General features: G+C 32.7%; 7 protein-coding genes and 1 non-coding gene across 14 annotated transcripts in view; 4 read left to right on the top strand and 4 right to left on the bottom strand.

The window, feature by feature from the left end:
• Positions 1 to 112, top strand: part of LOC132308089 (uncharacterized) — a 4,553-nt gene extending 4,441 nt beyond the window's left edge. Inside the window, exon 2 of the mRNA XM_059806063.1 lies at positions 1 to 112. This exon is cut by the window's left edge and continues 764 nt beyond it. The gene's annotated coding sequence lies outside the window, so the exon portion shown is untranslated.
• A 29,385-nt stretch (positions 113 to 29,497) lies between these two features.
• LOC132308091 (LRR receptor-like serine/threonine-protein kinase ERECTA) lies at positions 29,498 to 40,000 on the top strand. The gene is made up of 27 exons (XM_059806066.1): positions 29,498 to 30,349; positions 30,769 to 30,907; positions 31,062 to 31,133; positions 31,284 to 31,355; positions 31,545 to 31,616; positions 31,702 to 31,773; positions 31,868 to 31,939; positions 32,095 to 32,166; positions 32,271 to 32,342; positions 32,433 to 32,501; positions 32,620 to 32,691; positions 32,844 to 32,915; positions 33,229 to 33,300; positions 33,417 to 33,488; positions 33,572 to 33,643; positions 33,732 to 33,803; positions 35,005 to 35,076; positions 35,187 to 35,258; positions 35,335 to 35,406; positions 35,493 to 35,564; positions 36,111 to 36,179; positions 36,268 to 36,339; positions 36,483 to 36,556; positions 37,256 to 37,384; positions 37,639 to 37,983; positions 38,472 to 38,842; positions 39,182 to 40,000. Exons 1-27 carry the CDS (start codon positions 30,247 to 30,249, stop codon positions 39,548 to 39,550), a joined length of 2,964 nt encoding a protein of 987 aa, XP_059662049.1. The 5' UTR covers positions 29,498 to 30,246; the 3' UTR covers positions 39,551 to 40,000.
• Positions 40,001 to 44,188: 4,188 nt separating this feature from the next.
• LOC132308092 (fatty-acid-binding protein 2) lies at positions 44,189 to 53,752 on the bottom strand. Of its 3 annotated transcripts, XM_059806069.1 has the most exons (12): positions 53,596 to 53,751; positions 52,998 to 53,026; positions 52,455 to 52,881; positions 52,053 to 52,275; positions 49,412 to 49,487; positions 49,210 to 49,312; positions 47,893 to 47,961; positions 45,621 to 45,657; positions 45,405 to 45,479; positions 45,263 to 45,314; positions 45,013 to 45,057; positions 44,189 to 44,890 (listed from the first exon to the last, which is right to left on the bottom strand). In XM_059806069.1, exons 3-12 carry the CDS (start codon positions 52,748 to 52,750, stop codon positions 44,793 to 44,795), a joined length of 1,074 nt encoding a protein of 357 aa, XP_059662052.1. In that variant the 5' UTR covers positions 52,751 to 52,881; positions 52,998 to 53,026; positions 53,596 to 53,751; the 3' UTR covers positions 44,189 to 44,792. The 3 variants fall into 3 exon arrangements, with proteins under 3 accessions (XP_059662052.1, XP_059662051.1, XP_059662053.1); XM_059806068.1 differs by having other exon boundaries at positions 52,455 to 53,026; positions 53,596 to 53,752; XM_059806070.1 differs by lacking the exon at positions 52,998 to 53,026.
• A 6,738-nt stretch (positions 53,753 to 60,490) lies between these two features.
• LOC132308093 (serine/threonine-protein kinase RIPK) lies at positions 60,491 to 63,931 on the top strand. The gene is made up of 5 exons (XM_059806071.1): positions 60,491 to 61,123; positions 61,293 to 61,428; positions 61,857 to 61,993; positions 62,206 to 62,329; positions 62,592 to 63,931. The coding sequence occupies exons 1-5, from the start codon at positions 60,740 to 60,742 to the stop codon at positions 63,152 to 63,154; spliced, it is 1,344 nt and encodes a 447-aa protein (XP_059662054.1). The 5' UTR covers positions 60,491 to 60,739; the 3' UTR covers positions 63,155 to 63,931.
• Positions 63,932 to 64,896: 965 nt separating this feature from the next.
• Positions 64,897 to 64,978, bottom strand: TRNAS-GCU (transfer RNA serine (anticodon GCU)). The gene has a single exon. It is a non-coding gene; the product is annotated as a tRNA-Ser (tRNA).
• Positions 64,979 to 65,076: 98 nt separating this feature from the next.
• On the top strand, positions 65,077 to 76,207 carry LOC132308094 (G-protein coupled receptor 1). Of its 5 annotated transcripts, XM_059806075.1 has the most exons (11): positions 65,199 to 65,337; positions 65,926 to 66,500; positions 71,367 to 71,435; positions 71,740 to 71,771; positions 71,867 to 72,036; positions 72,301 to 72,404; positions 73,640 to 73,741; positions 73,883 to 73,939; positions 74,029 to 74,172; positions 74,703 to 74,773; positions 75,535 to 76,207. In XM_059806075.1, exons 4-11 carry the CDS (start codon positions 71,743 to 71,745, stop codon positions 75,635 to 75,637), a joined length of 780 nt encoding a protein of 259 aa, XP_059662058.1. In that variant the 5' UTR covers positions 65,199 to 65,337; positions 65,926 to 66,500; positions 71,367 to 71,435; positions 71,740 to 71,742; the 3' UTR covers positions 75,638 to 76,207. The 5 variants fall into 5 exon arrangements, 4 of the variants coding, with proteins under 4 accessions (XP_059662055.1, XP_059662058.1, XP_059662057.1 ...); XR_009482381.1 differs by lacking the exons at positions 65,926 to 66,500; positions 71,367 to 71,435 and having other exon boundaries at positions 65,077 to 65,337; positions 75,535 to 75,801; positions 75,959 to 76,207; XM_059806074.1 differs by lacking the exons at positions 65,199 to 65,337; positions 65,926 to 66,500 and adding an exon at positions 70,934 to 71,211 and having other exon boundaries at positions 71,315 to 71,435.
• A 2,211-nt stretch (positions 76,208 to 78,418) lies between these two features.
• Positions 78,419 to 79,204, bottom strand: LOC132308095 (copper transporter 5.1). The gene has a single exon (XM_059806077.1). The coding sequence runs from the start codon at positions 79,067 to 79,069 to the stop codon at positions 78,614 to 78,616; it is 456 nt and encodes a 151-aa protein (XP_059662060.1). The 5' UTR covers positions 79,070 to 79,204; the 3' UTR covers positions 78,419 to 78,613.
• A 16,977-nt stretch (positions 79,205 to 96,181) lies between these two features.
• On the bottom strand, positions 96,182 to 97,026 carry LOC132308096 (uncharacterized). Its single transcript, XM_059806078.1, has one exon. It carries the CDS (start codon positions 96,689 to 96,691, stop codon positions 96,281 to 96,283), a length of 411 nt encoding a protein of 136 aa, XP_059662061.1. The 5' UTR covers positions 96,692 to 97,026; the 3' UTR covers positions 96,182 to 96,280.
• Between the last annotated feature and the right edge of the window lie 10,704 nt (positions 97,027 to 107,730).

The following is a 107,730-nucleotide window of genomic DNA, read 5'->3' on the forward strand; positions in this document are numbered from 1 at the left end:
TTTTAGTAACTTAAAGTTATGAAAACATAATGCTTATTCAAAATTATGTCCAACTGACATTTCTGTTACCTTTGGATCTTGATAATGGTGATACTGCATTTTTGAACTGACATTTCTGTTACCTTTGGATCTTGATGATGGTGATACTGCATTTTTGAGGTTCCTATATGTGTACAACCATATACCCATGCAAATATATATATATTTTTTTTATTGGGTAAAGTACAGTAACATCCCCTCAAGTTTGATAAAAGGACACCATAAAAGGACACCCAGATGAAAGTTTGCCTATTTTGGAACAAAGACACCCCTCAAGTTTGATATGGTTGTCAAACACACTCCAATGGTAATGAATTGACATTTTTACCCTTTAACTTTTATGTTGATCATAAAATGACGTTTCTAACCTCAAAAACCCATTCGCATTTACGAGTATATTTCTTTCTCTCCTCTCTGTTCTATCTTCCTCACCCCAACACCAACACACACACACATACTGTCACACACACACACACACACATATATATACACACATGCACAAATACACACGCACATATATATACTAGAAAATGGACACGTGCATTAAAATAAAAATCTATATTGGATAAATAATTATATTTTATATTTTATATATTATTTTATCTCAAAATAAAATAAAATTAACTTTAATTTTGAATCTTCCAAACCAAAAAATGAAAAAAGAAAATATTTTTTATCACGGAATATTGACTAACTAATAATATTTTTTTATCACAATGACTCCTTTTGCAAAAAAATCGTTTTTAATTGGTAGTTAATTTTTTTTGGTTCATTTTTACCGAATGGTGATGCGACTTTTTCTAATTTCTCCTTTGTTAATATTTATGTTAATCTTGTTATTTACTTCATGATCATGTAGTTTTAGTTGTTGTATTGAATATGTTGGACAACTATTATTTTACTATTTTATCCGACATATGTGTCCTTTGTGAAAGGTTGTGTCATTTATATAAACGTTCGTGTCCTTCAATAATTGATGTGTTGTTTCAGATTAAACTTATTAATAACAATAATGTAAATTTAAAATCTCTTTAATTATTTTTTATTAACTTATTTAAGTTAATATTTAATTAATAAAATTGTATACAAATAGAAAATAATTTAATTAGAATTATTATTAATTTTTTGAGTGATAATTATTAATATAAAGAATTTAAAAAAGTCACATAACTAATAACATAATTTATATGAGGGTCTTAATCATCTTTCTGTCTAATTATTAAAATATTAAAAAATAAAACTTTGAAGTGATAAAGAGAGTCGGTATATGATTATTGATACATGAGAAAGAAAGAAAAAATGCATAGAAATTTTTTGATCAGTATAGTGAAAAAAATACATAGAAATTTTTAGAGGAAAAAGTTCAGTATCCAAAATATGATCATAGACATCATAAAAAGCCCATAGCATAAATTCCAAGGTCTTAGATATAAATATCAAATGCCCAAAGCTTTAGAAGAGAAGAAATTTTTTATTTAACTAAGAAGTTTTCCTTGGTTTGTCTTTGTTGATGCCACTAAACCGTAGCTAATAAAGAAAACATTTGGAACACATTATAATAAAGAAAGAATGAATTACTAAAGAAAACATACATATCTAAAAAGATAACAATAAGTACAAATAGTGTTTATCAATAACTATGTAGAATCTTAATATTGCATAGTATAATTATCATATATCACCACCTTTATTAATAGTACTTATTATGTATAGTTTGAAGAATTTATTAATTCGTGGGTCTACACATAAATGATGCAAGGAACATATGCAATATGCCAATTGGGACAAATGAGTACCAAGTGTGACTTAGCTATGGAAATTATTATTATTATTTTTATTATTATTATTATCACAAAAACATTGCAGTAATACTCCCAGTCATATTATGACATATGAGAGACTAAAGAAGAAGAAAAATTCAAATTGAATAGCAAATAAGATTTCATACTTCTAAGAAAAATGGGAACCCCACCTCCCCTTACCATATTCCATGAATTCAAAATTTTAGTATAACATTATACATTACACAAATATATCTTGTTTAAAAAAAAAATTTCTAAAATACACAACTCATCACAATTATAATATATCTTGTTTTTTTCCCTATCAAAGTCCATTCAGTTTTGACTATATTATTAATGTTTTAATTATAATTTTAGTTATTTTACATGTGTTTTTTTGTTATTTGGTAGGTCATTTATAAAATTGATCAATTATGAACACCCAAATAATGAGTTAGTGACATTTTTCAATTGAAACACTTATTTTAATTGTGTTTTTATGATATCTGTCACGTCACTCTAAAGGCTAGTTTGGTGTGGTGGAATGAATTAGAATGGAATGGGAATAAAGGTGGAAATGGAATGAGAATGGAATAGAGTGGGAATTATGATTCACATTCTCTTGTTTGATTGCAAACATAGAATGGAATGTATAAAAGTAAAATAATAATTTCCATTCATTTGTTTGGTTGGACTAAAAATAATAATGGATTAAATTTATAATGTGTTTTACCTTATTCATAATTTATATTGTTTTCTCCAAATTATCTTTATCATTAATAATAAAAAAAAATTAACTAAAAAATTAACATCAATTTTTTTCCAATCCAGTGGATAGAAATAGGTATATAAGAATGAAATTGGGGCAATAGATAGAGAGAGAAATAGAGAGAAAGTAGAAACTGGGCAAGTGAGGTGTTGGAGATTGGGGCGAGAAAAGGTGATGGAAAGAATGGTGATCCGATTTACAAACTTCAGTGCGATCGAATGAGGACGGATCTAATTTGGAAAGAATGGTTCCAGCAATTCTTTCACAAAATCATTGAAAAAGCTTATGTAAATAGATTTGGAAAGTATTAAGAAAAAGTTTCAGATCTTCTTTTTTTATTTTATTTATTTTTTTTTTTTTAACTTACCAAAAAACAAAAAAAAACTTCAGATCTACTTTTGATTTTTTATTGTGTCTTGGTCCATCACTTTGAAGTTCAAGATCATGCGGTGGGTTTGATGGAGGAGATGATGATGCCGGTTGTGGGTTTGATGGAGGAGGTGATGACGCCGGCGGTTTGATGGAGGAGGTGATGATGTCGGCGGTGGGTTTGATGGAGGAGATGATGATGTCGGCGGTGGGTTTGATAGAGGTGATGATGCCAGCGGTGGGTTTAACAGAGGATGTGATGATGCCGGCTGTGGGTTTGACAGAGGTGATGATGTCGGTTTGACAGAGGATGTGATGATGCCAATGGTTTGTTTGATGGAGGAGATGGTGATTCGTTGGTTTGTAATTTGTTAGGTTTTACATAGAAGGATAGAGATAGTTTTATAAAGAAACTCTTTCATGTAATAAGAATCGTATATTGAATAAAAGTTATATATAAAAAAAAACTCTAAAATATTTCAATAATAATATGATATAGAAGAAAATACAAATAAATATAAAAAATACGGATACAAAAAAGTTTTTAGAGGAGAGAAGAGTTGTAACCTAAATATATAATTTATTTAAGAAGTATAGTGTACTTATAATGTTGGCCTGAAAATGAAAAAAAGTTTTTGCAAATCGAGAAGAAGAAAAGTTTTTGCAAATCGAGAAGAAGATAACGTGAAAGAATTTTTTTTTTTTTTTTTTTTTTTTTTTTTTGAGATCATATAACTCGTAGGTATATAGAAGCGAATAGACGTCTCTTTTAAATATAAAAGTAGAAAGACGTCTTAACTGTTGATGCCTTTTAGAAAAATAAAGCGTAGTCTCTTTGGGAAAAAGAAGAAAGAAAGAAAACAAAAACGATGTGTAAAAAGAAAGACATTTTAATTGTTGATACCTTTTAGAAAAATGAAAACTCTTTCGAAAAAAAGAAAAAAAGAAAACAAAAACAGTGTGTAAAAAGAAAACATGAAACTGTCGTATAATATTTTTATAAATTAAAAAAATTATTTTAAAATGTATATAAAAAATTAAAATTGAATACACTTTTATAGATATATATATATATATATAGATATATACACACCCACACACATGTATATGTATATGCAGATACATATATATATATATATATATATATATCCACACACAAGGCGGCGGTGGCGGCGAATGGAGGGCTCAGCCGTGATGGGCGATGGCAGAGATGATGGCGACGGGCTGGTTCGCGGCAGAGATCGCGGAACAGCGGTGGTGACAAGGACGGTTCGCGGCGCGGCGCAGCGGGCAAGGAGAGCTCTGTCGGTGGAGACGGACTGGTTCGGCCGTGGATGAATCGGCGGCAGCTCAGATGAGAGTGACGGCGGAGAGCTTCGGATTTGATGATGGAGGCTGTCATGGACGGCAAGCTCGGTGATGTCATGGCTCGGCTGTCGATCAGAGAAAATAAATTGCCGAAATACGCAGGGGTGGTTGTTGGGGTGGAGATGGTGGCGGTGGTTTGGGGGTGGGGATAGTGGTGGTTGTTGATTTTGATGTGGTGGCGACTTTCCGGCAATTCATCAGCACCCAATATGCGCCCCGGCCACCACGACCCGTTTCGACGCAGGACCTAAACCAACCCGCCAATAGGCGGATCGATAGCCTTCGTGTTGAGCTCACCAGAACTCTCCATCTCTCTCCACAATAATCGGTCTAAAAACCCTCCAATCCTAAACACATTAGAGTTCCATATCTAAAAACCATCCCACATAATTCAAATCCCTAAAGATCACCGATGACAATCAACCCATGATACTCTTCGAGAAGTGCGGCTTCACCCACATTGGCCACGTCTCCGTCGCCGACCATCTTCGTCGCCGACCGTCTCCGTCACCTCCACCATCAAGAAGCAAAACCCCTCTGGTGGACATGAAACGGGTTGATTGGGTGCTGAGGGTAATTTGGTCACTCAAGTATGTTGATATTTTATAATTAAAATTAATAAAATAGTGAAAAGGAAAATGAATTTTTACATGTTTTAAGGCTTTGTTTGGATGACAAATATAACAAAGGGTGTGATTGTCCCAAGATGACAAATATAACAAAGGGTGTGATTGTCCCAAAATAGGCTAACTTTCATCTAAGTGTCTTTTTGGCAAACCTCAGAGGTGTCTTTGTGTTTTACCTTTTTTTTTTTTTTTTTATTTTGGGCAAATTACAACAAACACCACGTGGTTTACATATTGTACAATTAAATAGAAGTGTGAAAAATATTACAGTAATGTCCAAATTGACTATTTGACTTTTGAATATGAAAATTAATTTACATATATAACCTTAAGACACTTAACCATTATTCAAAAGAAAAATTTGGAAGGAAGTTGATGAAGGTAACTTACGTTTTTACCCCTTCTTGATGGACTCACCGTTATTTTTGGTTATGTGGGCAGTACTTGCTAACTTAAATATGTTCTTTTTTGGCCTCACTAGTTTATGTGTATGGGCAGTAAACATGTGTATAAGTTATGTGGGCACCTTATTTTGTAAATCAGTATGTGTGGAACATGAATATGCTTGTTGGCATTGGTACTTGAGAACTTATATGTTGTAATATTTATGACTTGTTGGTTTGTATATGTTGGTAAATTAGTAAAGATAATATAATATATTGTAGCACACTTTCAAAGACCAATATCCCTGTCACTAGGATACACAAGCATATAACATGATAAATAGTTGAAACACAAAAAATAAAGATGCTTCCAATGACCATTGTCTTGGTTATTCCTAACATGGCCTAAGAGAAAGGGCAATAAAGATGTAAGACATTGGTTTGATGGACCATTGATGTTCCATGCAAAACTTAATTCAAATAGTGGAGAAAAAAGTTTTACATGGCTGGATGTAGAGATAAAGAGAAAGGGCACTTTTGTCTTTTTTGAATGACATAATTTCAATTCAACTAATGGACAATTTGGTCTTCTCACAATATCAAGGTTATTTATGTCCAAAAGTATAATTACCCAACATTGATTTGATGCATCACTCAAAAGTGAAATCACAATGGTGGTTGATAAATATATCGCGCATACTTCTATTTAGGTGTACAAAATGAAAACTTCATTGGTGTTAAATGTAATTTGCCCTTTATTTTTTTTCATTGGCAAGAAATGCACAAACTCACTTTACCCTTTTGGTGACTGAAACCCTGGGCATACATTTAGATGATTGAGAAGATACCACTAAGTTACGAACTCATGCAAATAAATTTAAACTATGAAGGAATTTAACTCAGAGCCCACTTGATTAACACCATGAGTGTGGGCGACCCTATTTATTATGAGCAAGTCATTCTCATTCATGAGTGTATCTTTTGCTGCTTCATTTTTTTACCAGGCCATCCATGGACCATGGTGTTATTTTTTACAATAAGACAATGGCTTCTACAAAGCTATATAAGAAGCATAAAAATTAATACTCAACTAAAGAGAGGAAGGTTGTAAGAAATGTGAATTAATGCTCCACCTAAAGAGGAAATACAAACAAGTAGAAACAACAAATTAATTTTCTTTACAAAGCTATATGAGCATTAGTACATTTGAACAAGCCCGTATGGACCAGACCTGTCTTGCCAGTTGGGCTGCCACTCTATCACAAAAGAATTCAATTTAGCGTTCAACTCTCTCTCTCTATTTATAAATGTATATGCGTGCGCGTACGCGTAGAAGTTAATATGAATTAGTGTTACTTATCTATCCTGATGAAAAGTGAAATGAGTATAAATAAATTATGTAATCAATATTACTAATAATATGAGCAAGCGTCTACCCGTTATAGTTAGTATTAGAACCAGATCCAATCATTGATATGATGTCTTTAGTCTGAAGGCATCCAGAATTGGGACTATAATTTTCTTAAAAAATTAGTGGCACTAGCCACTAACTACAAAGGCACCACCAACACCTTATCGATAGGTCTGCCCCCAAAAGATACTAAATTTGGAAATAATTATTACATATATCACATATTAGTAGCCTATTATTTCATTTTAGGGTGTCACAAATTAGTTGTCCAGAGTCGAAACAAAAAAGGTATTATTTTTTGATAATTATCATTAAGTTTTCAAATACTTCTCAACCTGATAATATACATTTTTATAAACTTAAAAGGATAATATGATAATTTTAAAATAGGATAATGCATTAATTGCATATTCCTTAAAAGGTTATATAAATGATATTTTCAAACGTGGACAACAACTAATATGGACCCAAGGAGAGTATCATAAAGTGGGTATGCACTGTAAAATGACAAAAATGCCCAATGAGTTCCTCTTAATCATAACATCATCTCATTACAATTATTCCTAATTTGTATGTCACTGAATCACAATTTTTCAAGGCATGTGACCTAGTGACACCTCCTCTCTTTTTAAAGTGAAAAAATAGGGATTTCATATCTCTTCTAGGGCACTGTGAGCATTTTTTGTCAAGGAAAAACTATAAAGTTTTCAACAAACCTATTGGGTATTTTAGACTTTTAGTTTGAGAATATGAAATCCCCAACGACAATAAATTATATGCCAATGTTAATGGTGGTTTGGATTGGTTACCCCCTGAACTTTCTTACAAAACCAATCAAATTGGGCTTTTATTGAGTATTGATGTTATCGAGGAGCTTGGCTCTTGGGAGTGCTTCCATTCAAGCCCTGACCTTATTGGGCCCATATTTGGCCCATAAACAGGACAAAGAAAATCTCTAATAAAGAAGACTAAATAAAATAACATTTTAAGGGCGAATAATTTGAATGAAAGGGAGAGTTAAAATGCTCTCCTTAGATATATTGTGAGAGTTTTTTTTTTTAATTTTTCATCTTGTTCAAACTCTTTATTTTAACTATCCTTACTAGTTTTTTCTCCAACTACTTAGCGTGAATTATATGAATCACAATCTTTTTATCTCTACAATCAAAATACTAAAACAAAATTATATATTTATATATAAAATACAGCATGTTTGGGTCAATTCTCAATAACTCAAAAAAGAAGAAGATGAAATTGGTTTTTAAAATTATACGAAATAATTATAGAAAACAATAATTTTTTACCTGGATTATTTGAAGACTAAAAACCCAAAAATAATAATATGTATTTTTTAAAAATAAATAATTCTCAGAAAACTCGCGCTTGCTTAGAATATCTTCAATGGCCTCTCAAACTCAAAATAAGGCATTCTAATGGTCTCTCAAGAGACATATGATATTTTGAAACTCCTAAATGTATTCTCAATTATAGCAGCTCTCAAATGGCCTTTCAAATTCAAAATATAGTAAGTGGATAAAAATAGGACATTCCAATGGACTATCTCAAAAGATATCTCATTTTTTTGATATTATTAAAAGTTGCTAAAATGGAAATAAGACACTCCAATGGGCTCTCAAAATATGGAATGGTTGTTGTATTAAAAAATAACATTTTTGATGAAATGCACCACTGAAGTATAATTACAAAAATATAACATTTTGACACTGTACTTCATTCCAAAATATAAATTTGACATAGAAATGTAATATTTTGCATTTGCATTGGAAATGCTTTAACTAGTCAAATGTTCTAAGAAACTCACGCTTTAGATATACTGTACTGAGAGTTTTTTATTTTTTTATTTTGTTCAAACTCTTTATTTTAACTATCATTACTGGTTTTTTCTCCAACTAATTAGGGTGAATTATATGAATCCCAATCGTTTTTATCTCTACAATCAAAATACTAAAACAAAATAATATATATATATATAAACTAAAGTATGGTTTGGTTGAATTCTCCTAAAAACTAAAAAAAAATAATAATAATCCTCTGAAAACTCAGGTTGGCAGCCAAATGTTCTAAGAAACTCACACTTGCTAACAATATCCAAAACGTGAAAAATTTAGGGAACAATCTCCATTATTAAATGTGTGTGTTTAATAGTAAATCCAAAACGTGAAAAATTTAGGGAACAATCTCCATTATTAAATGCGTTGACCACTTTGTAGCAGTGAAATTTGATAATCAGTACATAGCAGATATAGCAAAGAAGAACTGTAGATATACTTTTTCAGCAAAGAAGAACTGACTTCAATTTATTAATCCACGGAATGGAATCTGTAGAATTAATTTAATAAGATTATATTAATCATTTTCTTGTTCTTAGAATGTTAATAGTAATTGGGAGGGCACTAAAATGCCCAGTATGGGGTGATTTGATTGAGAAAATGGGGCCCACACAACCTTAAATACTCTCATTGAATGGTCACGTGACTGGGAACATTTGTTGTTGGGAGTATTTTCATGCAGAAACGCTTTGCATGTGAACTGTAGGCCCCACTACAACCCTAACCCTCTGTTTACTGGCCCGTTTCATTTAAAATATCCACCTTGGCACTTCTTGCACCCCACGTTGCCATGTCCAAGTGTCCAACTCTTCAAGTCCGGTTACTAATAAATAAAGTGTAAATTATACTAACATTTGATGAGGTTTAACAAATTATACTCCGTCTTCAAAATAGTTGGATACTGACTCACAAGTATTTAATTATTAATAATTGGATATTTTTGAAAGTGTGACTTACAAGTATTTAATTATTTTGAAACAAAAGAAATAGTATACATTTAGTGGATAACTTGTGTTCAACTAACATTATTTTGACATCCTTTTTATTTTATAAAATAATAATTTTATCATTATGTGGAAGGATAATAGAGTAAATTACACTGATCTTTTCTAAAATTTGAACAAATTACACCGTTTATATTTTCATATTAACAAATATTTACAATATAATATACTATTATAATATAGGCCATTATTAACTTTTCACATCCAAAGTCATTTTTTGATTTTAATGGAAGTGGTCAAAATAATAAACGTTAAATGATTTATTCAGGTGTAATTTGACTAAATCTCAAGAGAGTCAAAATAATTTACCTATAAATAAAGGGAAGCACTCTACATTTTTACAATGGAACTCCACTTACTTTTTTTCCTTTTAAACAAAATGATAAGAAAGTTCATAAATTCATTAATGCATCATCTCTTATTTTATAATTTCATAACAATCATTTAAACAACTTTAACTTTTTTTTTTACCTTATTTACTTCATTTACTATTTTTTCACCTACACTGTAATTTATTTTTTTCCCGAAAGTCATTGTAAAGAAGATAATTTATTCAATAGAGATCATTTTATTTTTGGTAGTCAAAAAATAGTAATTTTTTCAATAGTGACTCTTTTTTTGTCCAATAAATTATTCAACAAAGTTAATTTTTCTTCGGTCTTGTCAAAAGAGGTAACTTGTTTTTTTTTTAGTTAATTTTTTATGGTTCCGTCAAAAAAGATAATTTATTAAATACAAATAATAATTTTTTTTTTTTTTTTGTCTTATCAAAAAAGATAATTTTTTCAACATAGATAAAAAATAATAAAAATTAATCCTCTTTTTTTGGGATCTTAACAAAAGAGATAATTTTTTCAATAAATATATTTTTTTCCCGATCAAAAGAGATAAATTTTTTTAATGGGTACCTTTTTTTATCATGTCAAAAAGAGGCAATTTATTCAAAATAAATAAATTTTATTTTGAATACTTTTTGTTTGGTCCCGTCAAATGAAATTATTCAACAACGGTATTATTATTTTTTTCTTGTCAGAAGAGACAATAAGAGAAAAACTAAAAGGGTAATTGTGTCATTTGAAAAAATTAAATAATTTATTTATAAAATTAGGGTTAGAATTACTTTTTTTTATAAGATTAGAGTACAAATATAAAAAAAATAAAGTACAAATACCGTTTCCCTAAATAAAATTCATTTCCCTCTTTAGATTTTAGCATGTGATCAGATAAAGTTCAAATGATACTGCATTTCTAAACGCTACTTACATCTATTTATAAAATATTTATTGAACATTTCAACACCAAAAACGTGTTTTGACACATTATTATTTTGCGTTTTAACATTGTTGAAAATATTTTGACATGTATAATAAATACGTTGAAAACAATATGGATACAAAAGAGGATTGGGCTCGATGGATTCGCGTATAAGTGGAATGTACTTGAATCTTATTTGTAATACACTCATGTGGCACGTAAGTTGGTGCTTTTTTACTTAATTTCAGGAGGGTAATTGTATAATTTTATAAATATCTATATCAAAATTCTAAAAGTATTTGGTATAATATTAAAAATATATATAACAATAAGCGGGCACACTATAAATCCATGCCTACTAGTGATTGTTAAGATTATCTAATAATTTTTCACTTTTTATATAAATAAGTATATTCAATGGAGAATGATTCCGTGCTCTATCTAACGCGCGTTTTTTTTTTTTTTTTAAAAAAAAAAAAGAGATTTCTCATCTCTCTCACCATGTTGTATTATGTATGTAAAATAAAAAATCCCTCCTACCAGCTGAATTATCATAATAGTTACTCCTATGACAATTGTGATTTATGATTTTAAAATGATTTGATTATGTTTGACTTCTGATGCATTAAGTGTAAGAAAGGGTACGGTTGGAGGCATGTGTTTATTGTAGTCAATCAGAGAGACCAGCTTAAATAACAGCCAACGGTTTATAATTACCTCTTTTAATTAATTTTCTATAGTAGTATTTGTGCTAAGAATTTATGAAGTTTTCAAAGCTTTGGATATATGTAGATATATATATTTATTTAAAAAATTCAAGCAAACAAGCAGTATTGTATCTGTCGTAAACTCTCACCCTACTCTTTAAAATCTAGAGATCATACTATTTAAGTTAATAATTTAGTAGTAATTAGTTTTGAAATGTTGTATCTTGTAAAAACATTGTTACACATTTTGAAAATAAATTAAATGTGTATCATCAATGATAAGTTGATAACGTGGCTAATTCTCCCGTAAAATATATATATATATATACACTAATAATACAGAATTTGCTATATATATGGTGTCAAAGTTATTAAGGATGTGATACAGGACCATTAAAGATTGATCTCCATCATTAAAGATTGTTCTTCGATCGTTGTTTTTGGCAAAATGTCATGAACGTCAATATACGAAGATCATGTCCAAATCATGTAAGGTAAAATGGAAACTGTGGGAACGGCAGGTGGATAAAAAATAATGTATGTGAAAGTATTTTTTGTCAACGTTAAATGAGAATTTTTAAATTTTACATTTATATATTTTTTCTCTCTTCAGGAGTTTGATATGATTTTGGTAAAGAGGTAATTTTGGGAATGCATGTATCCTTTATTAGGCTCACAAATCCAGAGGTAATTGCTTAGAGTGTAACCATATAGTAATTGTCAATCTAATCCATTTTGTGTAAAATGATAGTATCAAATTAACATAAAAAATAAATAAATAAATAAAAAGTATGTCTTATTATTTGTTTCTTCTCAATACTTAGTCTAAATGATTGATTATGCACTTTTAAGTACAATCTTTACTTAATTACTTGGGTTGTTCTTAACAATGGTCAGAAATAGAATCAACAAATTAACAAATATCACTAGAAGTATTTTTGTTACATTCTAAACTTACCTGAAGCATCAATCGCATATATTATCCATCATGATATATTAGACTTCACCTTAAAAATGGAGACTCTGTTTTTGTTCATAAAACAAAACTGGAAATGCATTTTCAAATTTAAAACACTTTTATTATATTAAAAATAACATTTATTTATTTATTAATTTGGCTCATTATAAGACGAACGTAATGTTACAAACAATTGAATCTAGAACTAATAAGGTAGGTAGAGACTACTTGGAATGACATAATTGTGACCGTATTTGGCTTTTTATATAAAGAAAAACGAAATTTAGTTTATTTGGAATAACAATCTTAATTAGGAAAAATATTTATTTAGGTGTTGTTTGATAAAATTTAAAATTAAGAAAAAAAATCTAAGAATTGAACCAGTAGTACTTAACTTTTTTTAAGAGATAATTCAAAAAGTACATTATTTATATATGTGTGTGTGTGTGAATTTTAAGTGTTTAACGGTCGATAAGTAAAAATTTTATTTTAAAAATATTATAATTGTGTTATAAATTATCCAAATTGTTTACTGGTATATCCTATTCCTTTATCATCACGGAAAGCACAAAAAAAGGCAATTCGCTGCCGGACTTTCATTTTTTTAGTAACCACATGGCAAGAGTTTAGATATGTTTCACCCACAGAGGCATTCCTCGAGCAGGGGAGCATAAAACCTGATATATATAGATATATATATATATATATACATATAATTATTTATAGTATAAACATTTAAAAATCAGGACAAGAGAGAGAGTCTAAATCTGTTATAATAGTACAGAAGTAATTTTCTTTTCTCCTGAAACAAACAAAAGAAAATGATGAGAGTTGAAGGTAAAATTAATACGACTATAATTCATTAATATATATGTTTTTTTAATAATTTCTGAGGGAAAGGACAGAGACATTGAACAGCGACGTAACGGCGTGAAGGACCCGTCAAATGGGTGTCAGGCTTTTTTAAGGGGGCAGTGGTGCAGGGGATGGGACCCACAGAGGTGGTGAGTGTGATCAGAGAATCAGAGGGTGGAGGGACGGGACAATTGACCTTCCCGAGGTGAGAGAAAAGTGGAAAGGGTGAAGTGGGGGTAAAATTTGATTGACGGCAAGTTAAATTGGGAGGAGGAGCTTTTGCGGGTCCCACTCTGGTCCCATTAACTCTGCCCCATCCCACTACTCATATCCATTATCCATCGCCGAGTTCTTTATTCCTCGCTTCCTCAGCTCCTTGGTGTTTTTTTAATAGGTACGTCATAGATGCTGCTACATACCGTAGTTAAATTATTGTGGGAATTACGGTACCAACAGATTAAGTATCAATCCTTTTGTTCATAATCAATTACACAAATTTTAATTCTTCACCATTTTGTTATCTCACTGATCAAATTCAATTAGATTCATGTAAGAATGGATAGGATTTAGGGATGGCAACGGGGCAGGTTTGGGCAGTATACCTTCCCCTGTCCGCACAATCGTTTAAAAACTTAGCCCCTATTTCAGCCAAAAACCGCAAAAACAGGAGTATTTTCTACCCCATCCTTATAACCGTTTAACATTTTATCTCGCAGATACCAGTCCCGCCCTGTTTAAGACCATAATTTATTTATTGTAGAAATAGATTTGTTCTTTTTTTTTTTTTTTCCTCATCTTCAATTCTTCACCATTGCAAAATTTATTTATTTATTTTTCCTAGTTGGTACTCACACACACATGCCTCTACTGAGACTCGAACCCCTAACCTCTTTTTGAGAAGTAGGAGTTTGGTACCACTAGGCCACTGACCTGTTGGTCATTGCAGATTTTCTTTTAATCAAATTCATTTTTTACTTTAATATTGTTATATAGAGTACTTATTATACAGTGAGAAATATATATACTAATAAAATATGGGTACTTAAGTAATTTGTCTATCTAAACGGAGCGGGGCGGTGCGGGACGACCTCCCCCCCGGCACCAAACCTACGCGGGTTTTTATTACGTCAAACCATCTCCGCCCAATTAAGCAAAACAGTCCCTAATCGGATCGGACCCATATTGAGTTTTATTTAAATTATTCATTATTATTTTTATAATTAATATTATTTATTCGGTATCTTTTAACCATAACCTAATAAATAAAATTTTAATTTATTAATATTAATTCATATATTTAAATAATTATTAACTAATACATCTTAGAGTCCATTAAATTATCATTAACTAATTAAATTAACTAATATATTCTTTAAATATATATATAGATATATAGATTTCACATATCGAATCGGATCGGAAAGAACTCACGGATCCGATGGAATTTTTAACAATTTAATTCGTGATTCGATCCATGACTTACGGATTCGATTTTTTTGAATCCGCCACCAATCCATGAGTATAAAAATTCGATCCGATCCACACAAATCAAATCAAATTCACGAATTGTTTGTCCACCCCTAGCGGGAATGGTATTAATTGCGACTATAGTTCAAACATACCATAAATAATGTTATTATGAGGTTTATTTTATAACATTTCTCATTAGTTTTTTTTTTATTAATATGTTTTGAATAAATAAAATAATGTACAAATTATATTATTATGTCGTTAATATTAAAATAATCTTATCATTTTTTATAAGAGTCTCCCGTGAAATTTAGAGTGCCCAAACTCGAGTCTCTACACATACTAACATAATAATCTAATATTTGACACTTTTTACCTTGCTAAAAATATATACATACGTATATATATATAAATGAATTAAAATCATAAAATAAAATTATATGAGATTGTCAAAGTTGAAAAAGTAATTTGGTCAAAATAAAAACTAAGTAAAACTTTAACTCATTCATCTGATTATAATTGAAAGGATTTGGATAAAAAAAATTGACTATATAATTTTCATACAATTCTTTTTCAAACGATTAGAGATTTGTGTTTGTAAATAAATTAGTCACCAACAGTATTGAAAAAGTTACAACTAAAACATAATTAGGTAATGCAATCAACTCGGTCTCAAAACTGTTCCATATCTATATTCAAAGCTACAATTTCAAACTATTATAAGTCATAAAACTTGGCCAATACTGAATAGACTATCTATAAAGTCTATTGCCATTGTATTAAACTCAATGGAATTGAAAAAACTGCTGCCGAAGCATAGCAATTTCGTTCTCTTCATCCTGAATTTGTTTTTAGTATTATACTCTTATAATTTATTTATTTTCAGTAATATACCCATAAAATATTACATTTGCCTCCCTAAAATTACTAAAAAATGCATTATTGCCCCTCCAAAATTCTTTTTTGCTCTCTTACCTTACATCCTGGCTCCATCTCTGCATCATCTCCTTATATAGACATCACATCTATCTTCTATAATACTTTACACAAATACCTATAACTATACAAACTTCCATGCATGTAGAATCTTCTTTACACTCTACACATATCTACAAGCTTTACTATATTCTAAAATCTTTCAAACACTAGAAATCAATCCTTCTCGTGCCCTGCAGATTCCTTCTAAGCGACTTGCTTACGAGTTCAATAGGGGGTGCAGATTCCTCCTAAGCGACTTGCTTTCGAGTCCAAGAGGGGAATGGAAGGATTTGGTGAGATCTTGATGAATTAGTTTTATCATCCATCCAAAAAATAGGATGAAATGGAAATACTAGTATTTTTTAATGAAATTTTATTAATATCAAATTTAAAATATATATTTTTTTCTTTTACGAAACATGATTATTATAATTTATTTTCTTTCTCTTCGTTACTAAACTTGAACGGATAAATAATTAAACACTACACTCTTTATTTTTTTTTATTTTTTTTTTCGGTAACTATAGTTATCATTTCTTTAAACATAGCCTTAGTAAACAGCTTGCTAAAGTGGAGCTGAAGGATATTCTTTTCGAAATCTTAAGTACTTTGATTTCTCTATTTATTGTTTGGAAAATACATCATTGTCTCTCACAGACCAGAGCACTAAAAAAAACAGTAGCTCACTTGAAGTCCAAATGGATCTCAATTATGAAAGAAAAAAATTGGATCTCAATTTAAATGAATTCAAGGAGAGTAAATTTTTTTTTTTTGCCCTTTTCACTTTAAAAAATACCAAATGTGAAATTTGTCTAGAATTTTGTTGGGTTTATTTCCTTCTATATGGAGGAAAGCCCAAGTAGGTTTTATTAAAGCCCAGTTCTTTAGGGTAAATAACCCTAAGGAAGTCATAATAAAAGGGAGAGAGATCAGCCATTTTTTTTCACAAGAGAAAAAAGAAAAACGTAGGTTTTTTCTATTCTGCCCAGATTTCATCAAATGTCCGATTCCGCTTCGTCCGAGTCCGATTGAGCTGAAATTTGGAGGAGAGATTCACGACTCAATGAGTTAAAATCTGAACGGTGGAGATCGGATTTTGAGCTGGGGTACAGTAATTCGTTGTAATACCCCTAAATTTAAATAGGACATAATTGGAATTTTATTTTTTATTTTATTATTCTTAGGTGTTTTCATGACTTTTGTTACGTGGCTTCCTGTTTTGTTGTTTAAATGAATTAACTATTTAATTATAAGTGTGCGTGATGAAGTGGCATTTGAATGTTAAATTAAATGTATTGTTTTTATTTTATTTTATTTTTAATCGAACTTGGGCTTGGATATGATTAACGGACTATTTGGATAGTGTAAATGGGTACCGTTTTACCCATGGAAGTATATACATGTATTTATATAGGTATATATGTATATAGAGTTAGTTTTAATTGTTGGTATTTATTAATAATTAAACTTGAGGTATTAATCATAATTTAATATAGGTTATAATTATAGGGTTACATATATTCTCACGTTTTTAGCCGACTTACATTATAACTTTTATGGTTGTTTTTCTTTCTCGGATTAAAATTAGAATTAGGGTTTTAGTTTTTCTTAACCTATAAATATATCATTATGTTGACTTAGGGTTTTAAAAAAATATGTAAACCCTTTTCACGTACCAGAGAGATAGAGAGGAACAGAGCGTAAATTGTGAGACAATAACAGACCATTTTTGGTGAGGGTTTCAACTGTGGATAAAGGATTGGTCATAGGAGAAGGGAAGGTTGAGCAGTAGGAGGCTTGACGGCAGTCATGATCGCCGGAAAAACCTAGGAAGACGGCGACAAGGTTTTGATTCCAAAACCGCAAAGGCAAGTTCTTTCCTTTCTCTCTCCCGTTGCCTGTGTTCTGTGCATCTGTAGATAGTCTCTAGGGCTTTAATGGACTAATAAATTGAATCTTAGATGCTTAGTATTTGTTTAATCAATTATCTGTATGTAGGCGTGAATTAATTTTGTTACAGTTCATGCAAGTTTGGTTTGGTTACAGTGCTTGCTCTTTTTAAGCATGTTGGATCGGTAAATGTTTTAAGTTTTAATTTGATGCAAATTGACTTAAGTAAGGATTTGGGATGGTTTTAGATATACTTAGGACTCCTAGGAACAATTTTAAAAACCAACAAAGGGAGTGGAAGTGGCCGGTGCTGAAGCAGATGGTCGAAAAAACATAGCTGGAGGAGAACAGAGGCTCAGAGGGATGAAGAGCCGGCTCTGGGGATTGAAGAGCCGGCTCCCATCATTCAAAAGCCGGCTCCAAGAAGGCATGGAGCCGGCTCCATGCTTGCAAGAGCCTGCTCTTGCATTTTAGAGCAGGCTCTCTCCTATTTTGACGTATTTTAGTGTTTTCTGATTTTCTGGGTACCGTTTGGATGATTTTAATTCTTTCGAATTGTGTTGTGAGGGCATTTGGGTCTTAATTTAAACTTCAAGTGTATTTAAACCTCTTATTGCATAGTTTATACATTTACGCTAAAGTGTTAAACAGTAGGAAAATAGACAACTTTTCAGTACTGTTAACGGTTGGAGGAAAGTTAAATTGTGTAGTTTAATTCAGTGATTGACGGATTATAAAACCAGTTATGGGGATGATTTTGGGTGTAAATAGGATTCTTAAACTCAGTATTAAAGATGAACCGAAGGTTGGGAATAGCTGGAGATGAAGCTGAAAGGCGAAACGGAGCAAAACTGGACAGAGGAGGCTCTAAGCTTTTAAGAGCAGGCTCTAAGTTTTTATGGAGCAGGCTCTAAGTTTCTAGAGTAGGCTCTAAGTTTTTATAGAGCAGGCTTGATGGTGTAAAGAGCCTGCTCTATGATTTTCAAAAGAAGGCTCTTTGGTTAGGTTACATTTGGTTGCAATTTGGAGCTGTCCGGGAACTGTTTGGGCTATGTTTGGAGTTCTAAATTGTTTTAGGGAGTGAACTAACAATTTTAAAAGTAATTTCAAGAGATCTTAAGCTCTCTAATTGCATAAGTTAGCCTATCATAGGAAGGAAATGATCAGTGTGAAAATTAGACAATTCACATACTGTTAACGGTTGGAAGGGAGTAGTTGTTAAATTTTTAAATGGGTGACTTAAGTAATTATAACATGATTTTAATCTTGTTTTAAATGCACGTTGGGGTCATTTAATTAATAAATTTGATCTGTGCACACTCGGGAATATAATTGCTGAATTAATAAACCCGTTCTGCAATTATGTAGATTAAGGATAGGAAATTACTTGCTTGTTCTAATATGGCAATTTAATGAATTATAACATGTTTCTAATTTTTGTTTTAAATGCACAGTAGAGTCTTTTAGTTAACAGATTGGACTTGTGCATGCTTTGGATTTTTATATTGCTGAAACATTAATTTTCCTGCAATTACATGAGTAAAATGTTTGCTTTAAATTGCTGAATTATTAGATACACTTTTCTGCAATTAATTGGATGATGGTTTTCAACTGGATGATGGTTTTGGACTTAAATTGCTAAACTAAAACATAGGTTTTGTAATTTACATGGGAGTTAACCTGGACTTAATTGAAGAATTAATTGCATGTTTTCTGTCAATTATATGAATGGATTCTGGATTCTAAGTTGACGAACGATTAAGTTTTGTCTCGTCAATTTCATGGATATTGTCATGGATATTTAGTTAATAAACTGTTCCAATTTTGTTTTATCAGCTACATGGATTTATGTGGATTGTATTTGGTGTACTGATTGAGTTAATGCATCATTTACGGATCACATGCATGGTATGTACCGGTATGGGACGGTGACATACGGAGGGACGGATTAGATCAAAACGCTAATTCCAACCCATTCATACATACAGAATGGATTAACTAAAACAGTTGAATCCTACATGGTTTCATGTCCTGTCAACTAAAACAATTGAACGACATATTGGATGGTTGTTTATATTTTCTGTTAATAGGAAGGATAGGGATTTAATTAAAACATTTAGATCCTAATTATATGTTGTGTTTTGGCGACGAATAGTTGACCGGCTCAACATTGTATTTGGATGAGATGTATATACGCTTAATTTATGTTAGTCTGTGCGACTGAACAAGCTGAACGACTAGCCGGATTTCTTATGGTTGGATAGGATCGGTCTTTATATATATAATTATGGTACCGCAATTTGAGCTTGAGTCTCATAGTCGACGGTTAGGGAGCGTATATGCAGTAGGATGCATAGCTAGCTATGTTGGTTGAGGTATACCCTGTTAGGCTTAGGTAGTTATGCCCACTCAGGTGCGTTTTTGCATGTTACCTTCTATTCAGGTTGAGACCCTCAGCATAGTCTAGTGAGAATCCTATAGTGTGGTTATATGTATATATCTATTTACGGACTATATAGATATGGTTGAGACATCTATGATGTATCTGCGTATCGGGTCTCTGTTTGGATTGTAGTTAGGATAGAACTTGTTCGTGGGCTTGACCCACTATTATTTTTCAGGTAACGGACGGTTCCAGGTCTTAGATCTTGTTTATGCTGAGCAGAGACGACTTCTCATTCTTCCGACGATGTAGGCGGTTCCTGTATGGTTTAGCATTGGATTCTTTTTCGGTGGTTCATTTCTCAGTGATGATTTTATTAGGGGTCCACCAGATAGATTCCCGAGTTGTATTAGAAATGGAGAATTTGGATGTATCAGAATAATTCTTTATTAATTTAATTTTATTCTGAGGTTTCAGTATTTGGTTTATCATTCTAGTTTCTTTTCAGCAAATTTTTATTTATTCCTTTTTCCTTAATTGTATTCTGTGTTCGTTTATTACTAATTTGTTTGATATCCTCGGGTAGTCGGGCGTGGGCTTGGCCAACCCGCATCCGGAAATCCGGGTGTATCACATTCGTGCCCATGAACAGTAACCGGGTTTTTTGTATTTTTCTTTCCAATTCTCTTTTTTTTTGTCAAGATTGTTGCTATCTTAATAAGATGTTTTGTAGCATTTAATTGCGATTAGAGAAGACTTTGTATACCCATTATTTGGTTGATAGTGGAGATTTTAACTGGACTAAGTCCCGTGGTTTTTCTTCCTCACACTGGGGAAGTTTTTCACGTAAAAAAATTACTTATGTTCTTGTGACTTTGTGTGATTGTTTTTTTTCCTATTATTTTCAGCACATATAAAAGTAGAGATATACTATATTTGCTTGCATATAAGGAGAAAAGTTATTCCGCTATATTTGTTTATTGTTATCTCACCCAATAAAGTGGTATCAGAGCTCCAGGTTGACAGATTACCAAGTTGGCAGTTTGAGTTATGGAAGCAAATACGAGTAGAATGATTAATCTCAATGGTTCAAATTATCATATATGGAAAGGAAAAATGGAGGATTTTCTTTATGTGAAAGATTATTACCTATCAGTGTTTAGTGCTGAAAAACCAGAAAACAAGACTATTGTGGAATGAATTTTGTTACATCGACAGATGTGTGGGTATATGAGGCAGTGGGTAGATGATAATGTTTTGAACCATATTAGTGGAGAGACAAATGCACGTTCTCTATGGAGTAAGCTTGAACAGCTATATGCTAGAAAAACTGGAAATAATAAATTGTTTTTGATTAAGCAGATGATGGCTTTGAGATACCAGGACGGGATCTGATCACCTGAATACATTCAAAGGAATTATTAATCAACTAGCTGGAATGGGTATTAAGTTTGATGATGAGATACAAGGGTTATGGTTGCTTGGTTCATTACCGGACTCGTGGGAGACACTCAGAACTTCATTGTCTAACTCTGCTCCAGAAGGTGTAATCACAATGGATATGGCCAAGAGTTGTTTACTAAATGAAGAGATGAGAAGAAAAACACAGGGATCTCTTCACATTCAGAGATCTTGGTTACAGAAAAGAGGGGGAAAAGTAAGAGCAGAGGTCCGAAGAACAGAGATTACAGTAGAAGCAAGTTCAACAAGTTTGCAAATGTTGAGTGTCATAATTGCGGGAAAAAAGGACACATCAAGAAATATTGCGGGCAATTAAAGAAAGAAAACAAGAATGAGAAAGGGAAGGGAACTAAGAATGGAGATGACAAAGATAGTGATGACAGAGTTGCTACCACCACTCCTGCAGACTTCCTTATTGTTTATGATGATGAGACGATAAATGTTGCATACCATGAGACCAGTTGGGTGATTGACAGTGGTGCCTCCATTCATGCTACATCTCGGAAGGATTTATTTACATCTTATAAATCTGGTGATTTTGGAACAGTAAAGATGGGCAACGATGGCTTGGTTAAAGCCACTAGAATTCGGGATGTGTATCTAAAGACGAATAATGGCACGAGGTTAGTTCTTAGAGATGTGAAGCATGTTCTTGGTATTCGTTTGAATTTGATTTCTGCAAGTAAACTTGATGATGAAGGGTATTGCAGCACTTTCAGTGATGGCCAGTGTAAGCTCACTGGGGTGCTATGGTTGTGGCTCGAGGCATAAAGCATTCTGCACTGTACGTTCTGCAAGCAAAGATCTCCAATGACATTGTTAATGTGATGGAGGATAATGATACAACAGAGTTGTGGCACAAGAGACTGGCTCACATGAGTGAGAAATGATTAGCTCTACTAGGGAAGAAAAGTCTACTAAGCGGACTGAAAAGTACACTTCTGAAAAGGTGTACTCATTGTTTATCAGGGAAGCAGAGTAGAGTCTCCTTCAAGAATTTCCCTCATTCGAGAAAGTCAGAGATACTGGATTTGGTACATTCAGATGTGTGTGGCCCTATGAATACGAGAACATTTGGTGGCTCCAGATATTTTGTGACCTTCATAGATGACCATTCAAAGAAGTTGTGGGTATATACCTTGAATTCAAAAGACCAAGTATTGGCAGTATTCAAGCAATTCCAAGCCCTGGTTGAGAGACAGACTGGGAAGAAACTGAGATGCATTCGTACTGATAACGGCGGAGAGTATTCTGGTCCTTTTGATGAGTATTGTAGACAGTAAGGTATCCGGCATTAAAAGACAACTCCAAAAACTCCTCAGTTGAATGGCGTAGCAGAAAGGATAAACATGACACTGGTTGAGAGAGTGAGATGTTTGCTTTCACAAGCCCAGTTGCCAAAATCCTTTTGGGATGAGGCATTGAGCATAATTGTTCATGTATTGAATCTTACACCCTGTGTTCCTCTACAGTTTGATATGCCATACCGAGTTTGGACAGGTAAGGATGTTTTCTATAATCATCTACGTGTTTTTGGGTGCAAAGCATTTGTGCATATTCCAAAAGATGAAAGGTCCAAACTGGATGTGAAAACGCGACAGTGTATATTCCTTGGCTATGGCCAAGATGAGTTTGGGTATAAGCTTTATGATCCAGTTGAGAAGAAAATTGTGAGAAGCAGAGATGTTGTGTTTGTAGAATATCAGACGATTCAGGATATTGAGAAAGCAGGGAAATCTATGTCTCAGCAAGGTGATATCTTGACTGATGTAGATCCAGCTCCTTTGAAGAATCTGCCATCTCAGGTTGAGAATGATGTTCGAGATGACCACCAGTGTATAGGTGATGTGGATGTTCCCCTACAGGTTTAGGGAGATGTTGAGACTGATGAGCAGTTGGCAGCTCCAGAAATTCCACCAGAGATTCCATCCAGAAAGTCTCCCAGAGACCGACATCCTTCCACTTGGTATTCAGCAGAGCAGTATGTGTTATTGACTGATGGGGGAGAGCCTTAGTGTTTTGCAGAAGCCATAGAAGATGAACACAAGACAGAGTGGGTTGAGGCCATGCAAGATGAGATGCAGTCATTGCATGATAATCACACTTTTGAGTTAGTGAAGCTACCTAAAGGAAAAAGAGTTTTGGAAAACAAGTGGATTTACAGGAAGAAATCAAATGGTTTCTCTTCACAGCCACGGTACAAAGCTAGATTGGTTGTCAAAGGTTTCGGTCAGAGAAAAGATATTGACTTTGATGAGATCTTATCTCCAGTCGTAAAGATGTCATCGATTCGTACAGCACTCGGCCTAGCAGTTAGTCTTGACTTGGAAGTTGAGCAAATGGATGTGAAAACTGCCTTCCTTCATGGTGATTTGGAGGAAAAGATTTATATGAAGCAGCCAAAGGGTTTCAAAGTAAAAGGGAAAGAGGATTATGTGTGCAAGCTGAAGAAAAACCTATATGGTTTGAAACAAGCACCGAGACAGTGGTATAAAAAGTTCGAGTCTGTTATGGGGGAGCAAGGCTACAAGAAGACAACTTCTGATCATTGTGTATTTATCAAAAAATTATCTGATGATGATTTTATTATTCTACTGCTTTATGTGGATGACATGTTGATTGTTGGCAGGAATGCTTCAAGGATTGACCAGTTGAAGAAGCAATTGAGTAAGTCATTTGTTATGAAGGATTTGGGACCAGTAAAGAAAATTCTTGGCATAAGAATCAGTTGTGATAGGAGCACCAAGAAGTTATATTTGTCACAGGAGGAGTACATTGGAAAAGTGCTTCAGAGGTTTAATATGGACAACACTGAAGTCGTTAGCTCTCCTCTTGGTACCCACTTCAGACTAAGTACAAAGCAATGTCCTTCTACAGATAAGGAAAAGGAAGACATGGAAAGAGTTCCTTACGCCTTAGCAGTAGGAAGTTTAATGTATGCAATGATTTGCACAGGACCAGATATAGCCCATGTAGTTGGTGTAGTTAGCCGATTTTTGTCAAATCCGGGAAGAGAGCATTGGAATGCAGTGAAGTGGATCATGAGGTATCTTCGAGGCACTTCCAGTTTAAGACTTGGTTTGGGAAACGGACAACCATTGTTAGTTGGCTACACAGATGCAGATATGGTAGAGGATGTGGATACTCGTAAGTCTACTTCGGGTTACTTGATCACTTTTGCAAGTGGGGCTGTAGGTTGGCAATCGAGACTTCAAAAGTGTATTGCTCTTTCTACGACAGAGGCAGAGTTTATTGCAGCAACGGAAGCGACTAAAGAGTTGCTATAGGCAAAGAAGTTCTTGAGAGAACTTGATTTCAAGCAGCAGAGGTATGTGTTGTTTTGTGATAGCCAGAGTGCTATTCATCTTGCTAAGAATTCCAGTTTTTATGCAAGATCTAAGCACATTGATGTACGATACCATTGGATCAGAGATGTGTTGAACAATAAGTTACTTGAACTTGAGAGGGTTCACACTGATGATAATGGTTCTGATATGTTGACAAAGACTCTACCAAGAGAGAAACTTGAAGTTTGTTGTTCGATCGCTGGAATGGCGATTCCCTCCACATAGTCGGAAAGGGGGAGATTTGTTGGGTTTATTTCCTTCTATATGGAGGAAAGCCCAAGTGAGTTTTATTAAAGCCCAAAGCCCAGCTCTTTAGGGTAAATAACCTTAAGGAAGTCAGAATAAAAAGGGAGAGAGATCAGCCTTTTTTTTTCATAAGAGAAAAAAGAAAAACGCAGGTTTTTTCTATTCTGCCCAGATTTCATTAAACGTTCGATCCCGCTTCGTCCATGGTTCGATTGAGCTGAAATTTGGAGGAGAGGTTCACGACTCAATGAGTTAAAATTTGAACGATGGAGATCGGATTTTGAGCTCAGGAACAGTGAATCGTACCCGTGAACAGTAACCGGGTTTTGGTTTTTTCTATTCTGCCCATATTTCATCAAATGTCCAATCCTGCTTCGTCCGTGGTCCGATCGAGCTGAAATTTGGAGGAAAGGTTCACGACTCAATGATTTAAAATTTGAACGGTGTAGATCAAATTTTGAGCTCGGGAACAGTAATTCGTGCCCGTGAACAATAACTGGGTTTTTGATATTTTTCTCTCCAATTCCCTTTCAAAACCACGCCAAAAGCCAGAGCACACAACATGTTTAACAGCCAATCAGCTAGTGCCACATTACTTTCTTATTTTTAAATATCTAAATTTTGCCTCAAGACTAGCTGATTGTTTTTTAAAACTTTATATTATTTTTTCTAGTAACTCAAAACATATTAATTCATTTTTTTTATATATCTTATAGTATATTTACTATTATTTTATTACAGTAATTTTAGCGTGTCCATGTTTTTTGTATGCTTCGAATCGTGTACCGTTAAAAATTGCGGACAAACAAATAATAAATATATTGAAAAAAAAGGAAAAGAAAAAGAGAGGAAAATTATTTATCAGTGCCAATAATTAAAGAAAATTTAAATTTTGGTCTAAAAATATGAATAGTTTGTCGTACTAATAAGGATGCTCCATTTTGAATTGGAGATTACCGGTATAAAAATAGGGAAAACTATAAATAGGTAGAGTTAGGAGTCTTAAATAACAAAATAGTCTATTTTAAAAGCTTACTTTTCAATTTGATTGAATTAAACAAAATAATTACAAATGCATCAAGAATTTTATTAAGGTCCAAAATGCCCTCCAATCTCTAGTCCAAAATACCAAAATATCCTTCTTAACATCACATAACTCCAAAATACCAAAAAAAAATGGGAAACTATCAAACCCTACTGACGTAGGTGGTTTCTGTGGTTGGAAAAAGGGTTGTGCATGAGAGAAAAAAAAAATCAAAAAAAAAATTGAATCCATTGCAATAAGAGGAGCGATTATAGAGTGTCTTACAAACCTAAATTTATTTTACACATCTTCTCTCTATATTACTCTGTCAGTATGAGTACAACATATGATAGCCTCCACTTTGTTATAATCCACGATACCCTCTTCTGGTGGTTAGTATTTTCTTTATTCAATTCCATACAGATCCACTCTCTCTCGCGTTGGATACACCCCCACAAGCTGTTGCAATAATTCGTTTTGGCCTCTTCTAACTCTTTGATTTGAGTTTGAAAAAGCAATTGGGTCATTCATATACTTAGCAAGAGTACCTCTCTTATTTCCTAGTAGCTGAAATATTTTTCTTCAACACTGAAAAGAGCTGCAAGGGAATGATTTCATCATTACCTCCCTCCTGTGTTCTTAATTATCAAAATAGTATAGGTTCTTTTGGCAAATTTATTTATTATTTTATTCTATAATCTTGTGATTTTGGTCTTAGTATAGATTATACACACAACCATTTTGAACAGATTATTTGGCATGACTTTTTTTGATTATATATATATATATCTATATACACTGTATATTTTGTTGATAATATATTAAACAATTTTATTGAAGAAGGAAATAACAACTAAAGAGGCCATTTTGGAATTATATTATTTTAAGAATATTTTGGTAATTTGAAATAAGAGCTTGAGGGTATTTTGGTCCTTAAAAATAATTATTGATGCATTTGTAATTATTTAATTTAATTCAATCAAATTGAAAAATAAACTTTTAAAATAGACTATTTAATTATTTAGAATTACAAACTCTATTTATATATAATTTTATATTCAACTTCTTGCTTTAATTTTTTTAAACAATAAAAAATAAAAATTTAGTTGATGGTCCCCCATCATAGATCACTTGACTCCTCTCTCTGGACACTTGTGTTTAAATATCTCTCAATATTGACTATTTTCAAATGCCTATAAATAGGTGGAGGATAAACGATTTGCTCGAGGTGGGTATGTAATATTACTTAGTAGATTAAGATTTTGAATAGTTTAACCCTACAAAAAAAAGGGTAAGATGATAATTTTATTATTATCTTTTTTTTTTATTTTTTTTATTTTTATCAAAACAATAATATTATCAATTCCTTTCTTAATTTTTTTTTTCTCTCATATGGATCCAAACATAAACATAATTTCATTATTAGAACCGGAATTGAATAGTAGAAGAATCAAACCAAAAAGAATAATCTTTTCCTACTCAGATTTAGGAATTCCAACAAATTTTTGTTTATTTATTTTTATTGTGTACCGGGTACACAAAAACGTTTGAACTTTTAGCAATTAAGTGGCTCATACCGTCCAATGTCTCCCATTACATCACAAACAAGAACGAAGAGGGTTAAGGCCTCGTTTGGATTGAGGGATTTGGAGGGTTTTGGAGAGAAAAGAAAGGGAAGGATAGGGATAGGTGTGTTTGGATGGAGGGTTTTGGAGAGAAAAGAAAGGATTGGGAAGGATTTGGAGGGATAGCCTATCCCTCCAAATCTCTCCTAAACAGTAAAACCAAATCCCTCCAAAATTGACAAGATTTGGAGGGATTTGGAGAAAAAGGGAGTTAATGACCTTTGGAGCCCATCCGGAAAAGTCGCCGGAAGTTGCAAAGATCATCGGAAAATTCGTCGAAAGTTGTAGAGACTGTCGGAAACTCGCCGGAAGTTGCAGAAATCGTCGGAAAAGTCGCCGGAAGTTGTAGAAATCGTCTGAAAATTCGCCGGAAGTTGCAAAGATCATCGGAAAATTCGTGGAAAGTTGCAGAGACTGTCGGAAACTCGCCGGAAGTTGCAGAAATCGTCGGAAAAGTCGCCGGAAGTTGCAGAAATCGTCTGAAAATTCGCCGGAAGTTGCAGAGAACGCCGGAAAATTCGCTGGAAGTTGCAGAGATCGTCTGTTGCAGAGATCGTCTTTTGATTTTGGTAGATTTTGTAGATTTTGTAGTTGGCAGTTAGAGAGAGAGACAGCCGATATGGGTTTTGACCTTCTATTTTTGTAGATTTTGTAGTTTGCAGCTGGGGAGAGAGAGAGAGAGCAGATGGGTTTTGATCTACTAATTTTGGTAGATTTTGTAGTTGGCAGTTGAAGAGAGAGAGAGAGCTGATATGGGTTTTTGACTATTTTTGTAGATTTTGTAGTTGGAAAGAGAGAGAGAGAGAGAGAGACGGAGGGATCTGTGAGATCGGGAATAGATAGATGGAGGAGGCTGAAATGATTTTGTGTTCTAACCCTACCAAAAAGGGTAAAGGGTAAGATAGTAATTTTATTATTATCAATTCTTTTCTTTTCTCTCCTTTTTGTTATCCAAATAACAATATTATCAATTCTTTTCTTTTCTCTCCTATCTATCCAAACATGAATATAAACATTTCCTTCCCTTTCTTTTCTTTTCTTTTCTCTCATAATCCTTTCTTTTCTTTTCTCTCCAGTGTATCCAAACGAAGCCTAAAAGAGAAAAAAAAACTTTGCAACCTTGCAACAGGAGCAACCAAAATTTTATGGTTAAAAGACTTGTTTGGGTTTTCAATTATTTTCTAAGCTTCAATGGGTGTTGAAGACCATGATGACTTAACATGCGTTTGGGGAGGGGATTTCTCGGGTGGTGGGGAGCAGAGGTGGGTGGCTGTGGGAGCGGAGTAGTTGTTTTGGGTAATAGAGAGAAAAACAATCAATTAAAATATAATTATGACCAATAACCATACCTACATAATGAAGTCTAGTACAATCACTCCTCCACGTTAATTTTAAATTATCCCGACTATTTCTCTCTTACACAATTTTGTAATCATTATTATTATTATTATTATTATATTTTTCAAAAAGTAAATCATAATTTCTCCTAAACAAAATCTATTCAACTGGAGAAAACAAATCGCCGAGTTGAATGCGATTATTCGACGTATGGTACACAGGGTAAGTCGTAACTACCTAACTGAGCTTGGAAATTAATAAGGACGAAATGATGAGATGCTACACCGTAATAAGTAAATCATTCATTTAAAACCCCATCTGCTATATGCTATATATATATATAGACACACAGACACTCCGTATGCAAAGTTATAGAGAGAGAGAAGGAGGTCGTCGTTGTCAACCAAAGGATTACAGTACCTGCTAGCTAATAAGCGCGCTCTCTCTCTCCTGCAAATACAGAGAAAATGAAACAGAGACAGCGACATATGAAAGAGTGAAGAGAGAACTCGACGATAGAGAGAGAGAGAGAGAGAGAAAGTAATCAAAGCTATATATAAAGATAGATAGAGTGAGATTAAAATGTAATGACTAAAAGTGTAGAGTGATAAATTATAGAGTGAGAGAGGGGAAAGATAGCTGTATGTTTGCAGGTCTCGTAGCAGAGTTTGGCAGAGGGGTCTTTTAACTTTATCTTCGAAATAATTTTCACTCTCTCTCTCTAGTTCTCGCAGTGCTACGTTTATGCAACTCTCACTCTCTCTCTCTCTAGAGAGAACTAAATGCCCACTGTATACAGCGAGCTCTCTGCCAGAACGATGTGATTGAACACGCAAGCTCTTCGTGACATCGTCCTCTCCCTCAAAAACTATCATCACACAATAGTGAAGAAATTATTCTGTCTATACCTCTCTGTCTCTCTCCTCTGAGGAGCATTTGTAACCCTCGGTGCCGTCGTTTCAAAGTCGGTGACCTCAAAAGCGTTTCGTCTTCTTATTCTCTGTAGTACGGCCATAGCGTTCTCGAAATCAATTACATAGCTTGCTTTTCAATGGTGGTTGAAATCGAACGTGTTGTGCCCTAGGAAGGACTTTTCTTGCCAAGTTAGTTATGGCATTTTCTTCGGCGTTCGATCCGACTAGTCATTCTCTGAAAGTGCTGGTTCTGCTTTTTCTCGCCTGTTTGAGCTTCGGTTCTGTGGATTCCGACGACGGTGAGGCTTGTCCTGTCTGTTATCGTTTTTGTAATTGGTCCTATCTTCTAATCCGAATTTAATAGTCTGGTTTTATTTTTTTAATGTTTTCGAAAACCAACACGTTTGACGATTTTTCGCTTTTCTTCAATCTCTATAATTCCTCTTTTGGCCTCATTATAAATGCCATTATTGTTTTACAGTATTCGTTTATTTGATTATTACTTAAAACGCGTTTGATTACAAGCACTTATGCCCAGTTCTTCATCTGCACTCGCACAAACTTTTCTCTCTTTGATCTGAAGCTTTTATAATGTTGCTATAAGCTTGATTTGTGCTTGTTCTTCCTCTTCACACTCTCCATCTCTCTTAATGGTATATATATATAATACTGGTATTTATGCATATGTTTAGTTGATTCGTTGTATATGTTAATAAAGGGGCAACGCTACTGGAGATTAAAAAGTCATTTAGAGATGTGGATAACGTGCTGTATGACTGGACGGACTCACCATCTTCGGACTACTGTGTGTGGAGAGGGGTAACGTGTGACAATGCCACCTTCAATATCGTTGCACTGTAAGTCTTTTTCAAGCAACGTTTATTGGCGTTGCTAATTAAGGCCCCTTTACTGGTAGTTCAACTATGCATATTGTCTTCTTCTTTTTTTTTTGATTTAAATTCTTGGTTGTCAAAATTTTGACTTCTTGATCTGTTATTCCCAACACTGTAGTAATCTCTCTGGTTTGAATCTTGATGGGGAACTCTCACCTGCAATAGGAGAGCTTAAAGGCCTTCTCTCCATGTAAAATTTCTACCCTCTTTTTAACTTTGTTTTGCGTAGATTGGTCTATTTATTTTATTTTGAAGCTATAAGCGTTTTTGCTATTCGTGTACGTAGAGTTTCACTGTACTTGGTTTGGAAATGCTTGTTGATAGCTTTTTCTTTGAACAGTGATTTGCGGGGGAATCGCCTCTCCGGGCAGATCCCTGATGAAATTGGTGACTGCTTGTCTTTGAAAAGCTTGTAAGTGTTATTTATGGTTACAGAATAGCGTAATTATGGCCTTATTCTAGAGTGTGGGAAAGCTCAAGAGTGTTAATAATTTTACTATGGCAATGATTTAATTTTGCTATATGTTTTTTTATATCTGTGATTCTTTTCTTTGATTGACATCTCCATTAAATCCTAACCGAAACGTGTTGCCGGCACTAGGGACTTATCCTTCAACGAGTTGTATGGAGACATACCATTTTCAATTTCAAAGTTAAAACAACTAGAGTACCTGTAAGTTCTAATGTATACTTCGTGTTTAATCCACCACTTTGCTTGTTTTGTCTGGTGTGATGGTTTTGTTTGAATGGGTTTTCAGAATTTTGAAAAATAATCAGTTGATTGGGCCTATACCTTCAACCCTTTCTCAGATTCCGAACTTAAAGATTTTGTAAGTGCCGTTCTTCAATTCTATTTCCATCATCATTTCCATGTAACTTTAGAGTTATGGCTAACGTGCAAATGTTTTGAAATACTTGTTATAGAGACTTGGCACAGAATAAACTGAGTGGTGAAATACCAAGGCTCATATATTGGAATGAGGTCCTGCAATATCTGTAAGTAATGAGTATACTAATATTTGATGACATCAATCTGTCCTTTTCATTTGTTGTCGTGTTATTTAACTTATTTTTGCCGATGATTTTCTTCTTTTGATGGAATGAGATTTCCATGGATTCTGAGCCTAATTATGTGTTTATTGTCAATTTAGAGGATTAAGAGGGAACAACTTGGTTGGCACACTCTCTCCTGATATATGTCAGCTGACAGGGTTGTGGTATTTGTAAGTTATCACCTTTCACTTTATTCTTGTAATTCAATTCTCCTTTCAATTTCCTTCCATATTATGTCCTCTGCAAATATATCTTACTTTCCTACCAATTTCAGTGATGTAAGAAACAATAGTCTGACTGGTGACATTCCTCAAAATATAGGCAACTGCACTGCCTTCCAGGTCTTGTACGTACCCTGCCAAGTGCTATGTGGCCAAATTGTATATATCTTGTAAAATGGTTAATGGGAAATTGTTTATTCTGTTTCAATTGGTAGGGACTTGTCTTACAACAAGCTGACTGGAGAGATTCCATTCAATATTGGATTCCTGCAAGTAGCTACATTGTATGTGTATATTACTTTTAATTATTTAGAAATTTTGTACTTTAAAGGCTTAATATCCATTTAGCGTACTCTTACTGTATTGTTTCTTTATTTTATTTTATCTTTTTGTTCACACTAGATCATTACAAGGTAACCGGCTTTCAGGGCAAATCCCATCTGTAATTGGCCTGATGCAGGCACTCGCCGTATTGTAAGTGTTTTCTAAAATATTGTTATCTCCACATAGTATTTTCACAAGACTTTTTTTTAGCCTGGCTTATGAACTTCTCCAAGATTAAACCCTGCTTCTTTAATTTGAAAATTTTTCATCTTACATCTTTGTCAAATCCTGCTTTGATCCAGAGATTTAAGCTGCAATATGTTGAGTGGAGCCATCCCTCCTATTCTTGGAAATTTGACTTACACAGAGAAATTGTAAGTTTTATCCTCTTCATTTGTTTCAGCTTATTGTATTTTCTCCATTTATTGGTGTTCTTAGATTAAAAATATTATGTTCTCAACGGCTGCTTGTATTTTGCCGTGTATACAATAATAACAGCATGACCTTCTATTTATGCACAATGCCAAATTACTGTTTTCAGTGTTGATGCTTCAATTTGATGTAATTATTTAAAATTTCACCATCTATGCATCGAATCACTTGGGACACTTAAAATTCTTGTTCTACTCGATACATCTACATATATTTTGTAGTCAGTGTTTTAATTTGGATGTGAAAATGTTGTAGGTATCTGCACAGTAACAAACTTACTGGATCGATACCCCCAGAGCTTGGAAATATGACAAAGCTCCACTATCTGTATGAATACCTTCTAATTTTTTCCCGAACATCTTTCTATAAGTTCAGTTCTCTTTATGTTTCTTTCTCTAGTCATGTTGCAAAATGCATATGTTTTTTTGTTTCCGTCCTTGTAGGGAATTGAATGATAACCAGCTCACTGGGTATATTCCACCAGAACTTGGGAAGCTCACTGACTTGTTTGACCTGTATATCCTGTCTCTCTTAGTTATTCTATTTGAAACAGTTTTTGCTTTTCTTAAAGCAAGTTATTGACACTAAATGCTTGCAGAAATGTAGCTAACAACAAGCTTGTTGGGCCCATACCTGATAATCTCAGCTCTTGTACAAATCTTAACAGTCTGTAAGCATTGAACCTTATGTGCATTGCTTTGTTTATTGAACTTTCAATCATTTGAATATTATTATTTACCAATTGATTTTGATGGTAGAAATGTGCATGGGAACGAGTTGAATGGGACTATACCTCCTGTATTTGAAAGGCTGGAGAGTATGACATATTTGTGAGTTCAGCCCTTGTCGTCATCATCACCATCTTCTTCTTTTGAAATTTGAGAAGTGTCATGCAGTTTATGTTGTATTTTATAAGATTTTATTTTCATATCATTTGGTAAAATGGTCCTAAACTATCCTGCAAGTTCAACGTGGACGTGTCGTCGGGAGATGAAGAATCACCATCTTTGTTACCTATTCCTTTAGTAATTATCATTGTCGCAGAACTTATTAATTGTCCAGGGCATCCATGTTCTTTTTACCAGTGTTGTGGGCGTTGCATTGACCACAGATCTAACCTTTAGCATTATTTTGCTTAAAGTGGCTGCTTTCGGATTCAAATCCACGTTTTTATGCTTGAAATCTTTACCTTTATTATTACAATAGCCATGCCATTAAAGATATTTGATGAGAAACTTTATATCATGACATGCAGATTCAAATGATTTCATAGCATGAGAAAACCTCACTAAATATGGCATGATTTCTAAGGTTTCTTCTATATGCATACCCCATACCCCAGTTAACTTGTTAATTATAAGCATTTCCTTTGGAACGTATTATTGGAATACTCTGAACATATCGAGTTACTCCAAGTCAACGTGAATTGTTGATGGTAGGTTAGACTTACAGAATCTTGTCTACTGATCTTTTGGCAGAAAAAGAAAATGATTTTCTTTCTGCTTCACTGGTTCAAATTTGAAGAGACAAATAAGAGTTGACTCTAAAGAAAAGGTCTTATTATCTCCTTAAAGCGCTATAACATCTTAGGATAAATTTATTGGTGAGGAATTTCACTATGGGGTCTTTAGCTTGTTAATGCGAGAAAAATGGAGCGCATAAAGGGTAAACATGTAAAATGCTTGTTGTTTCTGGACTATTATGTATCATATTTTCTAGATAACTGCATACAAAAAATCAGGTGGTATCAAGACAAGACATTGATATATAAAGACTTGCGTGAATACCTGCGAATTATCACCTGACTATTTGGATCCCTAATTTGTATCAGAGATGTTTTAGTTCAGTATCTGTTCATATCAATATTCATGAATATCCAATATCTTAAATTATAGTCCACTTGCACAATAGCACAGATATGAACATCAAGGGTTTGTCTTATGCATTAATTGTTCTTATAGTAGCACAATTATGCATCTAATTACTAGCACTTCTGATGGCCTTGGTCATGTTTTTGTTTCTATTCTTTAGGAATCTCTCCAACAACAATCTCAAGGGTCCCATCCCTATTGAATTATCCCGCATTGGTAATTTGGATACTCTGTAAGTACCAAGTGCTCTATTGTTTGTTGATAGTCCTTAATCTTATTATATAATGTCCAATATTAAATGCATCTATGAATTTGATTTTATTGATTTATTTTTTGGCTTAGGGACATCTCAAACAACAAAATTAATGGTTCTATTCCTTCTTCCCTTGGTGATTTGGAGCATCTTCTGAAACTGTGAGTTTTACATTTAAAGGGATCTTGTACCAATTTTTATTTTTATTTTTACTGACAGCCCCTAAATTATATGCAGGAACTTAAGCAGGAATAATTTGGCTGGCTATATACCGGCTGAGTTTGGTAATCTAAGAAGCGTTATGGAGATGTAAGGAATCTTTAACTGCAATTATGGGTATTATTGCATTTTCTTTGTCCAGTGTTCAACTTTGTTGTCCTGATTTTCCATTGTAGAGACATTTCAAATAATCACCTTTATGGTCCCATTCCTCAAGAACTCGGTCAGCTTCAAAATGTCTTCTTGCTGTAAGTTCTATTTCCCTGTTTTCTATTTGTGCTTCAAGTTACTATTTGTGGTCTTCATTGGTTGTCAAAGTGACTGTTATTCTGGGAGGATAAAACCAACAGGTTTGGTTATGTACTGCAGCAACTTATGAAACATTGCATTTATTTTCATACTGTATTAATGAGATGGTATTTATGGTACAAGTTATAACCCAGTTTTCCTGTACAGTGAAAATGGATGGGAAGTCGTAACGTAAAACCTTATGATGATCTTTATTCTCAATCATTGTAGTGACCTTTCATAAATGTTATTATTCCCATGTACAAGAAGTGAAGATTTATCAGTTAATCAATTGATCTTCCTTAGATTTTGATTTGATGAGGAATACATTGGCTTATTGGCTGCATAGTTTATAGAATTACCATTATAATTTTTTTTTATTTTTTTATTATGCAATATTCTATGTAGGATATGAGCCTTTATGTTGATTTGTGTTTCTTAGGAAATAATGATGCCATTAGGTGTTCATTGTAACTTATAATCTCTGGGTTTCAAATTACTGACAGGAGATTAGAAAACAACAATTTGTCTGGAGATGTAACATCACTCAGCAGTTGTCTTAGTCTTACTGTCCTGTAAGTTCGCAACATAGTTAATGAAATGATTTCTAATTTGCCAAGTCCGCTATAGTCTGACAAGACTGTTCTAAATCTGATTTTGCAGAAATGTATCTTATAATAACCTAGTTGGGAATATTCCTACAGGCAACAACTTCTCGAGGTTTCTGCCAGATAGGTTAGATATTATGAATTATTATCACTTCCAAGCAATTTATCTTAATAAACTTGAGTTTATGGTAGTTACATTTAACAAGTTTCTTTGACTGTCTCTGCCTTCTTTTTCAGGCATTTGTTCAACTAAATTAACTTTTTGTGCAGCTTCATAGGCAATCCTGGTCTCTGTGGCTATTGGCTCACTTCTCCGTGTCACATCTCCCGACCAGCAGAGAGAGGTAAATATATGCTTTCAAGTTAGATTATGCAATGGACATGACTTGCTATCTTATCTTCTGTCTGCAAAATCTAAACAATGATGTGTAACCCTACTTTCTGCCACCGAATAGCAATTATATACTTGTTTGCTTGTCAAATTTCAGCCATATAACTATGCCATGGACTAATGTCTCAAGTGGTGTTTAAATAAATCAGGATTTTTCCCAGTTTTTGGGCATACATTTCCCTGTGCAGTTTAATACAACAATAAAATAGTTGGGCATAATCGAGTTTCTGATGAAGGGACTAACTTTTGGCAGCTCTTTTTTGTATTTATAAAATGTAATTCATGCTTAAATTCTTTGGTTAAAACTGTTTCAAAATGTAAAACTAGCAGATAGAAAAAGGATTTTAAATCCATAATGAAAGATAGATGAAGAGGAAGTGTTTTCTTACCAATCATGGCATTCACTGTTAATCCATGACTGCAAAAGGAAAGTTGTCTTCTATGCCTTGATGACTGGTTTGTTTGCGGAATTTCAGATTCCTCTACTTGGCACAATAACATTTTTATTTTATTTTATTATTTTATTTCCAATACCTCATCTGTAACATATTTAGTTGTATCATTAAGAAAAAATCCAATAGAAATTTAACTTCTTCACAGGATAAAAATGTTTCAGTTGTTCAATCTGAGAATGAGCTTCTTGTGGATGCAGTGATGATTTCTAAGACAGCTATACTGGGGATTGCTCTGGGTGCCCTGGTGATTCTTCTGATGATCTTGGTGGCTGCATGCCGGCCGCACAATCCGACTCCATTTTTTGAAGGATCCCTTGACAAACCAGGTGCCTTGACTTCTGCTATATAAACCTTCATAAAGGATATCAGATAATTGTTCTATGATTAAAGATGGTATAACTATATTCAAGGATGTTGTTTCTTTTCAATACCCTTTAAAACCGAAGGAGAACAGTCCTGTAAATGAACTAAAACCATCCAATTTATATATAAATAGACTTTTGCATAAGTAATTTAATATTTTGACTTTAATTGAAAATATTATATGTTTACTGACTTCTCTGTGTTTGTTGGAGAACAGTCAATTACTCATCTCCGAAGCTTGTGATTCTTCATATGAACATGGCACTTCATGTGTATGAAGACATTATGAGGATGACTGAGAACTTAAGTGAAAAGTATATAATTGGTTATGGTGCATCTAGCACTGTATACAAATGTGTTCTTAAAAATTGCAAGCCAGTGGCAATTAAGAGATTGTACTCTCACCCACAGTGCCTGAAGGAATTTGAGACAGAGCTTGAGACAGTAGGGAGCATCAAGCATCGCAATCTTGTCAGCCTCCAAGGATATTCACTGTCGTCATCTGGGAACCTTTTATTCTACGATTACATGGAAAATGGCAGCCTCTGGGATCTCCTTCATGGTGAGTCTTCTTAGATTTTTATGGTGTAGAAACTTGTATGTCTCTGACCATGTAATGCCTTATGCTGCATCATGTTAAATCCCTTCTTCCCCACACCATATAGTGGCATCTGTTCAATTGCAAAAATATAATACCATATATGGTAGAGTTCAAAATCTGAGTAAACTTGTGGGATTGTTGAGCATGAGACAAGGCTGCATTATGCACAAACACTAAAGTGCTCAAGTATGTGGGGAAGATATTTTGAAGTTCCTATTTGGCTAGCTGGGGTAACCTTTCTACCATTCTATTTTGATCCTTCTCTACTGTTATGCAGCTGAGAAGGAGGTCCAAACTCATAAAACCTCCTCTGGATTTCATTAAGTTGCATACCTTATATAGGGACGAGTTCAGTGTTCTATGATTGATTAACTTCCCAATATCATTTACGTGCATGCCAGCATAAATATCTTTCCATTTGTTTCTTATGCATAAATTGTCTCTTCTAGGCCCTACTAAGAAGAAAAAGCTTGACTGGGACACTCGTCTTCATATAGCTCTTGGAGCGGCCGAAGGACTCACATATCTTCACCATGATTGTAGCCCTCGTATAATCCATAGAGACGTGAAGTCATCAAACATTCTATTGGACAAGGATTTTGAGGCCCATCTCACTGACTTTGGCATTGCCAAAAGTTTATGCACCTCCAAGACTCATACATCTACTTACATAATGGGTACCATTGGTTATATAGATCCTGAGTATGCCCGTACTTCCCGTCTCACTGAGAAGTCCGATGTCTATAGCTATGGAATTGTGTTACTTGAGTTGCTGACTGGAAGGAAAGCAGTGGACAATGAATCCAATCTCCACCATCTGGTCAGTATTGCATCAATCTGCATATGGCATTTCTTTATCTAACAGGAAATTCATTTGTTGAAGCACTAGAAAAATGACGTAGTTATATTGATATACAGTATAAATTTTCATATTGCATTCAAAAGGTCAAATTGGTTTGCAAAGTTTGGTACTTTTAAGATATTTTAAACTTGTACTAGGGACTTTTTGAGCTCAAATGTTGGCATTTGCTTTTTGCTATTTGCTAAAGGTGCAGCTTGTCATGTTTCTTATTTGTGGATAATGTTGGCCTGACCGGGACTGATTTGGGCTAAAAATGTTTCAACATGTCACATTTATCTTTTTTATCCTCCTTAACAGATCTTATCCAAGACAGCCAACAATGCAGTGATGGAAACAGTTGATCCTGAAATATCTGTGACATGTAAGGATCTTGGAGCAGTGAAGAAAGTATTTCAGCTTGCACTTCTATGCACCAAGAGGCAGCCATCAGATCGGCCAACCATGCACGAAGTGGCACGTGTCCTTGGAAGCCTCATTCCAGCTGACACACCGAAACAAACAACCCCAGCCCCACCGGGACCACTCCCATCTGCTAAGGTGCCCTGCTACATGGATGAATATGCGAATCTCAGGACTCCACACTTGGTGAACTGCCCATCCATGAGTACATCAGATGCCCAACTCTTTCTAAAATTTGGAGAGATAATATCACAGAACAGTGGGTAAAGAAGGCACAGGGCTGAAGAATCAAAATATGAAAAACACATCTTGAAATGGTAGGGTGCAGGGAGGATAAAAATTTGGGAAATTTGTATAAAAATCTGGTACCAATTATTATTGTAGGTAGGAAGATGCAAAAGATGGACAGGGACTTTACTAATAGATGTAAAGTGTGGTATCCCAATTCATGTTACTCTTTCTGTTCTGTAATTATTGTTCTCGTGTTCTGGCATTTAGGTTTGGGACCACTGGTTCTGGCCCGGACCAACATATGAGGCCCCGGCTCACACTTGAGGAGGAGGGTGGGTGCACCAATGCATTATCTGTGTCCAGTAATAATTGCATTGTGGAGCCTAGTTGGGCCGTATCGATAGTTTTGTTTGGATGTTGATATGTTGTGATTTTTATTTGCTCTTCATTCGTACAATGGTACAAAGGCACGAGAGATTTATTGTTTGTTTTTTTTTTAATGGTAGATGTTGGCATTTTAACCCCTTCAATCTGTAGAGGAAAAAAAAATAAATAAATAAAGAGTTTTGAATTGTGAAAAGTGAGGGTTAATTGATCCCTCTTTGTATAATAAAGAACTGAATAGATTCCCACTAGGAGGAGCCCTTGTCTGTACCCCTTTGCTTCATCTTTGGTGTTCCTTTTTTTAGTGATTTGTGCTTTTACAATTCCATGGATCATAATCAATGGCGATTAGGAAAGCAAGGAATGGTGTGCCATAGCCATTTGTGTGCCGGTAATCTTTATGAGTATCTTTTTGCAGGACCCTGTAATAATGGTAATATCTGTTTTTGTCAGGTTTCCCAAATTTCGGAAATGGCCACAGCTGGGTTATTAAGCCCATGAAAATCTCTCAAGGGTAGAAGTCTATTAAAAAAACCCCTATAATATTTTGTGCACGTTACACCTTATACCACCTCTCAAATTAGACGTCTTACTTAAAAAATCATGACTCACAAAAACATAACGTTTAAATTGGAACAGCGGGATTAATTTATTTTGCCTATATAACTCTATACTAAGTATTACAATGCTGCAAGTAACGGCCTCCCGTCAGACTTTCAATAAAGAATGGCTGTTAGTTGGTCATGTGCCATGCGCATGACTATTTTAAAATCTTAAAATCCAAAATTGCCCTTTTGTATTCCGTAATTGCCCCTCATTATATTCTCTCTCTATTTATATATATATCCCTAGCAAACCATTTCATACTTACTTTCATTGACCCAACAACAGCAACCCGAAGATTCATCAACTCCATTAACTCCGACAAGCTTCACCGTCCAATCTAGCAAGCTTCATTAACATATTGTCATCGGCGCATCAAAGACCCAACAAGCTTCTGTATCTATATACCTCCTCTCTCATGCACACTATAAGTAAAAGAATAATTAAGAACTAGTTGAGCTCCAATTCTAACATACACCCAAAAACTACAAGCTTGGTCCTTCAAAACCTCTAACAGAAAAAAATAAAAATAAAAATAAAATTTCACAGGACGTACTGAAACATTCCCTCAGGAAAATCTCTAGCAATTATCGGAAAACAATCGCTCAAGACGATTGAATTAGGCCTGTTTTGCAAAATCTTTCTCAGTTATGAATGTGCCATGAAAACCATATGGAACTCTAGACGAAGTTGAATCAAAGCTTCTAATTGCATACTCTTCTCCTCGTGCACAAAAACAATGACAAGCCCGTCATCTCCAGCTTCCGAATTGAAGTATGTGGGAAGAAACAAAGGGTCACCATCGTACCTCTGTTCGCCATAAATGGCGAGGTAAGCGAACTGGGTTTTTCCAGCCAAGCTTGTTCCATAAATGGCTACTTTTAAGTTAATTTGATAATCCAAATTGGTTATAATTGGTCGGCGTGTGGACTAACCAGCGAACAGAGAGTTTCAATGTCCATGAACGCGGGCGAGTGCACAATGCTTCAGACTTGGTTCGGTGAGCATCAGGCTGACCAAGCCAACAGACCCGAACAAACTTCGACTGTGAACAAACCAGTGAGCTTCACCAGTTCTGCATGCTCATCAGTGAAAGACCCAACTCCACTCCGGCGAGCAACCTTGGCCAGTTCGGCGAGCTTCATTAACATACCTACTTCATTTCTTGCGAGCTCCAATTTTGGTGGATCCAATTCTGGCGAGCTTCACAAAGACAACATTTCCGGTGAGCTTCATATTGCATTTCCGGCTTCAGAATAGACCCAACTGAAGGCACTCCATTGAAATCCAGAAAGAGACTAACATAACTTTGGCTTTTTTTGTACTTTCACATTTCATGTTATTTTAATAATTTTTTTTTTAAATTATAGAGAGGGGTATTTAAGTATCGGTGAACCGACAAAAGGTACTAATTCACACCTATTTTTACGTAGGGGTGGTTAAAAAATATTAAGGGTTTATACGCACTACAGGGATGTTACAGGGGTGTTTTCTGCATGCGACTCATCTCTCAATTTATCTTCCCATAGGATAAATAAAAATTACAGTAAAGTGCAAAAAAACCTCTTAAATTATGTTTAAATTTGTACATAACACTCTGAACTTTATTTTGTCCATAAAATTTTCTAAACTATCATATTTTGTTGCAACATACTCTAATGACTATACTATTTTTTATTAAATGATTATAATGCCCCTTCGTATTGAATTACATTTAATATATTTTTCTTATATAAATAAATTATGAAAAAAATTCATACTAATTTGATGAAATATTCTCCATTCAATTTGCATAAATTTACCTTTCAAAATAAATAATTAAAGAAAGGTAAATTTATGCAAATTGAATGGAGAATATATTAGATGAAAAGAATGTATTTTTTAAAAGTATTTTATTAGTTTTTAATCAATATATTGTATGAAAAAGAAGATATATTTTAATAATAAGTTAATCAATTTAGAAATTGTAGTTTTAAATAATTAGTTTCAAAATTAAATGTAAATTTATGCAAATTGAATGGAGAATATAAAAATTAATTTTTAATTTTTAATGAATATATTACATGAAAAGAATGTATTTTTTAAAAGTATTTTATTAGTTTTTAATCAATATATTGTATGAAAAAGAAGATATATTTTACTAATAAGTTAATCAATTTAGAAATTGTAGTTACAAATTTATTTATCTTTTTCTTTTTTATGATAAATTAATACTAATAATAAAATTAAGGTAGATAATATAATTAATATTTACATAAGAGAAAAGATAATAAAAATAATTTAATGAGAATTTATAAAATACTCTTTTGTATTGAGTTTGTCCTTAATTGTAACAAATTAATTGTCCAGGGAGATAGTTTTTAATTCAAGGGTGTTATTTGTAAAAAGGTAATCGATTAGGATAGTTTTTTGCATTTATCTTAAAAATTAAAAAAAGAAAAGAAGAAAATCCTTGAATTTGGACAAATTATTGGGTGACCATTTAGAACCGATTAGAAAGTGATTTTGAGTATAAAAAGTCAATAACACACATATTATACAAAAGGACAAAATTATTATTTTATAAAAGGGTAAACATAATCACACCCTCTGAAGTTTGGCAAAAAGACATTCAAAGGAAACTTACCTATTTTTTGGATAAAGACACCCAGGTTCAAAAATAGACAAAGACACCCCTCTACATAAAAAAATTGACCAAATTACCCTTTGATCTTTTAGAAGACTTTTTTAACTTTACAATTATATAAATTGGACCAATCTACCCTCATGAATAATTTATGCATAAAAAAAAAAGTAAAAAAAAAAAAAAAAAACTATATTGTTCACACTTTTTTTTTACACTTTATAAACGTCCCAACTTCTTAAAAATGTAAACATCTAAAATGATTTTTTGATTCAATACATATATTTCAAATAAATTATATTTTGTTATTACTTCTTTTCTTTTTCTTTTTTATTTTAAAATTAAGATGCTTAATTATTTCATTTTAAAAAATTAAACCAATCTATTTTCATTAAAAATAAAAAATATGGTACCAATATAACTTTATGCATCTTAAATTATATATCAAATATGCATAAACATCTTAAATTATATATCAAATATTATGCATTTCCCAACATAAAAGAAAATAGGTACCAGTATAACTTTATGAATGCCTTTTGTTTTTTATTATTTTTTTTTCCCTTTGCTTTAATTAGAATATTTGTTTTCACATCCTAGGCTATTAAGTATAAAAATTTAGAAGTGTTGTGTATTTCATTGTTAAATACAAAATCACTTGGCAGAATAAAAAGTAGGTCATTTAAAATCAATTATGTATAAGGAAATTTTAAGATAACCAGGTTATGAAAATATTCATGCTTGAGTTGAAATTTTTTTAAGATAGTTGCATTATGAAAAGAATAGTGTTTGAGTTGAAATTTTATGACGGTCAAACCAGATTTTTACGTGAATCGGATGAGTTCATTTTTCAATTCGGAATCATGTATAAAAACTTCCATACCATAACAAATGTTTCAAGTTTATTATGAATAGAAACTAGAACCAAACAGCGTTGATTTTTTTGCTTTCAGTTGCAGATTATTGGAAGAAGGAACTTTAGAAATTCTGTATTCAGTACTCACACAACCTCGCAAGTTTCAAGAACTAAACAAAATAGAAAAGAAGGAAAAAGAAATTGCAGATTAATAATAATAACTGGAGTTCATAATTTTATTATATAAAAAAGGATACTTCTACCTTGTATTACAAACTTACACAGCTACCATATAAGCTGTCAAAACACAGATCACTATCAACAGTGCTATCGCATAGCAAAATAATGAATCAACATAGACTCATTTTTTCTCACCTTTTACAGAAGGTCATGGGTACAGAAATATCCCATCTATTTTCTTATACGTATATTTATTCTATATTGGAATTAATACAATATATTCCCGTGTTTGTTGGGGAAAATGAAGGAAAAAACTACTACAACTATAGTGGAGTCTACAGGTACAGTGGAAATCCCCACATAGCTGTAAAGAATCCTGAAGCAGGTATACTTAAGGTTTGAACTAATCCTAAAAATCTATTTAAATTATAGCTATCCTTCCTAGGTTTGCATTATACTGATAGGCATGTCACTTCTATGCCACACTAAATCAGCTACAACTAGAAGAATGAAAGCCAAAGACCCCCAATCGAAAAGCGTAACTACGTAATAGGCATATAGAACTTCATTAAACCAGCAACCCATTGTCTGTTCTTAAAAGTGAAGACAATGGAGGCAGGCAACAACCCACCTTAGCATCTCGTTATGATACTTGCAACATTTCTACCAATCTCTTCTTTTGTTTGCTGAGACACAGGAACATCTCCAATGTACATGTCAAAGAAAGCCCCTATAAATGAATTTACATGTTATAATTTTAGTATTTTCCCTTTAATCATATGCTATTTTTTGGGGATATATTGACAGACTTAAAAATGTGCCAACTAGAAGATCTGAAGAATAATTACTTACTACATAAATCCTTGCTATGGACTGCTCCAATCTGACTACCTCCCACTGCAAAAAAATATGTTCTACTTTAAACCGTGTGCTATAAATTAAAAATATATCTAATATATAGTGGGCATACTGGAACATCTCATCAGGATAAGGAACTCAAACCACCATTGACTGGGTGCTTCTGCAAAGAGGGTGGGGGATGTACATGGACATAACAACACATTTACAATTAAGAAACTTCTTCCTGTTGATGACTACTTACTTTCAGTAATTAGTTGTCCATCAGCAGTACGTCGAAAATCAATAGTTGTTCCCTAAAAAAATCAAATTTTGAGTAAGATGAGATTTCATAGCACTCAAAAATAGAAATAAATTAGAGATTTTGAGATTATATCACTTGTTACCGAATGTAAGGGAACATCTTGTTTGAAGAGAGAACCAAATGCCCTCAAGCAGTGATAATCAGTGTCTGGGTTTGCCTTGAGAAGGAAAGATAATTGTCATGAATCAGCAATACTCATCTTATTTATTTATTTATTCTCCTGGTAATAATAATAATAATAAAGAAAAACTTTATGCAAGACCATGAGGAAAAAAAAATTCATAAGCATATGTTTCACCTTCACTAACCGGGCTCGAAGGGATTTCTCCAAAGCACTGCAACAGAATTACAACACATGAATTAGAGAAACTAACATTTTCTTCATCAGTGCTGATCACACATCTCACACTTAAAAAAGGTGCTATTAACATATACGGGCTTACTCAGAAAGACCATGCATATCCTCTCTCTCTCTCTCTCTCTCTCTCTCTCTCTCTCTTCTTTTTCTTTTTCTTTTTTTTTTTTTTGTCCTTTTTTTTTTTTCCCTCTCACTTTTTCCCATCATAAGTCATACATGACTATAAATTTTCTGAGTTATTTGCATCCTATTTGTGTTCATTTATTCTGCATTTGTATAATTGTGGTTTGGCACACCTCAAGACTCTGTCAATCTGACTATAGTCAAGTCTAAATGCAGCACTCAGACAGCCACAACCACTAAATGATCCCATTCTGACTATACATTTGCCACTTATAGAAATTGTGGTTTTGTTAATCTAGTTCTTATTATTATTAGTTTTAGCAAATGCATAGACCTTAGGGTTCTAAATGCTGCAATCACTAGACGATCTCACTCTGAATATACAACCGAGCAATAGAAAGATTCCAGTATTATGATAGTGACCACATACATAAAACAAGAGCAATGGAGCTCTTGGGTTTTTATCCAACATCATCAAGTCATCATACACAAAAACTTCAAACCATCAATTTTAACACCAATAAAGATTATTTTGGATAACGAAATCAAGTCTTGGGTAGTCAGGTGTGGTCTTCAAACTGAAACCTACAGACAAAAGCAAAGGTATTCTATATTAAAATATTGAATAAAGCCATAAATCTAATATTGTAGTCTACGCCTTTCAATAGTGGTAGCTCGACTTGAAGAGCCAAGGACTCGAAACTAACATTGTAGGGAAAAGCAGGCAAGAAGACTGAAAATTGGAGATGGTGGCGCCTCAGGATCGTCTACCTCTACAGCGGGTTGCCTTAGAATTGGTCCATGATTTTGACATGGCTGGCTTCCCTTATATTCGTTAGTTAAAGTGGGAATCTTAGTCACATTACTCTCTTATGAATAAGCTTGCTTTCCAGTTTGACATCACCCCTCCTAATTGACTTAGTAGAGGAGTGGTGGCAAAGAAAGAATTGACAACATTAGGTGAAAGCAAATAAACTTCTCTATCCGTCGGGCACTGACTTTATATCTGAAAGAAAGAACTCTTCTTGTAATACGATATTGTGGAGGCATATCTCAATCCTGATCAACCCGACCTGATTATGACTCCGACCAGAAGGCGCATTTTTTTATTTTTGTTTCATCTATTTTATTTTTATTTTATAAAAAATATATTAAAACAAAATATTCAAATAATACTCCCTTCGTCCCACAAAAAATGTCCACCTTTCCTTTTTTGGCTGTCCCAAAATAATTGTCCCAATTCAAAATTCAATGCACAATTTTTTTAATATTACTAATTTACCCTCCTAGCCTTGAAGTTATAAAAGCATGTTGTCCCACCATAGAAGGGTGTATTTGGAATTCATTCTCTACCACTATAATTAAAATATATATATAAATTACACTCTTAAAAAGTTGAGTTCCTAGAAAGGGACACTTTTTATGGGACGGAGGTGGTAATAGATCTCCGGATCTTATAAGGTGTTCCATAGGAACATGAAGAGAACCGCAATCCTGACAAGTGATGATGAAAAGTGAGGGCGTGAGTGATGGGAATTATGCGGATGGTGCTGAGAAGAATGCTGGAGAGACTCGTGAGTTTTGTATTTATTTACCTTCGTTGCTTCACAATTGTATTTCTAGATTGTTTTGATTATTTATTATAAAATAGTTTGTAGATGGCGCAGACTAGTTTGGTGGCGTCCAAGTTTTTTTAAGATAGTGTTACATCATGTGCTATATGATGGACTTTGTTTTATTCATTTATTTAATTGTTCTTATTTTAAATGCCAACCCCACGCCCTCCCGATAAATAAATAAATAACTAATTCAAGAAGTTAAAAACATATATAAATAGAAAGGACAAAGCATTAACATGATAGACATATAGACACTAGAAGATAGAGAGCAAAAGAGAGAGTAATACAATCATGATAATTCAGAAAAATGACATCAACATCATTAACTTGACAACAAAATAGAGATAAAGTACCTTTCCTTCCCACATAAAATGAATTTCAATTAAATCCATGGCAGATTCATCATTACCAGGGTGTCATCAGAAGGTTTATATTTCAAATGTATGTCTGAAAGGAGAAATTTAACTTACTTTTTAACAGTATTGATCTTAATCCCATTGCAATTAACCACAAGCCTGACAGTCATGTTAATATCCTGCCTGCAGCACCCACACCAAAACCATAAACACAGGAATGGTGACAAGAAATCGTTTAAGCAATTGTAAGAGACAAATCCTTGAGTTGATATCTAAATTGAACCAAATTACCTTGATTATCCAAAGTAATCTCCTTCAAATTTAAATTACAGTCTTTAAGCCTCTTTTTAATTACTTGCACTAATGCTAACAATCTAGGATTCTGTTTCAACCTCTTCTTTCATCTCATGATTCAACTTGAGCCACTTTTTGGAAATTAAGAGGACCAGATTGTAGTGCTTCATCTCTTTACATTGATTTGGTTCTTCATATTTCCTCATCTCAGATAAACTAATAGGCTCCCAGACAAACATTTTTCTCATTAAACCAACAAGTATGTGTTCTCTCCCATAATGATCCATATCAAGATCATAGTTGTTAACGGCTCAAGGTGCACTAAGGCGCCAAAGGCCTTCTGGAGCCTAAGCGCAATATAAGGCGCGAGCCTGATCGAAGTAGGGCGCGTGCATAAAGTAATGCATATTTAAACAAATAATATTATATATATTCATAATCAAGCACTAATTGCAGTTAATGTGAGTAGTGAACCATAAATTTATGAATTTTGTCAAATATTTCAAAAGTTTAAAACAATACGATATATGATATAGAACCTTTAATTTAGTAGTCATTAAGTAAACAGGAAAATGATACAAATAATTGATTAAAAAATACAAGGCGCGCCTTTTTTGGGCCTGGAGCCTACTAAAAAGCGTGAGCTTGAGAGTTTTATGTGAGCCTGATTGAAGGGGCCTTGCCTATAGTAGGTTGAGGCGCTCGAGCCTGGGGCTTTTTTGGAGCCTAGGCGCGCCTTTAACAACTATGATCAAAATCATAGAGACAAAACTAACCAAGGACGTACAATGTTCATAAAAATCACATTGCACTGAACAGTCACCATTAATACCACAAGAAAAAGAAACAATATAGCATTGGTTTTGGCCCAGGCCATTAATCGGTCAAAGTCCAATGCGCTTGAGCCCAGGCCTCAAAATTTTAGAGGGCCCATTTGGGATTTTTTTAAGAAGGGACAGATTAAGTACAAATCTAAAATATGACATATTTTAAAGAAGTGGCTGCCATCGCGTTTTTGTCAACCCTAACTTTTGCCACTCAACAAAGTTATGGCCCTTTAACACTAGGAAAAAAAAAAAAACCCAGAGATTCTTGAGAATCATGGTTGAATTGATTAAACATCTATTGCAAAAATACCTGAGAAGATCCTCATAAAAATCATGGCGTTTGTTCAGTTCACCAAGAGGTGTAGAAGCATACTTTGGACCCAATTTCTGACAGACATCATAAGGATGAACATCTACAAGAAAAAGCAAGAAAAGTAAAAAATATAGCAAGGGTTTTCCTAAGTTCAATACTACAAACTTGTAAGTGTCAAGTGAGCTTCAGTAGTCCTTACAAAAACCAAATGCATAGACCTTCAGGGACTTAATTTTGATTATTGTCATAGTTCTGGATCCAGTTCCAACAAGAACCTGAAGTGCAGGCAGAAATTGTTCACAACCAGTTTGTGATAAAGATAAATCCAAGACTTCAACAGACGAAAGCATGATGCTAGCATACGGATAAGATGACATGCATTAAAAACTCATGTCAACAAGTCAGAACTGTATTGAACAACTACCACTTAAAACAGAAAATGAAATGCGCAAGACTCGTAAGGAGTAATAATTAGACCGTTGTCATGATCATGAAATTGCAAGCACATTCATGCAACACAAATTAAATTGGGACTCCAAGTTCTAATTTTACTGTAACACAATTTTGTTTTTGGTTACACACACACACACACACACACACACACAATTTCAGAGCTGATTGAAATTGTAATTTTGCACCTCAGTCCATAAAATTGCAGATAAACAGAAGCCACACAATGTGAATTATTTGCGGTACAAAGAAATTTGCAATTCTATATCTGGAACGTGAGAAGCAGAACAGCACCACTCATCTTTCCTTTTTTTTTTTTTTTTGATCTACAAGCAAAATGCCAAACAACGATGAGCCAGCTCAAGAAGACACATCCTCTCTACTTGCAGCACCATCGCATAAAACAAACCCAATTTACTCTTATGGCGACTTGAACCCTCAATCTTCCAATTTTGGGGGGTAGAGGAGATACCATTGTGCTACACCATGTTCTATTTTTTTTTTCATCGATTCTCACAAAGAAATGTGTCATTTTTCTTTCTTAGGGCTCTTTTTCTCAATTTCTAATCTAATCTTTGTTCTTTTAATTTATATAATATCTATGGAAAAATACAGAACTAAGATATCACTACTAAAACGCAGGATCAGGAAAAACTATCAATCCTGATTATGCGTATTGGAGCAGGGAGAAAAAGAAGTGGTTACCAATCAAGAAGTCCATCACTACTTCTGAAGAGATTCACATTTTTATGTCGAAAGATCTCCTTAACTCAACATGTTGCGTGGAATCTTCGGTTTTTAAGAATTTAGACTACATCCCTGATTTCATACACAGTGCTTAATCATGTATTTTGATTATTTTTTCTCCAAATTATGTTTCTGCCGTTTAATCCATCTCAGTTCAAAAGCAATTATTTTTACTCAACTAGCAATCTTCAATTCTTTGTTGCTCTCCTTTCTGTGCATCTTCATCTCATTTTCTCTTTTGTCTTCTTCTTTGTTAATCTTTTTCTTGTTAAAATTTCAGTTCCATAAGAGTCATTTAAACAATGAAATAAAAGCTTCAATTCAATTTTATTTTTTCAGAATTGTGATTTTACAATTGAATCCTAATTCCAATTATCAATAAAACCCTAATTCTGTTCTGCATCACACCATATCAAAATATGTTGCATCTTTCAAATATTAAAATTTCACAAAGAAAGTATTGAAAGATAAGGCAAGGGTATTCAAGATTTTAGTCAAAACTTCTGAGAAATTTTTATTCCTCTTCAGAAATTTCATTGCTTACATATAGATAATTTTTCAATTTCCTTTTTAACAAAGAGAGGTTAGGGAGAGAAAGAGAAGAAAATGTGGCACAGCAGCCAAGAAATTCAAATATGCAGACACCCCAAAATAGAATTAGAAAGAAAAGAAAAACTCTCAAATAAATCCATCATCACGACCCAAGCCTTTAAAAGTCCCCAACAAGTTGGAAGTCAATCTTGAGAGCAACCAAAGTCATGAGCAAGCCACCACAAAAAACCAACATATTTTAACACAGCCAAAGAACAACATATTTTGATACAGCCAGGGAAGGCAGTAAAAAGCTTGGAAACCCTAAAAGATTCTAAAGCTGCATAAATCAATATAGATCTCATGATTTTAAAAAATTTGCTGGTTGAATGACTAGTAGTCACTAGAATTCTCTATGCCAGCAATATCACCTTGTCCTAGTTAGTTCTAATTCTGTGAAAAACATAGCTAGCTTAAAAAATGGATAGAGTACAAATTGTTTGACTCAATAACAAAGGCAACTTTATGAATTCTTAATCTCAAGCTCAAAATAAATAATAATAATTAGTAATTAGAAAACATTTGAAGTTGGGAATCACACCTTAAATATAGAGTTTTTACAATCAAGTTCCAGTAAAATACTCAAGACATTGGACCAATTGGCAGCATTCTAAACAAACCATCCAAAAGCATAACTGGAAGCACACCAGAGAGTGGTGTAGCAGTTAAGAAGCTGGGTTTCTATGATTAAATGGAAAAAATTATAGTGCTAAATTACACCATATATTACTATCATGAAAATCATAGTGCAGCGGATAAGTCTATTTTGCTTAACAGCATAAAATATTACTATCCACTGGCATAAATGCCACCATGAATTCATTGTTTCACAATTTCCAGGATAGGGTTGACAATATCAATGTCAAAGGAAAAACATGCAAAACAATAGAAATTGCAGAAAATCCATCAAATAAGTATGGAATGCATCTTAAAAGCAGCTGAACAAACATAATCATACAGATCAAGGTGTATGAGTACAGTGTTATGGATACTACTGTTATGAGAACCAAAAAGAACCCATAAACAAGAAGTTTGAAAGTTTTGAAATTGACCTCTGACATTAAACTGGAATTACTTTCTCTAGCAAAAATATTGTCTATAATTGTAGGGAATGCAATGCCTGTTCTGGGTTCAACTGCATGCCTTGTCCAATTTAAATCCAGAAAAGAAATATCGGAACATCCCCCATGCTCAACCTGACAAGGGCTTTGATCCATGCCTCTTTGCATTTGTGTATCACTATTCTCCAGTGGAACAGCTAATACATTATGAGATCTGATGGCCATATACAAGGAAAGAACTTTTTAAAACAATGTGAAATCATGAATATCAGGCAACAGGAACGGTTAAAATTTGCCAAGTTGAATATAAAAATCTCATGAAAATACAAATAGATATTTGAAAATACAGAGTTATATGTAAAAGAAGACTTCATAATGTTATCAATAACTTACACATTGCCAAGAGGCGGTACCAAAGCAGCAGCTAGTGAGAGGAATGGAAACGAATGAAGCTGTTCAGCTTCTCTGAACAGTTGCCTGACAATGAAACCCGGAATGTTACCAAGAAAGACCGGGTTGAAGAGAACTCCTGAGAGATTTTGTCTAGTAGAAACTATGCGCCTTACTTGCATAGAGGACTTATTGTTTGAAGGATTTGAACCGTGTGAATTGCCATGTAAATTGTGCCTCATGGTGGAATCTGACCCACCAGCAAACAAAAATAGCAGAGCACCAGCAAACTTTGACATGGAGGAAAAAGCTTCCTGAATAGCCCGACTTCCGGGTACATACAAGAATCTAGAATGATAAAGAGAACTGTCGACAAATGAACCAATCTGGGACAACAAATTACCCCCCAAGCTATGCTGTGCAAGTGGATCTACAGGAAAGACATAAGGTGAACCTCCATCAAGATCCAAAAAAACCCACCCATTATTCAGCATATTTGATTATGACTTTTTAATTGTCTTTATTCCCAATTCAACGAATTCACACCTTCTTAGTGGGAAACGAGAATGATACGCCTGCACAAGTTTTAATTACAATGAAGAAGCATAAGTTATTCAGATTTAATGAAGATAGCAATTTTTGTAGTATGAAGCTCTTGACAATCCTCCTTGCCGGGGGAAAAATAAAAAATAAAATAAAATAAAACTCTTGACAATCTTGACCAAAAAAAGTGTGATTTTGCAAGAAATGTGCTTCTACAAGAAAAACTGTTCAAAACAAAGAAAGAAATGACCTCAAATCGAAAAACGAACAGCCGAACACAAACAAATACAGTAATAACAAATCGCATTAGTTTCTGACATATATATACACACACATACATAAATATAGATACATGCAAAGGAAAGAAGAAAAAAAAAACTCTTGCTCGGAGTAGGACAAATGAATGCAGCCATTAACAGCAACAAGAACAGGGGTTTGAGCTAACAGAATTACAATTATTCCAACACATCTAGCTTAATCAATACCCTAAAATGAGGCTAGCTAAATCATCAATTTACTTGTTAATACATAATTACATGATTAGATCTACATCACGTATATACACATCAATGTGGGGGGGATAAAAAAAAAAAAAGCAAACCTGAAACGAGAAGCTTCGATGGAAAGGCCAATTAGGGTTCCAGTTACGTGTGATCAAGGGATTTTTGAGTTGAGAGAGAGAGAGAGAGAGAGATTCAGAGAATGGAGGAAAGGAATATGCTTTGGGTAACAGGAAGCGGAACAAGTCACCGAAGGAGAATTGTTATAAATTAATAAAAAAAAAGGAGGAATATCTTTGACTTTTTGACTGCTCTCCAGGTCACCCTTTTTGTGGTATTTTTGTTGTTGCGGGACGGTGGTTCCTCTCTGCCCTTATTCGTGGTTGACTCTTTTCTTAGCCTCTGCCTCTTGAAAAGACAAATGTAGCCTCACTCACAACTTTCACGTGTGTACAGGTGCTCTACTGGCGCCTAAGATGGAAAATCACCACCACTGAAATAGAAATAGTAGTCCATTTTTTTTCCATTTTGAAATAAGTGAAAGGGAATGAGTCGCATCAATTAAAAGTATTGGATAACTAAATTTTTATCACCTATTATATTCTATATATATAAACGTATTTAAATATTATATCTAAAATATAATGTCCTTTTTGAAAATACATCTTCTTTTTCCTTTCTCTCTCTCGAAACTTTATCAGCTTCTATTAATGGACTCTCCAAGGACTCACAAAAACTTTTAAACTTTAAAACTTCACCTCAAAACGTAAACAAACTCCAAAAACCCATGTAATTTCACTAAAGTATTATGCAGAAATTTCATAATATCATCCATAGATCTAAACTTTGTTCATCTAAATCTCGATTTTGGGTTTGTTTTTTCTTATCTGATTAAAGAACACAAGCACCACTGGTTTGCACTCTCTTTAGTAAATTTTTGTTTGGATTTTACGTGTAACATAAGTATGAAATAAAATACGTACTGTTTGGGATACAAATAGGTTTATGTTAGGATGTTACGAACATTACAAATTGTTGGAATGTTATGTACAAACAATGTATTAGGATTATATTGAAATGTTGCGTACAATTTATATTGACTTAAATTACAAACTGCTTTGGATGTTATGCAGTATACAAATAATTAAACAAAAATCATGCCAGATGTTGCTCTGTTCCAATATTGCTATCTTAATTTGGAATAAAATGACAAGAAAAGGAAGGAAAAATTTATGAAAGCAAAGGAATTGAGAAATAGATGTGTGATTCATTTTGGAAATAAATCAAAGAGAATTATCGAGATTTGAAAGAAGAATAAAATAATAAGTAAAAAATGATCTTTTACTCTCTGAAACCTTTGGGCAAATCTAAGCAACTGCTCAATTTGGGTTGATTGATATTTTTTGCGAAAATTAACTAAAAGACTCACAACAAACAATATTTTGGAAACAAAAAAAATATGGGTTGCTGAAATGGTGAACTTTTGGAAAGCGGGATTTAGGTTGCTGAAATCGGTTGCTGATAAGAAGGGAGGGAAGAAGAAACCGTATGTGTGAACAGTGTAGACATATATATATATATATGGAAGTTGTGTATAAAACAAATACACATTTTTACCTACTTTAGAGTATCTCCAACCGTTGTGTATATTTTATTTTGTAAATCTAATGTATCATGATGGATTTATACAAAAAATTTGAATTATTTAATTTTAGCTCGAACGGTTATTTTATACCTTTTGTGTAAAAACATATCTCCCAATAACAATCAACCATGTGTCATGAACCCATATAACTTTTACAAACTTACTTAATATATGATTGATTCTTTAATGGAATTAGAAAGATGGATGAAAAAGGAAATATGTCGATTTGGCCGTATAAAATACACAACCCTTTTACACATTGGTGATGTGGCAATGTTTTCTTTTTTTTTTTTTCGAAAATTAAAGCAATTTTTATTGAATAATAGAATTTACAAAAAGGCATTGGGCCCAAAGATGAAGAAAGCAAGCCAAAGCTTGAGACGAGGCTAGGAACAAGTCCAACAAGGAAACATTACAAGGCTGGGAACAAGCCCAACAAGAAAACATTACAACCCAGGTGAAGTAACTACAAGAAAACATTACAACCCAGGTGAAGTAACTACCAGTAACTGCAATAGTCATTGACAAAGGCTAAAAAACAACCTAGGTGGCAATGTATCTTAACAGACTGGTGGAGATGAAAAAAATTTACACATCATAGGTGGCCATGTATATTTTACACAAAATGGTATTTTAACATACCACTGGTATTTGGTGTGCAATACACTGTTCATTAACAAAAATGAAGAAAATGGGGTATTATTTCACTGGAGGTGATCTTGGTCCGGCCTTACTTTCGAGAATAAAATCGTTCGTGTCCATCCATATTATATATTTATGAGGAGGTAATTGCAGTTGCATTCTTAATTAGTCAGAATTTTAATAATTACACGTTAATTAATTAGATATCTCTTACGAAATATTTAAAATTAAATTTATGAGACAAAAATATCTATTTTTATTATTTCTTCTCAATCCTCACTTGGATGACGTGTGTGTGTGTGTGTGTATATATATTGAGTATTTATATATACCAATAACAGTTTTCCTTTCTATATATATATATATATATATATATATATATATAAATTGAGTATCTATATATAAAAATAGCAGCTTTTCTTTTTGTATATAAATATATAGATTGAGTATCTTTATATACATAAGCTCTCGTTTTTGTGTAATTATATATATATATATATCTATATATATACACTATATATGGATTCATATTACAGAGATATTGATATTAGATGATATATATAGTAATTATATACACACTTGGTATATAGTTAAAAGACATTTAAAAAAAGAAATAAAAGAATCCATTAAAAAAAAAATAGATAGAAAGAAAATAATCATAATTCATAATGAGACTGTTATTGATATATATATATATAAACTTATTTATGGATGTATACATATCAACTTAGGAAAAAAAATAATAATTAAAAGGGCACTTTTATCCTATAAATTTATATTTTAAATGTCCCACAATGGTAGGAGACATTTAATTAATTAGTATGAAATTCTAACAATCCTAACCAATTAGGAGTACAATTATGCAAGGACAATCGCATGTGCCACTGCAATTAGCACTCCTCTATATTTATTTATGCACCTATAATACAAAAATAGTTGTGATGTCCTTGATGCATAGTGTATTGTACACCAAATACTTGCTCTTTTAACTTCGTACGAATTTGAATCCTTTACATTACAATTGCATTGTATTTTAAAATCTACAATCTTAGTACAAGTGCGCAATCACACGTGAGGTTTGTAGATGCCGTAGTTGACGTGATCCTCTAGTATGACTCCCAAGTAGGGATGGAGGCACATTGAAATTTTTTATAAAAATAAAATTTTCACTCTGCCTCTCTCTAAAATTATAATAAAATTACACTAAATTCGCTTTTGTCCCCCTCCCATAACTTCTTAGATACTACTCCCGAGCTTATGCACCACAAAATAAGTGATGCGTATAATTTAATTTTATTATTTTTATTTTTATTTTTTATTTTTCATGCAACAACAATTTGCTAATCTTCTTAAGACCACTCATAAAAAAATGAAAATTAATTTACATGAGTTTTAACTTTTAATTTGTCTCGAAGTTGACGCAAAAAAAAAAAAAAAAAAAAAAAAAAAAAAAAGCCCTGAATTAGAACTCAAAAGAGTAGCAAACTAGCAACAACAAAACCAAAATCAAAGAGCCAAGCTGCAATATTACTGAAATATAAAGGAAAGCTAAATGAGAATGATGGTTTTGAAAGATTTTTCCTTTGAAAAAGCAGAAACCCAACTAATAATAATGTCACTCCAGCAGATTTTGTTTTTTTTTTTTTTTTTGATAATTGTGAGTGTCCGGGTCAGCTTGTGCGTGATGGTTTTGAAAGATTTTTTCTTTGAAAAAGGAGAAACCCAACTAATAATAATGTCACTCCAGTAGATTTTTTTTTTTTTTTTTTTATTTTAATAATCGTAAGTGTCCGGATCAGCTTGTGCGCATCTTAACTAATCTTACGAGGCCCTAAAGTTAACGACTAGCTAAGCCTCCAGTGGCTCTACAGATACTTGAACCGGCAATCATTGGAGAGCAAACCCAAGACTTGACCAACTGAGCTATCCCGCAGGGTTATCACTCCAGCAAATTTGGCAAAGCATAATTAGTTGTTAATTAACTGGCACCTATTATTTTAAAAAATTTAGGCTAACAAAGGCATTTAAATATTATTTTTATTATTTTATGCAAAGTAAGGGAAAAGAAGCAAATGCGTAATCCATGACTAAGATCAGGCGCTCATAATTCGACAGCAAATATCGGCCACTGGTGGAGAGAGGGAGCAAGATGAAACAACCCTCCACTTTCACTAATCTGTCACAGAGCCGCCAAATATGTGTGTGTGTATATATATATATATATATCTATTTATGCACAAAATGACATGTCTTTGCCAATCATATCAATTAAAATCTGAAGTTTCAACTGATATAAATTTGTTGAATAACGCCTTAATTAACTTAATGGGGCTCTAAATCAGCTCAGCTTCAAATCAACTCAACAAAACAAATTATTATTTTTTATACATATACATATACATATATACTCTTTAGAATTCAATTTTTTATTTAGTTATTAATTTTTTTATACTTTTTTTTGGATCTCAAAAACAAAAATATCAATTATTTAGAAAATATGATTAATAAAAAATTGTTAATTTAGAAAGTGCAGTTTGACATCAATTGAAAACGTTGAAGAAAGAGAATAAATTATTAGTGAAGGTGAGAACAGATTTGTAGTCGGAGAATAAATTTTTTTTTTTTTTTTTTTTACAATCTCACTGAAAGTGATGTTTATTTAAAAATCCGTGCATGTGTTATTTTGTTTTTCCTAGTTTGCAAATTGCATGTGTGTTATTAGATGTAAAATTAAGTAGTCTTCAATCAATAAAAAACCAAAACTGTTGTTGTCATACAAAACTCATGTTGAATGTGGTTACTACCAAATATCTATACAAACACAATTAGTCTCTCTCACACGCATATATATATAGCGTTCCTCTAAATTTAGAGTTGTAAAAGCAAGTGGTTGTGGGTAGATTGGTTTGTTCACCCTTTTCATTTGACATTTCAACAACATGTGAGTGGAAATTTTTTCATTTCAGACTGATCAATATGCATAGACCTTTTAGGTTTTTGGTTTAATCTGCTTGTGCGCCTTCATTCACATGCAGGTCATACAAAAAAACAAAAAAAAAAAAATGGAGGGGGGGATATTTTAATGGAAAAATTGTGAGTAGATAAGTTATATATAAAGTGAAGTCTAAATTTACATGTATCATATATGGATTCAATTTTACAAATCACTCAATGCATTCCGGATGTTTCTTAAATGTTTAAAGTTCACTCTATTGTTTAGACACATTTTCATAATTACTACGACCCCGGATGTTATACATATATATTATATACATATAAAGTCGTGATATAATATATGACTTTTAAATGCATCTGATTATATTTATGTAGATGGAAAATGATTTTTTTTCGTTTACATAAAACAATGATATTTTACATTGACACATCTAATGATCCATTGAATCTTTCAGTTATCTTACTTTCAAACACTCCATATATTAACATGGTGGTCCATTGATGAGAAACTAAATAAGTTGTTATATATTAAGATGGTTTCAAATCAAAGCTACATTAAAAAAAAATTATTTGGGTTTTAATAAGTTATGGCCTGCCTATAATGAAGAATGACAATAAAACATCCATCATACAATGATTGAAAAATTAAGAAAAAAAGTCAACTAAGAAAAAAAAACACTAGCAATTTTTGGGAAAAGTAACTGAACCAATATTGGTTGTGATTGCCACAATAGAGTTGACCTTGGAGTCTAAAGATCACATAGAGGGAACCATAATATCTGGTTAGGGATGGACATAATCCATTTTTCTTAAATAAACAATTGAGTATGGCCCTATAATTTAAGTCTTTGGTTCGGCTAAAAGATGAGATCAAGTTCTAGAAGTTTTTTTTGTTTATGTAATTATGAGAGAAATAGTCTTTGGAACTTTGGAAATTTTGAAAAAATCGATTCCATTTTCTGGTTGGTGAGTTTGATCTTGTAACACATATACACACACACATATATGTGTATGTATGTGTGTGTGTGTATATATATATATGGGGTTAGATTTGGAACACACGTAACAGTTAACAAACCTGACTTTAAATTCTTGACCTGAGAGGGTTTGGCTTAGAAAACTTCCACCTACCGGATATAATAACAGAAAATATTTAGGCAAATTGAGGAACTATATACCCTTCTCGAGTGGATTTCACGTAACACATTAAAGACGATTTTTCTAGCAATTTTGTCTACCTTTGAAAAGATGGATTTTGGATCTTTATTTGGCTGGAATTTTGTTCCATGACCCAATTTCTTTGATATGTCGCTTTTGCCTTTTGGAGTTTTTCAACCTTTTGCTCTCAAAACCAAGAAATTCTAATAATTTCACACACACACACACAATTGTTGTCCCCAAGTGCACACAGGAGAAGACTGCAGCTGGCCTAAAATTTGTAGACCCTTCTAGTTTCTCATTGTCTTTTACATTATTTTAAGCAAAGTGATACCCCAACCCTCAATTTATTAGCTCGAGCTCCTATTATTCCACCAAACAATAGCTATTTATTACATCAACAAACGAAACTATTTTAAGAAAAGAGCTTAAAACATGCACATAGCAGGACACCTAATGTGACAAATATATATATATATATATATAATGTGTTAATCCACAAAGTCAAGTGGTAGCCATGTCAGTTGCCCTTTAACCAATAGGGAGACTTGGGACTCCATATCAGATAAATATAATAATCTTCTTCATGTGAAAATTGATAGAAAAAGATGTCCAACTTCCACAAGTTTGTATTACAATCTACAGGGAAAAATTTCAAGAAAGAATGGTACAATGTGAATGGAACCTCTATATATATGGGTTTAAGCCTAAAGTCTTTGGTGTCTAAACTCATTCCCAATAATATTTCATCTATCTAAAGCTTTTCACAATAAGAGCTTTTGGTCTCAGTTTTTCTGTGAAAAAGTCTATTTCTATTTGTTGTTGTCATTCTTGATTATTAAGGGATGACTCTCAGGAAGATCACTTGGAGAGATATTATCCCAACATGTTACAAGACTAATAGACCTCTACCAGAATCTAAGAAAGAGGTTGTGAAACAAAAATCTTTTCAGAGGCTATCACTCTCAGACTTGAGCAATCCAGGGTCACCACTCTCGGTTAACGATCTCTCGAATTCGTTCATTGCCTCCAACCTTCACATATTCACATTTGCAGAGCTCAGAGAGATCACACACAATTTCTCAGTAACTAATCTGCTTGGCGAAGGCGGGTTTGGACCGGTACACAAGGGGTTCATTGATGACAAGCTGAGGCCTGGGTTGAAAGCTCAGCCTGTGGCTGTTAAGTTGCTGGACTTGGATGGCCTGCAAGGCCACAGGGAGTGGCTGGTCAGTAACTTCTCTTCTCTGTTTCTTTTATCATTTTGACAAAACACCCATATGCTCCTATCTGAGTTTTTATTGTGGAAGAGCATTTTAATTGTCTTTTCTTCAATTTAAGGGGAAGATTTTAATTGTATTTTATTTTAACTATATATAGTGATTTTTTTTCATATAGGCTGAAATAATCTTTCTTGGACAATTGAGGCATCCACATCTTGTTAAGTTGATTGGATACTGTTGGGAAGATGAGCACAGACTCCTAGTTTATGAATACATGGCAAGAGGCAGCTTAGAAAATCAACTTTTCAGAAGCAAGTTGCTTATCCATTTTTCTTTCCTGTGCTCTTTATAGCATTTATTTTGGTCTAGACAACTCAAAATTAAATCTGTTTTTTTCAATACAAACACATATAAAACACATATAAGAGTCTCATTGATCTTTAATAATTAGGACTAAAAGAAAAATTAGAAGTACTAATATTACCTGATAGTGACCTAACAATCATCCACAACAAAATCAATTTTTCGGTAGGCCTTGGTCTATTGTAATAGTATGGTGGCTGAGGAGTGCAAATATTTAGTGTAGGCATATCTTTTGAAAAATAGGAGAAGTTAATACCTTTTATTTTTCAGTAAATGAATCTAAAACCTTAACGATGCAATAAGAAATTTTGTACTCACACTTGAGCATATGAGCATCATCATCATCATATGTATTGTGCATTTTGGGTATATACAGGATATTCTCTTGCCTTGCCGTGGTCAACCAGGATGAAAATTGCAGTTGGAGCAGCAAAGGGTCTAGCTTTCCTACATGAAGGAGATAAACCAGTAATATACCGGGATTTTAAAGCTTCAAACATTTTGTTAGACTCTGTAAGTTACCCTGTTGAGCTTTCTTCATTGTATATTTTCTGTGTATAAGTTACAATTTGTTGAAGAATGATATCCATAAGCATATCTTGTTATCTAACAGGCTCCAGTTACAATGAAAACTTTAATGAAAAATACTAAATAGAAAAAGAAAAAAAAAAAAAAAAGTTGTTATTTGACAAAACTAATCATTTTACCTCTTGTTTTATTTCAAGGATTACAAGGCTAAACTATCAGATTTTGGGCTAGCAAAGGATGGTCCAGAAGGAGATGACACACATGTATCGACGCGTATCATGGGAACACATGGCTACGCTGCTCCCGAGTACATCATGACTGGTAATGCTAGCCAATTTTTCTCTGAAAAAGCATTTAGATTGCATTTGGATTTTTGGAAGCAATTTCATAATGAACAATTGATTTGTGCATTTTGGATTGCTTCATTTTTCCATTAGTTTTCAATTAATCTGAGGTAATTTCAAAATCGAAGATATACTTTCAAAGGCCACCCAATGTTGTCTCTTTAAGGTTCAAAGAAGTACTTATTACTGACTTGGACTTTGTCTAACCTAACTCAATTCACTACCATCACTAATTCCAGGCCACTTGACAACAATGAGTGATGTGTACAGCTTTGGAGTGGTTCTCTTAGAGCTGCTAACAGGTAAAAGGGCAATGGACAAGTCCCGTCCAGCTCGAGAGCAGAACCTAGTAGAATGGGCAAGGCCTCAATTAAATGACCCTCGAAAGCTTGACCGTCTAATAGACGCTAGATTGGAAGGGCAGTTTTCCGCAAAGGGTGCCCAGAAGGTGGCTGCATTGGCTTACAAATGCTTGAGCCACCACCCAAAGCCTAGGCCTACAATGACTGAAGTGATAAAGATCTTGGAGCCTCTTCAGGACTTCGATGACGCATCAGTTGGACCGCTTGTGTACATAGTTCCAAATGAAAATGTTGGCAGAAGTTGTGTTAGCAATGAGGAACCAAAGGACAGTGCAGCAGAAAGGGATGACCTTGAAGATGATGGAAACCACTATTATAGGCAGAAACCCGGTCCCGGTTGGAGACATCGAATCAGATTGCCAATGCCACGAGCATCCTATTCAGATCCTGCTTTGTATAAGAATTTTGGGAATGGTTTAAACTCCCCCAAGAATTATTAAGAATCTAAAGATGAGAAACCATTGCAAGTACGAAACTGCGAATGGTTTTATATGCCAGAAATATGGCAAATATTTGAAAAGTATGCTGCTTGTAGTTCACATGGAAGAGTACTCCAGATAAACTGGTTTTTCGGATTGGATATTGAGGAAAAAATTGTTTCTTGTTAGGAAAAGAGATTGATTTAAATCATAGTGATCTTATACATGGTCCCATGAAAGAGCAAATCTCCTGAAAAGATTACACATTATGCCACAAACAGTTCAAAAAAAAAAAAAAATTAAAATTTTGAATATGTCTATGGGAACTTTGTGCAGAAAGGAGCTATGGAAAGGGAAAGACTTCTTTCTGTGTGTGAACTGATAATTCATTGTTGAATTAGAAGAAGTCGGGGGCAAGCTAGCAGCATATGATCAGTAGAGATGTATGTACACGACCAAAATTAATTTAGTGATACATATAAATTTGGTTATGAGGCATTGGATTGTTTCCTCAACAGATGCATACTTTGGCATATCACCAGGCTGACATAACCCGGTGCTCGGTGAGCATACAACCAGGCCACAAGACCACTTTGAATAAAAACCATTCATGTATTTCAGATTGCATTTTATTCTTTTTATTTGTGTTTAAATTTTTTGTTGCTGGGGGGTTGGGGGTGGGACTGATGGTTGGTGAAGGGGCTGAGAATTTCAGTTCTTGCTAGCGTGCAGAATTGTATTAACATAGAAAAATCATACAAAATGTGAAACTGTTTAGATTATTAATAAGCCTAATAGTTGACAAACACCTACTTCATGTCTCAATCTAAGGCAGAATTCTAACACTGTCATATAGGCAAAAAAATATAATAATAATAATGCAACAACTTGATTACAGGAGTAGAAAAATCATATTAAATGTGAAAATTATTTAAATTATTAATAAGCTTGAGAATTGACAAACACCTGCCTCGTGTCTCAATCTAATGCAGAATTCTAACACTCTCATATGAGGAAAAAATAGATGCAACAACTTGATTACTTCAATAACAGAATAGAGATGACTTCAACAACCACTCACCGGCCCTCGAATTGTATATATCCTCTGCCCAAGCAGCCCCCCTTGGATTTTTTTTTTGGACCAAAAAAGTTTTAAAAATAATTGAGACAAAGTTTAAGAGGGAACCAATCCTTTGTTCCAGGAGTATGTAATATCCTATGCCAACATTTTGCAATAAAATAAAATAAAATAAAATAATTTCGTCGATCATTTCTATAGTAATAGTTCCTTCTGGGTGACGAAGGCCAAAATTATATGGATTTTGGCTCCCAAAAGTGAGAATGTACTTTCAAAATCCTACAAAGTATTACCAAGTCAATGAACAAGTTTTGGCTAGCTCTTATCCGATCAACGTGTGTTCTAATGGCCTCAGCTTCCTTAGGTTGTCATATGCCACTGTCATGTGGAGGCTAAAGCAGACACAAGTAGGTTGTCTATGGTTCTGATTCAGGGCATTATTGAAAACCATTTTTGATGAACATTTTCTATTGTTTGTTTCAAGAAATTTGACAAGTAGAATGCTAGTGGAAAATGCATAATCTGTTCACTCATAAGTATGCATAATGTGTCCAAGAATTGTGTAGGGTGACTTCTGCTAAATTTTCTGCACGTCAATAAATAGAAAAAATAAATAAAGTAGAAATATATAAAAAAACAAATAAATTAGAAATATAAAAAGTTAAGAGTAAAAAACAAATTTAATCGTCGCCTGAGAGATTCGAACTCTCGCGGGGAAACCCCATGTACTTAGCAGGCACACGCCTTAACCACTCGGCCAAAGCGACGAACTGTGAGATTGGTGTGGTAAAATCATATATATATATATATATATACAAATATAAATATTTTTACCTTTCCCTTCGGTATATCCTTCCTTCAAGCCCAAGCTTTGGCACTAAAATTGAAATGGCAATCTAAAAAAGGTAACAGATCAAATACAGTAGCATCAATTTTTCAGAGAGAGTGAATAATGGCGACAGGGTGGGGCAGTCTGACGGCGAGCGATCGCCGGATTCTGACGGCAGTGAACACCGGAGCTTCGAGCCTGTCGCTCCTCGGTTCTGGCTTCATAGTCCTTTGCTATGTACTCTTCAAGGAGCTCCGCAAATTCTCCTTCAAGCTCGTCTTCTTCCTTGCTCTCTCCGTAAGTTCCACACATTTTCTAAATTCTGTAACTTCAATTTCAGTACGAAAATAACTCTCTTCCACTGTCAATCTTTTTGACCTAGATCTAATTATTGCATTTACTTCACATTTTTTATGCTTTGTGGAATTAAATTTTCCTTCAAGAAGACCTAACTAGTTAAATAGAGTAATAGAAACTTCAGTTTGCGTTATTGTTTTTAGGTATGTGTCTTTAAATTGGGATAAATTTTAAATGAATGATATAAATATAGATATTTAGGGAACTGATCAAAGTGTTTGTCGGATTGATATATTTAGCAATGTCAAGTGCTCATGTTGGGTTATGGATGTGCTATATTACAGAAGGTCTTCATTTAACCCTCAGACTTGAAGCTTCAACCATGGAGTTGTGTCACTTAACTATGAATTACAATTAATGCTGATCGTGATGCTACTGGTTTGAATAAATAAAAAAAGCTAGCTGGCTGACTCACTCACTATATCTAACTCGCTTAAAAGTCTGTTCAGTAAATCTTATAAGCTTTCCTTCTTGATTCATGTAAATTCACAAATTCTCTTAAACCAAGCTTTATCCTCTGTTTGCTAGGGATGCGAAATTGGAAGGAAAGGAATGTGGAATCATTTCCTTAAGTTGAACTAGAATGACGAATGAAGGACGGAAAGATAATGTTGCCTGATCTTGTCATCGTACAATCACATATCAGGAGGAGGAAGTTGTTTGAATTAGCATGAATGTTATTTTTAAAAAAAAAGAAAAAAAAAAAAGTTGGGGAGGAGAACTCTTCCCTTCCTCCTTTTCACTCACTTTTGGGAGGGAAAATATGATGGACTTGGAGGGAATGGCCCTTTTTGAACACCCTACCCTTTTTCCTTTCCTTCTTTTCCTTCCCTTCTTTTCCTTCCTCTCGGCTCTCACGCTTCTCCTTACCTGATAGACCATTATGCTGTCCAACAACCACTTGCCCCCAAGCTTAAGTTTTTTTGGGATGGGTTACTATCATTCTTTTTGTAACCCTCTTTTAATTTAAAAAATAGTGTCGGATTTTCCATAATAAGTTAATTAAGTGGGCCTCTTTGTGTTGCTTTTAATGCTTATAGGGTATTCAAGGCAAGTTCGTAAGCATGGATTTGAATTCATTTTATGCAAAAATAATGTCATAGGTAAGGTCTCTCTTCATTCTATCCCTCCCTGCATAGGTAATGGCCTTAACTTATTTGTAAGTTAACATGATGTGGGTACCTGGTCCACCAACCTGGGGTCCAGGTGTGACAACGTGGCACCCTCTTCCATGTGGAGGTGACTCACCAGCCGTGAAAGGCCACAACACGAGCATCTATTGTAACTTGTGTAGATGTCCCTCAAACACATGACCACGAGCTCAAGGCCGCTTGCAAGCAACAAGAAAATATTTATATATGTGTACCAGTGCAATCTCTCTTATATTTGCAAGAAGGCGGCCATAGCGACCGAAGAAAAACTCCGGAAGCTCCAAAGTCGTTCCCCTCATCCTCTCTGGAGGGTGTTCCATCTAAAACTTATACAGCCAAGAACTTCCTCTCCACAGATAATTCTTGGGATCGGTCTTAAACATGAGGACCTCCTCTCTACGAAGACGTCGCAAAGAGCCCTCGAGGATGTCTTCGCCGTTGAGGAGCTCCTTTCTATACATAAACCTTGAGAATACCTTAAAGGCATCTGAGGAGCTCCTCTCTATAGATAAACTTTGAATCTTGAGGCTACATTCCCCATGGGACCCTGGGTGGTGTTGGGGATCGTTGAAGGGTTTTTGTCGTGCATCTCACAACGAAAATTCCCTTTGATCTGTCACAGAGGAAGGAAGAGAGTGAGTTTCCCAAAAGGAATGGGAATCAGACCACCTTCAGAGAGAGAGGGGGGGGCTCGCATTTAATGGAGATTCCTTTTATATCGGTCGTAATAAATTCATGTTCCCTCCCTTACTTTAATAAAGCCCAGCAACCTGATCATTAAAAAAAAAAGGGCCCGGCAACCTGCCTAGAGCCATGAAATATCAGCACATCTTGTCCTTCTGACACCCTATGATCAAACCCCTCCCTCGAACCCATGGTTAACTCTTTCACACCACAATCCTTGCGCACAGTAATATAAAAGGAAACTAATGTGCCATTTATGATCGTCAACAACCAGGAGAGAAGGATTCCAACTAAAAACCTGTAATACCCCGATAATTTTAAAAGATTTATTAATTAGGATTAATTATTTTATTTTATTTTTCAATGATTTATTTTATTTTATTGAGTGCTAGATTAATTATCTTATTTTAATTAAGTTATATTTCGTGATTATGTATGATGATTGATTGTTTGTGTGGTTGATTATTGATTGAATTATTGGTGTGTTGATTTTATTGGTATTATATGACTTAGTTGTAAATTCTTGTTTGTTTATGTGCTTCATGTAATTAGTTATTTTAATTTCTGTATTTAATTAATTATCTTATTTATTTAAATTAATTGGATTGGGCTTAAGGAAAGTTGGACCAAAAGATGTGGTCTTGGGCTTGTATGAAACCTTATTGGGTTAATTAATGAAGGTCCGTGGTTATTTAATTATTTAAATGATCACTTTTGTATCAATTATATTTATATATATATATATATATAATTATATATAAATATAATTAATTAATAATTGTTATGGAAAGATATATATATAGATATATATTTATTGATATTTATAAGTATATATGATTTAATTAACTAATGAGTTAATTATGGAAGGAATATATATTTATATATATATATATGTTTATAGATATAAATTATTTAAAGATTATTATTTTAATTCATAATACTAGTTGGAATAGGATTTGGAATTTAAGGTGTATAAAAATACACATAAGGCTTTAGGGTTAAAGGTTTTACACATTAGAAAAATAAAACAGACAGAGAGAGAGGAAGAAGAAGGGCTGACAAGGAGGAGGTCGGATCTGAAAAGGAGGACGTCGGAATTGGAAGAGATAATTAAAGCTTAAAGCGTCGGTTTCGTTTCGAAACCTTCAGGCGAGTTTTCTCTAACTTTCCTCTTAGAACTCATAAGGATTTCACCTTGAGTATCAAGGCTTTAATTAAATTTATTTGTTTAAAAATTATGGTTAGATCGGAATAATTAAAAAGTATAAACTATTATATTTGATTTTTAGATTATTGGATTTTAATTGATATATATAGGTGTTATGTATATTTTAAAATCAATCTATAGGTGGATTTGTGACCCAAGAGAGTTAATTATGGTTTCTTTATTTTCTAGAATTGTTCTGTAATTTTCTGGAATTTTTCTGATATTTTTAGGAATTTATTAGGATTTATTTTCCTATTATTTGTTAGGAAAATAATTTTATATATATATATATATATATATATATACACACTAGGTAACTGGCGCATGTGGAGCGGCGGCACAATAAAGAATTGATCCAGTGCGGCGCGGTGTAGGATAATAGGGTGTATACGCCAATTAGGGCCATTTGATTAATTAAACTTATGTGAATTGATATGGTGCATCGCGGCGCATAAAACTTTGGTGCGCATGTGTATCTGGACCATAGAAGTGGTCTGGTCAACTATGGGATTATTTGGTGTATTGCAGACAATGAGAAGATGGTACACTCGCTGATCTGGACCTTAGATCTATTATAGTTAATAGAAAATAATCTAGTGTGAGCGTGTTCATTTGCGCACTCATTTATGACCATTGGATGCGGCATAAAGGAAGTGATGGATTCAGTGTGGTGAGCTCACGGTAGCTGAAAGAGCTTAGCCAATACCAGCACACAAGGAGGCTTGAATCCAGCGCGTGCAAGTGCATAGTAAGCACGTGGGCGCGCGTGTGAAACTATGTTGGCCTAATTCGACACTAGAAATTAAAACGGTCATAACTTAGTCATTTTAAATCGAAATTGGGTCATTCTTGAGCTCAAATTCAAGGATTTTTCGTCTTCTTTCCAATGGTACCAATTTCATTATCAGATTCCCATCCTACTAGGAGATATTTATGTTTTAGTGAGAAAGTGTCGGAAAACTATTTAAACCAATATGGAGTATTTAAAGGAAACTATTTCTGACATATTTAGTTGCACTAATTTGTGTAAATATAATAAATTAATAATTTGTTATGGAAGGAAGTGTATATATATATATATATATATATATATGTATGTATGTATGTATGTATATTGATTTTAAATAATCAAGGATTATTAAAGAAGGTGTTAAACACATATATACATTAAATAACATATGTGTAGGTATATATATATATAAATCATTTAAGATAATTAATATTATCATTCTTATTTGGCATATCTTAATAGGCTGGTTGTTAAATTAATGATATGTGTATAATATGCATGTGATGGCTATGTATGATTTAGCGTATTGTTAATTTTAAAGTTAATTCATGGTTAAAGTGTGGGCATGGATGAATTGTCAAGTGATTAAATATATTACCTAAATATTTGTATGAATAGAATACATATATGGAAAGCATGGATGAATTGCTAATTAAATGTATGAATAAATATACCTGTGGAGGCATGGTTGAATTGCCAATGTATAAATATACATACACGGAGGCATGGTTGAATTGCCAATGTATAAATAAATATACTTATGGAGGCATGATTGAATTGCCAATATATAAATAAAAATATTTACAATGGCATGGTTGATTTGCCAAAGCATAATTACGTTGTTATGTGTTAGATGATTAAAATATCATCTATGGTTGTTGTATGTATGGATTGGATTAGGGTTAGATATTCTTAAATGAGAATAGTTTAGTACTTACTGGTTAGTGTATTATTTTACATTAATAAAATAATATTGGGGAAGACGTGGATGATTTGTCAAAACTTGGATTTTGGATATGTGATTTAAACAATTAAAATCATTATCGGGTTGGGATTAAATAGAGTATTTCTTTTATTATAATTTGTTGTTTAAATGATTAAACAACTGACTAGGATGGGATTAAGGTCAAAGGAGTTTTTATAAAATGAAATGGTAGATTGGTCTAGGTATGAATATTATTTTAATAATTATTTAATAGGTATGGAAATTTAATAAACCTACTAATGGATGTGATTAGTATAGTATATATAATTATATATAGACATGTATATCGTGCTTTATTAAAGTTAAAACTTTATTAGGTTTGGTTTTGATCAGAGATGATCTGCTTATTGGTTTTCAGAGGCCTGGTAGAGTGAACTTGCTCGTAGGGTTTAACCCACGATTTATTTTTCAGGTTATTAGAGGTTCCAGTCTCGAGGTTGAGGATCCGCAGCTGGGAGACTGTCATTCGTCTATTCATCTTGTGTACTTTTAAATAGTATTGGATTATTGGATAATGTTTCAAGGGGTCCTTGAGTTATGGGATTTCTGAATTGTAATTGTTGGAGAATCATTAAGTAATATTTATTTATTAGTTTTCTTCAGCGGTTTATTTATTCTTTATTATTCATCTTTGTATTCTGTGCTTGTTAAATACTTAAATTGTTTTGATATCCCTTGATTTTGTGCGCGGACTTGATCAATCCGTGTTCCAAAATTAGGGGGTATCACAAAACCCTGTGTCTGAAACCCAATCACATCCTAATCTTGTCCGGAAGGGAACTAATGTGCCATTTATGATCGCCAACAACCAGGAGAGAAGGTTTCCAACTAAAAACCCTGTGTCTTAAACCCAATCACATCCTAATCTTGTCCAGAAGGGAGACTCTTAAGACCAACGTGACCCCTATGCTCTTCCTCAAATCTCAAAGAGGTCCCCTCGCAATGGCCCAGATCTCCACCTAGGGTACTTGTCCTACTACGCGCCCATTGAGAATAGGTCAGCGTCACCCCTCTTTTTCTTGAACTTGACACCTATACGTGACATATTCCAATAACGCAATTACTATTCAGGTGCTAACATTTCCACCTTAGAATTGTAGATCTTCTACAAGGCAGATTTCAAACTTGACATGGGTTCTATTACAAGTGCAGATGTTTCCACTTGGCACATAGATATAGTAAGAAAAGATTGGATGGGAAGAAGTTTGCCATATTTTCAAGGTAGCCATCGTATGCATATCAAATACCAATGCTTCTTCGATACTCACAAATATGTGTTTGAATGCGTGTCTATAATTTGCAAATATATTTGTTAATCTCATACATGTATCATTTTAATATATACTTGTAGGGTTGATTTTAATGCCTGATGCAGCTTTAAGCCCTTACTTTGATGAAAAGTTTCGAACATGTCTATTAAATTTTCCATTGATAATATCTTTTTTCTCAATGCTCTTTCTCCTGTTCCATTGAATGTTTTGGTAATTCAGATACAGCTAATTTATTGCTGTTTATTTGACTGCAGGACATGCTTTGCAGTTTTTTCAGCATTGTTGGGTATGTAGCATTGAGTCAAGTGAAGTGAGTTACAGTGTCACCACTTTCCTATCGAGTGCTGAATTGCTAAAGGAAATTTTTTTCTCACTATGCAGGGATCCATCTAAAGGATTTTTTTGTGATACTCGGGGCTATAGCACACATTTCTTCTGTGTGGCATCTTTTCTATGGACTACTACAATTGCTTTCACTCTTCATCGCACAGTTGTGAGACACAAAACAGATGTTGAAGATTTGGAGCCCATGTTTCATTTGTATGTTTGGGGTAAGCATTCACATGTTACAAAAAGATTAGCTTAAATAATAATTCTATAAGAGATACTGCATATTGCACCATTGCCTTCCTTGCACTTCTTCTCTATGTTTGCCTTTGAAGTTTTCGTTTTAATGCCCTGCTATTAGAACCATCCCTTTCATGAAATCCGCCACCCCCCCCCCCCCCCCCCCCCCTCCCCTTTGTTTTTTTGGTTTTTTGTTTTTCTGAAGCCCCTTTCATGAAGCTAAGTTGAATGTACAATTGCTGTCACAGGAACTTCACTTGTTTTGACAGTCATACGCTCCATTGGTAACGACCACAGGCATTTTGGCGGTTTGGGTGCATGGTGTTGGTCGCAAACAGGACGCACAGGAAAGGCAAGTGTGATGTAGCCTTTGGCTGCGGGCGTGCTCGCTCTATCGTGGTTTATTTTCTACGCAGTTTTTCTCAATTAAAAGCTATTTAAATTTCTTGCTATTTATACTTTTGAAATAATGGCAAAAGGAAGTTTAACTATTGTTCACGGTGATTTATGTCTTTTGGTACCCCTAAAATATACCTTATTTCATCTTATAAAAAAATACTCTATTTCACATTTCAATTGTCATAATTTTAAAAATCTCAGTTAAAGCCTGAGTAGAATAACTTATCTGACTCTGCACGATTAAGAATATGGCATGGTAATTAATATCTAAAGTATGGTGTCGGTGACGGGAAGTGATCTTTATAAATATTGCCAATTTTTTATATTTTTTTTATATATGTATATGTTGATGAGTAGATAAAATTCTGAGGCTAGATACATAGCTATCTTTAGTGGGATTAGATTAGGAAGTTTTTGTGAGTTTTATAAATCTTAGAATTGGTCCAATATTAGGAAAGCCTTGATGTCTGTCTGTGACGTCCCACATCGCCTGGCCCTGGGGGGAAGTTGTTGGCACCTATAAGGAGTGATGCCTCCACCTGTGTAGACTCGTTTTAAAACCGTGAGCTCCAACAGGGGGTGCAAAGCAGACAATATCTGCACAGTGTGGGGCAGAACCTGACACTGTTTCTCACGTACTTTTGAATACAAAATTTCAATGCCTTTGAGGAATTCCTTTCCTTTAAAGAGGGACCTTATTGCAGATCATGTCAATGGGCCTTGTTAGAACTCACAACAGTGAAGAAATTCCAGTCAAGACAATAAATTGAAGTTTTATTGCATTGCTGACCTTATACTACACTAATTCATCCATGCTTGGTACCAAGATGATCCCTTGCAAAGTTTAAAATTTTAATGAAATCTATATATTCACTCATGTATCTGCATGGATAAAAGTGGTGAGACTAGTGGGATATATTTAGCAGTAGTTCTTGGACAATCTTATTAGTAGATACCCAGAATGTATTCTCAACATTATATTCTTAATTTCTAGCTTTGAATCGTTTGACACTTGGATATAGGTATCATTTTGTGGATGTTAGGCTTTTACTTTATTTTGTAAGCTGGATAATGAAATAAATTCATTTGGATCTAGGTATGATTTTGAGACATCAACTATCTATTTGGTCTGTTTGGTGGAGTGCTTTTGGTTCTATGGAGTTTGAAAATCTCTATTTGTTCCTACAGGTGGTTCACTTTATAACATTTTATGCACCACTCTGGGGTGCAATTCTGTTCAACGGTGTCACTTACTTTCAAGTGATTCGCATGCTAAACAACGCAACCCGTGTATGTACTCATTAATTGAAATTCTTTTTCCTCCTATACATTGCCAGTTGCTGGGGGAGTAGGATAAATCAGATATTGTTGGAAAGCCCTAAAGTTTATGTAAATTTGTTGAAAACATACCATGCATATTTGAAATTTCAGATGGCAGTAGGCATGTCAGACCGTGCATACCAACCAGATGCTCGTGCAGACATGAAGGTATCTTGTGATTTAACTAGTCTTAGATCCATTTGAAATGGATATGGATATTTAGCTTTTTATTGATATTTATTCCTATCCCTTTACAGGCTTTAAACCGGTGGGGTTACTACCCACTCATTTTGATAGGATCATGGGCTTTTGGCACGATCAACCGCATTCATGATTTTATTGAACCAGACCACAAAATCTTATGGCTTTCCGTTCTTGATGTTGGAACAGCTGCACTTATGGTAACCCCACTAATGATGGATAAGTTCTCCTTTTGTTTTCTGATATATGTTTTGTACTATCATCATATCTCTGGCAACATAACTTAAGTCTCCATGCTAGGATATTGCATTTGCATGGGTGCATGCTTTTCAGGTGTGTACACAGCGCCTGATTTTGCTTATATCTCAAGTCACTTGTAAATGTTCTTTATTGTTCTCTTTTGCACACATCAGTATCTCACACAAACAAGGGACTGGTATTGAGTTTCAGCACTTCAGTGAAATGATGTTGACTGTATCATTGTATTATTCCAACCTTATGATTTAATGTATAATTATGGTTTGTTTAGAACTATATATAGCAAATTGTACACACACTTAGGATCCTAAAATTGTTTCAAGTGATCAACAAATCTGAAAGTGTGGAAATCCATGTTACATATTATCATTATTGATTAGAGTCTGTATCACATGTTTTCTCTCTAAAACAATGCAGTTATATCAGTGTTATGAGTCAAAACTGACTTGATTATGTTCTAAACTTGTTTCAGGGCCTGTTCAACTCAATAGCATATGGACTTAACTCTTCAGTACGGAGAGCAATTTATGAAAGATTGGATCTGTAAGTCACAAATTCTGAATCTTTATTCTTGGGTTGTTAGAAGGCCAAAAGTATTTGACAGAGATCCACCATCAATTTTATATCGTAGGGACCTTCTGGGTTACTCTTTTGGTACCCTGACCAGCTAGGTGTCAAAAATGAACTTTTGGATTTATTTTATTAGATGCCTAACTAAATTCTCTGTTGGTTGGCTGAAAGCACCGGGTTGTCATATTTTGCAAAAATCAGTTATCCTTATTTAGGGTCTTATACTTGGCTGCCATGTACTGCCTCTTGGTGTACCTGATGGGTGCCTTAGATTTTTTGTTTAAAATGACCTGACGGGGGTGACTTTTAATGACAATAGAATGTGCATCAAACTCTTTCAAAAATTCTGTCTGCCAAGTTAACATCAATCCGTCGACAATTCTACCTCCAACCGATGATCCAAAAAACTCGTGACTAGAACTCCGGTAGTTAGAAACTTAGTTTGTTAACGAACTTAATCTTTGGATGGCATCTTTAAGTTCTAGGTTTATGTTTTAAGCAGAGGAGAAAGGTCTCTTGAAACACTTTGCTGAGCCAAAAACAAGACTTGATGCTCAAGTTTGGGAGAAAGGGAAAATTTCCATAGCTTGTATGGGCCGTCTATAGTCAACCAAAATTCCTGAGAACCTGTTGTGTTATTGTGTTCTTTATTTATGTCTTGTTTATTTGTTTCCATTGCTGTTTGATGATACTTCAGTTTTGAAGTTGTTGGTTGGGTGCTCATATTTTCCCAGGTTACCAGAAAGTTTTCGTAGATGGTTGCCAACTAATTTGAAGTACAGAGGTCAATGGCAAGAGAGTGAACTGGTGTCGTTAAAAATTCAAGACCAGCAATAGCAATTAGGACATTGTTCTTTATACTTCACCTGCAAGAGGTTACTCCTAAATTTCTCAACATCAGTAAATTACAAATTGAGTGAAGGATTAAAATTGAAACAGGAGGAATACAATTGTCATTGCTTCATGCCAGTGTTTCAGATTCCCTCACTGCCTCACAGCAAGTAAGCCCTTTTGATTCACATCATTCTAGTGGCCTGTTTGGTCCTCTTCTTGGTTCTTTGTTGTAAAATACCATTGACTTCATGTTAGTGAGACTAATTTGAATTGTTTCTCTAGAATAGTTTGTTGATGGGCTATTTTGAATTGAATCTCTAACAGAAATTATAGTTTCGCAAAAGCAAAGGGAACCCAGCGATGATCATGGCGATGTAAGAAGTACTTTTTTATTTAGCAAAAGCTGAAAATCTCCCTTTTTTTGTTTTGGTTATACAAACTCATTTAGTGATTTTATTTAGTGGTGTAGATTCAAATTTTAATATTGTCCTGATTTTTTAGTGTTTTGTTACTTTATTTTTGATTCCTTAATCATTTGTTAATAGAATAATATTCAATTTTTTTTCCCTTTTAGATGTTGAATAGATAATACTTTAGAATGTTGTGTTAGTTAATTTAATCCCACAATCACTGCAGATTTAAGTTCGTGTTTTGTGGAATCGTCGCAAATGTGTGTTTGTGCTCCGCCATAGTACTTGTGTAGTTTACTAATGCAACTTGCCTCGTCAGAGTTTGAGCCAAGTAGTTTACAGAACCATGTTTTTACTCTTGGAATGAGAAATGACATTACCACAAGTACTTGTTTCAGCCAAGAAACTGACATATCCTCCCTTTCACATAAAAGGTAGGAGACTTCACCAAAATCACACGCCCTGCCACGCACACTATATGTGTGAACACTAGATGTGTGCGTCTATATATATATATATATCTAGAGAGAGATCGCCCAGCTCTTCATTCTTAGTTTTACTGCCCTCATTTTGTCTTTAGTAAGACACAGTGGACTTTGTTTTAATTCCCTGATGCACATAATGGATAGCTTTGAAACACATACTGGACCAACTCAAAGGTGGAGCTCTAATTTGATCAACAGCCTAGTAACCTGCATATTGGGAGGCTAATAATTCAACTGCGAATGCTGTTAAAGTGTTAAACAAATCTCATGCAAACGCAATCTCATTGAAGCCGATTTATCATGAGTTTGAACTTGTAGGATGAAAAGCAACTGTCAAAAAATTTTCTGAAGAAAATATTTTTGGTGCCTCTTCTTGTCATTTTGGCAATTCTCTTGTCATATGAGAGAGTCCCCCCACCAATAAGCTTTACAGGCGGCTGTAATGATTCATTGCAGATTCAACGACGAGCCACCAGATTATTTCTAATCATGACTAGTTCCTAATACATTACTTTTGCCTAATTAATTGAGATTATCAATCTGTTATGTGTTTGCGTTATATATATATATATATATATATATATATATTATATGGCATCTTGTTGTTTATCATTGTTCTGTTGTCTTTTTTATTTGATGATTGTACAATTAGCTAAACGGGAGGAGGGAATGAATTGTAGGTGAATGAAAGCTATGTGGATGGTATTATATACAACACTGGCTCGCTACGGTAAATACAATGAGAGGCTTGGAAGAATGTGAGTGGTAGTTTGAAGTCATTGTCTAGATCACGTCTCCGAGGTCAGGAGAAAAAATTCGAAAAACTTTAGTTATCATTATTTTTGTAAAAATTAGTGTAATAAATAAATAAATGCTTTTAGATTCGAGTGTTTTTACAAGCAGCAATGGTCCTCCCTATTTTAGGGTAAATTGTGTAAAAAACAGAATTTGAATGGTGTTACAGTGATGGCCATTGATACCTTTATATATACCTAAGTAATGCAAACGAGAAATTGTTACATAGTTCCCGAATCAATCCTTAGTGGACACAATTTTATAGCGGACCCGGCTCCAGGCCAAGCCGAAACGTTGGCCCTATCAAGAAACAGCTTAAGATCTGTTAGTGTAAGTTGCTTTTGCAGCACTGAGCGACCTAGTTATTCCTTTCTAACAAGGCAGACGTGTTTAGGTAACAAAGAAAGAAAGATATGACATGTCTGTAGGTCTCAAATGAAGAAAGATACGAGATTTTTTGGATTGTCATCGCGGAAATCCTAGGATTTGTACAACCCATTTTACTAGATGGTTAAGCATATCTCACTAAATAATGTCTCAAATTTTCTTGGTACAAATGATCCAAGTTCATGTCTTTTTTTCAGATTGCTTAAATCACTATTGTCGAGTCAAATTTGAGTTCGAATCGACTTTTTAATCGTTGGAGTTCGAATCGAGTTAAGAGTCTTCAAATAAAATTTAAAATTTGTTAAAAGTCTTCTAATGATTTCAAAAAATTAAATGTTCACTTGGGGGCCAATGTTTTACCATTTGTCGTTGAATTTCAATTTCTTTTAAGTCCCACTTAATAGAAGGAAATGAAAGAAATTAAAAATTAAAAAAAAAAAAAATTTATTTCCAGTGATAAAAAGAAAATTGAATTAACTATAATAATGGTTTTGCCCCCATTTTTTTCAATCTTCTAATGTCAACAAGAAAAATTATTTCTTGTTTCCTTTCTCTCCTTGTTAATTTAGATATTATCTATCAAGGGAAAGCATTTCTATTTTTTTTATCTTCTAAATTACTAAAAACTCTTTTTTTTTTCTTTTTTTCCCTCTTTCATTTCAATTGGCTCTTCCTCCCAATCAAAAGCTGTTGTACTCATGAGAACAGAAAGAAAAGCAAACCATTCGATTCAAATCCCCACAATTTACATATCTTGAGACAATCATATACAGACATATATAGAAAGAGAAATGAAATTATCGGAAAATCAAACTGGGTCATTCGAGATAAACAGATCCAATTTAACGACGAGATAGATCACCGACAAAGATACGTAAATTGAAATAAAATTCTGTCTGTTTTCAAGCACAAGCGCAGGGATTGTCAACGACCACCACATCTGCACTGCTGCTCCTGAACACCAAGTACCCTATGGAGAGTCCGACCACGACGGCGACAAAGACACCGCCGTTGAACGACATGATCGCCAGCATCAGGAGGTATCCGATCGCCGAATTGACGCCGAACAGAACGGCGCCGGCGAACCTCGCCGCACTCCAGATCCGGGAAGCCGCGGCGAGCTTGGGATAGAGGAGGGGCGTGTCGATCGTCGTCTGCGTCGCGGCGGCGGCGGAGGAGGGCTTGTTGTTGACGGAAAGGAGCTGAAATTGTTGGCGACGAGCTTCCATGTACTGGTAGAAGATGGAGAAGAGGAGGCAAGCGAGGAGGGTGAGTCCGTAACTCGTCCATGAATCGGTCTTCCACGAGTCGAACAACAGAGTCACCTCTCGGCTCCAGTAGAAGGTCATGTGCATCATCTTGGCCGTCTAATTGTTTTCCGATGAATGATCGTTAGAGAGAGAAAGAGGAGGAATGGTTGGTTGTACTTCCGCAGAGAGGAGAGAGCGGGGCTTTTAGATGGGATTGGTTGGCGAGGAAAATAAAAACTACCCGGTGGTGTACTACTCCCTGGTACTTTTTATGTCATTATACGATATATTCGTACATCTCAACACAAAAATCCTTGATAAAACTATTAATTACGAAACTGCCATCCATTTCAGACAATTGACCGAACAAATTACGAATCAGCTAAAACTCGCACGATTAAAACTCATAGTCCGCAGGATCTAGGGACCAAGTTAGTGCAGTGTCTTAAAAGATTTACTACTAGTATATAAGTAGTCCGAATAATAAAAATACTTTGTTTTAAATTATATTAGATGGTTTGGAGGTAATTAATTATACATGTTAAAAATTTGTGCAAATTATGAAAGAGTTAAAAGTGACTAGCAGGCCAAAAGAAAATTACAAAGATAGAAAGAAAATTAATGTAATAAGTAAGAAGAGATTTTTTAATTACTCTAAGTATTAATATTTTTTTATTCTTAAAAATGTATAATATAAATATCTAGAAAATTAATGTAATAAGTAAGAAGAGATTTTTTAATTACTCTACGTATTAATATTTTTTTATTCTTAAAAATGTATAATATAAATATCTAGTAAAAATGTTAAAAATGTTTAATTAGTATGTAGGAATGGAATGGAACCAACCATTCCATTAGAATGAAAATCCATTCCTGAAAATGAAAATTCATTCCACAACTAAACCTATGTAATGGCCATTCCATTCCCAAATAATTTATTTTAGAAAATCAACTTCCCAAAACACCCTCATATTCTAAGTTTAAAAACCACCGTTACCTTCCACCACAATCATCTCCGCCTTTCACCACCACCACCACTACCACTGCCTTCCACCACCACCAACTTTCACCATCGCCCACCACTTTCCACCACCGCCGCCGCCGCCGCCTTTCATCACCGCTACTGCCACCGTTTGCCGCAACCACCACCACTGCCATTGCCTTTCACCACCGCCGCCGCCTTTCACCACTGCTACCACATTCCACCACCACCACTGCTATCATCACTACCACCATCGCCGCCGCCTTTCACCACCACTGCCACCACCACCTTTCACCACCACCGTCGCCGCCGCCACCTTCCATAACCACCAACGCCACCGCCATCGCCTTCTACCACCTTCTATCACCACCACCACCACCTTCCACCGTCGCTACTGCCACCGTCACCGCCTTTCACCACCGCCACCGCCACCGCCACCTTCTAGCACCACCACCATCATCACCACCTTCCACCACCACCACCACCACTTCCACGGCCTTCCGCCACCGTCGCTGCCTTCCACCACCGCCACCGCCACCGCCGCTGCCTTCCACCACCACCACCACCACTTCCACGGCCTTCCGCCACCGCCGCTGCCTTCCACCACCACCACCTTCCACCACCACCACTGCCTTTCACCACCACTATAGTCACAACACTGTCTCTTTCCACCACACTACTTCCACCGCCTTCCTACCAACACCACTGCCACTTTTTACTACCATTGTTGCCACCAATTTCCACCATTGCCACCACTACCGCCTTCCAACACCACCACCTACACTACTACCGCTTTCTACCATCCACCATCGCCCCTGCCACCATTTATTTTTAAAAAATTATTAGAGAATATCATTTTGTTAAATTAATTTAATTTAATTTATTTATTACTAGGAGGGATATTTTGGAGAATTCAATTAGAAATTTATTCCATTCTAATTTTTAAATTGGTCCAACCAAACACTAGAATAGTTATTATCATTTCATTCCTACACATTTCATATTTACAACCAAACAATAGAATGAGAATGACCATTTCATTCCATTCTCATTTTCGTTCCATTCTCATTTACATTCCATTTCATTCCTGCACACTAAACATAAATATTAGAGTCTAACAAACATTCTGAATCGGGTGGACACCATTGTCCATAAATTTTACAATCAAAAGAAATAAATTTTTTTTTTTTTCCTGTAATCCTTGTAATCATAGACGTGGATGTGTACTAGTTCTAGAAAAATATATATTGAAATAGAATTTGATGAAATCATCAAAATTTAACCATCCAAACCATTTATGACCGCTATCGACATAGGTTGGTCTTACAAAAATGAGTTTTTGTTTTTTTTTGGGATAAGCAAACATGTAATGAGTTTTAATTTTTTTATATATATAGTTTTATTTTTTAAAATAAGCAAACGTGTGTACTAATTTTATTCTACTTAGGGCTTGGACCCTAGGTAGAGATCATACCAAGACCCAATCTTATATGATCTAGACAAAAATTTCTTTACTAACAGTAGTAATGTCGGCAAGGATTAAAATAATATTTTATTAATAATTTATGCGGATGGGTGTCAATGTTAGAAATAGTAGGAACTTAACAAAAAGAAGAATTTTTTTTTTTTCGTTTTTTGTTAGAAATGGGAATTAATTTATAAATCCTTAATTGGATATTAAGTAATGATATATATATATTAGTTTTGGTTTAATTATGTTATCATTACTTAATATCCAATTAAGGATTTATAAATTAATTCCCATTTCTAAAAAAAAATAAAAAATAAAAATTCTTCTTTTTGTTAAGTTCCTATTTCTAATATTGAGATTCATCCAATTAATTTATAAATCCTTAATTGGATATTAAGTAATGTTACTACATAATTAAACCAAAACTAGTATATATATATATATATATATATATATATATATATATATAGCATAAGTATATATATTTTACAAATCTGTAGGATGTTTTCATCTCTAAACCGTGAAATATAAATATATATTAATTTAGCGAGAAATCTACGTACAAATTTTTGTCCCTCATTAAAAAATTAAAGGTGCAGAAGTACTTATAATTACGATCATAATTAGTAAAATATGGTATGAAAATAGATGGTTATAAACATAGGATAACATTTATTTTATTCCTTTGAAAAAAGTTTTAAAAATTTTTGATCGGATATAATACCTTTTCATTTAAAAATTCGACCCACATATACTATTTTTTATAACGATAACACAATCCAATGAACTGACAAACTCAAGGTACCTTTAGAGAAATCAAAAAAGGGACAACTGAACCAGATAATAAATGAATTCCACCAAAAAGAATACAAACAACGTGAGCAACCTATAACTTTGTCCAGAGTAATAAAAAAAAAATCAGTAAAATCTTTAACTTTGTCCATGTTACCGCACTCTGGCCATTCAAACCACTATCAGTGTGGAATTGAATTTGGTAAGTGACATGTTTGCCACCAAGAAGAGGAATATGGTTTATATTATTGTAGATAGAGTAAAAAAAATATTTGGTATAAAATTAATATTTAAAATTAGTCTAAAATTGCAACAACAAATTGAAAATTATTAAAACTGAGGCAAGCATTGAGCCATATTTCTCTTCCACATTTCTTTTGAACAATGTGTTGTTGACTTTCTCCCCCACAAGATTCAAAATTTTAATAATCAGAAGACAGCATTCCAACACAATAATTAATGATAAACCAATGACAAGTTTGGTCTTCAGAGGTTTACACAAAAGTCGATTGAGTGAACAGCCAAATGTAATAGACAATTTAACATAATTTGGGTGAACGGAAATCTTAAAAACTATAAAATTCACTGCACCAACAAAGAAAATACATTTTGTGACAAAATAGTAACTGTTGCAATAATGTGAAAGAAGGTCACTTCTGCTACCCCATACAGAAGTTTTAACTTTTGTATGAATTTTTTTTTTTTTTTTTGTTAGAATTGAGAATTTATATAACCTTAATTAAATATTAAGTAAAGTTACTACCTAATTAAACTAAAACTAATATATATTACTTTTGGCAAGAAAGCACATACAAATTTTTATCATTTCTAAAAAATTAAAGGTGAAGAAGTACTACACTTACAATTATAATTAGTAAAATATGTGTTTTTAGTTTGGAAAAAGTTTAAAAAATTGTATAAGGAAATGGAAATGAAAAAATACGAATATGGATATGTTCTGATATAATACTTAAAAATACATAAATAAATAAATAAATGATAAAATCAACCCCATGTATACCATTTGTTTCTTTTATGGCCAACTTATATATTTTCATTTTAATAATTCTTTTTAGGAGGTTATATTCGCATTCCACTTTTCTCCAATTGCACTCCAATTACCTTTTTCTTTTAAAGAAAATAACAAGAAGGTCATTGAATTTATTAATACACCATCACTTAATTTATAATGTCATAACTACCCTTTATACAATTTTAACTTTTTTTTACTTTCTTTACTATTTGTTTCCTTTCTTTTTATTTTTTCGGAGCTCCTGTCAAAGAAAATAATTTATTTCATACTAATAATTTTATTTTTGACTGTCAAAAAGAGAAAATTTATTCCATGGTTACTTCTTTTTTTGGGTACAATTGAAAGGGATATTTATTCAACAAATTAACTTTTTTTCAGTCATCTCAAAAGAGGTAACTTGGTTTTTGGTAATTTTTTATGCTGTCAAAAGAAATAATTTATTCAATTAAAATAACCCTTTTTTTTTTTTTTTGTATTTTCTTCAATAGATATAATTTTTTGTTAATCATCGTACATTTTTATTTTTATTTTTGAGATCTTGATAAAAGAGGTAATTCTTCAATAAATATATTTTTTTTAGGAGTTTTTTTCACGTCAAAAGAGATAATTTTTAATAGTTTTTTTTTTTAATTTTTATTTTGGTCAAAAGAGGCAATTTATTCAACTTTTTTGGTCCGGTCAAAGAGAGGCAATTTATTCAACATAGTATATATATATATATTGGTCTCGCAATTTTTTATTATTTTTTATGACATGTCAAAAATGACATAAAATATTAAAGATTATAAATAAGGAGAGGAAAGGCAGTTGTGTTATTTAAAAAATAATTATTATTTACTTGTAAAATTAGGATTAGAATTGCCATTTCATTTAAGATTATAGTGCAAACGTTGGAAAGTAAAGTGCGGATATCATTTCTTTCTGCCAATCAAACAATTCCTCCAAAATACAAGTTCTTTTTCTTTTTTCTATTTTCCTTTGGCTAGATGGAAATAGTAAGAAATGGAAAATGAAAAGAAAACTAAAGTGAATGGAAAGAAAATTGGTTTCTAGTATGTATTTAGTTAGGAAGAAAAAAAAAATCAAAAAAATTGTAGGAAATATCATATTATAGTTTGGATACCTAAATTACCCTTATTTTATAAAATAATAAAGAATTAGTAATAAAATATATTAAAAAATGATAAAATTTTCAATTAATATAGACATTTTGAATTATTATTATTCATATATGATAAAAAATAATTAGGAATGGAAGTCAAGTTAATTAAAAATTTATCAATGATAAAGTTGTTAGTAAACTCAAATTATTTGAAACCTAGTAGAAAATTATTGTTGTTTCCAAATATAAAATGAAGTTATGTTGGGTAAGATAGGAACACTAAATAAAAAGACAAACTTTCAGGGAAAAATTTCCCCATATTTTGTGAAGGAAACATTTTAAAATTATATTTTGGTGACCAAAATTAAACATAATTGCTATATAGTGACTTTAAAGTCAAGAAAAGGTGAATAGTGACCAATCTTGAAACTTAATTGATATTAAGTGACCATTTAAAGATAATTTGGTCAAAAACACTTAAAAGTTTAATAAACATTTTAAAAATAAATTTTAAATGACAAAATTGCCATCCAATATAAATAATAAGTCATTAAATTCATCCTCCTCTTACTCTCTCTCTTTCTCTAATCCAACATTTTCTTTTTTTCCTTTTTAGTTTATAATTTACCAATTTTAAAAATTAAGATTTCTTCACCAACATTATCTTTTTTTCACCCTTTATCTGTTTTTCAAGGCTCTCAACTATCTAATATTTTCCTTTTTAGTTTACAATTAACCAATTTAAAAAATTAAAATTTCTTTATCAACATTATCTCTTTTCCATCCTTTATTTATTTTTCAAGGCTCTCCAACATGAACGCTCATAACATTTACAGTGGCAAATCATACTTTTGAAACACCATTTAACAATTAGTAAAATTATGAAATTAATCAACAATAATCATTATTTCTTGAACTATAACTAAGTAGTATTAAAAATTCCTAAAAATTACAATCTTATATCTTAAGGAAGATCTCTCAGACAAATCAACTCGTAAAGTATAATAACTATACCTTGAAAATAATGAATAAGAAGAAAATTTACAATTTTCTCGTTATGTCTCTTAGAATCTTGAAAAAAATGATGTATAATATCCATCATCAATTCTCTCCTATCTTGATCTTCTCTTCAGAGACTCACCCTAATAATCTGTTGTCTTTTTGTTAGTCAATTTAAGTAAGTGTTTATTTAGGTTAATGTAAAGGGTAAATTTATTTACTTACACAATAATAAATTGTAAGAAGGCTATTTAGGTAATAAATCATCAAATGGTTACTTAATATCAATTAAGTTTCAAAATTGGTCACTATTCACCTTTTCTTGACTTTAAGGTCACTATATAGTAATTATGTTTAATTTTGGTCACCAAAATATAATTTTCCCAAAAAATAAAGGGTTACAAGAATCATAATTTCTTATAACTTTTCTTTTTCTATCTAATCAAACTATAATAAAAAATTAAAATTTTTTATTTATTTTCTTTTATAGTTGATTCTATCTTCCTAAACGAAACTTAAATAATGTAAAAGATTGTAAATAATAAACAGGTATAGAATGCTGCAGACAGATAAGAAATATAAAACATTGAAGAGGTGATAGAAATTGGTAGAAGACCAGAAAAGAATTATTAAAGTGAAAATAATTAGTTAACTCCTAGATTTTTGGAACTAAAATCATAGAATGTATTTAGATTCCATGTGTTCAAGCCCATGATAAGGAGCCGTAATCCCTCAAAATATGTGACTTTAATTGGTTAAAAAAACATCGCAAGTTAATAAGAGCTTTGATCTTTTATCATTCCTGACGTCTACTGTAACTTATCACCATGCTAGCATTACCGTTTAAACTTTAGCAAATATGTTATATCACTTTCTTTAATTTGATTTCTTCTTCCATTTTTGTGGATTATCTATATGAAATGTGTAATATAGTTTTGATAATTAAAGTAACCCTAGATTCATTTCTAAATTTAATTCATAGATCAATTCTTATCAGTCGCAATTCTTATAATAATAGTAGCGTTTCTTATTGGTCATAATTCTTATAATTACACGTTCATTTATGAGACGTCTCTTGCCTTTAAGCAAATTAAATATATAAAATTTTAAGACAAAATTACCCTTTAACATTTTATTATCTATCTTCTCCTCTCTTCAGTTTTATCCTTTATATCAATAACATTCATTGCCAAAAATAAATAATAATCACAATTCACATAGTTTTTTTTTTCTATGTTTTTTTCTCTCCTCACTTAATTGATGTATATGTGTATATATAATATGTAATATGTGTGTGTGTATATATATATGTGTGTGTAAATAACTACCTTCATATGAGCATAAGTTTTTTATTTCTATTTTTTTCTCTTCTCACTTAATCAAAGTCCCCGCGCGCGCGTGTATATATATCACTTGCTATCAATATTTAGCACATATATACATATAGTTAAAATATAATTTAAAAAAAGGAAATAAAAAAATCAATTATCATAATCTTACTCGCAAATCCAAAAAGAAAGAAAATAATATAAATTGTGATTATAAGAATTAAACGTGAATTCATATATAACACATATATATACTTAAAATATAATTAAAAAAAGGAAATAAAGTAATCCATTCCTATAATATTATTTGTTTTGGCAATCCAAAAATAAATAAATAAATAATATATTCCTGTATACATATATACATACATATATATATATATTTGGTAATATAAGGGATAAAACTGAGGAGATGAGAATAAAAGAAGAGAGATAAGAAAATATTAAAGGGTAATTTTATCTTAAAATATTATATTTTTAATTTCTATAAAGACCGGAAACATCTCATAAATGAAATTAGCATTTCTCATATATTTTTGATAATTAAAGTAACCCTATATTCATTTCTAAATTTAATTCATAGATCAATCTCACTGATCATCTATAAATATCCCCGGCTTGTCTCTCTTTTTTAAACTTCGAAAACATCAAGAAAAGCCATTCATACTCTTAAGCCAAAACTCTCATAGATGGACCCTAATGATATCAATTTGGTATATATATATATATATATTCATCTTTCCTTCACTATGTTTACTCAACTAATTTTCTTATGTTTTAATATGCATGTACAATATGATAAATATAATTTTGATGTTTTTGGTTACTTTATTGTGTTCTTGATTGTATTGTTGGACACTAATTTTCATTGTATTCTCGCAGCTTCGCCAGAGCAGACGCGAAAATATCTATCCGAATGGCAGCCAATACCACCGAGGGCCGGATGGCACCCAATATCACCAAGGGCCTTACAGTGACGGCAATGTCAATGCCCACCCTAACAGACACACAATGTTAGGTAATGGCTACGTGCATCCAAGGGACACTGTCGAAATGGTCCCACCCAGTGGACATCCTTACCGGGAGGGCCTTGGCTACAACCACTCCCAATCTTACAGAGATGAATGGCCGGGGTACTACCAGAATTACGAATATAGGCAGCAACATATTCAACCCATTGTTCACGAAAGGCCACCGCATCCATATGACTACTATGATCCAAGAATGTTGGCTCCTCCAAATATTGACTATTATCCCAGAAATCCTGCGAGTATGGATTCCCAAAGGCCTATGACGATGGCTGATAATATGACACACTTTTTCAGTGACGAAAACACCCAAGGTTGCAGTATCATGTGAGCAGCTCTAGCGTTCCTAATTTTGTGAATTTGATTTTTCATCTTTTTGAGATAATGACATTAGTGGATTGTCATATGAGATTTTTTTTTTTTTTTTTATGACAATTCAAAGAAAATAAATGTTCATGTTTTTTTTTTCCAAATAATATATTTTATATCTTTCCATATATCTTTTAAATTTTAAAATTTTAGTGCATTATAATTCCACAAAGGAACTATATATTGTTGTCTATTATAGACATGTTGTTTGTACTTGGCCAGTTATAGACATCTCCTAATATTTAATAGGAGACATTCAAACAAATGAAACGAATGAAGGTAAGTGCCAACGGAATCACACATTGAACATGCTGACAATGAAGATCAAAATCACAATTCGTGTGAAATTAAATTTGGTGCGAGGAATATGGGTTTATATTATTGTTGATACCATAAGAAAAAATTTTGGTATAAGATTAATATTCAAAATTAATCAACAACGAACCAGTTAATTAATTAAACTCGCATGATTAAAACTCATAGTAGATTGATTATGTCCACAGTGTAAGATTAGTTAATCAATTAGTAAGATTTATTATTTAAGTTATCGTAGACTCGTAGTAACAGTGTAATAGTAATCCTGTAAATTTAATTAGGCATACTTTGAAGAATGTTCAAAATGGAGAGAAAAAGTATCACTTTTCATTTGAGTTGGAAAAGTTGAAAGGAAAAGTAGTTCATGTTTAACTTAAAAGGGAAGGAACAATAAAAAAAATATTTTGGTTTAAGTTCTATTTATGGTTGAAAGTGATTGTACATGTTAAAAATTTACAAATTATGGAAAAGTCCAAAATGTATGAAAAAATAAAAAAAATTAATGTAATAACTAGGAAGAGATTTTTTAATTACTCAAGTACTAATTTTTTTTGTTATTCTTAAAAATGTATTATATAAAAGTATTATACTCTAATTTTTTTTTTTTTTTTTCCTTTCTCTTGACCAATATTATCTTTTTCTCTCTCGAACTAACGTAAACTTACGGTAGTTATCATTATTTAATTGCAATACTACCTAACTTCACATAGAAAATATTAGAAAACAATAATTATTACTTCCAATATCAAACGTCTTAAAAAATAAATAAATAAATACAAGAACTCGACCTTAACATACATTTCAAAAGTCACAATTCTCACTCTACAACTCACTTGATGAATTCTAGTGATAATTCTGTAATTCTTTCGTTATCATGGATAAAATGGTTAATCGGAGACTAAATACATTATAAAAATACCTAAATCTATGAACCCAAGCGGACACGATTGAACTAATTCTATGAGTTCATGAATTTTACAATAAAAAAGAAAGAAAGAAAATAATAATAAACATAATTATTACAATCATAGGCATGCATGTGTAGTTAATAAAAATTACAAGTCCTACATTACATTTTAGTTTGGTATGATTTAGAGACGATTGAACTAATTCTATGAGTTCATGAATTTTACAATAAAAAAGAAAGAAAGAAAATAATAATAAACATAATTATTACAATCATAGGCATGCATGTGTAGTTAATAAAAATTACAAGTCCTACATTACATTTTAGTTTGGTATGATTTAGACGTGAAATAGAATCAAACTAATACTAATAGTTCAAATTTGAAATAGAATAGATGGAATCGTCTAAATTGAACCAATCCAAATCTTTTAAGATACAGGCAGATTCAAATATGCACATTAAAAAGAAGAATTTTAAAAGTAGAAGTAGAAAAAGAAAAATGAGAGAACTTTAAAGAAAAAAAGTTAAAAAGTTTCAATTGAGGAAGGAAATTTTGACTTTTTCTATTAAGGAAATTTAAGGAATTTGAACAGTGAAAGAGAAAATAAAGAAAAAAATAAAGAGATAATTTTATGAATCACAAAATTTAGGGGGGCACTGTATAATTTTTTTTCATATATAGAAAAAATTAAAAAAATTACCACATATATTACAAAGTGCTGACCAACTAGGGGGGCCTTCATTGACTCCGTCCCTGTACACAGGTTGGTTTTATCAAAATGAATTTAACTTTAATTTTTTTTTTTTTTTTTTTTGATAAGCAAACGTGTAATGAATAATTAGTTTAACTTTTGTATTTTTGGTTAAGCAAAGGCATACAATAATATTGTTCTAACTAGGGCTTGGACCCCTAGGTAGAGATCAGACCAACAAGACCCAATCTTTTAGTATGACCTAGACAAAATTTTCTTTACTAAACAAAACAGTAATAATAAGGTAATATGTCGACAACGATTAAAATAATACTTTATAAATAATTTATGTGGATGAGTGTCAAGGTTAGAAATAGGAACTTAACAAAAATAAGAAGAAAAAAAATTGTTAGAAATAGGAATTTATAAAACTTTAATTAAATATTAAGTAAGGTAACTACCTAATTAAACTAAACTAATATATATCATGCATTATTAGTAAAATATATATATATATATATACTCTTTGGCAAGAAACTACATACAAATTTTTGTCCTCTATAAAAGATTAAAGTTGAGGAAGTACTATAGTTACAGTCATAATTAATAAAATATGGTGTGAAAAATACGTGGTTTTAAACATAGAATAATATATATATATATATATATTTTGAAAAAGGTTTTTTTTTTTTAAATTGTATAAAAGATACAAAAATACATAGATATGTTCGGATATAATACCTTTTTTGTTTTAAAATTCAACCCCACATATATTATTTTTCTTCTTATGCCTTAAATATTTTCATTTCGATATATATATATATTTTTGTTATTATTCTTTCATTAATATAAAATATTATAAATAATAAATAAGTAAGAAATGTTGCAAAGAGGTAAGAATTATAGAATATTGATGAGTTGGTAAAGATTGAAAAATTTGAGAGTTTGTAATTACTCGTGTATATGTTTAGATGGAGATCGATCGAGTTCTATGGACTAATTAGTTGTAATGTATCTTAATCGTTCGTGAGGAGGACAACAACCTCCAAACTGTTAGTACGAATGTGAGAAATTTTAAGAAGGACAAGAATGAGAGTAGAATAAACCCAAATGCTCTGTCCTAACTTTTCTATAAACTAAATCAATTCTAATAATTTCATTTAGTACAAGAAATGCATTACAATTGAGAAAGTTTAAAGATGTATTATCTGTAACGTGCAATACAATTCAGAAAGGTTAAAAATGTACGGTCTATAACGTGTAGTACAATTCAAAAAGGTAAAAAATACAGAATACAATCCTACAAAGATAAACGACTTCTTAAAAGACCATCAGAAAAAAAAAATGAACTGACAATTGAACCGAATAATAAAAAGAATACGAGTGGGAGCAGCTTAGACTTTGTCAATGGTAGCCAAAAAAAATAGTAAAATCTGTAACTTAGTCCATATTTTCTTTTTCTGGCCATTCAAACTACTACCATTCTAATTTGTGGAATTGAATTTGGTGATCAAGTGAAATGTTCTGCCACCAAAGAAGAGGAATATGGTTTATATTGTTGGCGGCAAAGTAAGAAAAATATTTAGTATAAAATTAGTCAACAACGGTTAAAAGTCTAAAATTGCAACAACAAATTGAAAAGTATTAAAATTGAGGCAAAAAGTATTAAAACTGAGGCAAGCTCTAAGCCATATTTCTCTTCAACATTTCTTTTGAACAATGTGCTGTTGACTTCTCCCCCACAATACTCAAAAAATTTAATAATCTGAAAACAACATTCCAATACAATGACTATCATAAACCAATGGCATGTTTGGTCTTACAAGGTTTACACAAAAGTTGATTAAGTGAAACACGGTCAAAAACACAATAAGTAACCAGCCCAACAAAAGCACAGAAACAAAAACGCGAACCAAACATTCCTTAATAGTTAAAAATTTTAAAATATTCCTACTCAATTTTTTAAAATGTTCCCCTTCACATTTTTACCTCACTAATTTCTCTATTGGATATTTGCTAATTTATATTATTACTTAAAGTTTTAGTTAAAATTTTAAAAGTGCCCCCCACTTCAAAAAAAAAAATTTAATTTGTCCACAATTTTTTTTTTTAATTCTGCGATGGCTCCCCTCAAAAAAAATCCTGGGTTCTGGACACTGTTTTGCTTCAATATGAAAAACAAATGGCAACTAAAAAGGTATGTTGCTGCTAATAATTTATTTGGCAAAAAGAAAATAAAAATTATATTCATATATTGTATTATCACATAGAAAGTAACATGGAAATTAAATATAAAACTAATATGGCAATCATTTTTTCTTTTTGCTTTTTTTATTTTTATTTTTTATAAATGGACAAAAGTAAGAAAAGTATCATAAGATTAAGACAGTATAGTATAACTAGGAAGACAGAGACATGGAATGCAGAGGCATCTAAGAGATAAAAGAGAATCACTTACCCAAAAAAAACATAAATAATAAAGGAGAACCCAGAAACGTGGCTTTCGTTTTCTAATTAAGAAGATGGTCTTTCAATTTCTTCTACTTCTGTACTCTTGATCAACATGTCCAGCTTCTTCAATAATAATAATAATAATATTAAATTCTTAAAAAATTAAATAAATCTCTACTTTTTCTTCTATCTTTTAATTTTCATATGATAGTAAATTAATAGACCCAAACATACATCATACATGCTTATATAACATATACTAAATAGTGGCTTTTGCATACTCAACTTGAAAAAGAAATTGTTATGTTATGAGATTTACATGTAGACTTTGTGATTATGTGTGGAAAATGTGATTATTTCTTCATTTTGTTTATAGTTGAGCCGAAATCGGGATAGTATAAAAAGAGAGTTGTTGGAGAAAATTCATAGATAATCAAAATAACCGAATGAATGTTAGGAATGTTGTCATGCTCTTCTTATTGTTCTCCTACCATATGGTCCCAAACTGCACCATCATGGAGTCATGTCGTAAGTTCAGGCCCACAGTAGATATTTTATTATATTGTCTTGTTTGATTTGAAATTTTGAATCGGGTGATTTTCAAAAACTATTTAAAAAAATTATTTAAAAAAAATTGGGAGAGAAGGGTACGATTATCGTGTATTCATATTAGCCTTGGGTATAATCCGTATGAAAAGTTAGTCATTCCAAATAAAATTGCAATTATCGTGTATTCATGTCAGCCCTAAGTACATTGATTCCATCAAATCTAAAAGTTAGTCATGTTTTCAAACTTTGCGCGTTTTTACCTTCGCTCCTATTCTCAATCACTCTAGCTCTTGCACGCATTCTCAATTGGTATGATTTAGAATATGCCTCCTCAAATATATAGTACATCAAATATATATTTGTGTGTAAGAAGCAAGTATAAATAGGAATGCACATGTTTTGGTTTTTTCTCATTTTTCATTTTTTAAAATTATTATATAAGACCCGAAATGTTGCAAGTAATCAGTTTGGTTCAATTCAATTATATAATTTTGTATTAAATATGTGTGTGTGTTTGAACGCCCTTTCCCGTCCAGCGGTTGGGTTGTTCCACGTAATCCTTGGGAGCCCGACTTTGAGTCTTCACATCTCTAACTTTAGCTTGTAAATGTATCGGATTCAATAATTCGAAAATCCGACTTCAATAAGCTAAAGTTAACCCTCCTCAAATCACTTTTCTGCAAATCTAACATAAAGTTATTGTAATGTAATTGTTTTGTTCTTTCACCCTTTCGGAAATGCTCTAATGGTGTTTATTATCTATATTTACTTTATATAAGGGTGTTAATTGCACGACAATCCTATTTAATCCACTTTTGAGTTAGCTTTTTTCTCTCTCTATAGCTTTTTTTCTCTCTCTGTCTGTCTCTCTCTCTCTCTCTCTCTCTATATATATATATATATTCTTCTACAACTTGTTCTCTTACTATATTTCCTCTATAGCAGTGTATTCTTTCACTTGAAGCTTTCACTCTCTACAAATATCCTCTCATGGTTAACCTTATTAAGAAATTATTCTTAATTTAATGTGTTAGGTGGAACTTCTTTGCATATTTTTTTCGAATTTAAGGTGTTTTGTGTACATGAAAGGGTGATATGACGGTAAGAATATTACAAGGATGTTAAGTGCACTTTACTCTTTTTATAAAATATGTGAAAATTGTGTATATAAGGGTAATTTGGTTAATGTACTATTTTAATGTGGCATGTGAAACTCATTTGCACATTTTTTTTTTTTTTTAAGAGAAATGATAGATCTTTCGATTTTAATTGCCGACTTCTCCTTCGAATACAACGTGATTGGATCAAGTTGGAACTTTTAAAAAAATATCCGTAAACATCTTTTACTCTTCAACTCATTCCCAACCACGTTGTATTCGGAGGAGGAATCGATAATTGAAGTCTGAAGACCTATCATTTCTTTTTTAAAAATTGAGTGTTTCAAGGGGGTTGATATGCCATGTAAAGATATCACAAAGGTGTTAAGCACCTTTACCCTATTATATATTCCGTACAACATAATAGGGTAAAATGTAAAAAAAATATTCCTTGAACTATTATCTTTTTACAAATAATTTATCTGAACTAAAAGTTACACCTCAACTATTAATTTGTTGTAATTAAAGACAAATCAATCATAAAATACTATTTTACCCTTTCTCATTAAATTTGTCATTTCTTATTAAATTATTTTTATTATATTTTCTCTTATCTAAATATTAATTATACTATTTACCTTAATTTTATTATTAGTATCAATTTATCATAAAAAATAAAAAATAAAAAATAAATAAATTTGTAACTACTATTTTAAAAAATGAATAACTTGTTATTAAAATTTTATTATTTATAATAAAACTTATTATACCGAGTTTAAACTATGTTACCGTTGAAAAATACCTTCTTTTTCATGTAATATATTCATAAAAATAAATAAAATAAATTTAAAATTTTATACTTAAATTTTTATTTAAGTAATTTATTTTAAAAATTAAAGGTAAATATATACAAATTTAATGAGAATATATCGTCAAATTAGTATGAATGTTTTTTTATAATTTATTTAAATAAGAAAAATAGATTAACTATAATTCAATATTTAGAAAATACATTATGGTTATTTAATGAAATATAACAAAATATAGTTCATGGATGTTTGCAAATTTAAACATAATTTAATATAATATTTATGTCCTTTTAAGTTTGAATATGAAACTCAACTGTAATCAACTATTACCTTCGTCTTATATTAGATGTCCAGAAAATTTTAATTCTTTTACTCAGTGAGTCAAAATTTTTGAGGTGGATATAAGTATAAAAGGAATACGACTAAAAATGACCTTAAATGACTCAAAGATAAAAGATAGTAGTAAGTCAAAGTTTTCGATGTGGACAACTAACGTGAGACAAAGGGATTATTTATAATTGAACCGCGCAAGTGACTGTCCATTTACAGTCGCAGTTATGATTGGTTAGTTTTAAATACATTAATTACTTTTGAGTAATATCCTTTTAAATTATGTCTTTCTTCTCCTTATTTCCTCTTTAATGGATTCATATGATGTGAATGGATGCTGAAAAAAAAAAAAAAAAAAAAAGAAGAAAAGAATCTGAATAAAGAAAACAAAAAAAAAACAAGATAGATTATGAGATTTTAAAATATATATATACAAAATTAGTTTTATATACGTATATATTTCTTTTTTGGTGAATGAATTATTTCCTTTTCTTTTATTTCCTTTTTTTTTATAATTCATTCATACAAGGATAGTTGAAAAAATAATAAATAAAAAAAGAAACATATATATATATATAGGAAAAAAACAAAAAAGGAAGAAATATTTAATCGATTTTTTTTTTTACCTTTCTTTTTATTCTTTTTGGATGTTTGTCTCTCTCTTTTTTTTCTTTTCTTCTTCCTTTTATTTTTTTCCCGAATCCATCCATCTCTTGTGAATGAATTATTCTATTCACATAAGAGAAAAAAGAAGGAAGATTAGAATTTAAAAGAATATTTTTGTCTAAAAAGTAATGTTAGTAGAGCTCCATAAAATTAGAAATTCAAAATAATTAATGCATTTAAAACTAATTAATCTTAACTGCGATTGTGAATAACAGTCGCGCAACTAGCAACCCTCTTGTTTTTTTTAGCACACCTGGTAAAGATTAGTAACATTTACTGCATGAATAGAGGCATAAAACAGATTTCAAAGTATATAATAATATATATATATATATTTGAATTGGATTGAAAATGAGTACTTCATTACTTCAACCATGTAGATAGAGTGGAATTAACTGTTCAACCATCAAGAACAGAGCAACAACTTTCCGATTGAACGAGCACAGAGGGAGGAGTTGGAGAAGATGTCAGTGACCTCGGAGAATCCAGACTTCGCCGGAAAAGCTGCTTCATGGCGGAGATGAGGTCCTCCGTAGGATTGGCCGGAGGACTAGAAAATCTGAACTTGGTGCAGAAGCTCACGTGCCGATTCAGTGCTTCTTCGGTGCCGATTGGTCTCTCCGACCTCACAATCTCGTCTTCCACTGCCTCCGAACAGAGTCCGCATATCCAACGGCCTTCATACCTTGCGCGAACGCCGGATATGTACGCCGGAGTACACTCCTCCGTCAATCCACAGCACTCGCATTTCGCAAAATCAATGTCACTCTCACCAGTACTTTTCTGTGTGGCCACTGATTGAAACTCCATATATATGAGAATCTGATGAATTCGTATTTCTTGAATCACACAATTCAAATGCTACAATTCGTTTTCAATTTAAGTGAAATTGCCTCCAGATTTATCTTTCCTTTTCCCACTGGCTTACTTCTTCTGCAATCTCTCTTGTCACTCAACAAGAGAACTAGAATATATCAAATACATCTCATAGTATATCTAACTTTTTTTATGTGATTCTCTGTATATATACATATATATATATATATATTTATATATCTATATGAAGATGTGAACTGAGTAGCGGAGCAGAGAGAAGACGGAGATATATATATAGATCTTGTAGATAGAGGGATGTAAAAATCCTCTAATTTGTTAAGCAGGGTGATTTAGCTGGTGGTGATTGAAAAATGAGGGTCATTGCCTTTGCCAGCTGTCTCTTGTACTACTACTCTTTTTCGTAAGTGGTCCGATGAAACATGCTTTTTGGATGCTTCACACGTGCATTTTGAAGACGTGTTTTTTAAGATTGTAATAAAACTGGCATGGATTTTTCTACTCAGTTAGCTGCACGATATTTCATTATTCCATGCCATCCATGACATTGTATAATTAAAGGATATTACCCCCCAAAAAAAAAAAACTTAGATCCTTTCATGTGCGAAATGTGACGTGTCACCTAATTTTTACAACAGTGGTGCTACACATCTCGATTTAAAATAAGAGATGTGATTTTAAATTTGATGTAATAAATTATAAAATTATTCTATAAAATATAATTAGCAAAACTCTAAAATTATCAATGAACATAAAATTGATATGAGGTAAAAGAAATAAAAATAATAATTATTAATTAAACTTTTCAATAAAAATTCAATTATTAATGGATGTATTTTTAAACTTCTAAAATAAATATCAAAATCAAGACTATTTTTTTATATAATGGATGTATTTTTAAACTTCTAAAATAAATATCAAAATCAAGACTATTTTTTTATATATTACAATTCACTAATAATTATTTTAGTAATGAATAATATTTAACAAGTCAATTAATATAATTATTGAATATTTTATTTATCTATACTAAGACTAAGTATTTATTTTATATCTTTTTTTGCCTAATCAGAGAGATTAAATTATTTATATTCTTTATATATTCTTATGTAATTAAATTTTTTATTAAAATTTTTCATAATAAATAGGCAATTTGAGTTCTATAGAAACTTTTGAAACATTTGAAACACACTTGCGATGTCCGTGAGTGAAAGTGTTTGTATATATTTTCTTTATATTTATTGAAATTAATAATATTATATAAAATATAATAGAAATTATTATTTTTATGTATATTTATTGAATTAAATAATATTATAAAAATAAAAAATATTATTAAAAATTTAAATAAAAGAATAAATTTTTGTATAGAATTCTTTAAAAATTAAATTATATTTTTACTATTATTATTAAAATTTAGGGTTAATTACACTGATCCCCCTAATTTTGGTCAAATATCACATTGAAAATAATTATTACTCACACTATAAACGTTTAGTTTGTTTTTCACTCGTACCCCAAAAATTACTTTTTAAATATGTCAGACCATTTTTTACATGTTAAAATATATTATTACCCCTTTAACTTTGTGTTGACTTATTAAAAGACTATTTGATTTATAAAATGACATTTTTACCCAATTGGACCCATGTTAAGTGACTAAAATAACCATTGGAATATGTGTATGTATGTACAGTGACGGACCCAGAAAATTTGGTGAGGGGGGGCGAATTTTTAATTTGTGGGTACAAAATTATATGATGGGTTCATTTTTGTAATTTTAATAGGGTTTTTTTTCATAAATTTTAAAAAAATTTAAGTATAAAATGAAAAAAAAAAAATTCAGTGGGGCAAATTATAATTATAGTGGGGCATCTTCATAAATTATCAAAATTTCAAGTATAAAATGCTAAAAAAAAAAGAATCCAGTGGGGGCGAATTGTAATTTTAGGGGGGCATTTTCATAAATTTTAAAAACATTAAAGTATAAAATGAAAATATTAAAAATTCAGGGGGGGCAGATGCCCCCCCTAGTCCCCTGCTGGGTCCGTCCCTGTGTATGTATGTGTATATATATATATATAAATACACATATATATATATAATTTTACAAAAATTTCAACAAAATTCAAAAAATAGATAAATAATTAAACAAAATTGCTGAACTAATTATTAAAAAATATAGTTTATAATTATAGTTTTGTTATAAAATAGATAAATTCAACAAAATTCATATAATTATAACAAAACTAAAAATATAGTTTTGTTGAAAAATAGATAAATTCAACAAAAACCAGAAAATGGATAACAAACTTGGAGTTTATATATATATATATATATATAGGTGTCGGTGTTGTTTGATAATTGATGCAGGTAATTTCGTCCTTATATAATTATGATTTTTTAGATTAAAAGGTATTGAAAATTGAGGACAAAAATGTCATTCCACACCCATTTTCGTAGTGTTAATGACGAAAAAGTGATTTGGGGGTGTGAGTGATAGTAATTTTTGAAAAATATTTTATTGTGATATTTGGCCAAATCTAAAAAGATGTCGGTAAAATTAACCCTAAAATTTAAATTTAAAACCAAATGCAAAACGTAAAACCAAATGCTTTATTTACATACCAATCAAGTTAGTTTGAGAAACTGACCTCAATTGATTGCCCCGAGAAGTCCGCAAATGATTAAAAAATAATAATAATAATAATAATAACAATAAGATAACTTTTTTTTTTTTTTTTTGGGAAACAGGAACTCTCCTGGGCAGGGCCCCTTAGGGACCCACCCCAAGTTACAAACATGTGCCACGCGTACCGGCCCCTCAACACGCGCAGCAGTCAATTGAGAGGAATAGATGGCTTGGGAAGAGTCGAACACCGACCATTTCAAACCTGCCTCCAAGCTCCAACCATCACAGCAATACCCCCGGGGGCAAGACAACTTATTCTTGGCTATACATGATATATAGAGTATCTCAAAACAGTTCAAATTCATCCAAATTAATCAGAATTATTAAGAATCAACATTGTAATTATTCGATTTGGGTTTTAATTAATAAAACTATTTTTAACCTAATATTATCTAGGATTATTTAACTTCTTTCTATTAAACTAATTCAAATTAAGTTTATCATGCAATTTCTTTAAATTAAAGTCAAAAATTCAATTTTTATTTGCAAACTTAATTTTTAAAATAAAAAAAAAAACTAAAATGCCCTTAAAATTTAACCCAACATCATTCAATTAAATTTAATCACTTTTTTTAACATTTCTCTTTAAAAAAATTTAAATATTTGGATTCAAAATAAAACTTGGACATGTAGTTACCTATTCTTGCTGAGTCGTTATTGTAGTTCAAACAAGTTCAATTCAGAATCAAGTCCAACCCAGACACCAAAAACATTGAAACCCGATATATGGCTCAAAACAATAAATTAAGATTGAATCAAAAATTAAAAAAACTAGAAAAAAAATATAATATCAAAATTTTTCAGCAACGAATTCAATTCAAAATCAAGTCCAACCCAAACACAAAATACAATAAAACCCCTACTCAAAATAATAAATTAAGAATAAACCAAAAATAAAAAATAAAAACTGGAGAAAAAAATTACAATCCAAAGTAAACTTACAAAGAGTAAAATAAAAAATAAAAACTGGAGAAAAAAATTACAATTCAAAGTAAACTTACAAAGAGTAAAATAAAAATAAAAATAAAAACTAAAGAAAAAAAAAGAATAATGATTCTTCTAAAAAAATAAAAACTAAAGAAAAAAAAATAACAATAATGACTCAAAATAATAATAAATTAAGAATGAACCAAAAAAAAAAATGAAAAAAAAAAAAAATCACAATCCAATGTAAACTTACCAAATCAACCACCAATAAGCATCAATTAGAAAAAGAAAAACAAATAAAAAAATAATAATAATAATGCTTCTAAAAAGAAAAAGTAAAGAAAAAAAATATTAACAATCCAAGTTAACAACTTATAATAAATAGGTAATTTGTGTTAATTACATATAAACCATTCTACTACCGAATATCCATAAGTAGTCCCAGAAAAGTTTATCCCACCCGAGTCTTACTTATATTTTATATTGAGTAACCAATTTAATTGTTATGATCACTGAATTAAATTATTTTATAAAATAATTTTACAAAATAATTATTTTTCTAAATAAATAATAGAAAATTAATTTAGTAAACATTTTATTAAAATGCCCTAACTAGGTTCTAATGATCAAACTTAATAAATTGCGGGGATATTGTAACTCTTATAGAGTATGAATTTCATGTTGATCATTTGTGTTGTCAGAACTCTAACATTAGCCACCCAAGATACCGTAGTATAAACTTTAAAAGGTAAGACTAAGTGACTAGTACTGAAACTTGAGTTCACTAAACTTCTCAGGATTTAGAGCTCAATGCGACTAGACTTGAAATTCAGAGAAAGAATATAAGAATTAAAAACTCTATTCGATAATTCATTGATGGTGTTACATCCAATTTATAAAATAGGATTGATAAGCGCCGAATATTGCATATTCAAGCGCCCTTAATTGCATTAGTTAAGTCCATTATTCGTTTAATTATGTAGATTACTTTCATTTGTATGTTTTTGTGCATTTTCAGGTTCAATTGTAATAAAGGAGCAAGAAGGATGTTTTGTAGAGTTTTTGAATATCAAGGTGCCAATTCTGATATTCTGGCAGCAGTGAAGCCCGAACTTTGTTAGCCATTTTGACCTACCAAACTCGAGAACTGGATTTCCCTCATAACATAAAAGATTTAGAGCTCTGAATCAGCTTTCCAAATCTTTAAGCGGTTCATCATTCGGAGTTTGGAGCAGAGAGTTATGATCTTCTTATTAGAGGTGCTCAGAACTGCCTGGCAGCAATGAAAGTCTGCCTTGTTCTTCAATTTCGACCAACCAGACTTGAGAATTGGATCTCCACCAAAACATAAAGTTTTTAGAGCTCTGAATTAGCTTTCCAAATCTTCAAACGGTTTGTCATTCGGAGTTCGGAGCACAAAGTTATAGCCATTTTACAAAAGTATATCCGGGCGAAACAAAGCAAGCATGGAGCAATCTGCTCCAATTTCGAGTGCTCGAGGCCTTGCTTCAAGTGCTCGAAATTCAGGTAGAATTGCCTTCGGGAATTCTCAGTTTGGCAGCCACTTGTGCATTGGTTTCCTCATTTCTACTTACTTCTTTATGAGGTGGTTGGGGAAGTTTTTGGAAGGGAGAGAGAGGCCTTACCTATACAAAAGAAGAGAAGGGAGGCCACACATGATTAATCTCACTTTTGGATCAGATTTTTGGAGGGAGAAAGAGGAGCAAGAAGAGATTTCTTGGAGCAAATAAAGGGGAGCTCGAAAATGGAAGGAGGATCCATGGTTCTTCTTCATTCTAAGGCTCCCATGTGTAACTAACTCCTCCTCTAGGGAGGTAATGGAACCCCTCATTGTAAGCATGCTTTACTTTTGATTCTAGTTTGGGGAAAATAATGTATTTTTGTGGTGATTCCATAATCTAGAACTCTTACTTGATGTAATGAATTGATTTTGATTTAATGATCATGTTGGACCTACTTTCTTGTCTTAAAATGTATGTTTTCATGGTTGTATGGTTTACATTTTCATGGTGACAATAAAGATGAGATTTTTGGAATGGTTTTAATGGCATGTTGTTGAGAGATTTGATAGGCCATAGCTTAGGTTCTTCCTTTGATGGCTTATTCTTAATTCTTAGCTTCATGTGCTCTTATCATGTGATTGATGGTTTGACAATTTCTAGCTTAGTGAACATGTCTTAAATTACACTTTAGTTTAGATAATTGAGCATGTAAAATCTTTAATAAATTGTTCTTGCCTATTGATTCCATGAATCCTTTGAAGGTAATGTAGTAACCATGAGTAACTACTTATCATAGCCACATATTTATGTTGTTTTTCCCCGAATGAATCATATTCTAGCATGTTTATATTGTAGGTGGTGAAGTTACTTCCCTAGTCACTTTTACCTACATTTTATCTCTTTTAAATTCTTGCAAGTTTTTAATTTATGCATCTTTACATTCCTATCTTTAGTGACAAACAAACACTCTATACCCCTTCATCATCCTAAGAATGACTCTAGACACTTAGGTTGCCTTAGACTAGCGCAGTCCCAGTGGTTCGACTTACCTGACCAATAGCCCTATTTTACAATGATTCGAGCTATTGCGAAGGTTGATGTTTAATTGACCAACCGATCAATTTTTGGCGCCGTTGCCGGGGACTGCAAACGGTTTAGCGACCAAAGTTCTAGGGTTAATTTTAGTTTGATTGTGAATATTGTGTCTTGTGAATACTCCTTGTGTATTTTTGATCATCTTCATGTTTATGAGATTCTAGGGACTCGAAACTCACCGTGGGAACGCTAGCAAATTGTAAGTCTAGAGGCCCCCAGGTAAGTCTCGTGACTTCTAGTTTCACGTTGTGAATATTGTGTATATGTTTAATTTAGCTTGTGAAACCCTTGTCGAGGCTATTTTTGTTTTACTATATTGCAAAGCATCGGTCCTTGTCGTGGCCATTTATTTCCTATCTTGTTGATAATTGAGGAGAAAGGGATCATTGTATGTGGAGTTGATGATAAAGAATTGTTGTGTTGATTATGTTGTGTGTTGTTGATGTTTAAGTCCTAGATGGAGGGTAGTTATCTTCCAACTCAATTCTACACACCACATGAGTTTTGTGCATTTTGCTCTAGTCATACACATCATACAAGAGAATGTCTTCCAACGAGACAATTCTCGGACTTCTATCTAGAGCAACCAAATGAAAATTTCTTTGAACCGGGTAGTGATCCATACTTCAATGGTTATAACTCGGGTTGGGGAGACCAACAAAACTTCTTGTGACATGACATAGGAAATTCAACCCCACAATCTCATATGCAACCTTTTCAACCCAATGATCATTCTTTCCCCCCCTCTTCTCCTTGTCTACCGTCTTCATTGGATGAATTTATTGCTGCCAATGAACAAATGATGGAGTCTTTCCACACGCAAATGATGGAGTCCAATAAGCAAATGTTGGATGACATTGTTGGCATGCAATCCACTACTCATTCTCATTCCCAATCTAGAGTAGAGTTAGATGACCAAATAGCTCAAATTCAATAAATGGTTGATACTCTAAATCATGAAAATGAAGAAGAATTTTCCATTGAACTCGTGGCCAATCCAAAAGAAAATTCTATGAATGATGAGATTACTCCTAGTAACTTTCATCATGAGAATGATCAAGTGGTCATCACATCTGAAAATGATGAAATGGTGGTTGAAGATCAAGTTGTTGCCACGCATCAAAATGAAGTAATTGTGGTTCAAAATAAGGAAAATAATGATGATGAGATTGTATCCTATAAAAATCCAGCACAGCCCCTACATAATCCCTTGCTTGATGCACCTCCTTTAATGGAGGATCCTCTAAAAACATGCTTAGCTCATTTTAATTATGCGGATTTTGATGTTGCCAATTCCATTTGGGAGGTGAATTCTTTGCTTGATATTCCTCCACCTATTCACTCTCTTCCTTGGGCAACATCAAATGTATCACTCTCTTGGGAGCTTGCATCTCATCCCATTCCCTCTCCTGAGTTGTCTCAAACTGTTGAGCCCGAACCACCGGATAAGTGTGGGGAGGATGTTGAAAGTTTGAAGGACAATTCTCCGGGCATTCTCGTGCTAAATATGATTTTTCAAAACCCTTTGCTAGGTGTGCCCTCACTTGATCCATCTTCCCATAATCCAAATCAGCCCCATAATCCAAAGTTCTTCATTGAGGATAAAGAGTGGATTGAGGTCTTTCCATTACCTCTTTTCAACTTTTGTCTTCAAGCTCTTTTTCCTCCACTTCGAAGTAAACCCACTGCCTTCAATTCGAGTGCTCGCCGGCTCAGTTCGAGCACTCGAATCTGCTACCAACACTCTCATCCATCAACTCCCTGCGTGCATGCCCACTCTCGGCCACACCACACCAACTCACAACCTCCACAGCCATGCACAGAATCTCACCAACCCAACCCAATTACCTTCCATCACCTTTAACCTCCCCAACCTCCACCATGCTCTCTCTCTTTCTCACCCAAGCCAACAACCACCACAATCAACCACCATCACCACACCCATCTCGGCAAATCCAAGCAAACCACCCCTCCACCTGCAAACCCACACCTAAATGTCCACCATGCAATCAACCAAACCAACCTCTCTCTATCTCTCGGCAACCCACAAAACCAAACCATCCTAACCCAAGCAAACTCACTCCATGCACCAACCCTCCTTAGCTCTCGGCATCTCTCCCTTCTCTCTGCACACTCACCACCTTGCATGCAACTCACCCCCATTCACCCACTCTCGGCACCAACCTAGGCTACCACCCCCATGCAATACAAACCCACCAACAACCCAATCTCACAACCAACTTACCTCTCGGCACCACCCCTCTCAGCCACCCCATGCATGCCCCTCCTACCCCTCTCAAACCAACCATGCCAACCACTTAACCAACCCAACTCATCAACCCAACAACCATGCCAACACCATGCAAACCAACACCATCACCCAACAGCTGAATCTAAAAAGATGTCAGTAAAATTAACCCTAAAATTTAAATTTAAAACCAAATGCAAAACGTAAAACCAAATGCTTTATTTACATACCAATCAAGTTAGTTTGAGAAACTGACCTCAATTGATTGCCCCGAGAAGTTCGCAAATGATTAAAAAATAATAATAATAATAATAATAACAATAAGATAACTTTTTTTTTTTTTTGGGAAACAGGAACTCTCCTGGGCAGGGCCCCTTAGGGACCCACCCCAAGTTACAAACCTGTGCCACGCGCACCAGCCCCTCAACACGCGCAGCAGTCAATTGAGAGGAATAGATGGCTTGGGAAGAGTCGAACACCGACCATTTCAAACCTGCCTCCAAGCTCCAACCATCACAGCTATGCCCCCGGGGGCAAGACAACTTATTCTTGGCTATACATGATATATAGAGTATCTTAAAACAGTTCAAATTCATCCAAATTAATCAGAAATATTAAGAATCAACATTGTAATTATTCGATTTGGGTTTTAATTAATAAAACTATTTTTAACCTAATATTATCTAGGATTATTTAACTTCTTTCTATTAAACTAATTCAAATTAAGTTTATCATGAAATTTCTTTAAATTAAAGTCAAAAATTCAATTTTTATTTGCAAACTTAATTTTTAAAATAAAAAAACTAAAATGCCCTTAAAATTTAACCCAACATCATTCAATTAAATTTAATCACTTTTTTTAACATTTCTATTTAAAAAAATTTAAATATTTGGATTCAAAATAAAACTTGGACATGTAGTTACCTATTCTTGCTGAGTCGTTATTGTAGTTCAAACAAGTTCAATTCAGAATCAAGTCCAACCCAGACACCAAAAACATTGAAACCCGATATATGGCTCAAAACAATAAATTAAGATTGAATCAAAAATTAAAAAAACTAGAAAAAAAATATAATATCAAAATTTTTCAGCAACGAATTCAATTCAAAATCAAGTCCAACCCAAACACAAAATACAATAAAACCCCAACTCAAAATAAAAAATTAAGAATGAACCAAAAATAAAAAATAAAAACTAGAGAAAAAAATTACAATCCAAAGTAAACTTACAAAGAGTAAAATAAAAAATAAAAACTGGAGAAAAAAAATTAAAATTCAAAGTAAACTTACAAAGAGTAAAATAAAAATGCAAATAAAAACTAAAGAAAAAAAAAAGAATAATGATTCTTCTAAAAAAATAAAAACTAAAGAAAAAAAAAATAACAATAATGACTCAAAATAATAATAAATTAAGAATGAACCAAAAAAAAATGAAAAAAAAAAAAAAAATCACAATCCAATGTAAACTTACCAAATCAACCACCTATAAGCATCAATTAGAAAGAGAAAAAACAAATAAAAAAATAATAATAATGCTTCTAAAAAGAAAAAGTAAAGAAAAAAAATATTAACAATCCAAGTTAACAACTTATAATAAATAGGTAATTTGTGTTAATTACATATAAACCATTCTACTACCGAATATCCATAAGTAGTCCCAGAAAAGTTTATCCCACCCGAGTCTTACTTATATTTTATATTGAGTAACCAATTTAATTGTTTTGATCACTGAATTAAATTATTTTATAAAATAATTTTACAAAATAATTATTTTTCTAAATAAATAATAGAAAATTAATTTAGTAAACATTTTATTAAAATGCCCTAACTAGGTTCTAATGATCAAACTTAATAAATTACAGGGATATTGTAACTCTTATAGAGTATGAATTTCATGTTGATCATTTGTGTTGTCAGAACTCTAACATTAGCTACCTAAAATATCGTAGTATAAACTTTAAAAGGTAAGACTAAGTGACTAGTACTGAAACTTGAGTTCACTAAACTTCTCAGGATTTAGAGCTCAATGCGTCTAGACTTAAAATTCAGAGAAAGAATATAAGAATTAAAAACTCTATTCGATAATTCATTGATGGTGTTACATCTAATTTATAAAATAGGATTTAGCTAAAATAGGTAACTAATTACCCCTAAATTAAGGAGTAAATAATTCAATCTTATAGCTGTACTATAAGAGATAAAATCTCAACATTCTCCCTCAAGTTGGTGCATAGATGTCACACATGCCCAACTTGTCTAAAATTTTTGAAGACACTTGATTTAAGACTGTTTTGGTGAGAATGTCAGCTAGTTGATCATCTGATTGATTCTTAGGCAACTCCACAATTTTCCTATCCAACTTCTCTTTAATAAAGAATCTGTCTATTTCAACATGCTTCGTATGATCATATTGAACTGGATTATGGACAATATCAAATGCTGCTTTATTATCACAATATAATTGAATAGGTTACTCAGGTAGATAACCCAAATCCCGTAAGAGAAGCCTTAACCACAATGTTTCACAAAGT

This window comes from Cornus florida, unplaced genomic scaffold (genome assembly GCF_030987335.1).
Source record: "Cornus florida cultivar Cherokee Brave unplaced genomic scaffold, ASM3098733v1 CherokeeBrave_3.0.0_Hap2_Chr05, whole genome shotgun sequence".
Taxonomy (NCBI): domain Eukaryota; kingdom Viridiplantae; phylum Streptophyta; class Magnoliopsida; order Cornales; family Cornaceae; genus Cornus; species Cornus florida.

Bases quoted from the DNA above. Each gene is read 5' to 3' on its own strand.
- LOC132308091 (XM_059806066.1), top strand. From the start codon at position 30,247: ATGGCATTTTCTTCGGCGTTCGATCCGACTAGTCATTCTCTGAAAGTG. The intron at 30,350-30,768 runs GTGAGGCTTGTC...ATGTTAATAAAG, and splicing joins TTCTGTGGATTCCGACGACG to GGGCAACGCTACTGGAGATT. The intron at 30,908-31,061 runs GTAAGTCTTTTT...CCAACACTGTAG, and splicing joins ACCTTCAATATCGTTGCACT to TAATCTCTCTGGTTTGAATC.
- LOC132308092 (XM_059806068.1), bottom strand. From the start codon at position 52,945: ATGCTGAATAATGGGTGGGTTTTTTTGGATCTTGATGGAGGTTCACCT. The intron at 45,480-45,620 runs GTGAAACATATG...TTCCTTCTCAAG, and splicing joins TTCGAGCCCGGTTAGTGAAG to GCAAACCCAGACACTGATTA. The intron at 44,891-45,012 runs GTAAGTAATTAT...ATTCATTTATAG, and splicing joins CCATAGCAAGGATTTATGTA to GGGCTTTCTTTGACATGTAC.
- LOC132308093 (XM_059806071.1), top strand. From the start codon at position 60,740: ATGACTCTCAGGAAGATCACTTGGAGAGATATTATCCCAACATGTTAC. The intron at 61,124-61,292 runs GTCAGTAACTTC...TTTTTCATATAG, and splicing joins AAGGCCACAGGGAGTGGCTG to GCTGAAATAATCTTTCTTGG. The intron at 61,429-61,856 runs GCAAGTTGCTTA...GGGTATATACAG, and splicing joins AGAAAATCAACTTTTCAGAA to GATATTCTCTTGCCTTGCCG.
- LOC132308094 (XM_059806072.1), top strand. From the start codon at position 65,164: ATGGCGACAGGGTGGGGCAGTCTGACGGCGAGCGATCGCCGGATTCTG. The intron at 71,772-71,866 runs GTATGTAGCATT...CTCACTATGCAG, and splicing joins AGTTTTTTCAGCATTGTTGG to GGATCCATCTAAAGGATTTT. The intron at 73,940-74,028 runs GTATCTTGTGAT...ATCCCTTTACAG, and splicing joins ATGCTCGTGCAGACATGAAG to GCTTTAAACCGGTGGGGTTA.
- LOC132308095 (XM_059806077.1), bottom strand. From the start codon at position 79,069: ATGATGCACATGACCTTCTACTGGAGCCGAGAGGTGACTCTGTTGTTC.
- LOC132308096 (XM_059806078.1), bottom strand. From the start codon at position 96,691: ATGGAGTTTCAATCAGTGGCCACACAGAAAAGTACTGGTGAGAGTGAC.